The sequence below is a fragment of the Gigantopelta aegis genome, chromosome 8, assembly GCF_016097555.1.
Source record: "Gigantopelta aegis isolate Gae_Host chromosome 8, Gae_host_genome, whole genome shotgun sequence".
Lineage (NCBI taxonomy): Eukaryota > Metazoa > Mollusca > Gastropoda > Neomphalida > Peltospiridae > Gigantopelta > Gigantopelta aegis.
Genome location: NC_054706.1, coordinates 60,220,977 through 60,365,155, shown reverse-complemented (window position 1 = coordinate 60,365,155; position 144,179 = coordinate 60,220,977). Strand labels below are relative to the sequence as shown.

Genomic DNA, 144,179 nt, shown 5'->3' with positions numbered 1-144,179 from the left:
ACCCTGAGTGAGTGCTCCGCAAGGCTCAATGGGTAGGTGTAAACCACTTGCATCGACCAGTGATCCATAACTGGTTCAACAAAGGCCATGGTTTGTGCTATCCTGCCTGTGGGAAGCGCAAATAAAAGATCCCTTGCTGCTAATCGGAAGAGTAGCCCACGTAGTGGCGACAGCGGGTTTCCTCTCAAAATCTGTGTGGTCCTTAACCATATGTCTGACGCCATATAGCCGTAAAATAATGTGTTGAGTGCGTCGTTAAATAAAACATTTCTTTCTTTCTTTCTTTTTTCCTAGTAAAGAACGTTCAGGTCAGTTTATCAACACACCAAAACACATTCCATACTTTGCATGTGCATCACGCACTTGTCCCGAACACGTGCGTGGGGTGTCATTATCGATTTTGGCAATTTCCAGGAAGGTCCATTAATCACTGTGGAACATTATTTGTCAATCTTTTTCATTCCGTTGATCATACAGTTGTTGTTGCTTTGTTTTTAGTCATTTTTTATTGTTTGAATTTGCGATGCGGCGTATGCAACGCGATGAGTGTCTACCGGGCTATCATCTTCATAAATCAAGGCGAATATTCGTTCCTCGTATTCAGCCTTGATACATGTCGTCAAGATTACTGATATCCACTACTAGCGCCCTCTATTGGAAGAAAATTTGTAACACCGATTATGTCCCTTACACGATGACATCGCTGACCAATCACAGCATCGGTAACATGTGACAATCTTGAAAGCAATATCAAAAATTAACCGCCGAAACTTTTTTTTTAAACATATCGTGACAAACACGACACGTTTCCACGGACGCTGACGCTGCCATCTTTGTTTACAATAACAAGGGAATCTATAAGGAGCGTTGCGATTCGTTGCAATCAGATCTCATCTCATTGTTAAGCATTTTGTGGCACGATTTCTTGACGACATGTATCAAGGCTGAATACGAGGAACGAATATTAGCCTTGATTTATGAAGATGCCGGGCTACTGGTATGCTGCAAACGGGCAGAAGTCAGCGTGAAGTGGCCAACACCTTTAATGTTTCGAAGTCAGTAATTAGCAGACTATGGAACAAGTACCAACAAACCAAAATGTTGACGATCGACCCCGTTCAGGTCGTCCCAGGGCAACGACAGGAGTACATGGTCGATTCATCCGTAACCAAATGGCAAACCAAATTGTTGCAAACCTTCATCAGGCTACTGGTGTCCGAGTTACGGGTCAGACGATTAGAAATCGTCTTCATGCAGCCCATCTTCATGCTCGACGGCCCCGGGTTGTGCCTACCTTGACAAATCGTCACATTGCCCACAGACGTGAATGGTGTAGGGAGCGTCAGAACTGGGGTATTCGTCGCAGGTCACGTGTCATGTTTTCAGATGAGTCCGTATTCACGTTGGACTTCCTTGACAGGCGTGGTCGGGTCTGGCGACGACGAAATGAACGGCACGCCAACGTCACAATGCGATTTCATGACAGATTTGGCGGTGGATCGGTTATGGTGTGGGGTATCACTGTGACTGACAGACCCCCCCCCCCCCCCCCTCCTCCATATTGTGCAAGTAAGGGTCACTGGGCAGTACTACCGGGATAACACACGGACACCCTTTGTCGTCCCGTTTGCTAGGCGTGTGGGTCGAAGTTTTGTTTTTCAGGACGACAATGCCCGTCCTCAACGTGTACGAATCGTCAATGCTCTCCTCCAGCAGCACAACATCTGTCGAATGCCATGGCCAGCAATGAGCCCAGACCTTTCCCCCATTGAACACGTCAGGGACATGATAGGGAGACGTGTGCGTCAATTTCAAAGACCGCCGACCACGTTAGTGGAACTTGGTCAGGCGCTGCAAGAGGAGTGGAACAGACTCCCTCAAATGGCCATTGGGAGATTCATATGCAGTATGCCTCGTCAATTTCACTTCTGACCCCAATCGTTCTTCATAATTCTTTGGTGGTCATAAAACCTACTGTAATACTGAACTGCCGATTGTAATGTTTGCCCAATTAATTCACTATTATCATATAACCATTCCCCACAGCTAATATACCTTACAATTTTGACAATTGTAAATTCTTATTAGAGTTCCCCTACTTTTTTATATATATTACAAAACATTACGATGTCCAGCAATGCAATGGTTATAGATATATTCATATTCTAATTTTTAAAAATGTTAAAATATTTTACTGGGAGAAAACCTTTTAAAATGTTTACAAACTCAGGATTAGTTTTTCTCTTTGGAGTTTGGAGTTTTTTTTGTTGTTGTTGTTTTTTGGGGTTGTTGTTGTTGGGTTTTTTTTATGTGCTTTTTCTTTTATCCCTGTTTTAGTGGATTGTTGGGGGTCCTTTTTATTTTACTTCTGGATTGTGTAGTAGCTCAAATTGCATATCATGTGAAACAAGAAAAGTAAAGAAAATCAGCGACTTTAACAATCACTGCACCAATACATACATACACACACACACACACACACACACACACACACACACAGAGAGAGAGAGAGAGAGAGAGAGAGAGAGAGAGAGAGAGAGATATATATATATATATGTATATATGTATATATATATATATATATATACACACACAAAGAAAAACGTTAAGCACCCCCACGAAATTTCTGACTGACGAATGAAAAAAAATTTGGCATGCAATTACTGACGTAATGAAGTCATGGCAATGTATGTGAAAGGCAAGAAAAACATTCTGACAATAGGAAAACACAAACAATTGTCAGCTGTGGTGAATTTTTAACCACAATATGGTCGCAACCTCACCAGTCGTGTTTTCACCCCAAAACATGCCCGTTATAAGTATGGATCTACAGAGTTCATACGACATTTGCAGATTGTCAATTCTGGGTAAAAAGTTACGTTCGGTTACCTAGACGACACTGACAGTCCAAACGTTCAGTACTTTGTGTACCTTCCACGTGCTCGGATGACCGCCTCAAGCCTGCTCCTCACCCTCCCAGTCAAGTGTCGGATCTTCTGACGAGGCAGCAACAGCCACTCCCAATGCAAAGCAGTTTCCAATTCTCTCAGATTCTGTACAGGGGGGGGGGGGGTCTCCTTGTAGGCTACACCAGCGCTTGTACTAGTCGGAAACGAGTGAGTTTAATGTCACGAGTGAACACGAGATTACTAAAAAAATTTGTTTTGGGTTGTTTTTCTGTTTAACGAAACCACTAGAGCACATTGATTTATTAATCATAGACTATTGGATGTGAAACATTTGGTAATGTGGACATGTAATCTTAGAGAGAAAACCCGTTACATTTTTTCAACAGAAATATATGCACCATCCCGCAGACAGGACAACACAACGCCACGGCCCTTGACATACCAGTCGTGTTGCACTGGAAGGAACGAGAAACAGTCCAACTGGCCCACCGACGAGGATCGATCCCAGACCGACCGCGCACCAAGCGCGCGCTTTGCCACTGGGCTACGCCCCGCCCCAATAAAATTAAGTCTGTGGCATCATATTTATGTAATTATATGTATTTTAGACACGGTAACTAACGACTCTTTAATCGTCCGATACTTCGAAATTTACATTTTATAAAATTAAGAGCACTTTATCCATATTCTCCCATATAAACAGAATAGGCTAGAGAACACTCGTGCTGCTGCCACTACTACCGAGATGTAGCCCAGTGGTAAAACACTCGCTTGATGCGCGGTCAGTTTGGGATCGATCCCCGTCAGTGGGCCCATTGGGCTATTCCTCTCCCCAGCTAGTGCACCACGACTGGTATATCAAAGGCCGTGGTATGTGCTATTCTGTCTATGGGATAGTGCATTAAAAATATCCCTTGCTGCTAATCGAAAAAGAGTAGCCCATGAAGTAGCGACAGCGGGATTCCTCCCTCAATATCTGTTATCCTTAACCATATTATGTCCGACGCCATATAACCGTAAATAAAATGTGTTGAGTGCATTGTTAAATAACACATTTCCTTCTAGTAAAAGCCCGCGTTAGTTTCTCCATACAGGGGCCTATACTACCAGTCGTTTGTTGTCGCACTTAAAAGGTGTATCCTTTTATTTTTATTATTCAGATAAACTTCCATGCCATTTTTCTTTTAAATTCAAAGTTGAAGGTTGTTCGGGTAGCTATTTTTCTTTCCGCGTTAATACGACCTGCAGTGTTTCGGCTGCTACGTTCAAGTCGGAACGTAAACGCAAATGGAACCATTAACTTTAGATTACAACATCGCACGAGTTGTCCCCCCTTCAAATGTTTCTTTATTTTCGACCATGCATATATTACCGGTATAGGGTGTATACCACCAAATCAAATCCCATAGACAATAGTAACATGTGATAAAAACTCCTACATGCTGTGTATCAGTTGACATATACACCATGGATATACATACTACCACCATTCACATTTATAGTAAATGAGAACAACTAAGAGATAAAGGGTAGTGTCTATGACTACCCAAGTTCTATACAAAAACTGTTATGCTATTTTTAGTAGGACCCCACACGTTTCACGCACAATGGTAGTTGTTGGTACATTGACACTAGTTCAATTTAAATTACAGGAATATACTGGCCAGATGAGAGTGAGTAAAAGTTTTACACGTGCGTATATACCACGAAGGTTTCACGCAAGCCTGTCACGGGCTTAATCTCCGACTTTCGCCAGTGACTAAGTCCGGGCCAGGAGGGGGGAGGGGTACGTTTGAGGTGGGCGGAATTTGGAATAAAAAATTTAGTGGTCGGTCAAAGACCGAAGTCCTAAAATCCTAACGACATTCTACACTTCTACACGTCCGGACTAAGAATTTAAAACCAAAAGTTTCTGACTGCTCGGCCTAAAAGGTTTTAAGGTGATTTGAGCAATTGATCGGGCACCAAAGTAAAGTGCGTTGGACTATTTATAAAAAAAATAAACATAAGAATTTTGAGCCCAAAAAAAGAAAAAGGAGGTTGGCGTCTACTTTGGCGAGCCTGACAATTCCCGGAGTAGAGGCAGGAGATGTTGGCGTCGTAGCAAAGTACGCACTACAGCACCGTAGTCGGGGCCGCAGACAGCCCGGATCATCTTGTGGATGTTCTTGTTGTCCAACTTGGCCGGAAGTATGACTTGGCGGTAGGTCTTGTCCCTCTGGTGCGTCACGACTACGGTGTCATGAGTTCCAAACAACTTGTTGTGGAGTTCGTATTTGCTGCCGTCCTCCAGGGATCTCCAGTCTGTGTTGAGGTGGCTGCCTCGTAGCTGCGTCGGGTCAGTCGTGTCCCCCTGCATGTACTGGTGAAGTTGTTTATTCAGTCCGTTCACAGCGACGGTCCATTCGGACTCTTCAGGGGGAGCGACTACCGGGGCTGGTCTCTCGGCCTTGGCTGGCCGGTCGGTCGGTGATGTTGCCTTCCTTTTTACTCCAACGGTGGTCGATCGGGCCGATGGCGAGGCGACTGGCTGTACCGGAGATACCGGCCAGTTCTTCCTGGGCCATGTGACGGTCGGTGATGGAGGGTCGTTGGGCGTCTCACACACCGCAGTGTTGAGCTCGTCCAGTTCGGTGGCCGACGGTTCCCTTGGGGCTGGTCGCGTCGTCTCAGGTTGGACTGGGGGCGGCGTCGCAGAAGGGACCGCCACTGGCGGTTGAGCCGCCAGCTTAGATCCCCCCCCCCCCCCCCCCGTGCCGCAGGTTTCCTCTTCCGCCACTTCCGATTCCTTGTTGGTGAGATCGCGTCCCCGTACACAAAGGTCACGGAAGCCCGTGACCCGGTGTGCGTGACGCGATACTCACTCAGCTTTCCAAAACTGGCGAGCAGTCCCCCCAGGTGGGGGGGGGGGGGGGGGGGGGGTAAGTCAAGAGCGCAGCTAACCACGTCTACTCTCATCGCGAGTCGAGTTGAAAGTCCTGATGGCCAGATGAACCAACATTTTATTACAACAAACACCGTCACATTTATCACCAATAGCAGGACTTGCAGTATTAACTGCTCTATCGTAAGTTAGGTGCACCTCGAACTCAGACTCATCCGGATGTTATTTGGTTTAGTACTAGCTATACCCTAAACATTGAAATCAAGCTTCATTGTGGCAGGGAGCAACCTGATCGCCAACATTAGGTTACGTCAGGTTAAAAGATCATCTGTGATCATTTATTGATTTGTAAAGAGAATTATCAAATTAAAACTGTACAAGACATATTTTGAGATTTTAAAAATAGCTAGAAGATAGACTTCGAAATGTTCAATTTACTTTTTAAAATGTTTTTTTTTTTTTTTTTTTTTTTTTAATCTGTTAGTTTGTGGAGTGCTCCAGAGGATTATTGTACCCAACTTTTAGAAGAAAAAAAAAAAAAAAAAAAAAAAAAATAGTTTTATTTAACGACGCACTCAACACATTTTATTTACGGTTATATGGCGTCAGACATATGGTTACGGACCACACAGATATTAACAGAGGAAACCTGCTGTCGCCACTTCATGGGTTACTCTTTTCGATTAGCAGCAAGGGATCTTTTATATGCACCATCCCACAGACAGGGCAGTACATACCACAGCCTTTGATATACCAGTCGTGGTGCACTAGCTGCAACGAGAAATAACCCAATGGGCCCACCGACAGGGATTGATCCCAGACCGACCATGCATCGAGCAAGCACTTTACCGCTGGGCTACTCCTGCCGCAAGTTTCAGAACAATCCAATCGAAACAATAAGAGGATAGAGTTCAAAGCAAAAGTTGACAGACAGATGCCAGATAGGCAGACACCAGACAAATTGGTATTAGAAAAGCTCTACTGACGAATGTCAGTGGAGGTAAAATGTATATTTTAATTTTTTAACTTTAAACCTCTAAAAGATAACTTTTAAAATACAAAAATGTATCTATCAATTGGTGAACACTGACCCAGAAAATCATAGTACCAGGTTTCAGAACTACTTGATCAAACTTCTAGATACATCTATTAATTTCTGAAGATTATCCATGAGAATTCTTTACCAAGTTTCAGAACTATTCAATCAAAACTCTAGGATAAGATGGACTTTTAAATGTTCAATGTTGAGGTTTTATTTAAAATGTTTAAATTTAATTTAAAAAATCATATATTCAAAATTTCCTAAATATTGCTCTATTAGGTTGTGAAGACTGCCCCAGAGAATCATAGTACCAAGTTTCAGAACTATCCAATCAAAACTCTAGACAATAAGTCTTTCAATTTTTCAATTTATATTTTAAAAAACAATAAATGAAAATTCAAAATTTCCAAAATATCTCTCTATTAGTTTGCGAGGATGCCCCAGATGATCAATATACCAAGTTTCAGAACAATTCAATCAAAACTGCAGGAAAAGACAGACTTCAAAAGAAACATTGAAAGACAGATGGATGGGCAGACACCGGACAAATTAGTATGAGAAAAGTTCTGCTTAACATCATAGCGTAGCTAAAAAAAAAATTAAACAAGAGTACCGATGAGGTACATGATACGCCCGTCATGAGTCTGATGGAAAACCATAGATATTAATGAATATATTACGGGTATATGATTCAATTATAATTATGCAAACTTTTTGCAATGGGATGGATGAAAAGTTTGTTTTGGACCAACTACTGATGAGAGAGAAGGTGCAGTCTGATTAATGAAGTTATTGTTCTTTATTAGAAAGGGAAACTTTGTTTAGCATGGGTACTCTGATGACACATTTGTATTGGCAGAGAAACAGTTTATGTACCGGTATGTAATGTTACCAATACAAAACCGCTAAGAAATTAGAATATGTGCTAAACAAGATTTTCCTATGGTGTTCAGAATATAGAAAAATTATTTGATTTTTTTTTTTTTTTTTTCATTATTCCCATTTTTATTGACATGATATCCACACACAGATGTATACAGTACATATGATAAAAAGATCCAGATGAAAAAAAACGAAGTACCAAAGGAGATATTTAGCTAAGATCGAATATATGTGACTGACAATCAGACATACATGTATGAAAAAATCAAAAGGAGACTAAGGACTTAATAAGTATCAAAAAAAGAAGAGAAGAAATACAATCTAGGTTTTAAATATATTGTGACAAATTGACCAAAATTTGGTGAATTTATCAGTTGCAAGCGGAAAAAGCCACTGCTTTTATTCGATTTATTTATTTATATCACTGTGACCTAGTAATAGTACATGACACACCGTCATCCCAAGTTGTTCCTACATGTGAGATTTGATGCTCCTGTATGCAAGATATGGTCCGGACAATGATTTACTGTTATGTGCAGTAGACTGTGAAAAGTAGGTCACAGTGACTTAGTAATAGTACACGACACACCTCCATCCTAAGTTGTTCCTACATGTGAGATTTGATGCTCCTGTATGCAAGATATGGTCCGGACAATGATTTACTGTTATGTGCAGTAGACTGAAAAGTAGGTCACAGTGACTTAGTAAAAGTACACGACACACAGCCATCCCAAGTTGTTCCTACATGTGAGGTTTGATGGTCCTGTATGCATTTGTGTGCAAGATATGGAAAAGACAAAACAAATTTAACAGACAGATGTACATGTACGAACAGACAATCCTATACCATAATATGACCCATCATAGACGGGCATATAAAAAGGGCACCAATCAAATGAGTGGGGGTTGGGGTGGTACGGGACCCCTATGACCCACCTCTGTATCTTCCAAATTGTACTATTCGATATGCATTTGTATAATATATGTATAAACTGCAATTCTGTTTGAAATTTTGTTCAAAATTGATTTTACAAAATATAATAAAACTTTAACTTGCCTTAATATGGCATTCAACAAAAACTAATCCAAATAGTATGTTCTCTTTGTTTATTTACCGGCCTCGGTGGCGTCGTGGCAGGCCATCTGTCTACAGGCTGGTAGGTACTGGGTTCGGATCCCAGTCGAGGCATGGGATTTTTAATCGAGATACCGACTCCAAACCCTGAGTGAGTGCTCCGCAAGGCTCAATGGGTAGGTGTAACCCACTTGCACCGACCAGTGATCCATAACTGGTTCAACAAAGGCCATGGTTTGTGCTATCCTGCCTGTGGGAAGCGCAAATAAAAGATCCCTTGCTGCCTGTCGTAAAAAGAGTAGCCTATGTGGCGACAGCGGGTTTCCTCTAAAAAAACTGTGTCAGAATGACCATATGTTTGACGTCCAATAGCCGATGATAAGATAAAAAATCAATGTGCTCTAGCGGCGTCGTTAAATAAAACAAACAAACTTTACTTTGTTTATTTAGACAGGTGTTACAAAAGCAGTGAACATTAGTAAATTCTTCATATATATATAAAAGCAACATGTTTACAGAAAACATATTTTATAGTTTAATAGCAAACCCTTACTTCAAAGAAAATAAATCATTAACCAATAATAATTAAACCGTCAATTTTGGTTAAACTACTCATAATGTGTTCCATTTTCCCACAATAGGAAATGGTGTGTGTGTGTGGTGGGGGGGGGGGGTCATCTTGAAGTTTACAGATTTTATTTTAAACTTCGTCTTCAAATTTCAGTTTGCCTTCAACAAGTATTTGACATAGCAAATATGAACAGTAGGACTAGTCTCTCTAGGACAGGATGTTTTGATAATATTTATGAGAAGAAAAAAAAGAAGCAAAACTCCAAAAACCTTTACAACCAAAATTGGCATTTTAATTATTATTAGTGGTTTAACCAAAAATTGGCATTTTAACTATTATTAGTGGTTTAACCCAAAATTGGCATTTTAATTATTATAATTCATTTCTTTTTAAAAAACAAATACAGGTAAAATAAGAAACTCACCAAATGTTCAATATATATTTATATGGTGAAAAGGGAAATTAACTGTACAACAGTCTATTTAAAAATTTGACTTCCAATTCAAATTACCCTTCAAAAATGACAATCATTAAATTGAGTCTTTTTTAAAAATACATATAAAATAAAATAAAATACAATACAACCTGCACAAATATAAGTAGTTGCTTTTAAATACATTAACGAAATTCAGTTAGGTTTTTGTTAAAACAAATTACATCACACCATTTTATCGGACAAATATAAGTACTTGCCTCTACAAACCTTTACATTTGGACCATAATGATCTATATGGAATTGACAGTAAACTGGAATGGACAGTTTTAAGACAAAACTACACATTAGTCCAATTTTACAAATATTCCCAGCTATCAATTTCTCACTGGTCATACATGCAATGTAAAAACAAAAGAAGAAAAAAAACATTATCCAGAACTTGCCGACTTATTAAAAACTATTCAACAAATTTTAAAAAGTTGCAAATAGTCTTCTTTTCTTTACTTTCAGGCCTCAAAAATTAACCCATATGAAAAGAACCGAATAGCTATATTTTAAAATATGCCATGACGTAATTAAAAAAATTCTCTTAGTGTTAGAAGGGGGCGAATGGGTTAGGGAAGGCAGAGGGGCACTGTCTCCCAAAACTCTTGAAACTGGAGATAATACACTGGGCACCCCTAATTAAAAGCCAAATTAATATATAATGGCATATCTAACTGCCATCATCTTCCGATGATTATGCATCTTTATTCTGTTTGTGTAAATAACATTAAAATCAAACTGGTTTGCTCAAGATATTGTAGAAAGGAAAGACTGGAGAAAAAAACTGAACCAATTCCTCATTGTCATGAATGTTGTCAAATGATTTAGCTAGATGCCAAACTCTTGTTTTGATTTCACATACCCTATCTATTCAACTATTTGTGACAGTTTGACTTCAATTCAAATTACCCTTAAAAAATGACATTTATTAAATTGAGTATTTTTAAAGTTTGTTGGTGTAAAAACAAAACAATATTAACAAAATTCTTTCAGTTCTACAACAATTCTTTTTATTTCATGATTTGAAAAATATAAATGAAATCTCAACAAAATATATTTTTCAAAAAACAAAAATGGAAAATAAAAAAAACCCAGTGCTTTCATAAATATACAACAAAATAGTTTTTTAAATTTTAAGATGAAAAGCGAATGACAAAATTCTTCCAAAGAACAGGGGACTTTAAAATAAACAGCATGTAAAACCACAACACACAGAGACAAAAATCCACCATTTGTTTTGATTGAACAAAAAAACATTTAAATAAAAAAAGCCCACTGCAATATCAAGTTCTGCAGAGAACTATGTGATCCATGTTGTATATAGATGTACCCTTTAAGATGATGCATACAGCATCACAAGAATAACACTAAAACTAGATGCAGTAAAAACAAATGTTGAAGAAGGTCTAGGAAAATCTAAGAGAAAAGAAAAACAGTATTACAGTATATAACAGGTATAAATGCAACTATCAACTACCAAATCATAAGGCCATCCCTAAAAAAATAACAGCTTAGTTGCAACTCAAAACTGTATGTTTGAGGTGGGGGGTTTTGTTTTGTCTTTTAATTTAATTTAAAAAAAAAAAAACCTATTATTTTACAATTCAGTAGGTATTGTTCTTTTATTATTACATTTATTAAAACATACTGAACCACAAAATAAATGCCAATATATTAATGTAAATATTTTTTGGTGATAAATTAATTCAGTAAATACTGTCAAAATGGACTTAAAATGTTCATAACAAAACACTGATAATGTTAACAGACACCAAAACCAATGGGATTCAAAATTAATAATTTCAAAACCAGAAATCCCTCAAAACAGTAAATTTTTCACAATCCCTTTTTAAAACATCAGTATGGAACCTCTCTAAACCGGATACCCATTAAACCCGTCTTTTTTACTTGGTCTAGTGGGTGCCCAGTTTAGAGGGGTTTCACTGTATAAATTACAGAAACTAAATTAAATATTCGCATTTCTTTCATTGGTCAGTATTTTATTATGATATGGAAAAGTAATTTTTGATTGTTTTGGAGTCGTCATGTTACAGCACTATATTTTTTTATGGTTGGCCTTAAATATATTTAATATATTTAAAATCCCAACACCAAGTACAAATGTAGAAAGTCAAAATGAAAATGTGTCAAGAGACATTACTGTAACAACATTTTCACTCAGACACCAACAATAGTTTTTATTAGTTGTATAATTTGTTATTATATATATATATATATATATATATATATGTTAAAAGCGCTGATTAAATTAAATTAAAATTAAAATCAGATATATCTGTACCAAACAATATTTTCTTAAAATGCACTCACTTGTTAGCATAATAGCAATAACACATTTTAATATAAAAAGCCCTACTGCAGTGTATAGCTACCATTAAAAAAAAGGACTGCTCAAAACAGCAATCTAATTAAAATTAGCTCCACTATTACATGTGGATCTAACACCAGCCAGTTGGAGCTCATGTCCACCAATCAAAACCGTACTTGCAGAATCCTGCCAGTGATTTAAAAATAATTTGAAAACATTCCGAATTATCTTGAGGGTATACGATATGTTTCATGTGAATTACGAATGCCTTATTTAGACCAGTAGAACTAATTTTAATCGGATTGCTAACAACACTGCGTAGTCCCCAATGTCCAGGTAACATTTCGTCTGTAAATAATAATTTAAATATTAACCAATCACACTTCGCCTTTTATAACATTATTTAGGAGCATACAAATTCTAAAAATATCGGGCGAGTCTATTTTAGTGGTCGCAGTACAGCGAACCATACCAATACGTACGGGGTGGGTTATCAGTCTTCAATTTTACATTAAAAATTATTTATTTATTTATAAAAAAAACCCAACTAAATCAGTCTTCAGTTTTACATTAAAAATTATTTATTTTATAAAATAAAACATGTTTTAAGGCATTCGTAATTCACACGAAACATGTTGTATACCCTCAGGATAATTCAATCTAATTAAAATTAGCTCCACTATTACATGTGGATCTAATGACAGCCAGTTGGAGCTCATGTCCACCAATCAAAACCTTACTTGCAGAATCCTGCCAGTGATTTAAAACTAACAACACTGTGTAGTCCCCAATGTCCAGGTAACATTTCGTCTGTAAATAATAATTTAAATATTGACCAATCACACTTCACCTTTTATAACGTTATTTGGGAGCATACAAATTCTAAAACTATCGGGCGAGTCTATTTTAATGGCCGCAGTACAGCGAACCATACCAATATGTACGGGGTGGGTTATCAGTCTTCAATTTTACATTAAAAATTATTTATTTATTTATAAATTAAAAAAAACTAAATCAGTCTTCAGTTTTACATTACAAATTATTTATTTTATAAAATAAAACATGTTTTAAGGCATTCGTAATTCACACGAAATATGTCGTATACCCTCAGGATAATTCGGAATGTTTTCAAATTATTTTTAAATCACTGGCAGGATTCTGCAAGTAAGGTTTTGATTGGTGGACATGAGCTCCAACTGGCTGTCTTTAGATCCACATGTAATAGTGGAGCTAATTTTAATTAGATTGAGGATAATTCGGAATGTTTTCAAATTATTTTTAAATCACTGGCATGATTCTGCAAGTAAGGTTTTGATTGGTGGACATGAGCTCCAACTGGCTGGTGTTAGATCCACATGTAATAGTGGAGCTAATTTTAATTAGATTGCTCAACAGTATCTAACAAAATTAATAGGCTGCAATACTTAAGGATATATAACACCTATACTGCTACGACTGAAGTTCTTAATTAACTTTAAACATAGAATCTAGACTGAAAATCTTTTAAGTGGCCATCCATAGAATGCAACACACCCAAAAAGGGAGGAAAGGGTAGGCAGGGGTTTGCTGACCGATTACACACGCCAACATTGTGTAACATGTATGCAATCGAAGTTCTTAATGGTATCCGATGTATTTTTTGACGTGGAACATTAATGTACAAAAGTACATGGCAGAAGGGGATAATGATCGAATGATATAAAAAGTATACATGGGCTAAGTGTAGGTAAAAAAAAAAAAAAAAAAATTGTGGATGGCCCATAAAGCTGTTGGAGCATACTACCAATGGTAAGTTTGATTATAAATAAGAATTCAAACTAAACACCAGGTATTTGAAATTTAGTTAACTGAGAGTAAATCAGTTGGAATACTCAACAACATTGGACTGCAGCTTTTAAAGATGTTGACATAAATGAAACCGGCAACTACCGTAGGTAATGTACTAATCAAATTATCGACTGCCTGCCATTATCAGACGTTTCATGATTTTACAACTTGTAAACAATTACTCTCATTACAAATATCTATTCAGGCATTGAGCAACAATGTATAGTGATGACAATAATGTTTATATTTTGGAATAAAGTTATTTTTAAAAAAAAAATTACAAGTGACCGCTTCATACTAGAGTGGGTAAAAAAGGGCAAAATGTAAGCAGTGCTTGACCCCCAAAGAGGACTTCTCATTGTGCAATATACATGTAGATAATAGGTTCCATTAACAGTTATTAGTTTTGCTATGATTGTCACTGAATCTTCTGATATATGCTAATTGAGATCTAGTGCTTCAATCATTAACGCTTAGCTATAATTTTTTTTAAAAAAGGCTGCAAAACAGTTAACATTTAAAATAAATCATCTAAAACCACTGAGCAATGTAACACTCCAAATACATAAACCTGACATAAAAATAAATGATTAGTTGATGATGCTAATTATTGTTGAACCAATAAAATAAGTTAACAGATCAGAGAACTAAATATTTTCTGTTTCAGTTTTTCTGTCTCAAATACTTCAAAAATCAGTTTTTGATTCGATTTCATTTACATTAATCACTGTACAGTGTAGTACTAGACATTATAGCTTATTATTGTACTTCACATAATAGTAAAACTAAGTTAATTAGTTGAAATCATTAGCGTTTTTTTTTTGTCAGCAATAAACACATATTACAGTTTTGTCAAGTTACTTGCTTTGTAATTGCTTCCATCAATTTATGAATTAAACAGCAATTGTTACTAATGAAAAAAAAAGTCAAACAAACTTAAGAAGCACATTTTCGCTTTTGTAAATTTTAACAGAATGGTTCTGTCAATTTTCCTGACAAAAAATGTAGTGGATGAAAATGTGTCGAAGAAACAACACTCTCTCTAATGGTTTGCCCTATACTCTGACAGTGCAACCAATTCAAAGTGTTCAAATAAACACATAAAAACACTTCAGTGCTGGATAAATTATAAATAAAAAAAAACTAAAGAAACCTTGGTCCATTTCATTACAAAAAATCTTTCAAATTAGTCAACCATCAAATTTATCAAGTAAAATATTTTACTAATTAAATCAAATATTTTGAGAGAGAGAAAGTTTACACAGTATTCCAATTGTAAAGTATATATCACAGCCTTATATTAAAAAAGTTGTCGAACAATGAAATTTGTGGTACTAGGTGTACAGACATTTTTGTTGTTGTTGTTATTGGGCAGATGATTTCTTCTTCCCGGGAGGATTTCCTGCAGCATGCCATGATTACATGCGGCTCCAGCGGGCCACCTGCTGGCGACAGTTGGGGCAGGTGTGGATCACGTCCTTGCAACCGTCAACACAGAACGGAATCAGGCAACAGCCAATCCAGCATCTATTTAAGACAAGCAAAAAATATTTTTTAAATTTTAATATTTAACTGCCAATCAGTTACGTGGTGAACGTATCTCCTAAGTTCAAGGGCCATACATTGTACGCGTAACTCTGTGAAAAATGGGTAAATTGCCATGAAAGCTAACTTAATCTGTAACCGTACACAATAGAGACATACACAAAATTTCAGCTTCATATATTGAGGCACTGTGAAAATAAAAATTTGGAAAACAGACAGATGGACAGATGGATAGCCAGACGGACAGACATAAGGACGGTGATGAATCCTAAAGTCCCCTCCGCTGGTACCAGTAGGAGACAAATAGAACACCAGTAGTAGTGCTCAAACTTAAATGGATGGGAATTGCCGTAGTTGTAATATGAATTGCCGTCAGGGACTTGACCAATGGCAGTGTTTTGCCAATGATGGATGAAAATTATTGCCATCAGCTGAAGGGACTCTTTCTTGATTTTTATATTTGTTGCCAGAGTTACTGGCTAAAATTGCCGTAGGTGGGTTCAAAACTGCCGTGGGTAAGCATTTTGCCTACAGCAAAAACATTTTTAAAAAATAGCCGAAGATAACAACTTCTTAAGTTTGAGCCCTGCAGTAGGAAACAAACAGAAGGACCGAGAAGAAACCTATAGTCTCCTTCAGTTGTTACTGGTAGGAGACGGACAGAAGGATGGAGATAAAACCTATAGTCCCCTCTAGCTGTTACCAGAAGAGGACTAATAATAAAAATGAAAACCAAAAAGAAAAAACAAACAAAAAAAAGACTACGCACCCGACGAGGGCCAGGATGAGGCAGATGACCCAGGTGAATGTTCCAGTCTCATAGTGGGTGCCGGTCATCACCTCCGCCTGGCAGTACGGGCAGCGAGTGTGGACTGGCGACTCACGGTACTGCTGCACCACCGCAATAGTTGGCTGGGCCACAACCACGGTGGTCGCCTGCTGGTTCTGCGGGTAGTATCCAGGCTGTGCCGGTTGTCCTGAAATATAGGTGATGTATAATAGGCACGTGCAGAAATTTTAGCAAAGGGGGGGGGGGGGGGGGGGGGGGGGGGGCAGCGAGGAGGAGTGTCTAGACTGTGGAGAGCCAGGTTTATAGAGGTGGTCCAGATATATACAAAAAATGTATGCCCCCCTGGAAAATATATTGAAAAAAAAAACAAAAGGGAAAATTTGTTTCGGGGGGGGGGGGGGGGGGGGGGGGGGAGAGAGAGAGGGAGTGTTCGAACCCAAAATTACCACTGTACACACGTGTTTTAAATATTTTAACTATTTTGGAAATACTGCAGCTTCAGCATTCATATCATCATCAACATGTGTTCATGTCAAAACTAAATATGCCTTCGTCTCTCTGTTGAATATTTGTGTAGGGCTAGTTTTAGCACTTGCCAACTTTGTCCACAAATGGTGAACTAATTTCCTGTCATGATTGATAATTTGTTGAAAAATAACTGGGTTTTTGTCACTTTTAAAGTTTAATAGATCTTTTGGCTAATGTGCAATAATATGCATGCGAGGGCCAAAAAAATTTTATGAAGTCATTGAGTTTGGAAATTATTTTATTCTCCAAGCTAGAACAATTCTCAAACATAGTCCAGTAGCCGGGGGGAGGGGGGGTGGGGGGGGTTACCTTGCAAAAATACCCCCAAAGCAGGTTATTGTTGATTTTGGTAGGGAAGTAGTGTAGAATCTGAATCTGAATGATGCCCAGCTGGCATCTTTAAGCGTTTTGATTGTTTCAAGATGGTGTCCAAGATGGCATCCACCATAAACCTGTATGTTCACAAGTTTAAGTTGGATTTTCGATTGTAATACATCTTTTTCAATGTTTTTGTAGTCAATAAATCCATCTAGAGAGGTTACAGAGCAATTGGAGTCTACTTAGTGCCTCAAATGATAGATATTGGCAAAAGTATGGCACTTGCGCAACTGTGGTAATTTGGTTATTATTCATAGACTGAAATTTATAACAAATGTTAAGCATGAATTCAATGTAATCACTTAACAATCAATGTTAATAACATTCAACCAGGTCAGTTATAAAGACTCTGAATTATACACGTGGTGTCAGTAAATAGTTTCCATTTATAAGAACAGAAAAAAACATAATTCAAGCTACCATTAAAGTCCATTTTTTTATTAATTCATTCAATTTTTAAATGTAATGTTTTCATTAATCAATGCAAATTACGATGTCAATTAATGATGTCAATTTAATAAAACACAACTGCTGCAAGCTTGCAGCTGGTATCTGGATTAGCGTCGTCAGAAGTGTACTTGGGATGTTTGCCCAAGACCAGTATTACCGTATTTGACCGGAAATAAGCCCATGTCTTTGAATAAGCCCCCCTCCGTGTTGATAGCATTTAAGAAATTAGGCCCTCATTCGTAAATAAGCCCACCCCAAACTTCGTCACCTTATAAATAACATGAAATTGCAAGTTTGCTCAAAGTTCATTTAAAAAGGTCATACCTCCTGCAGATAATTAAACACAAATGTAACACAATATTTTACCACCAGTGAGATTTAGCAGTCTAACAATAACAGTGTGTAGCATTGTTTTCAATTTCATGCCTGCAGTATTTCTCTAGTATCCAAGCCCAAGTATGAACTAAAAACCAATGTCTATTTTTACCACCACACTGGGTCTGCAGTTAATGCTAATTAAGCAAATACCTTATTCTGATTGGCTAAGAACAATGACCGTAGATTGACAATTCTTTGTAATGAAAGCTGGCTGCTTGTGTCAGAAACGTGTGTATACGCTATTGATTTTGTTGTTAATTGCTGTTGTTTTAAGTCTTCTCAGCATTAAATTTCGGATGTAAATAAACAGCACTGGTAAGTAATTGTAACATAGAAGGTGTGTTTCTAATAATTAGATACTAGTATAAAAAAAACACAATTTAATTAATAAACAATTATTATTTATTAATAACAAATGGAACACTAATTAATAGATGTGCTACTGAACGTTTTTTGTTTTCTTCCTAGTTCATTTAAGTATTGTTATTTATTTTTATTATTATTATGAAAAAAAAATTCTACAAAACTGGCCCCTTGTCTGGGAATAAGCCCACCCCATGCTAAGCTCACAATGAGTTGTCTTGGCCCCCTGGGCTTATTTCCGGTCAAATACGGGTACTGATAAGTTAGTTAGTAATACACATACAGGTACAAGTACATGCACATATAGCTAAACTATATACTCTTCAAAAGAGTAGGGGAACCTGAAATATTAATGTTAATATCAACTATTAGACCGAACATACGTTTTGACCACAGACATACCAAAACACATTCCATAGTTTGCACGTGCATCATGCAGTTGCCACATTCGTGCAAGGGTAGTTCATCAAGATAAACGTCTCCGGCACTATATTTATTATTGTGATATTTATTGCTGTGCCATAACGTTTATCCATTGGATCGAATTTTCCATTTGCAAACACGATTTAATAAAATCAGGCATATGTGCTTTATTTAAGAGCCTCAACACATACAACAACATATTTTAATAAATTTCAGACAAAAATATTAAGTACAATACCTTTGGTAACCTTTCCAGGATTAGATGTTTGAAGATGACACATTTAAACATTTGAAAGCTATTTTTATCCTGGCACATCGAAAATGCGGAATGAAAATATTGCGGAACGAGATTATTCGTATCAAGCAATAAAAAGAAATATTGTTGAACTGAATGGAATTGATTATTTATTTTGTTATTTTTGTTTCTATATATGTGCTTTGTGTGGGTTGCATTATATGCATTATTAATAATAATATCACATTCAAGTTTTGGGGTGTATTATTCTTTTTTATTATTATTAAAAAAATAATGATTGTCAGTATAGGTCATTACTTATTTTAAGGCCTTCATTTATTTACTTTTTTTAAAATTATTAGTATTTTTTTTTAATATTATTATTACAGGCCATTGCTTACATGTGTTTCAAAGGTTTTTCTCTTCTTCTTTTTTCTTAAAAAAAAATCTTAGTTTAATTATCATTGCAGGTCATAGTTATTTTAAGGGTTTTATTTATTTATTTATTATTAATTTTTACTCTTCTTTTTTGTTTCAATTTTTTTCTTTTTTCTTTTTTTAGCTATAATTATTGGTTATTAGTTATTTTAGGGTTTTTATTTGATTAAAAAAAAAATATATATATATAAATTTCTTGTAATTAACATGCCCAACCCCACAACCTAAAAAATCATTGATTATAATAGTTTCATTAATCTTTCATAATATTTATATTAATCTTTTATAGCAAGTTCTGGGAAAAGGTGAATAGGGGGGGGGGACACACAAAGAAATGGGGAAACACAATTTGAAAGTTAAACTGGCTGTTGAAAATATTTTATACATGTAAATCTAAAATGTTATAATGATTGTCAGCTCCATCTAATTTATTCTTTGAAACATTCATTTAACTAAATTCAAAAATTGTACTATAAGTCATATGTAGTTATATAACAAATCTGCACAGCATTGTAATTACAAAACATGTTCATATGGTTGTGAGGCAATCGTCAACAACAAAGTTAATGTTCAAACACACATTGGTATGAGGCAGTTGTCTCAAGCAGCAATTGTCACCAAGTCACACTTATGAATTAATTACATTCAACAACACAGTTAATATTCAAATGGTTACGTAGGAATCAAAATACACATCGGTTTAGGCAATGTGCAGACAGGTACAAGGCAGTTATCACAAGCAGCAATTGTCATCAAGTCACACTTATGTATTAATTACAAAACATTGTCATATGGTTGCGAGGTTATCCTCCACAACACAGTTGCATTGCACTGATATGTTTCATTCATACTGTTGATGACAATTGCTGTTCATGATAATTTATTCCTACTTGACTAATTTAACATGAACTGTGTTGTTGAGGATTGCCTAGTAACCAGATGAACATTTATTGTAATAATTAATGTATAACTGTGACTGCTTGTGATAACTGCCTTGTGCCTGTCTGCACATTGGCTAAACCGATGTGTATTTTGATTTCTACGTAACCATTTGAATATTAACTGTGTTGTTGAATGTAATTAATTCATAAGTGTGACTTGGTGACAATTGCTGCTTGAGACAACTGCCTCATACCAATGTGTGTTAAACATGGGTAAGCACACTAAATTACGAATAATGCACATTAATTACGAATAATGCACATTAACAAGAAAACAACAAGAAACAAGCAAATGTGTGATCTCTTGCTACCCTGTTTCATCTCTGTCGGTCTCCCCCAACCCCCCTCTGTCTTGTGTGTATATAAGTGTGTGTGCGTGTGTGTGTAATGGAAACATTTATAAATGAAAAAACCACTTAGTTTATTTATTTATTTATTTATTATTATTAAATCAATAATTTATTTATTATGTTATTTATTATAATTACTAACATTATTCAGTAATTTACTATTATATTATTATTTATTAAGTATTAATTAATTATTTATTATATTATTTAGTTGTTATTATTAATTAATTTATTATTTATTAACTGATTTAAAAAAAATATTATTAATTAATTAGTTTATTTATTATTATTATCATTATTATTATTAAACATGATATTCCATTAAGTATCGTGGAAGAAACTCGTGAACCCGAGACGAATAATAAAAATAATCCGATTCCGCCAACAGTTTTCAATCACATTTTAAATATGCTCATAATGGCCGGCGGGAATATTCGAGATTTTGTTCGTAACTGACAGTTGGATTAATGCAGGATTACTATTTGGACAAACTGTCTATTTATACGTAAAACGTAAGTCAGGTTTTCTTTATACAGTAAGTGTTTATATTTGTTAGTACATCTCATATTTCACCACGAAATAATTAATTCCATGGTTGTATCGATTCTGCCTGAAATCTGGGCGGAAAACGCACGCTTGTTTTTGCTATTAAAGTTGTAAACATCGGGTCCAATAAATGTCAAAACGTTAAAAAAACCCGGACCGTAGATGTTTACCTTGGTGAACTAGTGCAAGGGGTGTCGTTCTTGATTTTAACAATTTCCAGGAAGGTCGATTAATCACTGTGGAACATTATTTCTGTCAATCTTTTTCATTCTGTTGATCATACAGTTGTTATTGTTTTGTTTTTAGTCATTTTTATTGTTGAATTTGCGATTTACTGATTAAAAAAACGTCAACTTTAAAATTTCAATTTTAACCCCAATCGTCCTTCAAGATCTTTGGTGGTCGTAAAACCTACATACTGTAATACTGAACTACCGGTTGTAATGTCTGCCCAAATAATTCACTATTATCATATAACCATTCCCCACAGCTAATATACCTTACAATTTTGGCAATTGTAAATTCTTATTAGAGTTCCCCTACTTTTTTTGAAGAGTATATACTATATATACAATTCCCAGATGTTACGACCATTTACATGTAGGCCCCTAGTTTACTTTACCAGAGTTTTGCTGGATACACTAAAGGGGAGGGTGGAATGATGCATGTATTTTTGCTCACCTGTTGGTGGGTACTGTCCTGAAAAATACAAAGAGATATTTTTATTAACACTACATAACCATAGTGTGCCGATTACAAGATATGTGATTTTAATATTATAGCTAGTGCAATATTACCGGTACTGAAACTAGATAGTAGTAAGATAATGTATGTACAGCAAAGAAAAGCAAACAGGCATCGAAATTAAACAGTGTCTGGTAACCCATGTACAGATTATATGTATCTACAGTAATACACAGCACAGACCAGGGCCTATGCTTATAAAACTTTACAATCTATAGACTCAAATCTCTGATGATGTCACATGCATACAGGCTTTATATGAAGAGTTTAGGTGCAAAACGCGATATATCCATTTTTCATTTTCAGTTAAATTGACTTTTTTAATTGGCGTATATCGCGTTTTGATGAAAAAATCCGGGATTTACCCAATACAATTTCATAAGGATCAATTGAGTTTTGCAGCAAATCAGCGGGACTACGATTAGCCCTTACTGACATACAATAATGGCTTTAACTGAAAAAATAAAGAAAATGGTTTATATTACATTTTGCGCCTGAACTATTCATATGTAAGTCTTTTTTTTTTTTAAATAAAGTCCTTAACAAAAACATTAATATTTCCATTATTCTTTCATGTCACTATTCTTATTCTTTAATCAAATGTTATTCAGAACAAGGTGTATATACTGTCATATGGTAATAAATCTACATGTATAGTCCGTCCCATCCTCCCATTTCAGTTTGGTTTGACGTTAGAAAAGTAAAAGTTTACTATTTGGAAATAACACTTTTTTTTTCGTGATTTAGAACACAATCGGCTCAGAAATAAATAACTTGTCATAAATTCCATAGTATGAAACAACACATTCCTTATGGGAAGGACTATAAATTACCCAATTCTCAACTTATTGTGATGCCTGTGTTGTCCTTACATTATAACTAAAACTTTTAATACCAGCCACCTGGCTCCTAAGCATTATGAAGATTAGTAACTGTGAAACATTGAGAATTCAATCAATTGCATCATGGCATCTTAAAACAAGATATATCATGAAAAAAGCAAAAAACAAAAAAACTAATCTAAACACAAGTATACAAAGTCATGTACAGAATTCAAGGCCATACCTAGTGGGGATGCAAAAATATGAACCAGAGGACTTTTTGTTTAGAAATTTCAATTCTATCCTCATGCATAAAGCAATGTGCCTTGGAGACACATGTTCACAGAATTGTGAAGGGGTGGATGTGGGGATCTAGACTGTGTGGAGCAAAGTTTCAAGGAGGGTTCGGTTCATGCCCCCCCACCCCCCACCCCAAAAAAAATAATAAAATAAAAAAAATACTTTTTTTTTTTATTTGTTTGGAGCGGGGATAGGTGGGAGGTGAAACCCTAAAATTTTCCATGTGCACTTGCAGGCACCTTCCTTGATTGTATTTTACTACATTCCCTATTAATCAAGACTAGGTATGACCCCGGAATTACTGTACATACATGTATAATATTACATTTACAGTTGTATTACAGTTGAATTCTACACTACATGTATGCTGAAAAATAAACATTAAATGTACCTGGTGGATAAGGACCTGGAAATTGAAAAAACCAGAAATATTGATTAATATAAAGCTGCAAATATGGAGCCACCAATAACTTCCATTCATGATCAGAATATATTCAATATGTACATTAATTATTGAGCTCTACAAAAATATCTCTCTTATTGATACGGCAATGAAAAATTTACATATCTCACAGGTATGTAATGCATGACAACCAGTAAATAATAATCTACTACTATAGGCTATTCTCTTGGAGAATCTTTCATTAGTTGTTCATTTTTCAATTATAGGTACACATGATGTACTTACATTAATTACAGGCATATTTACATGTACTGTGGATACAAAACTAAACATACATGTACATGTATTTGTTCTACATTCCATAAAATGATAAGATACCTTTTTAAAATATTTAATTTACAATCATTTGAGAATTAAAGATTTAAAATGACTTGCTTTATGAGAAAGTACAGGTAACATTCCTGGTTGTAGGTAATAAAATTATTATGAAGTTAATATATTTAATTTGGCCCGACATATATATAAATAAACTAGATGTCACATGACTAATCCATGGCAGGTGAAAATATGCATCGTGTCGGGGACAGTTCATGCAAGCATTGTGATTTAAAAAATAAACAAAAAACAATACAAAACAAAAAGCACCTCATGCAATAATTTTTTTGTTGTTGAAATGTATTTTGATTTGGAATGGCTGAATTTGTAGCAATTTTAAAACATTTGCAGAAAATAAAATATTTTTACATTATTAAAATTAAAATTTGCTTACAATATCTCTATAACCAATGCACTTATGGACTTAGTAATGTTTTGCAGTATCTCAATATCGATGTTCGTCTAAATAATTTATTTCTTCCAACGGCCAAATTAAATTTGACATAATTTGGCAATACATGTAGTTCATTCCAAATGTATTTATTCTTATAATACTTTATATTTAAAACATGTTATGGTAAAATAGTGTTTTAAGCAGCAGGAACAAGCAGGGTATGTTTATTTTGTTGGGGGAACGAATGGAAGTCTTGCTAGGGTTGAAACACATGACAATCCCTTAATTGTCGTGTTCAGACAAATGTGAAATGAATTTAGTGATATTACTATAATACATGTACTGAAAATCATGAAAATAATGTATTATGATATTATTGTGTTGGTACAGATACACACTAAAATGCATATTTTTATTGCAACTTTTAAAGATCACACTGCAAACCAAAAAATATTATGAGCCGTTTTCACAGAATTTATTTTAGTTTGAGCTCACTTCTATTAAACAATAGCAGATGACATTTATTTTTGACAGTCAAACCAGTGGAAGCTAGCCATTTGTGTTAGTCAGTAGTAATTTCCTGTACCTCTTATGCAAAGCAACACAGAAATGACATACATGTAGTAAATCTACCGAGTATCAACAATAATAACAATTAATGGACTGTTTGTTTTGCTTGTCCAGAATACATTTCTTTTATGTTTGTGTTATGTTGTTCATTACATGATTACTTTCTAATGACATAACACAGCACGTGGGGCGGGACGTATCCCAGTGGTAAAGTGCTCGCTTGATGCACAGTCGGTCTAGGATCGATCCCCGTCAGTGGGCCCATTGGACTATTTCTCGTTCCAGCCAGTGCAGCACGACTGGTATATCAAAGTCTGTGGTATGTGCTATCCTGTCTGTGGGATAGTGCATATAAGAGATCCCTTGCTACTAATGAAAAAATGTAGCCGGTTTCCTCTCTATGACTGTGCAAACAATTATCATATGTTTGACATCTAATAGCCGATGATTAATAAATCAATATGCTCTAGTGGTGTTGTTAAACAAAACAAACTTTTTTTTTTTAAATAGCACATTCATTCCTTGTTTCTTTTTTTCTAGATGGTGACATGTAGGTTAAAAATATAATGCGTCAACTAATTATTGCATCATAATTATTATATCAGACAGATTTATCGCATTAATATCTTGCTTGCATTATTTCATGATTTATATGTACATGTACAGTGTATTACTGAAAATCTTATTTTTTAAATTAGTTTTTTTATTTAATTGGCCTCAAGTAATACATTTTTGTTTGATTAAAACAACTTAAATGTGGATTCACATTTTTATACAACATTTGCCAAATTACATGCATGAACTCTATATTGTATCCAGCTTAAAACCTGGTTCATGTCATAAGGCATATTGGTGCAGCATTGTGATCATTAGCTGTGTTGTTCACTAATAGTAAAAGCATTACAAGGTGTGTACTTATTTTCGTGCTAATATCCAATTAAGGTTCAAGCATGCTGTCCTGGGCACACACCTCAACTATCTGGGTTGTCTGTCCATGACCATGGGTTAGTTGTTGGTGAGAGAGAGAAGAGGGTGTAGTGGTCTTACACCTACATCCACTGAGTCATTAAAACTCACTCTGGGCAGAAGCCGGTACCGGGCTGCGAACCCTGTACTTACCAGCCTTATATGTTCGATGGCTTAACCACGACACCAGTGAGGCCGGTCACCAAAATCAATGTCACAATTAGTTTCATGTATTGCCACCTGGGTAAACGTCACATCTAGTTTTATGTACCACTACGGTCAAGACTCAAATCTGGGGGTTTTATGTATCCAAGATTAGTGTCATGTCTAGTTTGATGTGCCATCAAGATCAATATCTCATCAATCTTTTATGTATTGCCAGGGCAAAAGTCTGTTTCATAAACAATCCGGTCACTGTACAATGCAATGTCACGCATCACGAATCAACAATGTACATACTATGTACCTGCAGTATCTACATGTTTATGCACCATTATGCTCAATGTCGCATCTACACTTCCATGCATCGTGTGACTTTTGTGTCACTGTCACATCTACACTTCCATGCATAGTGTGACTTTTGTGTCACTGTTGCATCTACACTTCCATGCATTGTGTGACTTTTGTGTCACTGTTGCATCTACACTTCCATGCATCGTGTGACTTTTGTGTCACTGTTGCATCTACACTTCCATGCATCGTGTGACTTTTGTGTCACTGTCGCATCTACCCTTCCATGCATCATTATGGAGTCATCTAGTTCAATGAATAGGTAAATTTTATCAACATTATTAATGTCACCCTAAACCTAATTTTAAGAGTTATGATCAATGTCCTATGTACAGTCTTCTTTAGCATTAGAGTTCAAAGAAACTGTGAAAGAAAAATTATATAATCGCATCTACACTTCCATGCATCGTGTGACTTTTGTGTCACTGTCACATCTACACTTCCATGCATCGTGTGACTTTTCTCTTTATTAACATTACCCCCATACACCCACAAACATCATTATGTTAATACACTTTCTCAACAGATGGGAAATTGTATGCTATTCAAACCAACTAAATGCTTTCATACACTATAGCTATGATGTAACAAGGGAACATTTTGTTTTAAAAATTGTGATTAGTGACAGTTGGTTTATCAATTGAAAATTGAGTAGCAAGTATTATTTATCATTTTAAAATTGTGTAGTGATCTCTGAAATTTGTGTAACATGACACTGAACAAAATGTTCCCTACACCCATGCAATCTGCTTCTAGATCATCTACATCAAACACTTTTAACTGTTAATGGGTGTGGTGGTGCAATCCAGTGACAAGGTAAAGCATGTGATTTAATTGTTACGGCACTGACTGCCACACAGTACGAATGCCTCGTTACACACGAGAATAGCTGCTTGTGACAACACAAACATTACAATTTCATCCCAATGAATCATCGATTACTATGAAGGGCTCGAACTTACGAATTTGTCTCTCAAAGCAATTTTAAAAAGAATTGTTGTGGGGAAAAAGGCCCACCAATGGCAATTTTGAGCTTGCCTATGGCAAAACATTTTTTAGTGACTTTTGCAGCAAGTAAACTTGACTGACAGGTTATTTTGCTGTGTGAAGATAGATTTCAAATGTGCAACTGTTAAATACTGGCAGATAACGTACACCAGGTGTATACATTTTGCCATTGTTGAGGAGCTTTACTGACGGCACAAAAATGCCATCAGTGATGTTCCCTGCCTACAGCAATTTATATTTCAACGACAGCAATTGCTGCGAGTGCCGTTGTTAAGTTTGAGCCCTGAAGCCTAATTCACAAAGCTCTCTTAGGCTCTGCTGGACAACAAAGTATCCTTTTTGCAAGTCTTTTTGCTTTGCCCTGCAAAAAACCCACAAATTTGTGAGAGTTTAGTGAATTAGGTCCCTGCTATACAATCAGCTATTCTCGTAAGAGGCACTTGTATCATGTCACGTGTGGTGTTTAGTTTCATTTCTCCACCTTACTATGTTCATGTTATATACATGCTCAGTCAAACATGCCCAACCAAACATCGGTACCTGTTATTAGGAGTTACCCATTTTAAAATGTGTCCTCACTTTGCTAGCTATAACCATGCTTAAGATGTAGATGCTACGTACAGACTGATTCCTTTAAAAAATACACTATATGCTGTCAGCTTTCCCTCTCAAAGTATTATACAATTACACAATTTATACCTGCATCTAGACTTGCTTGTCAATTTCTAGCTTTTGTTCAAGATAAAAATTTGAAAAGCAAATATTGCTTCCCACTCCATAAAAGGCCCATTTTGACAGTCTTATTTACCGAATTAATTTTATCACGAAAAAAAAGAGAGATATATTATGTATATTAAGATATTCTTCTTTTTGTTTGTTTGTTGTTCAGCTAGTATATAGAGCTGGGTGGTATTGAAATTTCAGGTTTGGTATAGGTATCTGTATTTTTGAGGTCATTTACCTCGATATTGGTACGGTATTCGGTATTGATATAATACCGATATCAAGCGGTATACTCGGCTTTAAATGCATACATGTACCCGAGTTATGTTTCACCCGCTAAGTTCATCTAAATAAAATTAAATTCCATACACAAGGTCCTTAAATCTCTCTTCTTTGCAGCTATTTTGTGTTCGTCAGATATATTGTTAGTGATTCACTAAATATGGCGGATAACATACTTCAATACTGAAATTTAAGGTATTTTGAAATTTGTTCAGTATAGTAAATCAGTATTGACATGATACCAATACCCCACGGTATATATGGTATACAGCCCAGCTCTATATTACAAATATTATATTTTTAAAATGACAACCTGTGGCCAACTTTATTAAGTGGTCTCTTTTGACTATTCTTATAGGTGGCTGCTAAAGACAGGTTTGACTGTACATGTAAAACATATGCTAGTAAACATGCCCACTAAAAACTAAACACTATTATGAACCACACATCAGCACAAACGTGAACTTGCAAGACTAAAGGTACAGACTGGTTTTCAAACTAGATGTATGACATATCCATATATTCAAGTTTTTTACACACCTGGCTGGCCATAGCCATACTGAGCTGAAATAGTATGGGAAGTTCAGATGACATCAAAACAAGGAAATATTCACAAATAGATACAAAGCATGAAAAACTTCTTTTTTTTAATTTAATATATATATATATATATTGTATATATTCTTAAAAAAAACAATAGGTTTTTATTTTTTTCAGTTTTATCTACATTGACTACATTTGTGTAAGTATTATCTAATAGAGATTTTACATTCAAATATATTTTATTGGTGGTTGGGGATCATTTAACTTAATTAACTTTATTGTGTGGATATTAAGTAAAACAAATGGTCCCCTACATGTACTTCATGAATTCACATACAAATAAAACTTGCAGCTGCAACACTAAGCAATTTGAAAATCTAACAAAAAATAAAATATAAAATGAAATAAATAATATTAAAACAAAAACACCTTCCCTAATGAATAGAAGTGAATAGAGTTTAAAACACAAAATATTTGAAAGTTGGTTGCAAGACATATTTCAACTCTGACTGTAACATGCTGGCTGATAAATCAATAATTTACAAGAAACAAAGACTGATTTTAGTTCATTTCCAAACATATTTTCATGCAATAAATTAAAAGAATAAACAGGATTTTTTTTTTTTTTTGGGGGGGGGGGGGGGGGGGGCATGTGATATAAATTATATATAGACCTGTAGCTTGTTTGAAGGACTCATTGTAAGCACAGGTTCAAACTAATAACAAAAACAATAACAGATACACCACTGATCATAACAAATATTAAATCTGTTTACCCGATACTCTAATTTATGTGTAAAATAAGGAGGAAAATGGCTTGGCCCTTTAAACTTATTTTTACGATCTATTGGATTCCAAGACACACACACAACACACCTCCAGAAAAAAAAAGAAAAAAAAGATTACTACATGTTAGGTTATTAAAGGCACTGACCCTAGTTACGTCTAGTAGACAATGTGATATATTTTCTGGCTATTAAATTTAAAAGTGGGGTTTTTTACAATTAAATTACACACATGTTGCTTGTATTATAAATTTTGGTGAATTCAATGTTGTTTTGTTATTCTGCGGTGTTTGAACTTCAAGTATATGTACTAGGGGCAGTGACTTTTAATATATTTGCTAGTTGTTTTTTTTTTTTTTTTTGTGAACAATCTACAGGTACATATAAGGTGATGAATTAAAACATATCCATTTGCTGTAATCAAATAAGCCGCATTAAAAACAAATACAGATATATACACATTTTTGTGTATTTTTAATGAAAAACAAGTGCCCTGAAAATGGTGAAAATGCCCCAAAAGTGTTTGGCCTACAATGCCTTGCCAAACTTCTAGTGAAATCACTATAATCAATGGAAGAATAAAAAAAATAAAAGAATAATTGAAAGGATAAGCAGTGGTCGAAATCCTGCTGTCGTGACCAGTTTTGCCAGTTAAGATCACCACAGACAAGCAGATCTTCTTGCCAGTTAAGATCACCACAGACAAGCAGATCTTTTTGCCAGTTAAGATCACCACAGACAAGCAGATCTTCTTGCCAGTTAAGATCACCACAGACAAGCAGATCTTCTTGCCAGTTAAGATCACCACAGACAAGATCTTGCCAGTTAAGATCACCACAGACAAGCAGATCTTCTTGCCAGTTAAGATCACCACAGACAAGCAGATCTTTTTGCCAGTTAAGATCACCACAGACAAGGAGATCTTTTTGCATCTATGAAGTTTACGATCATGCTTGGTCCAGCAAGTTTTTATTTGGTCCAGCAGAATTTGTAGTTTAATTACCAGACAAAAATCTGTCAGGAATTTCAGCTATTTCTACTTCTGATAAGTGTCTTACAGCAAACGAATGTGTTTTAAGATTAGTGGAACTACACATTTAAACACACATTACTACAAACCTGGTGGAGGACCATATCCTGGCTGACCTGTAATTTGGAAAACCAAGATCAATATTCATTTATGAACAAACAGGGAAAACAAAGTCATTAATGACACCTCACTGCATGCTGTTTATCTGCAGCTATTAAGCACCAATCAATAGTAAGGGCACCATTTAACAATGAAATCAGGGCTCAAAATACTAAGTAAAATATATGTATGGCCTGCTGTTATTTTCAAAAACAGCATATGTGTGTGTGTGTGTGTGTGTGTGTGTGTGTGTGTGTGTGTATACATGTATGTGTGTATAATAAAAAAAAACGTACCTCCAGGTGGTGGACCATAACCTGTAAATAAGGAAACATGATTACTAATGTCTCACACACATACCAATATACATACATGTATCTTTCAATAACATAAAATACAAACAAAACTACACTTTTAACCTTCTGACTACTACAGGCGAGATATCTCGCCTAAGTCACACCAGTCGACATACAGTATACAGTGCATTCCCCAATTCATATTTCCTGCCGTTTTGCACATGGCACTCACTGGCAATACAAAACAGGAAACACTTAATTACTGACACTATGGCTGCTGTAGGTTTCCATTTTTCAATGAAGAAAAAAGTGGTTTTCGTCAAGTATTTTCGGTTGACAACAATGGCGGCACATTGCAGTCATTTTCAGGGATCGATAGCTGATTGTAACAGCAAATTTGATAATAAATTTGATCATTTTACCAACAATAAAAATCGCCAAATATTGGGATATGAATCGTACATGTAGGTGTGGCTTCTTTTTTTTGGGGGGGGGGGGGGGGGTAAATTCTGGTCAGAAAACTACTGTTATCAGAAATATGAGACATAAATACTAGCTGGAAGCTGCCCACAAATGTTTGTAAGTAAATGCGACTTTCTCTATTTTTTTCCTAATTTGAATCAGCATTAAGTGATCTAAAATATCATAAAACTTTAAAAAACACATGAAAATAATACTTACCGATTCAAATATGAACTTTACTTTATGTATTTATAAAACGTTAAGTGAATATATGTGAGTAAAAATTATAAACTTGTACCCACTCAACGTGTTTTTTGTCAAAAATTATTCCAATAATGTAAAGGTTAATAAACTTGAGTGCTTATAATTTTGTTAACAATGTCAATATACAAATATACAGGTAATGCATACTTCTCATCACCATTTTTTAACAGAACGGCTACAAAATTACATTTGTATTGTACTGTAACATTTGAACAAAGGTATGTTATTTTGGAAACAAGATAAAAAAAAATTCACATCATAATTACATGTATATTTTTAACCTTTTTTTAAGATTGAAAATGGAGTCAACAAAAATTGTCTTGAAGATCATATACATATGTACAAGACTGATAATAATTAACCATTAACCATTCCTGTACTCTATAAAGCAACCAGTGCACCACAACTGGACAAAGGCCGTGGTATGTGTTTTCCTGTCTGTGGGGTGTACATATAAAAATCCCAGTGCTGCATTACGAAAAATGTAGCAGGTTTCCTCCTCTCATGACTAATTACCAAGTGTCTGACATCCAATAGCTCACGATTAATTACTGTAAAATACTTTATTTTCGCGATCTAATGAAAATGAGTCAGTTCATGAGCATTTATTTTTGCGAATCCGTCATGCAATAAAAACAAAAAAACAAACTGAAGTACCGGTACTGAAGTGAATAATTTTGACTTTTATTATTTACAAAATGCCGTAAGCTTACACAAGGTACTTAGGCTACCCTGTGCGCTTTTTTGTAATCCTCAAACACGTAATAAAAAACGAACCCAAAAACAAAACGAAATGTGAAGGCACAATACCAGCTCAAGTTTGATTTAAACAATATTTATTACTGTCAAAACACTCGTTCACTACGGTTTATGACTGACCAACAGGCAAAACCTTTAATGTAAAGGCACAATATGAACTATGAGTATAGTATCACTGTAGAAGCCCACCCCTGATTATTTTCACTTCCACATTTTAACATACTGTGATGTTTACTTCCGTTTTGTAAACATGTGTGTTGCTTTCATCGCCATCACTTACAAAAGAAAACCATACAAAACGTAGTATTGTTTATTGTCTTATAATATATTTTTCTGTACTTATATATTGTTTTGGGGTGGTTGTTTTTTTGCATTGTTACTACTAGTCCCGTGAAATGGAAACTAACAAGATCTCGTCCCGACTCTTGATTGAACAAGACTACTTTTTTATTTGTTTTTATTTTTTTAAATGGCAAATTTTTGTCAGCCTTTAATTTTGTGTGGAATTTATTTTCACGAATTTTATTCAAATGCAAAAAAATTGAAAATAAATTCCATGCGAAAATAAAGTAGTTTACAGTAATCAGGCAAAAAGAAGGAAGTTACAGACATGTGACAGTCATGTGACCAGAACTAGAGAGAAGTATGCAGTAGAAGAATTTAGGCCATCCCATTGGCTGTTGGGATGTTCGGACCAGACTACTAGCTGTAGGGGGGAGTGCACTTGTTTCGAGGACAGGTAATGTGAAAAGAAAAAATTCCATGCGAAAATAAAGTAGTTTACAGTAATCAATCTGCTCTAGTGGTGTCGTTAAAACAAAAACTTTACTATAAAGCAGAGATCCAGATATTAATCAACTTGTACTGGCCTCAATGGTGTTGTGGTTAAGACATTGGACACAAGACTGGTACATGTAGGTAGAGGCTTCACAGCCGTAGACCAGCTCCCACCTAGAGTGACTTTTAACAGCTCTGTGGGTCTACCCTCTTCTCTCTCACTAACAGCTAACAATTAACTAACCCACTGTCCTGGTCATACAGCCTAGATAGTGGAGGTGTGTGCCCAGGACAGTGTGCTTGAACCTTAATTGGATGTAAGTTAAAATAAGTTAAATAAGTTAAAATGAAATGAAATAATGTTGTAGGGATCAAAATACATGTAGGAAGTAACATTTGGCCTATTCTTATGGTATTCAAATAACTGTAGGTCAAAAGTTTGTTTGTTTAACGACACCACGATAGCACATAATTAATTAATCAAACATTTTGTAATTCTGTTACGTAGACACCAGCTACATTTCTCCATTAGCAGCAAGGAATATTTTAAAGTGCACTTTCCCACAGCACATGAAAGTTTGTTTTGTTTAACGACACCACTAGAGCACATTGATTTATTAATCATCAGCTATTGGATGTCAAACATTTGGTAATTCTGACATATGTCGCAGAGAGAAAAACCCACTACATTTTTCCATTAGTTGGAAGGGATCTTTTACATGCAACATCCCATAGACAGGATAGCACATACCACAGCCGTTGACATTCAAGTCGTGGTGCACTGGCTGGAACGAGAAATAGCCCAATGGGCCACCGACGGGGATCGATCCTAGACACACCAGGCACATGCTTTGCCACTGGGCTATGTCCCCTGCACAGGACATGATACCACTCCCTTTGATATATCAATTGTGGAGCACAGGTTAAAACTGAAAAACCCTAACTGGCCTATAACAGGGTTCAAATCCTCTGACCCAAGTAAGTTAGGCGAGTGTTCTATCGACCATGCCCACTATTTATCATACATGTATGTACATGTGCAACGAAACAGAAGCTTACCTGCAGGTGGTGGTCCATAGGCTGCAAATAAACAGACAGACAGATTACAATAATGGTTATTACAGGCAACAAACATATTGTAAAAATATTTGTTTAAATTAACAGGAATCGAAATAAGCATTGTGTCTGGTAACCCATTTACAGGTTACCACAAAATATAGCCTGGTAACCTATAGGTTACCACAACTATATAGACAGTTTTTCGGTACTTTTACATTTAAATTAAATGTTCTTGCAAACTACTCGGCACACATCTAGTTGATGCTGCTAAAACGCGGACGTTCTGAAATTGTATCGGAAACGCGGAAGTCCGGAATGCATTGCCCGATTTATGTTCGGAAATGAAACCATGTTGACTTTTCTTACATGTGGTAACCTCCCGGTAACCTGAACGACCGTTCTCTACTTATTTTGATGCCTGATTTAACCAGAAAATCAACAAAACAATTTTTGTTCAATTCCAAAACAAAATATTTAATCTGCTGACTTAGGGTGTTCAGTATTTTTGAAAGCAGAAGTTGTTTGAGTATAGGCAGCCATACAAAATTAAGTGATTAACTGCTCCCCTAACTTGGATAAAGGGGAGCTATTTAAGAGATTATCATACATGTACCAATACCAAATAAATCCACATGCTAAGGGGAGCTAAATTTTACTATCCTTGAACTTATCTCTGGGGAATGATGGGGTGCAAAAGTTAACGACGTCTGAGCTATGCCTTTGTCAGCATTTAAAGTATGATAATTATTGGAAAATCTTTAGAGGGTGACCGATAGAATTGGGCACATTCAGCTGAAGCAAACACTCCATGACGTTATGACAGGAGCAAATTGCGGACAAAGTGGCTGTTTGTGCAACTCTCTGCTGGACACCGATAATCAACTTGCCCAATGTTTTCTCCCAAGATAGGAAGGAATCTAGTTGAATTGAGCAGGACAGTTTACACAGTATGCACATTACAATTTTGATATTTCCAAGTTATTTATGCAAAGATTATATATCTGTGTGTAGTTATTTTATCTATTTATCAGAAATATAAATCAGGTTTCTACCAAAGAATACCAAGTGTAAAAGTGCACACTCTAAAAAAATTTAAAATAATGAATATATTTTTTACGTTTTAGATTTATCACAGTAAGAGAATTGCTGTTTAAAATTTGTCAAAGTGCATGAAACGTAGTATTTAATTTCAAAACAGTCAAACACTTAACCACCTACATGTATATAATAGTCCATCCCATCCTCCTACAAAAATGTCTTTTGTAATAATTTCAGTTTGGTTTGACGTAAGAAAGAAAGTTTTTTGAAAATATATAGAACACAAAAATACTATTTTTGTATCAAATTTAGAAAACAATCGGCTCAGAAATTAATAACTTGTAGTAAATACCATAGCATGAAAAAAGGCATTCCCTGTGGGATGGACTATAGTAGTGGCACATGTGGTTTGTTTTGTTTTTATTATGTACCCTCAAATTATTTAATTTCTGGCAGAAACCCTATAGACATAAAATAAATAAGCTAAATGGGTTTGTAGCTGATATAGCACCTTTAAAATAGCACCGAAGTAAACTAAGTTGCAGTTCATTTTACCATCATTGCAGCAAATCTAATTTGATTTAAGGATATCGATGACCTTTAGCACTAAAATAATTGTTTTATTATTTAATTCATGTTATATACATGTAATTACGTACCTGGAGGAGGGGCTCCACCCTTCTGATCGGATGGATACGGAGGTGGTGCTTGTGACATGATTAATCAGTGAAAACCTACAACAGAAACAAACATAAACATAAAATACATGTACCAGGGTTTTTTCTTCATTATTTTACCTCAATACCCTGACACAAACTTGGTAAAACGTTTGCATATACTTAATATGCAACCCCTGCATTTGGCAATGCCTTGGAGATTTAATTGTCTACGGAACTTTTTTGCCTTGAACTATATTATTATTTAGGGTGAGTTTTTTCAATGGCATGTTCTTTTGCTGTAGACATTTTCCTTAATTGTAGGAGTTGAATAAGTGATTTAAAACGTGTATTCTTATTTTGGGCTAGCTATAATTTTGGATATTAAAGCCTTTCCCTGCATTTTACAATAAAAACTATTTATGTGTCAACAGAAGGCTGGCACAAGAAATAGACCAAGCAAATACATGTAGGTTATTGTAATTTATACATGTACATCTTATACATTTATGATTTTATATTCCATCGGTGGGCCTATGGTGCTAATTCTCATTCCAGCACAATGAGCTATTAAGATTGTAGTATATGTGCTATCCTATCTGTGTGATGTTTGAAATCCAATAGCCAATGATTAATAAATCAATGTGATAATTGGTGTTGTTAAACAAAACAAACTTACGCTTATAATTTTATAATTAATTTAACTTCAGAAAACAATTTTAATAAATTTACTTTCTCTAATACATTCCATTCCAACAAACAAAACAGCTTTCAAGCACACAGTTGAATAGCATGAAAAAAACTAGTTTAATGCAATAAACGTAAACATTTTCTTTTAATATGCACCGACATAAACATTCATAGATGTAACTATAAACCAAGTTTCATTGTTGTTCGACTTATAGTTTGTAAGAAATGGAGCTAAACAGGAATCTTTAATGTTTAGAGTAAATGCAAAAGTTTCGAGATCTCTGAGTTCTGAAAATTTGCTTTTATAAACCAATTACGGGTTAGGCAAAAAATAAATTCAGAAAACTAATTATCATTTTTATGTAATGTGACCTGACCATGTGAATGTCCTAAATTTAATATGCTGGACAAAAAATGTACTAGTATTACTCAAACTTACAGTGTACATGTAGATTAATTAGCATGAATGACATGTGAATGAAAAGATTGTTCTCGCAATTTTCAGAGGCCATAGTTGCTATAACTTTTTATACATATAACGACTATGCTAGAGATGAATGGAACCATATACATATACTGTTCAATATCTGTATTATTTTCAATACCTATTTACCATACCGAGCAAATCTGAAAATACCGGAAATTTGGTATTGAAAAAAAAAAAAAAATTGGCATTAAGTACACACTATAAAAATGTATCCAATGAAATTCTAATAATTAATGCAAATTATCACAACTACGTATTTAACCTGAAAGTTATTGAAAGGGGATTTCTGTCGGGTTTCTTCCTGTAGTGTGTGTATTAGTAATTAATATAAAAAAAATGTTTTATCAAGGAACTCAAAAATTATCAATCAGTGTTTCTGCCAGAAAGAAATGTTTGGGTATGGCACTATGGAATTGAATACAATCACAGTCAACAGGGGGTATGGTGGGCCTCCCCAAGAAAGAAAATGGGTTAAGTTAAGAAAATCATACAGTAATGATGAAAGTAATTAATTTTGTTAAAAGGTTAACTAAAAAAATAAAATCTGCAAAACAATTTGGGTATGGTACCCGTTTTACCCTCTGGCAGAAACCCTGTCGATGTAAAGGTATTTAATATCAAACATAGGATTGTTGTTGTATATATTAGATCGGTTATCTGTGATTACCGTTTAGTAGACAGAGATTGCGCAATATTGATATAGATTGTTCCCTGGCGTTAAGAGTGTCATAACTGCCCAAATGTCCATCTAGCTCTCTGTTAGAGTACTCGGGCTAGCATTTATGGAGACATGTTGAGATTTTGAGACAACACCTTAATTAAAGATTCAAACTGGTTATATACATGTATTTGTTCAAGAACCATGTGAGATATTCCACACCTGCACAAATCGAGTACACTGGTGCAAGCCAAGGGAGCCTGCTAAATTTCTGGAAAATGGCCTGAGCACATGACAGTTTGAATAAAATTGAAAATATATATTTCGGATACCTATAGTCATAACAGTGCAGGACACACATTAATTAATCAATACTTTCCTTAATGTGCAGTGCGAGTTGCTTCCCAATATTTCGGTTGACAAACGGTTGAAGCATGGTGCCACAAGTTTTGAATACCAACTATGTAACAATATTCGGACATAGAAAGAACCACAATTTCTATGTCCCTTAGGACTATTTGGATGTCATGACTTTCAACCGTTCCAGCATTCAGTAGGCCTATATTTATAAGTATAACAAATTAAGTTTTAGGGTTAGATGCTGTATCGGTTGGAAGTCTCTCCACCATTTAATGCCATTGTCATTGTGGATGGGAGTCAATGGTGTTTCAAAGAATATTTTGGTTATCATTATGATTATATTGATAAGCAGTGATCCAATGGACTTTCTATTTGACAGTTTTGTAAACATAAAAATTTATGTGTTGGTAAGACTATTGTAGTTAGTTTCAGCTTATTTGGTTTCCAAATTACAATACTCGAACAGATATTGCTGTCGACAGATCGGTTGTATTTTTTATTTTACAAAATAACAAATAGAGACCGCACCGGAAGATTGGTAGAGCCACTCACATCCGTTACACCATTGCCGAATGTAAGGTTTGAAAAGCACGTTAGTTAACGTCTATAAACCATTTATTGTTTAATATTGGAAGAATACCAGTACTTGTAACAGGTATAAAATACATTGATAAAACTTTATAACAAATATAGAACTCATGTTACTTGCCACTTTACGTTTTATTCAGTGGCAAAGTGAAAAAGTAGCGATACCGCATTTAATTATTGAAAAATAGTGTTGTCATTATTGTAAGTATTTATTTTTGTGAGGCAATTATATTTAATTTATTACTCTTGCAGTACATGACAAAATTTAGATGTTTCGATTTATTGTATAACTGTGATCGCCCGTTAACAACATCTTCCTGTTTGTCTGTTTACTATAATCCAAGATGGCAGATATTTGTTTACATTTTCAATGATTTGTTATTATGAATACATATATTGTGGCCCTGACACATCTGTTGTTAGGGAATCACATAAAAATAATCCCTATAACCACATCTTTATAATTAACGGATGTAGGACAAAATGTCAAGTCAAAATATCAACTATTAAAGTGGAAGGAAGGAAGGAAATGTTTTATATAACGACGCACTCAACACATTTTATTTATGGTTATATGGCATCAGACATATGGTTAAGAACCACACAGATATTGTGAGAGGAAACCCGCTGTCGCCACTTCATGGGCTACTCTATTTCGATTAACATCAAGGGATCTTTTATATGCACCATCCCACCGACAGGATAGCTACACACCACAGCCTTTGTTACACCAGTTGTGGAGCACTGGCTGTAATCAATTAAAGTGGTACCCAGGTAAAAATGTCAACTTTGACATTATACTTAATGTGTAAAAAAAACTTTTAAAAATCCTAACCATGTATTCTACGACTTTTCGTTTCACCAATTAAACCAGTTTGCACACCTTTGACAATGACAGCACTAAATGTGTATATAATTGTCTCAATAACACAGCATGGGTGATGTAATTTAGTTTTTTAATGCCACTAACTTATTTTTTAAAAATCAAAGACAGGCTGGCTAATAAGCCATACAAACAACAATAAAGCATTCTCTAATTATTCCAAATTTTGTAATTATGAAGAAACTCAGTTTCCCAAAACCTAACACATACATCTGTTATCTCTGTTGCTCTGTCCTTCTTTTCCTCTCTCCTCCTCTTTCACTGTCTCTCTGTCTCACTTCTCTCTCTCTCTCATATAACACACACAAGTTGACATTTTGACAGAGATACAACATTAATGGTACACATTTTGTCCTCTTACATATACACTCCGAGCTATGCCTTCGATGAGGAAAGACGTGTCGCTCTGCTCTCTCGAGTTGCCCCCCCCCCCATCTGGGGGGACTTATTGCAAGCTACGGCTCTTTGTTAGAGTACCGCGTCGCTTACATTGGCTCACGGGCAACCGTGACTTTGGTGTATGGCAACGCGGTAACGAACACGACGAAGAGGAAGGGAAGAGGAAACCTGCACCAGGGACGGCTCAGGGGGGACCTAAACTGGCGGCTCAACCGCCAGCCCTGTCTGCGTCGCCGCCCCCACCCCCAACCAACCAGTGTCAGCCGACGCAGATACCTCTGAACAGACTGAGCCAGTGGACCAGTCGACGTCGCAGTTGGACACAGCGATCTGCGAAACTCCACGGCGTGCGTCTCCCGTTCCAACCCCTTCGAGGCTGTCGGCGTAGTCCCCCACCCCCGGGGGGCTCCGCCAAGACCCCTATGGATGGCGCTGCTGTGAAGAGGAAGGTCGTCACCCCACCGAGTAGTGACCAGCCAGCCAAGGTCCGGCCTTCCGCGACCGCCCGGGGCAGGGACCCCGCCTGGAGCCTAGCCATCTCCAAGATCAAGGGCCAGTACACTCGATACTTGGTCGGGCACACCTCGGACACCAGCTCACTGCCGGGAGGCATTCTTGAGGGCAACTTTAAGAAGTTTCCTGACGGAGTTGAGTGTGCCATCCACGCCATGGAACTACGAGACGGGAAGTTTGGACTTGTGGTGACGTCGCGCCGAGATGATCTCTACAGACAGGGAATACTCTTCGAAGACATGGACAACTACACCATCCACAGAGTACTGACGATCATCGCAGGCACCCATTACGTCGAGCTAGCTAAGACCTTGCTAGCCCACCGATGGAGGAAACTGGTGCCACAGTTCAACGCCAAGCACTTCATCTTGTCCCTGTAGTCGCCAACCGTTCCAAGGGCTTAGTTGGACTTTTTTTTTTTTGTAAACAGTCCGACACACTTTATTTTGGCAGCCCGTCTAAATTGCTCAAATCACCTTAAAACCCTTTCGGTCGAGCACTCTAATTTTGTTCTTTGGACATAAATTTTTGTCCAGACATGAGTTGTATGAATAAGCTCAATTTGGCTTTAGGTCTTTGACCTAACTACTAAATTCGTATTCCAAATTCCGCCCACCTTAAACTCACCCCAACTCCCCCGGCCCGGACCATATAGATCGGACTTTAAACTTTTAAACCTCCGTTCAAAATTATATGTCGAAATTATTCTCTTTTTTTTTTATATTATTAAATAGTCCGATCCTCTCTTCTTTCTTTTATTTATTTTTGGACTGTCCATTTAAAATGCTCCAAACTTTATTGTTACTGAAAATGTTCACAAACTGTGAAGAAAAATCTCACAAATGAACAACAAGCAAACAACAACAAATCGGATGTTGATTGCGCGAACTGTGCACGAGAAAACAAACCGAACCAAAATGATAACGGTCACGTGGTATACCAACGTCTGTGACATTGAAATGGGAATATCCCCTTTAGACCTTGTCTGCTCAACGGGGTTTTTTCAGAGGCCCGTGGCATTTTATGAAATACGAAAAATGCATTTTGTGGTATTACAAACACCAGGATTACCAAAAAAACACTTCAGGTGAATGAAAATGTATATTCTAAATAATAAACGGTAAGTAAAGTGCAATTTTATTTGTGAAAAAATGGGTTTAATAGTGCAAAACAACGGCGTAATGGTTAACAACTAGGGTGTGTCCCTTTAATGATCATCACACAAATTCAAGTTCCGGAAAGTGTACCGCCCGTTCCCCCCATTAGTTATCGATCTAAAGAGGGATTTTTTGATGGGGTATATATAGAAAAGTGGGGCATGGGGCCCTAACCCTAACCCTAACCCTAACTCTATCCCTAACCCTAACCTATTATAAATGATGGGGGGAACGGGTGGAGCTCTTGCCCAAGTTCCAAATCGTCAATATTGACAATAGTGGTAATGTCTACGAGGTCCTCGTGCCAATACATTGACGAAAATTGCCGAACTCCTGATGTGTCGACCTCATTTGGACTTGAATCTACTATGGAAATAATAGATCAATTAAAATAATGAAAAATGAAAAAAAGCCTCATGTGTTTTTAAAATTGTTCGGACGCAAATCTATAACTTTCATTCTCTTGGCCAAATGTCAAATCTGAAACCAGGATGTAAAATTACTTTAAACAGCGACTGTCAGATGAGTTCAAGCGTGACAAACAAAACTAGTAACACCTATAGACCAATACACCATAATCTTCATACACTAAACATTATCAAATGATAACCAAATATAAATGATACATCTTCTTAATATACCCACCAAACGTGTTTACTTAAATTCCTCTTGTTTTGGGGTCACCAAATTAACTAGAACTGAATCTCTATGCGCTATACGCTTCAAAACAGCTTGCACAGTAGATGACTGACAGAATGTGTTTAGTTACCAGTCAACATTCATGAAACGTGCCGTGTGCAAAAGTTTGCTCAATAGTCGGAACTCCTATTTGACGTCACACACTACCCTGACTACCTATCCGCATGTGGCCCGCGTAACTCAAACATAAAGTTTGTTTTGTCTAACGACATCACTAGAGTACAGTGATTAATTATTCATCGGCTATTGGACGTCAAACATTTGGTAATTCCATCAGCTACATTTTTCAATTAGCAGCAATAATGGATTTTTTTATATGCACTTCCCCAAGACAGGATTCAAGGGTATGCGGTCAAAACGGCCCCATGATGAAACGGCCTTGAACATGTAAGTCAAAACGGCCAAAGAAAAAAGTCAAAACGGCCAAAGAAAAAAGTTAAAAGGGCCAAAGAAAATGGTCAAAACGGCCAAAGAAAAAAGTCAAAACGGCCAAAAGAAATGGTCAAAACGGCCAATAGGTAGGCCTACTATCACGTTAAATTAATTCACATTAGTAATAATTAGTAATCAATATAGCCTATATCACAGGCAGTTCAAAAATATGTATCAAAACAACCAAAACAACGGAATCACTGGTAACAATTTATTAGCCTACACAACGCAATTTACTATTGTAATTAAGACCACCAATTAACATTTTATTTAACAACACTGATAGACCGACCCGGCCGTGCCTCCCGGACGATGTTTCACACACACACACACACACACACACACACACACATTCCTTTCTTCCCTTAACAAACATCCCTTTCTTCTCCTTAACAAATATTCCTTTCTTCTCCTTAACGCATATGCCTTTCTTCTTAACAAACATTCCTTTCTTCGAGACAAATATGTCTTTCTTTCCCTATGACTAAAACAAAATACTAAAAATAAATATTTGTATTCAATTAATCTTTATTTTACGAGGAAGGAAATGTTTTATTTACTCAACACATTTTATTTACGGTTATACGGACATATGGTTAAGGACCACACAGATATTGATTGAGGAAAGAAAGAAATGCTTTATTTAACGACGCACTCAACACATTTTATTTACGGTTATACGGACATATGGTTAAGGACCACAGATTTTGAGAGAAACCCCGCTGTCGCCACTACATGGGCTACTCTTCCGATTAGCAGCAAGGGATCTTTTAGTTGCGCTTCCCACATGCAGGATAGCACATACCACGGTCGTTGTCCAGTTGTGGAGCACTGGCTGGATATAGCCCAATGGGCCCACCGACGGGGATCGATCCCAGACCTACCGCACATCAAGGGAACACTGAGCTACGTCCCGTCCACACAGGGTTATTAGAGGATGCTTGTATTGGGTTCTGCTTGAACATAATAAATAAATAAAAAAATAAATAAATAATAAAAACAAATAAATAAATAAATAAATAAACTAATTTAAAAAATAATAATAGAAGAAAAAAAACTTCTACCACATGAGATACGAACGACGTACCTTTCACGCTCAAGTCGACTACGCTAACGACTGAGCTACCGAAACATTGGCAAAATCTGTCATTTAAACCATATATATGTGTGGGTGTGTGTGTGCTCGCGGGATGAAGCGACGAAATAGGTCAGTTCATTATAATCTTGTGAATGCGCTATCAGATAGTGTAGAACGAGAATTCCTTTTTTCACCTATTTCAATCATTTCGTCTTTCTGCCAGACTTTGAGAACTTAACTTCTAGAAGTTCCGTAGAGTATTTTATTTAGAGACTGACAACACAAGATACCATCACTTGCCGGATGTAAACAGTGATAACCATTCATCATTCAGCGCGCTAAAATTAAATACACTACCTCGCGTCGGGCAGTCCTTAGAAGTGGTAGGTTAACGACACCACTAGAGCATCTCGATTTATTAATCATCGGCTATTGGATGTGAAACATACTTCTGACAGTTTTAGAGAGGAAACCCGCTGCACTTTCCCATTAGTAGCAATTTTGGATCCTACACCATCCCTGTCAAGGCTAGGCGACGAGTCACACACCAAGTACGTCAAGGCTATGACTTACACCAAGGTCGCACACCTGCCCAGGTATACCAGTCACTGTCCTCTAAGTCGATCAATGCTAAACAAATCGGTTAGGGCCAGTCCAAGGACATCAGTACCAACCTAAGTCGGTCAGGGCCAGTCCAAGGACATCAGTACCATCCTAAGTCGGTCAGGGACACGGGCGAGCGTTCACCCTAGTAGACCACACCACTATGACTCACACCTGCCAAGTACACCAAGGTCAAGGTCACGGAAAGTAGGTCATGGCCCCAGGAAGGCCCTCATACTACTTATAATGGCTCGGGCGATGTGTTTGAAATGGTTATAATAATAACTATTCATGTTTCTCCAAAACTTACCTGTACTTAAAATCTACATATTAACACAGATGTACTAGTACACTAACCACATATGTAGATTTTAAACTCTTTGTTTATTCAAACATAAATAAGACGCAGGTAATATCCGTGTAGTGAGACCGTACTATAAAAACTGTCTTTGCACAGTTATCTTTCTCGACACTTGTGTAGATGAAATACATTTTAAAGTATTATATCTAAGGCCGTCTTGACTTTTTTCAAGGGCCGAATTGACTTTTGTTAAGGGCCGTTTTGACCAATTATTGTTAAGGCCGTTTAGTACTGGGGCCGTTATGACTACGATCCGATTCAAGCACATACCACGGCCATTGATATACCAATCGTGGTGCACTTGCTGCCCAGAACGAGAAATAGCCCAATGGGCCCACCGACAGGGACGACCCCAAACCGACCGCGCATCAGGCGAACGCTTTACTACGTGGATGGGGGGAGGGGGGATAGGCTATTTCTCGTTTCAGCCAGAAAGGTTGTGCCACAATCTAGAAAATAATGGGGGGGGGGGGGTATTGGAATGGAGTGAACGGGTGGGAGCTTACGGTAAAGATAACATTAAACGTCACAGATACAAACGTAATATTTTGTCTGTGACGTCATGTTTAATGTATTGATAAAAATGGCAAAATTATGTCGATCAGTACAGCGACTGCGATTAATTCGTAAAATTCATTAAATATGGAATTAACATTTTTTTTAAATTTCACAGGAAGGGAGGGGGTGGCTAGCCACCCTATTCACACACACACACACACACACCCGATCCGCCACCGCACTGTGGTATGTGTTATCCTGTCTGTGGGGTGATGTATATAAAAGATCCGTTGCTACTAGTGGAAAAATGTAGCGGGTTTCCTCTCTATGACTATGTCAAAATTACCAAATGTTTGACATCCAGTAGGCGATTATTAATAATCAATGTGCTCTAGTGGTGTCATTAAACGAAACAAACTTCTTCTTTACCCCCAATCCCGGAAAATGTTTACCTTTTCGCTTATTAATAACATTAAAAAGGTTCCCACTACTCGATATCATTTTGCTTGGATGCCAGCATGAATATTTCTGTCTGTAAAGCTACATTTTATAAAATATAAATATAACAGACAAATAATAAAAAATAAAAAAAAATAAAAAATCTAGCTTTACAGACAAAAATATTTAGTCTACCTTACAATGGTCTTTCACCCCAAAAGATGACCGCCCAATATATATAGCCACTTCTGTATTTAAGTTACAAAAATTGACGGCCTCCATTACGGTTGTAAATTTATGGAATTCATTTTTGTACGCAATATTTAGCACTTTGTGTACGGTAGTCGACTAAACATGAGTGTAAAAAGATCTTTGCAAAATGCGGCATCGAGTACGTAAGTACCCAAAAAAAAAGAAGAAAAAAAAGTGTCAGCAGTACACATCAAGAGAAGAAGCGGCAAGAACGATCGGAAATGTTAAGAATTATATTTCTTTTAAAAATATAGTTCTTGCTGACAGATTAAAAATTATTTTATTTTTAGATAGTTTTCATGATGCGAACTACAATAAGTATTTGATGAATCTGGAAATTATGAATATGTCTGCTTATATCCAATTAGTGAATTACGGTTCAAGCACAATGTCATGGGTACACATAATAATGTATCGGCTATCTGGAATGTATTTCAAGTACAACTAGTGTTTATAGTTGTTAGTGAGAGAAAACGTGCCTACTCACTGAATCGTTAAATCTCGCTTTGTGTGGGAGATGGCACCGGGATGCGAATCTAGTACCCGATGCCTCTATCACTACGTCATCACCGGCCTTGGTGGCGTCTTGGTTAGGCCATCGGTCTACAGGCTGGTAGGTACTGGGTTCGGATCCCAGTCGAGGCATGGGATTTTTAATCCAGATACCGACTCTAAACCCTGTGTGAGTGCTCCGCAAGGCTCAATGGGTAAGTGTACACCACTTACACCGACCAGTGACCCATAACTGGTTCAACAAAGGCCATGGTTTGTGCTATCCTGCCTGTGGGAAGCGCAAATAAAAGATCCTCTCAAGGTGACATCAATATTAATTCCATCAATCTAGGCAAAAATAAGTTAAATTCTTCTGTTGTGAAAGTGGATCCTATTAACTCTGATACGGTGCATATAAATGCTAATAATGACACATCATTTGGGTTAGAAAAGAAAGGGCTTCGTATTGGTAATCTTAATATCCAACATATTATGCCAAAAATGGAAGAAATTAAAATCACACTAAAACAGTATCGGTCTTTAGACATCTTAGGTTTGTGTGAAACATTTTTAAATGAAGATGTAGATGATACAGAGATACAGATTGATGGTTTTTATATTGAACGTAAAGATCGATGTAAAAAGAAAGGTGGCGGTATTGTAGTTTATATTAAGGAACATATACCTTTCATTCGCAGAAAGGATATGGAAAGTGTCAGTATAGAATCTATATGGATTGAAATTCAATATCCCCATACTAAATCTTTTCTAGTAAATTTTGTATATCGACCTCCTGATTCATTTCAGTCTTGGATTGATCTTTATGAAATTGAAATTAGCCAGGCAAATGAAGAAAACATTGAATTGATCATACTTGGAGATTTTAACATTAATTATGTTAATGGTTTTGCAAACAAAAAATTGTCACAACTAGTATCTAATTATGACCTTGCACAGCTTATTACTCAGCCCACCAGAATATCAGCAGAGAGTGCAACCACAATAGATCACGTTTATTCTACGCATAGAGAACATATTGTTGAAATTAAGGTACCGTGTTTAGCCATGAGTGATCATTACCCAGTCTGTATAACTCGTAAAATAAAATGGGTATCTGAAAATAATTTACAAGGCTATACAAATCATAAAACTATCACTTACCGATGCTATAAAACATTTAATGAAGAACAGTTTATCTCTGATTTAGCAATGTCTGATCTAGATGGTATAAAATTTATTAGTAATCCAGATAATGCATTGAGTAAACTGTACTCAATTCTAACTGAACTGCTAGATAAGCATGCCCCAGTTAAAACTAAAAGGGTTAAACGAATGTACCAACCTGAATGGTATTCTGAAGAAATTAAACAAGCCAGGCAAAAGAGAGACAAGTACCATGGGTTTAAAAACTGGGAACTGTACAAAGTCTGGAGAAACAAGACAACAAATCTTATTGACAAAGCCAAAAGGGATTTCTTTAATAATGCAGTTTCTGACAGTAAAAATCCAGGTTATTTCTGGAAACACCTAAAAAGCATTACACCATGTGTCAACAGACATCCAGTACCAATAAAGTTGATATATAACAATAAAACTACCACAGACACATTGGAAATATTAGAAGATCTAAATCAACATTTTGTAAATATATCAAAATCATTCCCCAAAACAAATTCAAAAACACTAGTATTTGATACTCTTGAGAAACTAGTCCGCCAGAGATTACCTACTCATAGTTCCTTCAGCCTGCGATATATTACAGATATTCAGGTAATTGATATTATCAATAAAATGGACTCCAATAAATCAACAGGTGTTGATGGTCTTGGTCCTAAATTACTAAAACTATGTAAGGAATATATAGCCCCCTCGGTAGCATACATTATTAATATGAGTATTGATACATGTACCTTTCCACAGAAGCTGAAGACAGCAAGAGTAATGCCATGTCACAAAGGTGGATGTAAAGAAGACCCTAATAATTACAGACCTATATCTATTTTACCCACAATTTCTAAAATATTTGAAAAACATGTCTCAAAACAATTAAAAGATTATCTTTACAAATATGAACTACTACACAATGCTCAGTCAGGATTTAGAGACAAACACTCATGTCAGACAGCACTAACATCTCTAATAGACCAGTGGTTGGAACAACTAGATAATGGAAACATGATTGGTTCTGTATTTTTAGATTTGAGCAAAGCATTTGACTTGGTGGATCACCAAATCTTGCTACAAAAACTTCAGGTATATCGACTGTCACCGAGTACAGTTGAATGGTTTAAGTCATACTTAAACAACAGAAAACAGCGTATACAAATTAACAATATTAGCTCCAAAGAATTGGGTATAGTATCTGGTGTGCCTCAAGGCTCTATTCTTGGGCCTATTTTATTTCTTATGTTTATAAATGATCTTCCATTATCTACCCAAAATGTCAGTGTATATATGTATGCAGATGACACGACATTACACACATCTGGCAGACATTTGTCAGTAATAGAGACTACGTTACAAACAAACTTAGATGCCGTAAACTCTTGGTGCATCAATAATAATATGTCTATAAACCCATCTAAAACTACATGTATGTTAATTGGTACACAGCAAAAATTGGGCCAAACTGGTCAGTTGCAACTAAATATCAATAATAACCCTATATCACCTACTCATTGTCAAAAACATTTAGGACTCTGTGTTGATCAAAATCTTAGTTGGAACACACAAGTTGATCACATTTGTTCACAAGTTTCATCTAAACTGGCTCTTTTGCGACAAATTAGCAAATTTCTCACCCCAGAATCAAAATCTCTATTCTATAATGCATATATTCTTCCCATATTTGATTATGGGTCAGTAACATGGGGTCGCTGCAATAAAACATACATTGACAGATTAATAAAGCTACAAAAAAGAGCGGCTAGGCTAATCCTTGATAAACCACTGCTAACTCCTTCAGCAGATCTCTTTAAGGAATTACAGTGGTTGCCTTTTGATTATAGGTGCACATACCATACAGGTACATTAGTATATAAGGCGTTGAACAATCTGACACCTGCATATATAAGTGATTATTTCATACCATCATCAGGCTCAAATAAATATAACCTGAGATCAGCAACACATAATAATCTTGTATTGCCAAGACCCAACACTGAATTGTATAAATACTCCTTCAGATATTCTGGTGTTGAAACATGGAATACAATCCCAGATTCTATTAAAAAAAAGTGTATCCTTACTTTCATTTAAAAGACAATAAAAAAAATTCATAACAACACTGGCTCTTGGTAATGTTCAGTAACATCTTTACTCAGGAGTCTGTACGTTTAAATTATATTTGTTTATGATTATATCAAGTTGTGATAACATTTGTTTGTATATGTAAACAAAATTGTATTAATTATGTATCCATCATGCGTATTTACCTTATAGTTTCGATGCATTTAATGAAGAATAATTATGTTGTGTTTTGTTATTACATTGTTTATTTCATTATATGTTGAGTAATAATGTTTAATACTTAATAGATAGAAGGCCACAAGGGAGATTAGTGTACTACTATTTGTGTAACCTTCTTTAAATAAAGATTATTATTATTATTATTATTATTATTATTATTATCCCTTGCTGCTAATCGGAAAGAGTAGCCCATGTAGTGGCGACAGCGGGTTTCCTCTCAAAATCTGTGTGGTCCTTAACCATATGTCTGACGCCATATAACCGTAAATAAAATGTGTTGAGTGCGTCGTTAAATAAAACATTTCTTTCTTTCTATCACTACGTCAAAACTTGGGTGGTGCTCTTTTGTATGAAGCAACCTACATCTACTAACAAAGTACAAAAGAGACCTGTAGAGGGCGCGGTCAATTTCCGGCGCGCCAATTTCAATATTATTTTGAATCGTCAGATTATTCAAAAGGAAAATAGCAACAACTACTTAAATATACAATGGATGATAAGACAGTCGAGGAATATATGATGCATTTGGAAGAATGTCGATTACATAGTTTTAAAAACTGGCCATACAGCGAGGAATATAACTGCACACCACAAAAGGTGCATCATCGAAGTGGAGATTTTCCAAATCGGCAAATGACCAAACTTGTCCAAAGCATGATAGTTGACATAGCTAATGTTATTGTTAGAACTAGCATTTTATGGAGTTTGAACACTAACCTGTAAATTAAGCCAATTATTGCCAGAGGGTAAAACAAAAAATGGGTATGGCGCCATACGGTGAACCCAAATATCCTTGCAATTTCTTTTGTTTTTTAAGTTGACCTTTTGACAAAATTAATGACATCATTACTCTATGATTTTCTCAGTCCTAACCCTAAATCTAACCCATTTTCTTTCTGGGGGAGTTCCCCACCCCGTACTCCTTATTGGTTGCATTCAGCACACATACTGTAAATATTCAAGTTCATAGCGCCATACCCAAAAATGTCTTTCTGGCAGAAACATAGCCCAAGTACTCTGACTAAGAGCTATTTGGACAGTTGTATATGCTCTCATTATAGTCAGAGACCAAGCTATGTAAAAAAAATATAAAATTGTCAATCGCTGCCCACCAAAAAGTAGTCAAAGATTCCCGCTCTAATACCACAACAATCCTATGTTTGATGTCAAATACATTTATATCAATCATTTTCGAGTTCCTTGATTAAAAAAATTCACATATTAATCACTAATACACACACTATAGAAAGAAACTCGATGGCACCCACATTCAGCTAAGCTTTGGCAGACTCCAGACAGCAGAATTCTAAGTTCGCCAACCTATATCGTGACGTTGCATCACATGATCGCCCACTCAGCCATTCCGTCTTCCAGGGGCCATCTCATACAATAATACGACAAGTGCCCGACAATGAATAAATGAGTTTTTTTCTTTCACCCCTCCTATTTTTTATTTATTTTCCCGGATGTATACTATACAAAACCTTTGTATTTTCAAAATGTATGGAGAGGGTTTAATATACATATTATATGCTTAAATGGCTGTTTGCCAATCCCCAAACCGCACATGTGATGGTAATAAAATAATGTTTAAACCAAGATAGTTGAAAATATGTTCAGGGTGTTGTTTATGGTTTTCAGCATGGTGCTACTGATTCAAAATACTGCTACATACCTTACATGTATGTTTGTACAGCAATCTTAAACAGAATTAGAACATTGTATTCTTAAATTTAACTGATGCATGTAAACATGACAAAATTGGCATGGAATGTACAGAAAGAAAGAAATAAATGTTTTATTTAACGACGCACTCAACACATTTTATTTACAGTTATATGGTGTCAGACATATGGTTACATACCACACATATTTTGAGAGGAAACCCGCTGTTGCCACTACATGGGCTACTCTTTCCGATAGCAGCAAGGGATCTTTTATTTGCGCTTCCCACAGGCAGGATAGCACAAACCATGGCCTTTATTGAACCAGTTATGGATCACTGGTCGGCGCAAGTGGTTTACACCTACCCATTGAGCCTTGCGGAGCACTCACTCGGGGTTTGGAGTCGGTATCTGGATTAAAAATCCCATGCCTCGACTGGGATCTGAACCCAGTACCTACCAGCCTGTAGACCGATGGCCTAACCACAACACCATCGAGGCCAGTGGAATGTACAGGGTACTGGCTTATTTTGATTTAAGCCTTATAAATACAACTACAGTCAAACCTGTCTTAAGCGGTCACACAAGTGAGTAGATAAAAGTGGCTGCTTAAGACAGGTGGCCACTGATTACAGGTTGCAACATATAGTCTTTAAAACATATCTTGTTGTTTCTTGTTTTAGTGTCTTTACTGCTAATTAATGGATGTGTGCTTCACAGTTTACTATAGTATAAATAAACCTTTGACATGTCGCCTCCTTCAGGAAAAACTGCAACTGGAATGTATTAAATTAACCGTTCTCAACAAGTTTGTTTTCTCTTTCCATTTAATTTAATTTCTACTTCATGCGGTGTATTGTCATAGAAAGTGAATATACAAATGTCAAGCGTAGTCTGCCCAGAGGCAATTAGATACTTTCCATAGTCATACTTTCTTAGTTGATACACAGTAGAGATGTCGGGACTGAATGGGTATTAGTATTCCTGAACGTTTGAAGATCGGTTATTTGCTGCAACCTATCACTGTTGTTAAATATCCCTTTATATAATAGTAAACATTTACTGTGGCCATTTAATACAGGTATTTTAGAGATTTGGGATCCGATTTGGGTGGCCGCTGGCCGCGAAAGACAGGTGACCGCTTATTACAGGTGCATTTACGTTATAAATCGTTTGGGAGGGGAAAAAGTGGCCACTTAAGGCAAGTGATCGCTGAATACAGGTGGCCGCTAGGACAGGTTTGACTGTACTTCACCTTTAAAAGTTTATGAATTTGGTGAATTGAGGAAATTTTATTTACATGTACTTGACATCAGTGTTTCTGCCAAAGGTTAAAATGGGTATGGAGCCATACCCAAATATTTTTTTATTATTATTATTTTTTAAAGTTAAATTTTCTACAAAATTAATTACTCTTATTACTGTTTGATTTTTCTTAACCCTAACCCTAAATATAACCCATTTTCTTTCTGGGGAGGCCCCCCCATACCCCTTTGTTGACTGGTTGCATTCAATTCCATAGTGCCATACCCAAAAATTTATTTCTGGCAGAAACACTGTTTGTAGATCTACATGATTATGCTACATTTATTAAGTATTTACATTTTATACTGTATGTATTATATAATTTAAAATTATACATGTATACATTTGTATGTATCTGATATGTATTTCAGCTGGCTGAAGCCGGTTGGTACCATTGTCCTACCAATCAAGAGCCAGATGCTGTTCGATGTTTTGTCTGCCTTAAAGAACTGGATGGCTGGGAGCCCAATGATGATCCATGGTATTGTTTCAAGGATTCTAAATATTATGATTTTGTTATTGATTTTTTACCAGAATTTCAAATTATATACTAAATGTAAGTGTCAAGTACAATTCAAAAAATTTACAAGGAAAGTAATTTATTACTAACTAGTGTAATTGTAACATAACATTAACATCTAACCTAAAAAACCGGCCTCGGTGGCGTAGTGGTTAGGCCATCGGTCTACAGGCTGGTAGGTACTGGGTTCGGATCCCAGTCGAGGCATGGAATTTTTAATCCAGATACCGACTCCAAACCCTGAGTGAGTCCTCCACAAGGCTCAATGTGTAGGTGTAAACCACTTGCACCGACCAGTGATCCATAACTGGTTCAACAAAAGCCATGTACTATCCTGCCTGTGGGAAGCGCAAATAAAAGATCCCTTGCTGCTAATCGGAAAGAGTAGCCCATGTAGTGGCGACAGCGGGTTTCCTCTCAAAATCTGTGTGGTCCGTAACCATATGTCTGACGCCATATAACCGTAAATAAAATGTGTTGAGTGTGTCGTGAAATAAAACATTTCTTTCTTTCTTTCTCAAGACACTTAATTGGTTTTGGAGGTGCAATTTCTCCTTATTTTGAGGGATGCAACATTTCCCTACTTAACAATTTGACTCTTTGCAACATTAGGAATGTATATTGGAGAGATTTGTTTTTGTTGTTTATTTCCCTTTAAATTTTCCTCATTTTTATTTACTGACCAGTGCACTACAATGTATATAATTGTTTAAACCTTTACAAATATACATTAAATTATGAATTTAGTATTGGCTTTTAAATACATGTTGTATATAATCATACTCATGACATTTCTAGTGTTTTCACAATCTTTCTATTTTTGGGAACTCTTTGAACATTTTATTTGTTGTAACAGGTACACAATAATCTTTCTCTTATATATACAGTTGCATGTAATTCAGTGTTTCTTAACTGTAGCTTTATAAAAGTGTAATTTCACTAGTTAGTGATTTGTTTCCAAAATTAAATTAGATAAATTATTGAAATCTTGGCCTTAAGATGGGATTTAGCTCAGTCAGTTGAGTGGTAGCTTGAGGTGTTTGTGTCACAGGATTGAACCACCATTAAACTGATTGGGTTTTTTTTTCTTGTTCCAACCAGTGCACCACAAGTGGTCAACGACCATGGTATGTGCTTTCCTGTCTGTGGGAATGGGCATATAAAAGATCCCTTGCTAGATTAGGAAAAACTCCTGCGCATGCTGTAACCTTACCATGGTGCAGGGGTGTAATATTCTCTTTGAGAATGGCCACTACAGCACAAATTGAAGTTTAGAGTAAAAGTCAGTATCTATCTGTGATATTTGTATTTGTATTTTTGCACAGTTCTTTACACTGTTTTTATTTATATCTTGAATTTTTCTATTGATGTTGATCATCACCTTATTTGTTTCCATTACCATAGTTTGACACCCAATAGCCGATGTATTTTTCGTGCTGGGGTGTTGTTAAACATTCATTCATTCATTCTTGCATTAGGAAAAATGTAGCGTATTTCCTCTGATGACTACGAGTCAGAATTACCAAATGTTTGACATCCAATAGCCGATGATTAATTAATCAATGTGGTCTAGTGGTGCTGTTAAACAAAATAAATAAGTTACATTTGCTAAGTTGGGTACTCAGGACAGCATGTTTGTTCCTCTTCTTTCTTTTATTGCAGCTTCTGTTTGGATAACAGAATTACTGTTTTATTTAGTAGAGGAAAATTGTTATCTTGATGTTCAAGGGACTGAACCAACAAGTTTAAAATATAGGATGTGGTTCAAGTTACATACTTGTACATGTAAATTGTATTGGTTGTTGCTGAACATTTTGCCAAATTAGCCACTTGCTAATTTTCATACAAAGTGGTTACATTATTTAGTATATGGCTGATAAAATGTTCTTTACTTATATAATGCATAATGTACTGAATTTTTTTTTTTTTTAAATCCTTTAAGGGAAGAGCACAAGAAACATTCACCACAGTGTCCATTGTTAAAGCTGAACAGCAAGGTTGAAGATCTTACCGTGGAAAGCTATCTCAGACTGGAATCCAAGAGGCAAAAGATTCGAGTGGTAAAGTGAATTTATTTTTCTCTGTCCTGTCTGTCTATCCCACATATAGTCTTCTGGGTGTTTTTTTGTTGTTGAGAATAATTTTTGGGTATAGCTTTATTGTGATATTACAGATCTAGTTTGACTTTCATGGTGATTTACCCTTTAATTTTTCACAGAGTTATGGCCCTTGAATTTTGGAGATAATAAAAGTAATAAAGTTGTAAAAAAAAAAAATGTTGGGACCAGTAGGGGACATGTATTGCTTTAGTACTCTTAGAAGGAAGGAAGGAAGGAAATAGTTTATTTAACAACACACTCAACACATTTTATTTACGGCTACATGGCGTCAGACATATGGTTAAGGACCACACAGATATTAAGAGTGGAAACCCGATGTCGCCATTTCAGGGGCTTCTCTTTTCGATGAGCAGCAAGGGATGTTTTATATGCACCATCCCACAAACAGGATAGTACATACCACAGCCTTTGTTACACCAGTTGTGGAGCACTGGCTGGAACGAGAAATAGCCCAATGGGTCCACCGATGGGGATCGATCCTAGACCGACCGTGCATCAAGCAAACATTTTACCACTGGGCTACGTCCCACCCCTTGGTGCTCTTAGAATGCTTGTCTCAAGTAGTAAAGTAAATTTATTTTTTAGCAAAGATTTGTGTTAAGTGAACAAGAATTGAGTGATTAAGTTAATTTATCTTTAGCAATGATTCCAGTGGAAAGAATAAAGCTAATATTTTTTTAGTATATATGGTTTCATTGGAAATGATGTCCCATCCATCTTGTGTACATACTTTAGATATCACTGGAGAACAAACACAAGCCCAAGTATATTGATAGTAGTTTCATCACCTATATTATATTATGTAGGAACAAAATTACAATTAACATTTTTAGCAACAATTGATAATAGATTGCTGGTTGATTAACTGCATTTTGGTAGTTTTACAATGTGCTACGGTATTGTTCTTGCCTATCCTGCAAAAACTGTTCTGGTTAAATGTAGTTAAATGTTCATTCTTTCTTCTTCTTTTTTCCTCCTTTAAAATTTGTTTCTGACACCATATGACTGTAAATAAAATGTTATGAGTGATCGTTAAACCATTTCCTTCCTTTCCTTTAAAAATTTCAGTGATGTGCATACATGTATGTCGTGTGATTAAAAAGTTTAAGACATGGGGGTTGGGGGGCTTGGTTTGCTCTGTATTAAAATTAAAGTGCCTTATGTTTTTAATGAAAATTTTATGCCTACCCATTTTAAATTACATGTACCAGGACTATTGTACTGTCGGAAATAGAATAAAAATTATTTTCGTCAATTATTTCTTACATAATAAACTGACAAGTAAATATTTTGTAAATGTCTATTTAATGATACTCTACCTAATTTAGCATTTACTTGTTTTGGATCTCATTGATGTACAAAGTGGTGTTTACTCTTGAAATTAAAAGAAAGATGTCGGTAAACAGGTGATTTGTGCACTTTATTGGAAGAGACTATAACATATTTTGGTCAACATGTGTCAATTTCATTGCTGTTATGTACAATATGCGAGGGACTGTTTCTGATGATGGTTTACCCCTATATCCTCTCCAAAACAAAATTCTTTGTAGTCATTTATAAGTAACTTTTCAGCAAAACTGTAAAGAACAATTCTGAGTTTGTGATCTATTATACCGGTATTAAAGGTGCTATCTCAATGTTACACAGTGACAGCTATTGAAAATCATTTTCTCAATAAACTTCTTGATTTAACATTTAAAGAAGACGCCTTTAACTATATGCCCATAAATGATTATAGGAAATAATTTTATCTACTAGTAGAAAATACATTTTTACTGGAGAATCTTTATCACAAACAGATGCTCACATATAACTATGATATAGCACCTTTAAGTGGTTGCAAGATTGTGTAAATTTCGAATGTACTTATGTTGAATTTATATTCAATAAATATGTTTGTCATAATTCATCATTTATGCTGCAATTTGAAATAATCAGTTAACTTACAGTTTTAAATTAAAAGTTTGTTGAAGGGTAAATGGAATTGACACATGATCAAAATGTGTTATAGTCTGTTCCAATAAAGGTCACAAATTACCTGTTTACTGACATCTCTATTTTAATTACAAGAGTAAACACCACCTTGTACATCCATGAGAGCCAAAACAAGTGAATGCTAAATTAGGTAGAGTATCATTAAATAGGTATTTACAAAATATTTACATGTCAGTTTAACATGAAAGAATTAATTGACGAAAATCATTTTTATTCTATTTCCGACACTACTATAGTTAGTTAGCTTATTGAAAAATAACCCATTTTCATGACCAGCTGTATAGCCGTGTTTTATAAATTATTTATATTACTGTTATAGCCCTCTACATTGCGACTGATTTGGTCGCATATGCAATCTTTTTTCTTTTTTTTCATTTGGCGACTAAAACATTTCATACTATCTATATAAAAATACAAATAGGTGACATCTGGCTCCTAGGTAAAAAAGTTAATGTACAGGGCTGTGTATGAGTGCATGTACTTTGTAATGACAATTCAGGGCTTCTAGAATTTTTATAAAATTCACTAGCCATGGGATCAGTGCTTTCAAACATTTACCAGCCATGTTTAAAAATTCACTAACCCTATTTTACTTTAAGTTAATACAGTTTTAATAAATAATAGTAATGTAATAATCGGATATGTCACCTAAAGAGTGAGATAGAGGTTATAAACACTAACATTGGGGGAGGGGCATATTTACAAAATAGACTTAACTGCAATATTGTACCCCCCAAAAAAAGTTCACTAGCCGTTGGGCATGGCAATAGTAGTTATTTACTAGCCCAACGTTGAATATCACTAGCCATGGGAGTGGGGCTACCATAATCTAGAGGCTGTGGACAATTATAGTAATTATATCTTCTTCTGTTTTTTTTATTAATATTAGATTATAGTTAACTGAATTCTTCATATTTTATGAATTTATTTTAAATTGCAGCAAAAAATCCTTGATGCAAGAATAGAAGAATATCGAAATGCAGCAAAGGAAATACGTGAGGAAATGGTGAAAATAACCAGCAAATAAGTGATTCTGTGAGACAAGACCCTGTGACACTGATCTGTAATGATGTGAAAGAGACATCTGACCTAATACTTTATATGCAATTTTATCCCACAATCACTGTATTCATTGGCAAGATATGACGACTAGATAAATATCTATATTTTCGGTCACTGACTAAAAATATAGGTCACGTGACTCGAGTATTTCAGACTAGATTTTGAACAAACATACAAATTAAATCATTTGTTAAAGTAAAGTAAATACAAATATCTTTTAGTTTTGCGATAACAATACAAAACTTGTATATTTATATATGACTTTATGATTTATATACGAGTTTAGAAACGCTTTTTGAATGTGACAGAATGTAGCTAGCATCTTAAAAAGAATGACGTCATGTATCTTATATGTCGTCATACAGCAAAAGCCTTGCTAGGTTGACAATACTTGATTTGCGTACACAAGAATGGAATAAATAATTAGTTTTCCGACTATTCCTGTAGGATTGCAGGGTGAAAGAAATACTTGGTTACTGTCTTAAGATATCGGCTTTATCCTGCTTAGGTCGAATTCACCATTGTAACCTTTGCAGGATAAAGCTAATATCTTTAAGACAGTAACCAGTTATTCCCTATGTCTTCAGTCATCATAACTGTATATTGTGTAAGTTGCTTTACCTTTCCAAACCAGCAACTTGTGCTTAATTTATTCCATTGTAGATGATTCATCATGATAAAACCAGTTTATGCATCACAAGCATGGCACCATCATCACTGTTTATATGTCAGTGTCAGTGTGCGATTTTGAGGAGAGTCCGGGAGCCCCAAGTCTCACAAAAATCATATTGGACTCTCTAGCTTGGCTAGCATGTGAGCCCACATGGCTCGTAAAAATTATTTGTACACATTACATTATTCTTCAAAATGACCGTGAACATATATCTAAAAATATTGGGAAACCAGTCTTGAATAGCGATCTTTTCCATGGTTTCATGCCAAACCTTTAGTGTGTCTTCTGTTCTACTGGAGATGTACGGCAGAGCCCGTTGGGTTAGTGGTGGGCTGTATAGATTTGCAAACAGGGAGACCTTATGACACTTAAATTTTTAAAACTAAAATCACACACTGTATGTAATTTCCAATATGTCTGGATTTAAGTACCTTGACCACAGGGATGTCCATTCTGTTCCTTGTGGTCAGTGATCTCAATAATTTCATCCACATCATTCATTTGATCGTAGTCTACGGAAACCAGTTCTCTGAATGTTGGTGATAGCGGACTTCTTAGTTGAATGTTGAACAGGATAGTCCAGTTCTGGCTTTGTTTTCTCTTTTATAACAGGCGGAGGTATCGGCTTTATGCTGAATGGGTTGTACGCAAATCAGAAAATAAATTAAAATGTACTTAGTATGCTAAAATCAAATATGTCTTTCGACTAGCTGTATTTTGGTTTATTTATTTTACTGAACCAGCAGGGTTTCTGCCAGAGGATAAAATGGGTATGGCACCATATCCAAACATTTTTGCAGATTAATTTTTTTTTTAATTTATTTACTTTGAAAAATTAATGACTCTTATCATTACTGTATGATTTTCTCAGCCCTAATCTTAACCCATCTTCTTTCTTGGGGAGGTTCCCCAGTCCATACCCCCTATCGACTGCAGTTGCATTCAGCACACACATTGTAAATATTCAATTTCATAGTGCCGTACCCAAAAACGGTCTTTCTGGCAGAAATATGGACCAGATATACTTCAAAAATATTAAATTATGAACCATTCACTATAACTACGTGGAAATATATTTAAAAAGTAAATGTCAAATTATTTTCATGCTTGTTGAATTTTTTCTCTTTCCTTCTGATGACCAGTTTTGATAAAGGTGTGTTCTCATTATGTGATTAGTCGCACCGACTTGTCACATACGATCGAATTGTATGGCGAGAACACCTGAATCGGAAAGACATTACTCATACATACATACAATTAGAGTCGCTACGACAAATCCATAATGAGAACGCCCCATCAGCTGACTAGAAATGTGTATTTAAATGTTCGGTTTATTTTCCAATCTCCAAGTTAATGAACAGATATGGTGAGACTTGGCTTAGTCAGTAGAGCACGTTCTAGAGGTGGTTGAGTAAAAGGATTGAACCACTTCAGTTCACCTACTGGGTTCCCCCATCCTAACTGGTATGTCAAAGGCTGTCATATGTGCTGTCATGTCTCTGGGAAGTGGATATAAAATGATCTCTTGTTGCTACTGGGACAATTTAGTATTATCTCAGACGTCACTATAAATGTATGTCAGAATTATCAAACATCCGACATCCCAGAGCAGATGATTAATTAATCAATGTTCTGTAATTGTGTCGATGAAGAAAACAAACTTTACTTTAAATGACAGAACATTATAAATAGAAAACCGATTCTCAAATCTGTTACAGTGACAGACCTTGGTTTTTAAGCACTGGCATATTGAAATAAGACATTACTTAAATATTGTTTAACAAGGTTCGTAGCTGTCTTTAAATTCCTTGAAAGTCTTTGAATTTGAAAACAAAATTTTTAGGTCTTTGAAAAAGTCTTCGAATCTTAATAAAAGTTTTTAAATTCTCACAAATCATAGCCAAAGCAATGATGATATCTTTATAGCTGCATGCACTTGATATTTTTCAGTTACAAGGTTTAACATATCATGATACATGTAAAAAAAAAAAGAAGAAAAACCCACATCAATTTGTTGCCATGGACAACAATGTAAACGAACTCATTTGGTATTTTTATCACATTTTGTTGTCTTTAACCGCTGTGTAAAAGTCTTTAAAAGTCTGAAAATGGTAGGTGAAAGTCTTTGAATTTGTTTGGTCTTTAAGGCTATGAACCCTGTTTAAAGTATCTTATTTTCGTAAATTTAAAGTGTTTCAGGTCATCCTGGTGTTTCTAATACCATGAAATGCAATTTTGGTTTCTTTAAAAATGCAAGTTCATCTGAGAAGTAACCTTTATCAAAAAAAATCTCAAATCTATTTTTTAAAGATACTTCCCCGTTCCAACGCCATAGACTATTGTTTCACTCTATTGTAATTTGATCAAAATATATTACGGGTTTGTAGATTATTCCAAACATTGTGTCCATTTTCATGGGTTAAAACTAGGGTCTTCAACTTTAAACCTCGACTTAGGAGCGGGACGTAGCCCAGTGGTAAAGTGCTCACTCAACGCACGGTCGGTCTGGGATTGATTCCCGTCGGTGGGCCCATTGGGTTATATTTCGTTCCAGCCAGTCTGTGGGATGGTGCATATAAAAGATCCCTTGCTGCTAATCGAAAAAGAGTAGCCCATGTAGTGGCGACAGCGGGTTTCCTCTCTCAATATCTGTGTGGTCCTTAACCATATATAACTAAATAAAATGTGTTGAGTGTGTCGTTAAATAAAACATTTCTCTTTTTTTTTTCTTTTTTTGATGCACAGTCAATCTAGGATCGATCCCTGTCAGTGGGCCCATTGGGCTATTTCTCGTTCCAGCCAGTACAATACAACTGGCATATCAAAGGCCATGCTAATTATATAAAAGATCCCTTGCTACTAATGGAATTTGTAGCAGTTTTCCTCTGATGACAGTCAGATTTACCAAATGTTTGACATCGATTAGCCGATGATGAATTAATAAATGTGCTCTAGTGGTGTCAGTGTTCTCGCTGCTCCATTTAAGCGGGGCGGCCCTCCCTGCTATTGCATTTCGCCGCCCTCCTTTATTTTTCAGCGCCCCTCTTTATTTTCCAGCACCTATCTCCGCTATTTCCAAATGTACACTTTTTTCCACAAAAAAAAAAAACGCTTATAAAATCGACGGAAGTAGTAGTGTTTGGCATTAAAATCATTCATCTTGGGTGCCAAATAATATATACACCGCCACTACAAAAACGAAACTACTTTTTATCAGTTGGCGATAATATTTTATCACAGCGATCGATTCATTCGATGAAGATGGGAATAACAAAAACATTTTTTCTACAAAGCAAACTTATTATTAAACCTTGTCTTATTCATTCTCATCTGTATTATTCAGTTCATAAACCTGTTTGATTTTGTGACAGGATCTTTGTCGCAGATCCTGTATACTGTCACCCAAAATGTCATCTCACTGAAAATTAACACAGTATGCATTATTAACTCCAAGGGTGGGATTTAGCTCAGTTGGTTAAGTGCTCACTTAAGTGCTTGTGTTGCGGGATCGAACCACATCAGTGGATCCATTCAACTGACTGGGTTTTTTCTCGTTCCAACCAGTGAACCACAATTGGTCACAGGCTGTGGTATATGGTTTCCAGCCTGTGAGAAAGTGCATATACAATACTAGTATCCCTTGCTGCATTATGAAAATATAGCAGGTTTCCTCTGATAATTACCAAATGTTTGACATCCAATAGCCAACGATTAATTAACAAATGTGGTCTAATGGTGTCGTTAAACAAAACAATTTTTTTTATTAAAGGAACAGACCCTAGTTTTTAAACACGAAGGCATATTTTTCACTAAAATAAAACATTACTTATATTTTATTGTTTAGATTATCCATTTCCGTACAACCGAAGTGTTTCTGGTCATCCTGGTGTTTCTAATACCATAAAATGCATTTTTCATATTTTTAAAAACTCACATGCGTCTGAGAAGTAACGGTTATGTAGTCACATTTTAGTCTATTTTTAAGGGTATTTCAACATACAGACTCTTGTTTCATTCTGTTGTATCCAATAGCTAAACACAAAACAAGGTGGTACCTAATGTTACATTACAAACAATAAAGATCCATCAGCAAATTGTCAAAAACCTCTTTCAAAAAGTGGATGCTATGTGTAGATTTATGCATGTTCTTAATTTTAACCGCTATGAAATTTAAAGTGTTTTTTTCTTAACGGCACCACCTGAGCACATTGATTTATTGATGTTTGGGCATTTGGTAATTAGTAGCAACTTGGGACCATTCCTAAGCATCATCCCACAGAATGGATAGCACATTACGGCCTGTAATACACAAGTTGTGGTGCACTGGCTGGAACGTGAAATAGCCCAATGGGTCCAACGACAGATATGTATCTTACATCAGGCGAGCACTCTACCAATGAGCTACATCCCACCCACTTGAACCACTTTGAAAGATTTCATACTCTGCATCATTTCTACTATTTGGAGCATTGCCTTCTTTTTACGCTACATACTAAAATAACTGTGCCAAATAACAGAGCAATACTGAGTGTTTCTGCCAGAAAGACATTTTTGGGAATGGCTCTATGGAATTGAATGCAACCACAGTCAACATGGGGGTGGGGTGGGGTCTCCTCCAGAAAGAAAATGGGTCGAGTTTAGGGTCAAGAAAATCATACAGTAATGATTGGAGAAATTATTTTTTTCAAAAGGTTAACTTAATTTTTTTTAATCTGCAACAACATTTGGGTATAGCGCCATATCCGTTTTACCTCTGGCAAAAACACTGATGTCTGATATTCTTGCATACCGCACATGACAAAGTGACAGGTTCTGTGTTTTTAATCAAAGTTTATTTGTGACTCTGCCTTAATATTGAATACACATGATTCATCAGAGATGCCAAACAAGAATTTGTTAACTAGGCAATTAAATTCAAGTATTGGCATAGCCAATATGACAATAGAGTCCAGTTCAGAAGCTAAACATGGCGGCTGTCAACAAATAGGCACTCGGTTAAAACGAGCACCTGGCCCATTTTAAATAGAAGGCTCATTTTAAACCCAAGCAGTAATAATGGTCAAAGGGATAGGTGTTCCAGCACTTCAACTGGATGAGAAACGGATAGATCAGATGCAAAAGACGAAGAACTAATCATCAGTGCTCCTATGGATAACACAACCACTGTTCAGCTATTAACATCCGACACTGCACAAGGACAAGATGGTGTTCCTCTAGTGCAGACGAAGACGCAACCATCAGCATCCGGCACAATCTGATTAAAATTAGCTCTGCTGGTCTCATCAGTAGATCTAACAGCATTGTGTGGACTCCCATGTCCTGGTGACATTTCATCTATAAATAACAATTTAAATATCGACCAATTACACTTAGCCTTTTATAACATTATTCGGGAGCATATAAATTCTAAAAATATCAGTCGAGACAATGCAATAGGCGAACTTGTTGGCCTATTTCAACATTGAAAAAACGGGGAAAAGTGCAGTAATAAACTCTGGATTGTATACTAATATAAACAGGTTTTATGGCTATACCATCACAGGGTCGGCAATTCAGGGCAGTAGCTAGCATTTTTTTTTTTGGGGGGGGGGGGGGGCGGCTGAGTACTTGAGTCTAAAACTCTTTAAATAGTTAAGGAGATAATTTTCTTTAAGTTTCTGTAATGCTTTCCGGGTTTTGTCTCAGAAATTTATACGTTGCCTTCGTGCCCCTCTTTTCAAGGAAAGTTTGCCTACGTGTCCCTCCAATTTGCCTTGGTGCCCTAATTTCGGTTATTAAACCGAGGCAACATTTTTCGTGCTGTTAAAAAAAATTGAAATTCGACCCGCTGGCATTCCTTGTAGGCCTATGTTAAAAAGTCTCTTTTAGTCGATAACATTTTTAAAATTGCAGCAAACTCAGGAATGGGTTGTTTGTTACAAAATGGACATTAACAAACGCGCTGTTTCTCCTTGTTGGCTGGATAAATTCAAACTGATCATTTCCAGTACCGATGAAATTGTAATCTGTGTATTTTCAAGTTGCTAAATCTAACCCAGAATACACGTAATCTTCTTGTATTTTATTAGTCTCTTGCTGAGCAATATTAAACATAACAATGATGTCCATCCCAGCTCTTGAAACAAAGATTTCTGCATTACTGTAATGACTAAACGCAAGGGCGTAACCAAAATTTTTTTTAGCCCGAGCGGGGGGATTCGGAGGGATTCCACCGTGAACATTTTGAAACTCAGAACGCCTGTAGATGCATTCTGAGCCATTTTTTTCTATCTTTTTCCGAGTCAATTTTAAGAGGATATTTAATAGAACAATTACAGACAGCCTCGACCTATTCCCGGATTTTTATATATATATATTTTTGCATTACGCACATGCGTGCTGTGCATAATGGGCGCTACGCCTTTGTCTAAACGTATGAAAATCAACCCCTCGCCCTTGTTTTGCAAATCTCATTATTTGATTGGCCGTTAAACTCACTTTTAGGAATGATAGACGCATGTTTAACATTTTGTTGTGAAAATATTGTTTTTCTAAATACACGTGTTTAATAAGTTTACATGAGTGTAAGATAACAACGACATTTGTCAATTCGGCCCATTATGTTTCCATTAAAAGCATGTTACTTAAAGTCGCAGACCCTAGTTTCAACCCATGGATATGATTTTGTTAATCTATAAACATGTAACATGTGTCGATAAAGTTACAACAGAATGAAATAAGAGTATGTAATGTTGAAATTGGGAAAATACCCTGTAATAGTTATTCACCATATCCGTTGTATCTGGGTTTTTTTGTTTTAATATGTGGAACGGTTCTTAAATTTTTCGCCTTGAATTCTTATCAGCAGAACAATGGATTGCGCTCCTTCTATTTCCATCTGGAGAGGCCTGGGCTAGCTCTGGCAGTCGCCAATTCAGGATTTTAAAAATAATTATTGGCTAATTTTATTTTAATTTGCCAGAAAAACAATAATGATATTCTCTTACAAAATAACTGGATTTCTGCAATGTTTGACGTTTACATACATGATTTGGTAAAATGTTTTGCTCACCCAGCGCTAGCCCCGAGAACGTTATCTTACTTGCTTTAGACTGAATTATTTTATCAACATGTCGCACAGGCTGCCCCAATCATTGCTTCATCCGAGGGTGGTATACCAACAAGTTCGCCTATTGCATAGTCTCGCCAGATATTTTTAGAATTTGCATGCTCCCGAATAACGCTATAAAAGGCGAAGTGTAATTGGTCGATATTTAAATTGTTATTTATAGATGAAATGTCACCTGGACATGGAAGTCCACGCAATGCTGTTAGATCTACTGGTAAGACCCAGTAGAGCTAATTTTAATCAGATTGGGGAATACTAATTCATCTGATATTACAGGCGCCGATAGGCCTACAAGGAGAGAGCGCTACGTAACCCCTCCTCGAAATTTGAAGTGCCTCGGGGAAAAAAATGAAATGTTTAGCAGGTGAATAAAATATATTTATTGTCTTTTACTTCCTGCTGAATCTGTAGGCGTAACTTTCTTCAGCCATTCAGCAATCGCTAAAATTTAGGTCAGACACACCCGTGGTCTATCTATGGGATACACCACGGGTAAAATCAAAGGGACCGACACCAAAGCGTGGTACAAATAAAGCAAAGTCAATATAAAAAGTTATAAAATATTTATTTCCATAAAAAATTATGTAAAACATTGGAATGTTTTATGTACAGTAAAAAAATTAAATTTGCCAAAAATACCTATTCACGTTTTGATCTAAACAAAACTTGAAAACAATATGTTTTTGTTGTTTTTTTAAATGGAAGAAATATATAATATAAAATTGCTAGTAAGATGATATACATGTATATATTCATACCTGGTCAATGTCAGTTCTAGAATGACACAATACATATCCATTACTGTACCGATACATCTCTATTACTGTACGGGCATTCACAAACTGCAACTTTTTAAAAACAATTGACAAATTTTATTTTACTTTGGTGAAATAACTGCATGTAATTATTGGTATTTTGTTGGATAATAACTGGGTTTCTGCAAAATGTTGATGTTTAATTGATAATTTGGCAACATTTTCTGCTCTCCCCGAAGCTATTCATGACAGGGTATATATAATAGGTATCAGGAATAACGATGCTAAAAGCTGTTGCAAAATGTGTGCTATGACATTTGTTTTCATTAGCAGAAATTTTACTTTATTATCTGTACTAAACTGTCATCCATTCATTTGACATCACAGAATAATCTGAATTTTTAGGGATGCATATATGTACAACGTTGTGTATTTTAATATACATAAAAATGATACAACTATATCAAAAAGCTTAATAGTATATAGGCTGTTTAAAAAGAAAGCGATTTGTGCACTAAAATGGTATGTACAATGGTCACCAATATGAACCAGTTTGTGATGCTAAAATAGGACGTGGATGACTGAAAACAATAAAAAATCTTAAAGGGACTAGTTTCTGTCTGTAGCCATAAATTATTAAAAACTGATAGTGGATTTTAATTTACTGACATAGTTATTGATTAATAAAACTAAAGTAGTGTGTCCATTTGTCTGGTGCAGTGCCACCCGGATCATGTAGCAATAGGTAGGACATGTGTCAGAAAACAAACAAGTGGACATAAAACTACAACAGTCTGTTAACTACATAAATGGACACGCACACAAAACATGTCCACATAGACACTAGTGGACACACTACTTTTAAACCAGGGTTCCCCATGACCCAGTCATTTCAAATATATTATGGTTACTGGATGAAAAGAGTTAATTGCTGGTAAAAAAATTAATGATATGATTCCCCACCCCCAACCCCACACGATTTTCATCTATACACTTTTAATGTATCTTCTTTTTTTTACTTTGAAAATATGATTTGATTATTACCTTTATTGAAGGTGGTGTACGATTTTATGCTTTATAAAGATCATTTAATCTTTTGCATGTACCTTGAAATCAGCATGAAATCCTATACATCCATACTGATCAACTAATATGATGAACAGAAATGTATTAAAGTATATATAGATATTCATTTATTACACACCAGTGTATGATATTGCTCATGTAATAACAATCACTCAGTATCTAACTAGTGTAATATTGGCGTGACGTAGATCACTCATTGACCCAATTTGTAGAAAACATAACATGTAGTAAGTCTCGATCTGCTTACTTCTACATTGCAGCTTGTTTGCAGTTGATTTGTAATAAATAAAATACTAAATGAGCTTATGAAACTCGTGAACAGTGTTGGTATCAGACTCGCTTTCACTCGTCAGATACCAAAACTGTTCACTAGTTTCCCATAAAAATGGTATAACAGGCAGGCTCGTTTAGTATTCTATATTTATGAAAGCAAATTTTTTTTTAATGTAAATATGATACAGAGATTATAAACTCGGGATAGCCCTTGCACTGTTAAGCCATCTGATAAAAGTTTTAGCACCAGTAATCTGACAACATTTAAAGGGAAAACTAATTCAGGGCTTTAGATTGCACCAAGATGAGATGATAAAGGATGTGCCTAAAATATAGGCAAGTATTCCATAAATAACATATTTATGACATACTGATAAACAAGCCCAAACTACATGCAAGTATAAATATGCTGGCCTGAATATGACTGGAATGTTAAGCCATAATTACGGTAGATTAAGTAAACTGAAATGCATTTCTGAACATGTTAGGAATATTACAGCATAAAAAAAGATCTCAGTATTTATGAAGTATAGATCTCCGTTTGTGCCCAAATTAGCCTTGAAATCGTTAAAAAAAACACCCCACATTTATAAAGATCCACTGTTTCTAAACTATATAGCTAACTCTTTCCTATTCATGGAGTCGGACTCCATAGGAAAAAGGTGGATTATAATTATACAGAGATTGTGGTGACTACATCCCATTAATGGTCAATGAATCATTGATATTAAAATTGTTGTCTCCATTTCGATCACAGCTCTGATTCAGAATCGACATGGCCTGTTCCCACTCCAAAATCTGCATCCAAAACTATCGCGGGTCTGAAAAACATTGAAATAGTGAAATTAAATAATTGTAGTTTTCACATTTACTCTATATGAAGTATTGTCTTTACTACGACAAATATTTTCACTCGCTGATGAGCTCTTTATGATAACATGATCTAAAAGCCTTACTCATAAATAAACAAATAAAACAACATTTTTAAAAATATGAAATACATGTAGCCTCTGTTTATTATAGGCCTAATACAAAGCTAAGCAATGTCAACCTTGACAGATGGTTTTTATTGCATTATTCCTTGAATAAATAACAAGAGTGCTGGTGAGGTACAGGATACGCCCGTCAGGAGTTTGATGGAAATCCACAGATATTAATGAATATGTTAGGGGTATGAATCAATTCTAATGTGAAATTTTTGCAATTTATGGATGAACAGTTAAACTGTTTGTTTTGGATCAACTACTGATGATACTGTATCCATTGGATAAGGTGCTATCTGATTAATGAAGTTATTGTTCTTTATTAGAAAGGGAAATTTTGTTTAACATGGGTACTCTGGTGACACATTTATATTGGCAGAGAAACAGTTTATGTATGTAATTTTAACAATACAGAACTGCCAAGAAATTAGCATATATGTATTCTTGGGGCTGAATTGCATCCTGGAAGAGTAATTATATTTTACAGACAGGACAAGGGAGTAACAAATTCTGGACTAAGTAGGTTACAGCCACCTAGTACTAGTATGCGACACAACGCCATCCCAAGTTGTTCCTACATGTGAGGTTTGATGGTCCTGTATGCAAGATATGGTCCGGACAAGGATTTACTGTTATGTGCAGTAGACCGTGAAAAGTAGATCACGGTCACCTACTAATAGCACGCGACACACCACCATCCCAAGTTGTTCCTACATGTGAGGTTTGATGCCCCTGTATGCATCTGTATGCAAGATATAGTCTGGACAAGGATTTATTGTTATGTGCAGTAGACAGTGAAAAGTAGGTCACAATGACCTTGTAATAGTATGCGACACACCACCATCCCAAGTTTTTCTTATATGAGAGGTTTGATGGTCCTGTATGCAGCTGTCTGCAAGCTATGGTCTTGACAAGAAAAAGTTAACAGATGGATGTATGTACATACGTACGTACACACAATGCAATACCATTATACAACTCGTCATAGATAGGCGTATAAAAAAAGAAAGAAAGACATTTTTATTTAATGAAGCACCACTCACACATTTTTATTTAGGGTTATACATGTATGGTGTCGGACATATGTTCAAGAACCACACCTTAAAAAATTATGGGCTTTTTTTTTTAATATTTAAAATAAGTTTAGGGTAAAATAATAAAAAACCCAATTTATTCAGAAAATTAACTTACGCCTGAGAGCTGGGTTGGATGAACTTGGGTGGTCGTCTCCCCCTGACTCGTTCTTCAGATGGTGGTCCCTCGCCTTCTGCTTCCTGTCGTTTCACCTCCGCTCGTCGCCTTCGGTCTTCCTCGTACCTGCGCCTATCGTCTTGACGACGCCTGTCATCACCTTCACGGGGTCTTCTGTCATCACCTTCACGGGGTCTTCTGTCATCACCTTCACGTGGTCTTCTGTCATCACCATCGCGTGGTCGCCTGTCGCCACCTTCACGTGGACGTCTGTCATCACCATTGCGTGGCCGTCTGTCATCACCATCGCGACGTCTGCGCCTGTCATCGTCCCGGCGTTCACCTTGTGGTCTTCTACGATGATGGTCGTCCCTTTCCTGGTCATAAGCCCGATTCTCATGACCACGTGACTTATCTCTCTTTACACCATCCTGGAGGAAAAATTATTATATTTGGTTAACATCACGACATATTTAAAAATAAACTACAGCTATTTCGTGTCCAACATGTGGTTGTTTTAACATGTGGTATATAGAGAGGGAAAAACAAAAAAAAGGTTACTAGAGCACATTTATTTATTGATCATTGGCTATTGGACATCAAACATTTGGTAATTTGGACATTTAGTCTTAGAAAGGAAACCTGTTACATTTTTTATAAACATGTACCAGGTTTGTAGATTAACCAAACATACATGTAGTGTCCACTTTCAAGGGTTGAAACTAGCAGGGCTCACCTTGTACCTGGCTAAATTAACCAATGCTAATTTTTATTCAAAGTGGCTACAACATTTAGGTTTTGGCTAATCAAATATTCCTTAAATTAAGTACATTTTAATAATTATCAGCCAAAATTTGTTCCATTGTGAGCCCTAAACTAGGGTCTGCAACTTTAAAATCACCTATGTTCATGTATATGTGGGGATAACAAAAGACACTGAGATGTACAGTCTTTAATCGGTCTACAGGATGGTCCTTTTTTTGCAAACAGAGGAACACTTACATGAGAATACATATCACCTCTCGGCATGATTTTCTTGTGTGGTGTGGTGCCTGATTTCAGCTCGGACCTGTTGAACGATAAAACATACATGTATCAAATTTCATTCATTTAGGGTCTGTGGAATGGGTCTGTGGAATGGGGGGTGAGGGGAGAGTCTGCGGAGGCCATACCCCACCACCGTTTCCATGTTATGCGCTTAGAGGGCTGAAACACCTGAAGGGGATCATGCCCTTTAGGCTCTCAAATTTCCATTCCCAGGGCATTGCAACTCTTTTCAATACCTCTGTGGGCCTTTATTTTTAATGGTAATAATGCAAATTCACTGAACTTGTAATCAGTGGTGGATCTAAGGGGGGTATCCATGGGCCTACCCCACCCCAACTTTGTTATAGTTTTATTTTATTTTTATTTTTTCATCTGGAGAATCCATAAATCCCTTGGAAACGTTTGTGGCCTTCAGCCACGTTATTGGCCCCCACCATCTAAATGGATTTTCTGGATCTGCCACTGGTAATAAAAAGGAATCTGATTCAGTTCCAGCTATACTCTGTGGGGAGTGTTGGTGGGCACGGCAGCCGTCTGTGCCCCTAACAAAATGAGTGTCCATTTACATGTAGGTATAAAAGTGCCCTTTTCATGGAATCCAAATATTATGGTGTCCCAATTCTCTTTATCACTGATATACAGTTAACCCATTTCATTTTGCATTTGAATTTCTTGACATGTAGTAACCTCCTGGTAACCTGAAGGACCGTGGTCCACTTATTTCGATGTCTGACCAAGTCAATGAAACTATCACTCTCACAATTTTAGGAGTCCAATTAGGTCTTAGAAACTTACTTGAGCTGATGCTCATGGGTAAGCATGCTCTTGTGAATAACTCCAACACCATAGTCACCAATTGGACGAAACTGAAATAACAAAATAAATTAAAATTAATATAATTTGAAAATGGTAACCTGTTTAACATAAAACAATATTATAGGACCACCACTCATTCATTTCAACTTATTTTCGTGCTTATATCCAATTACGGTTCAAGCACACTATCCTGGACACACAACAACTATCTGGGCTATCTGTCCAGGACTGTGGGTTATTGGTTAGTGAGAGAAAAAGAGGGTGTAGGTGTCTCACACCTACCCATTGAATTGTTAAAACTCGATCTGGGTGGGAGCGGGTACCAGGCTGTGAATCCTACCTGCATTATGTCTGATGGTTTAACCAAGACACCACTAACATATATATATATATACATATACATACACAGCAGATGATGATGAGATGATTGGCGAATCTGCAGTCCACTTAATTTAATTACCTTTTAGCATGGGACTACTTGTATGTACTTGTAAAATGTACTTGAAAAGGAATGCTGGCTGTCATTTTATCAGGGATTGATCTGTGGGTCCGAACATAGGCCCCTTTTCAAAATAAAGTGGCAATAAAAATTTCAATTTATTTTGACACATGGTCTTGATCAATGAAAGGGAGGAAACTGACTGCTACCACAAAGGCTACTCCTATTAAATTAAATAAAGCATCAATGGATCTTTTATATGCACTTTTCCAAACAGGACAGTACATAACAAACTAACATCCTTTTATATACATATCACACTTCAGGCAAGCACTACATATCAATGATCTACATGTACATCATGCCGGGGAGGGGGGTGAAAACATATGTTTTTGTCCCATTCTATATAAACAAAAAATTAAAATATGACGCCACCCCCCACCCCCACCCCCCACTAGAAACTTTGGCCCCTCCACTAGATATTGTGCCACACATACATATTGTTCCTGCGGGACCGTTCTGTACCAAAGTTTTATAACCAACATAAGTTTAATGCTTTAATCCAGATGTGAAACAATGGGGAGAGTTTTCGGGTGTGCACTGTGCCTCAAAATGTCTGAAGTGCCCATTAAAATTGTATGACATTTCATTTGACCTAGATAATTAAAATTACAGCATTATAGCATACTATAATTAAATAATACATGTGTACGAGTTGCCATGCATTTATTCAATAGTTAAATTCAAAACCATTACTTTTTAACAACTGAACACCTGAGCCGACCTACTAAATTTGAACTGTCACAACATTTCCACCCGTTTGGTTTATCCAGGTAAACTTACGTAGAGCTCTCTCCTGAATCGGTTACTTCTTCTCTTCGCAACGACAATCAAGTAAGTCGCTGCTGACATCAATATCAGAAATATGATGACAAATGCGGGACCAAGAAACTGGTCGTTCCAAGACACCAGGTAGACATGTCTAAACCGCAGCGTTATTATGAGTATCCCGACGATGCCGAACAGTACTCCGAAAATGGCACAGGCGACCGCGAAATAAAAGGGAGTTTTAGCTGGTCCGAGCCCCACTCCATTGAGGTCACCCCGGATCTGGTGCTGTATGTAGGCACGGTAGGCTATCAGTGTCGGCTGGTCTAAGTCCATTATGACGTTAATTTACCCCCCACCTCCAAATCAAGACATCAAAAGATTTAAAACACCTGTACAGGTAAATCGAAAGGTGCGAACAGTTTATCGGCCATCAAAGCCTTACCGTCATGCATTGGTAAATGAGTCACCTGCGCATGCGTGCTTCTGACATACCTGGAATTTCAGGGTCGAGATATACGAACACCTATGTAACTTATGTTTAAATGTAAAGTTAAAAATCTTAAGGTTTTAATGAAAAAAGAACTAGGGGAAAAGGACTTGTCACTCATACACTGCATGGCTATCAAAGTTACACCAACAAACAATATACAACATAAAATAGAGAATATTGGGGGTGTGGGGGGTAATAACTTAAAATCTAAGAAACTAATTATAAACTCATCGCTTTATCCAATAATGTTTTTTACTTAAATAGACAACTGTAGTCTAATGAAATAACAATTAGATTGATCAAATAATTCGTTACAATTAGACCAGCATTCGCAAATATATATATATATATATATATATATATATATATATATATATATATATACGTGTGTGTGTGCGTGCGTGCGTACGTACGTGCGTGCGTGCGTGCGTGCGTGCGTGTGTATGTGTAACTTTGCAATGTATTATTTTCATATTATTATATATGACTGATTAACGGAGGATTTTGAAAACTAGATACATGTCATAAAATGCATTTTTCGGGTGTGTTTTTTTACAAGTAAAATTCTTCGTGATAAATGCTTGTGAATAAAACACCAATATTGGCATGTTGGCAATTAATATTAAAGCATGGGCATTGTCAGGCACATGCAGGCATAGCGAAAGTAAGCGAACATTTGACGAGGCCGGGGGCTGGTTGATTGAGCTTTTCTACGGGGTTCGGGGACATGGTCCCCCGGGAAAATTGAAAACTAGATGTTCTTGAATGCATTTTTTCCTGCATTCTACAAGTAAAATACATCATTACAAATACTGACAAATGCAACAGTTTTTAAAAGCATTTTTCATGATGTGTAACGTTGGTATACAAGTGTATACGTTGAATATATTTATAAACACCATAGTCAGTTCATGTACACACTTGTTGGATAAAAAAAAAAAGTAATTGCTTGCAATGAACGAATCACATGAAATAATTCGTTACAGTTACAGCAAATATCGTGGATAACAAACAGTTATCATATAACAGTCGTATTAGCACTTACAATATAACAGTCGTATTGGCACTTATAATATAACAGTCGTATTAGCACTTATAATATAACTATAAATTATTTTATTTTGTTTAATGTATATATTTAATCGTTCATTATTCTTATAATTAGCTTTATTATTGCTGGGTCACCAGACTGTGTTTATATGTATATAATAATTATGTGTATACATCATATGTAAGCACGGTAATAAAACAGTTTGTATTGTATTGTATTGTATTGTATTGTATTGTGTATTGTATTGTATTGTATTGTATTGTTGTATTGTATTGTATTGTATTGTATTGTATTGTATTACTATGAAGGACTTTGTATTAAAAATTTAATGAAGCTGAACTCAAGTTTAATTCATTTGGTAGCATTGGGCGGGTACATATGTAATAACCCAGTGGTAAAGTGCTCGCCTCATGTCACGGGGATTCTATAATTCCCGTAACTGAATAAAACACGATTATCAAAATATCTCTCCTAACTGTATATCTATTAGATCTCTCTGTAACAGGCTGTTAAACCCTAGTATGGCTCGTCTCTAGGTATGATCAGAGATACGATCTTATATAAGTATATATTATTATAGCACGTTTAGCTCACTAGAAACACAACAAAACACAATACACTTTGGAATCTGTATTACCTACGCTGACAAATGTACAGCCGTAGTAGTTAATTAATAACAACAATAATAACAACCCAGAACTGATCACTTAATTAGTTAATCTCTAGGTGTCTAGTTACACAATATGCGAATCACTTCACCGTTACACAACACCCACGCGTGTTATAATTGAGAAACGCTTCCAGGAGAAGTTAATTAATAAAGGAATTACAGCTCTATTCCTAACTGGTTAATTTTTAATTACCCCTAACTACTCATTCAGTAACCTTGTAACACAGAATTAATACTGGTACCGATCACAATAAAGACAATAACCTACAGTGTACCTAGGTCCGCTAGGATGACTGGCTAAGCTTTATATTACCAAATACTCATATAATGTTAGAACAAGAAGTCTACGATTTACTTCGTCAGATGACCGAAGACACTGTCTAAAGAATATTGGTATAATACAGTATTAAAATATTTAAAAGTCACATCAATCACATCAAGGTTATACACAGAGCAGAAATAATACATACCAAAGTCCAAACGGACTAACGTTCCCGCGAAGCTTCCTTTTCGTTCTCCTCGATATCTCTAAAACACTAGCTATTTATTATAAATCAGGATTTTGCCTGGGGGTACAAGGCGGTACCTCACGTATCATCTCATATTCCAACTCTACTAGAGTCAGTATATTTCTCTCTGATCGTCAGACTTACTGACGCCATCGTCGCCAAATCACGGTCGTCGAAACCGCACTCGCAGAGGTATTACGTAACTACTCGCCACATGGCCTCCACAGCTGGACTAAGTGCATATTGGAATGCCCGATCGCGCGAAGTATTACGTAACAAGTTGCCCACCTGGCCTACGGGCAATGAAACTGCACACGGCCCTCTAACACAATTAAAATCGCCACAGGCGAAACAAATTTAAGCGCATGTTCCGTCACACACCCCCACCTCAAAAAGGATATTTCCTCTACTCTAGGAATAGGGAAATATACTACATTAAAACAAAAGGGTGCGTTAACCGACGCATACGGGCATTTATAACACATGTAATAATAAGGTGACTACCAGTAATCACACTGAGTCTCTGAGTCCCTGGTATACAAATAAAATATATATAAACAAAACAGAATTAAAGAATGTCAACACATTATCATAACGTTCAACTTCGGGACAGGGCATCAGCGATTACATTGGATGTGCCCTTGATATGTCCAATGGTAATTGGGTATTCTTGCAGAAGAAGACTCCATCTCAAAACTCTCTGGTTGGAGGCTTTCATTAGGATGGTCCAGTCCGTCTTCGTCTTCTTGGAACAGCACAGCTCCAGCACCCACGTCACTGGCACCCACAGCTAGCTTGAACGGCCTTCGGTAGTCTGGTGCTGCCATCACGGGAGACGAGTAGCGCCTCTGCTTGAGACGGTTGAATGACTTCTCGCATTCACCTGACCAATGGAACTTCGTTTCCCTCTTTTTCAGCGTCGCACGTTTTCCAGGTCTTCTCCGACAGGCACGCTGCCGAATCGGTGTAGCGTTAGGTTCCAAGCGCACATCCTGGCTTACGGTGTCGGTAATCGTTGGAAGGTTCTGACAAATGGAAACATTGTCTTGTTTCGACGTAGTCAGCTTTGCTCGCTGGGGGTTCAAGTCTGCTAGAATCTGGCCGTTGGCCAATTTTCTCTCTGCAGTCTTGACGTCATCACAGAAAATTGAGTGTCTCTCAATTTGGACCGGTCTCTCTGGAACTATCGGCAGTCTGTCAAAATAACCTTTTAGCAAATTGATGTGACAATACCTACTTTTCCTAACCCTATCAGGAGTGTTTATCACATACCCTGTCTCATTAACCCGTTTGTGCACAACATAGGGCCCGAAATACCTGTTCTGCACAGAACCCCGTTTAATGGGAAGGTACAGCAGCACTTTATCCCTTGGTTTAAATTCCCGACTCTTAGCCTTCCTATCAAACACTCATCTCTAACTCTCTTATTTATTAATACTCCCTTGTCCACAGTTAACAAGGTAGTGCGAGCTGCCAACAAATTCGGATCAGCCCCCTGCTCTAGAATTAACTATTGTCTATTACAAGGTAAATCCCCTCTATCAAAGACAACTGGTTCAATTCCCCTCTGCGGGAGATCAACAGGTCCCACCACATTTAATTCCTCAGTTGACTTGTCTACAATTTTACTGATAACCTCATCCACTCCAATTTCATGGCTCACACACGTATCAGACAAATCACAAATATCCTCTGCGTCTTGTGCTAACCTACTGGTCATATCCCTAGTCATTACACACGCAGGATATTTAATCTCATCAACCTCACACTCTGCTATTGGTAACGTGCTGTCTTTAATTAACAGTTGGTCACATTTCGGCTGACAACACTGACTAGTCAAATCATTTCCCAACAAAACTCCTATGTTTTCAACAGGCAAGTCCTTCACAACACCCATAATGACTGGTCCCGTCACAAACTTCGAACACAAGAAAACCTTATGTAACCTGACAACCATATTTTCTCCAGTAACCGAGGTTAAAACCAAACTACGTCCTATGTCTGAATTTTCAATACCAGCTAAACACTCTTGCGTTATCAGACTCTGACTACACCCGGTATCTCTATAGATTGATATTGCCTTAGGACACAACTCTTTTTTCACATCACAAACCATACCAGTGGACACATACGGGTTTACTTTCTCTACCATGGGACTAACCATTAACTCTCTCGCTAACGGAGCTGACCTCACTAAACCGACCACTTGCGCATTATCGCGTTTCCTTTTAAAACAATCCCCGATAAGATGGTTATCCTTTTTACAGTAACTGCAATGTGGACGAAAAGTTCGTGCATTGGCCGATAATGCAGGTCTATCCTTACTTTGCCCACCAGGTGCATTCCTTGCCTGACTAGCTGACCAACTAGATGACTCTCCCCGATAGTTACTTTCCCGGGAAAAACCTGGCTGAAATTTCTTCTTATCACCCTGTTGTAAAGAGCTACCCGGTTCTGCCTGAGCTTTGTGTATTAACACGTAATCATCTGCCACTATGCCTGCCTCCTCTATCTTTTTGACATCACGATCCTCTAAATGAATACGTAAGCTAATTGGTAATCCATTTTTAATGTCCTGTAAGATCAACAACTCCCGTAACTCGGTATATGACTCTACCTGATGAGACACCACCCATTTATCAAACATCCCTGCCTTCTTAGCCACAAACTCACTATAAGACTGACCCTGCGTTTTTCTCAACTCGCTATACCGTAAACGATAATCCTCAGGTCGTAATTCATAAGCCCTCAACACTGCAGCCTTAACTAAGTCGTACTGACTTGCTCGCTCATCACTCATTGAATTATAAGCTATACTAGCCTTCCCCTTAAACTTAGACACGGCTAACAATGTCCACTTAGACTCCGGCCAATTTAGCTGCTTAGCGGCCCGTTCAAAAAGTTGGAAGAACATGTCTACCGCCTGATCGTCAAATACAGGCACTGATCTATAAGCCTCCAACATGTTAAAACCATTTCCTGCCTCTCGTCTAACTTCTTCAGTATTCAACTTTAACTCATGTTCCACTTTTAATTTTTCTAACTGGAATTCTCTATCCCTATGTCTATCTTCTCTATCCCTCTCTTCTCTTTCTCTCTCTCTCTATCCCTCTCTCTATCTTCTCTATCCCTCTCTTCTCTTTCTCTCTCTCTCTCTCTCTCTCTCTCTCTATCTAATGCACGTTCTTCTCTTTCGTACTCAAGTCTTTTAAAAGCTAATTGTTGTTCCACACTTAACTCATTTATCTCTATCTCTGGAACAATCTCACTGTCTTCCATAACAGGACTATCACCAAAAACTTCCTGGATAATAATTGTCCTTATATCTCCTAAGGTTTTAGCTGATGTTAAATCAATTTCTCGCTCACCCGCGATTTCAACTAACTCGGCCTTACGTGCTCGCTTAATCTCCACTACACTGAGCGTAGGCCTATCCAGCAAATTCTTATCCATGTTTAGATATGACGCACTTAATATTAATTAATTTTCTAGTGAACAACGTTGCTACTTCTAGTTAATTTGTAAAATTAATTTATAAAGCCCCCATTTACAAACAATACTTTTTTTAAATATGCATGTCCCGTTTCAGATCCGGGACGAGCGCCCCAATTTTTTACTCCTGTCACGGGGATTCTATAATTCCCGTAACTGAATAAAACATGATTATCAAAATATCTCTACATTATCAATCACATCAAGGTTATACACAGAGCAGAAATAATATATACCAAAGTCCAAACGGACTAACGTTCCCGCGAAGCTTCCTTTTCGTTCTCCTCGATATCTCTAAAACACTAGCTATTTATTATAAATCAGGATTTTGCCTGGGGGTACAAGGCGGTACCTCACGTTTCATCTCATATTCCAACTTTACTAGAGTCGGTATATTTCTCTCTGATCGTCAGACTTACTGACGCCATCGTCGCCAAATCACGGTCGTCGAAACCGCACTCGCAGAGGTATTACGTAACTACTCGCCACATGGCCTCCACAGCTGGACTAAGTGCATATTGGAATGCCCGATCGCACGAAGTATTACGTAACAAGTTGCCCACCTGGCCTACGGGCAATGAAACTGCACACGGCCCTCTAACACAATTAAAATCGCCACAGGCGAAACAAATTTAAGCGCATGTCCCGTGACACCTCATGACGCACGATTGGTCCAGGATCGATCCCCGTCGGTGGACCCATTAGGCGATTTTTCGTTACAACCAGTGCTCCCCAACTGGTCTAACAAAGGCCGTGGCATGTAGCATATAAACGATCTCTTGCTGCTAACCGGAAAGAGTAACCAATTGCGTGACAGCAGCGAGTTTTCTCTTTCATTATCTGGGTGGACCGTAACCATATGTCCGACGCTATATAACCATACCGTACTCAAACTTTGTTGTGCGTCGTTAATTGGTAGCGCATCAATTTACGCCAACTCTAGAGGGGACTTGAGATCGGAGGCATGCTAGAGTGGAAATTATTATTATGTTAACCTCTAAATAGTCACAGTCTAAAATTTGCTGATGTTGCTAAATTTGTTCCATTGTATAGTCTAAGGTGCGCACCCTTCCCACTCAGTTTGCACCAAATGCGAAGTAACCCCCAGTAACGCACGCACGCACGCGCACACACGCACACACACACACACACACACACACACATACATACACACACACATGCTCATGTTTAAATGTTTAAGTGTGTGTCTGCTTTAAAATTTCACACCTCTCCCCAATCACGCACGCACGCACGGACACACCTACGGACGCACACACGTGAATTCATGTTTAAATGTTTGCCTGCATTAAAATTTCACCACACCTGACAGAACAGGAGCGTATAAATAAAAATGAGACGTCGTTACGTAACCCCTCCCCATAACGTTTCGTTACGTACCCAAACCCTAGAGTGTTACGTGAACTGCCCATGTGGCTTTGCAACTGCACCTTTCTTTAATTGCATAGGTGCTCTCTATATTGAGCGCATATATCGTAAATGTACGAACGAACAAAAACGCAATTTCAATTCCGTTTCCGGGTTTAGCTTGCAGAAAAATCGAAGATATGACATGTCGGGTTCAAAACGACATTATTTGTGAATGTTGCAGTAATAATTACATTTGATATGGGCAATTGCCTAACACGATGTTGCAGTATATGCGATAAACGGTAATAACTATATTTCGTTTTTTTGTTTCAATCTGGTAGTAACAGGAAGTCAAGAAAAGATCTGAAATGATATGACACACCTCCCCGAGTCCCGAGATGACACGGAATCAGATGATGTTGACATGAATAATTATATTTATATATACTCGCCTAACCTTTAGGCAAGGCAGCATATCTTTCCATGGGCAGTATATCAATAAAACATAATTGAATCGTGCATATACTGATATAAGCCTATTTATTAACACGTTTCTTTGAATCTTTCTAACCCGTTTGCGTTTCTGAATTTAATGGGATAGAGCCAGAGGGCTAACTCTGTAGTGACTGCAGTAATTTACTAAGTGTGATAAATAGAATACCAGAACAATTTACTTTTAAATCATTAAAAATAATAAGTGCAACCTACTTTCCATGTCATAGTTGTCAAGTGTGCATACATGTATATGCCGAGAATAATATTTCAAAACTGAAAAAAAGAAGAAAAAAGTTTTGTTTTGTTTAATGACACCACTAAAGAACATTGTTTTGTTCTGAAGGAGTGGGATGTAGCCGAGTGGTATACCAAAGGCCTCTTGAAGTGGTTTTATGCTGTCTGTGGGATGGTGCCTATAAAAAATCACTTGCTACTAATGGAAAAATGTTGCAGGTTTTCTCTCTAGACTATATGTCAAAAGTAGATGTCAAACGTTATATAGCCAGAAGTTGCTTTATATGAATTATATTTGTATATCTGGTGAGTTATCTAATTGTATCACAATTGTACAACATTTCTCATTTTAATTAACTGATTTTTCACTGATGGTATATTATGTTATGCATCTGGGTCCCCGCTTTATGAAGCGATCTTAGCTACTATTGAACTTAGTGATTTAAAGGGACAGTCAATTCAAACAAGAGCCTTATGTGTTGGAAAGATGCATACCCGGACCACCAACACATACTGACACTTTAACAAATGAAAAACGCTTAATTTTACAGTTAATAAAAAGCCATGATTATTCCTGCTAACTGGGGGCAGCCATTTTGTTTTGTTTTTGCTACATCAGGTGGTATAGCTTGGGGTGAAGTGACATCAGCTCCATCCAACTCCTTTATGCACAGTGTAAACAAACACTCTAATTTACGATTAGGCGCTTTGCTTTCATCAACCTGACTTGTAAAACAGCATAAATCACTTGGTAGTATAATAAAATATTCAACTAAATATATTTCAATTTGCATCAATAGAACGAAATGGAGTTTTAGTATTTTTCTCCGTTAAAATATCCAAAGAAAAAATGCATATTATTAGGTCTATTGGTAGGGTACGTTTGATCAAAAACAACCACTCGTGATACCCAAGTGATAATTTTCTTTTCTTTGGGACTACATAATTGGTCGACCGGTCTCGGTGGCATCGTGGTTAGACCATCGGTCTACAGGCTGGTAGGTACTGGGTTCGGATCCCAGTCGAGGCATGGAATTTTCAATCCAGATACCGACTCCAAACTCTGAGTGAGTGCTCCGCAAGGCTCAGTGGGTAGGTGTAAACCACTTGCACTGACCAATGATCCATAACTGGTTCAACAAAGGCCATGGTTTGTGCTATCCTGCCTGTGGGAAGCGCAAATAAAAGATCCCTTGCTGCTAATCGGAATGAGTAGCCCATGTAGTGGCGACAGCGGGTTTCCTCTCAAAATCTGTGTGGTCCGTAACCATATGTCTGACACCATATAACCGTAAATAAAATGTTTTGAGTGCGTTGTTGAATAAAACATTTCTTTCTTTTTACATAATTGGTCAGTTTTGTGATTTTAGATGGGAAAATCTACTTAATCAAGGGTTTTACAGAATTACTTACAGTAATAAAGCAGGACGGCTGATAATGTCCATTACGATTTAAGGGGTTTCCACGCGGTTATCACACAATACCCTGTGATCTTCATAAAAGAAGCACGTCTTTTTAGTGTCTTGGGACTGTCTATACACCTGCCAATCAGGAACCACAGGTACAGGCCACAGAAAGAAAAAACCAATTAACCAAGAAAACACTCCGATTATTATTTCCATACATGGGTTAATTTATGTACAAAACATAATAGTTATTTCAACACTTTGACAATGGTGGTTTATTTTGTATTGAAAAATAATATGTACTTATTGCTGGCTTACTGGGATGGATATTATTGCAGAACATTGCGATGCATCACGTATGTTTTGTTTCTTCAGTTCGAAGACTAATTCCTGATATGACAAGTTAGGTATTACGTAACCATCAGCTCGCCAGAAGGCGTATTCACTGGGATGGTTATATATAATAGCCAGAACATTTTAACCATTTTATTAATTAACTGTACGATTATACTTGTTGATCTTAAGCAATAATGTGCATTATATATTGTTGACTATGCATACCAGGCCAAATGCCTTAATTGTCCCTTCCTTTAAGGTTAATATGCTACCGACCTTAAAATTTACAACCGTTCGACGAAGCAACTTTAGTGCAATTGTGTAAACCCAAACTTAACTAAGGTTAAAATCTTATAGTCCCATCCTCCTATAAACATGTTTTTTGGTAAACAATTTCAGTTTTGTTTGACGTAAGAAGAAAAGTAAAAGTGTTTTGGAAATAAGAAAAAAAAAATATTTTTGTGTCCAATTTAGAAAACAATCGGCTCAGAAATAAATAAGTTGTAGTTTTTGTTTATAGATTTACAAAAATCATTTTTTGCACTCTTGTTTTTGCTTCATACACAATAAATATAACACATCCAACGATAATTTTATTTTTATTTTTATGATATATTTGACAAAATGTACTTTTTATATATTTCATCATTTTAAAACTTAAACTTAATATTTTGTTTAAAATTATGAAAAATAAAAACATACAGAAAGTAAACTGTGTTGTGTGCTCTTGTAATTATCTTGACGGGGGTCAAGGTTAGTAGACTAGTTTTTATTTTAATGTGGCTTAGCGTTGTAATGACATAGCTAATTTTGAATTTAAATGACATCCGTATTCCAATGATGTCACTTTCCATCTTCTTATAATTTAACAATAAACTTTGTGCATGTCGTTTCTGTTTTAATGCACGGTCGGTCTGTGATCGATCCCAGTCGATGGGCCCATTGGGCTATTTCTCGTTGCAGCCAGTGCACCATGACTGGTATATCAAAGGCCCTGGTATGTACTACCCTGTCTGTGGTATGGTGCATATAAAAGATCCCTTGCTGCTAATTGAAAATAGTAGCCCATGAAGTGACGACAGCGGGTTTCCTCTCTCAATATCTATGTGGTCCTTAACCATATGTCTGACGCCATATAGCCGTAAATAAAGTGTGTTGAGTGCGTCGTCAAATAAAACATTTCTTTCTTTCCATTTTAATAATGCTTGGAAAATCCTAATGCAAAATTTCTGTTCAAATATTTTTGTTTGAACATTACTAATGCATCTGCTTTTAACAAAAAAAATCCTGTAAAGAAGGTAAAAAACAGGTTGTCAATCAGAATGGATCAAACTAAACTTTTGACAAATTGATCAATATACTAAAATATGGAACTTAATATCACCTTTTTCAGTCAGTAAATATTTAGTAGGACCCATTTAATTTCCTCGAGATGTTAATTCAATTAAAATAATGTCAAAAAGAATATTTAGAAAAGTAAGAAATAATGTACCATTAAATATTTTTAATGTAATTAATAATTTTATTTTGTTGTAAATTATTTGTTGTAAATGCAGTTGGTGACAGCCATGCATTGTGAATAAAAACTTGATTATGAGGGAAGTATCAGTTACAGGAAAACACCAAGACATAATTAATACTAATATCATTTGTGACTTATTTCAAGGGCTAATGCTATATATTTCAAGTACATGAAGGTGATGACAACATGTTTATGTTATAAATAGCCCTCACAGTTTGCTTCAACATTCAACTGTGCTGATATAAAAGCTGAATTTGTTTTCCTTTCCAAGTTATCTTACTATGAGAAGATACCAATATTTAAAGTACATGTACATACACCCAGCCAGTGCACCACGACTGGTATATAAAAGAATATGGTATGTGCTGTCCTGTCTGGGATGGTGCATATATAAAACATCCCTTGCTACTAATGGAAAAATGTAGTCGGTAATCCTCTCTAAGACTATTTCAAATTACCAAGTGTTTGACATTCATTAGCCGTTGATTCATAAATCAATGTGCTCTAGTAGTGTTGTTAAACAAAACTTTAATTTTAAAGTTTAATTATAACAGCTTTGCAAAGTATATTTTAGCTGATATAAAGTATTTTACCTAAGCATTTGTTTCTTGCTGAGGCAATTTTCTAAAATACAAGGGCTGTTTAAAACAGGTATACTGGATATTCTACACTGTAATATTACTAATACTACATGTATATTTATACCTGTGTATATATATATATAAATATTTACATATATTTGTCTCATTTTTCACTAGACGCAAGTATCTTCGAACACACTACAATGTTGAAAGAGACTTTTCAATCGAGGTAAGGACTACACAATGATGGAAAAATTATTTTTTCATACAAGTATATATATATGTAGATAATATACACATTGCTGTTACCGTATATGATGTACATGTACTTGAATGTACATGTGTATTGACATTTCTTATTGATTTGTAGAATGTGCAATTAAAATGTACATGTATGTATATGTAAGCTTTAAATTTTTTTTAACCTGATCATTGTTTTGAAATGTATGTATTTTGTTCATTAACATATTTATATGTAGGAATACAAGTATGAAGGTAGTGAAAGTATTTTTGTGTGTTCAGAGCTGGTATTAAAAAAAACCTGTTCAGTTTAAAACTAGTTTTATTACACAAAAATAACTGACAATGTTCACTGCTTTGGTTCCTGTTTAATGACCTCCCTTGTTCTGTTATGTGTTTCATACACATGTGTTGATAGTGAAAAAGCAACTACGTGAAGACTGTCACCAAGTAACATCCCACCCCTATCAGGAATGAACACTTAGACAATACTATTTGACAATATTTTTAAAATTAAAAATTAATTTATTAAACAGTTGACTTATTACATAAGACAAGACAATATATGGCTTTCAGTATTAATCATTATACATATACATTTATTATGATTTGGTATTAAAGCATGATGACAATGTTTTTTAGAAAGTCATGTAATCTCATTAAATTGAATGTATTAGTTACATGTACAATATGTAATTCACTCATGAATTTTTAAAGTATTGATTACTTCTAGTGGGGTATATTACAGGCAATCATCCATTAGCATTAAAATTGACTTTGATGTATGTATTTTGTATTTAATATGCAAAAAGCAAAAAGCTGTTTTTAGGATTACCAGGGTTTTTTGTGTGGGGGGGGGGGGGGTCTTTTTTTCTCTCTTTTTTCTTAATATTATACTGAGCCTTTTTGGAGGGTTTTGGGATTTTCTTGAGCATTTTGTTCAGTTGGCCTAAAGTTAAAGTCTGTAATATTTGGTCATTTTCATAATACCTGTACCATGCATACTTGTGTACATGTATGTATGTTTTATCCAGCTTACCACACACACTGACATTAAACACATGTTTCCTACTCCTAGCTTGTCACATATACCCTTCAAAGCTATGTTTTTGACTTTAAAAAAAAGAAGAAATTTAATTAAACATAGTATAATGTTAAATGTTTTTTCTTTCAATTTTTAATGAACAAACAGGTGATGCACAGTGTTTTGAACACCACATTTTAAAAATCATTTAAGAATTGAAAATGATAATTTTAATAGAAATACATACAAGTGCATGTATTAGCCACAGAACTATTTTACACATTATATGGATGGCATCAACCTGTTAATTCTTAAATGTAAATTAAAGCAGTTATGAATTCATTTTGACTTGTAATATATAAATGTTAGTAAATTTGCAAATAATCAGCATTGTACATGCTGTTACAATGTACATGTACATGTATATCCAAATTATAATTTACAGTATTGGATTAATATAAATGACAAATGTTTCTTTCAGTTTGAAAATCTCATGGATGATGTGAGTATTGTCTGTTTTTTTTATTATTCTATTCATCCACCATCTTGTCCATATACTCAACTTTCACCATTTTGTGCCACACCCTACCCATATGCATGTTAAGAAGGTTTTTTGATGTCCTGAAAACTAAATAATTTACTTCTTGCAGGGAACATTTCAGTATCTCGTTCAGATTCGCTATGCAAGATTAAAAAGTCGTTACACAATTTGAAAATATTAAACAGTAGTTGCTAATCCATTTTCAGTTCACTAGAAATATCGCTAATCAAGATTTTGAAAACAGAATGTTCAATACAAGGCAGAGAATGAAATGAAGAAATGTGAACTTGTACAATCATAAAAGTAGTTCATAATTTTTTTTACATGTACATGTATATGGGATTGTACTCAGCTAGCCCCAAGGTGACAATGAGTATTAAATAAGTTGAGAAGCACAGCTTTATAAAACTATTCATGTCAGATTATTAGTTTTATGACATTAACATTGAGCATGTAAGCAGAAATGTACCTACATGATCTTACTACTTAATGGTCAACTTTATAAGGAAGTAAACTTAAAACAAGATAAAAAAAAAAAAAAAAAAAAAATTCAAGTTGTATACTGAAATATCAGATGGCGTTATGTGTTTTCATTTTCAATAAAGGCTATGTCAGTTTATAAATTGTTACAAATCCTGCATGAAAAAATGACAATGAGTTAACGTCCTTGAATAGTGACATAATGATTTTCCCTATCTGCAGCTACACGTATATAGTGTATAGATACTGAAAATGATCTAATTGATGTCACATATGAGTAATGATATGTCATCCTTGTTTTTGACTAACGTTTGGAATATTTTTATGTCATTTAGCGAAGGTACTTTGTAAGATGTTGTGTGGCACTTACTTGTATATGTATATGAAAGCAGAAGTAGCAATAACACCTTATACATGTTATTGGGAATACAAAATATACTGTATTACATTGAAATAAATTTGAACCAAACAGCTCATACTGTCTTAGTTAACAGTTATAATATTTATATTATAAAGTTAACCTTTATTGTGTAGAATATCATTAAAAGATGTTCCTTTGAATGTGATCTAACTGAAATAATTTAAAAGAATGCCTAATGTAATGTTGTTGTTTTTTCTTTCAATAGGATGCTCATGAGGATATGAACAGGTGAGTCAGCTTCCTGTAATGAGTTATTGTCATTCTGATCTGTTTGTCGAGTTAAATGAAGGATCTGTCACAGATCCCAGGGTAGGGTGGTGGACATGTACACCCTAGCTCCTAATATTCATAGTACCCCAAAAATCTATATTAATAATAATACAATACATTTACCAGTAGTGGCTTTTAGGGAGAATGTAATATTTTGGTGATACATACATGTACATGTATCTGCCACTGTTACACCATCCAGGTACCTCTTGCTGCTAATCGAAAAGAGTAGCCCATAAAGTGGCGACAGCAGGTTTCCTCTCTCAATATTTGTATGGTCCATAACCATATATTTTTGACGCCATATAACCATAAATAAAATGTGTTGAGTGCGTAGTTAAATAAAACATTTCCTTCCTTCCATCCAGGTACATCACCATATTGTGTCACACCCCACCTGTATGCAGTTCATGTATTCTTTTGGAAGATTACCATATATAGATAATACATGTACGTGTTCATTTGAATACTGTAGGTGCCCTTTTTCAATGTTGCTCCCCATCCCTGTCAAAATCCAGCATCTGCCCCTGAGGAAAGGAAAGGAATATTTGACTGTACTTTACAGTACAATGTGCCTGGTACATGTTAAACTATTTCTTCTTAGATCGAATGTAAATGGTTATTTTGACTCGGTAATACAGAGTATAGAATGAGGCTGCTTCCAAATAGGTTGCTCTTGCTATAGACTTTGTACTTATTTTCATACTTATATCCAATAAGGGTTCAAATACACTGTCCTGGGTACACACCTCAGCAATCTGGACTGTTTGTCAAGGACAGTGAGTGAGTTGTTAGTGGTTAGTAAGAGGGAAGTCGATTTAGTAGCCTTACACTATTAAACTCTTTCTGGGTGGGAGGCGGTATCGGATTGCGAACCCAGTACCTACCAGCCTTAAGTCTGATGGCTTAACCACGACACCACCAAGGTCGGTTCCTGCTGTAAAGCAGCCAATAATTTTTTTATATATATATGCAGTTTCCCCATTGACATGACACAGATTTTTATGTTATAATTATGGGACAGATGCAGATTGGGACAAAAAAACAACAAGCTTGGGGTCCATCAAGAGTAATTAATTCTTTGATTTATTGCAATCTGAAGCAAGTGCTTTAACCATGAGCGACATTCCACTCTGGTTTGGGACGGGTGTGGCCATAAAATGTAACTAATGCACCTTGAGGAGAAGGATAGAGGGATGATGGGTGAGTGGATGGATGTGTATATGGATGTGAATGGGGAAAATGAATTTATGGATGGATAGGTATGTGGTAGCCTTACACTATTAAACTCTTTGTGGATACATATGGATGAATATATGTTGATGCATGGATGAGTATGTGGATGGATGGGTATGTGGATACATATAGATGAATATATGCATGGATAGATATATATGTATGTGTGCATCAGCCATCAGAGAGACAGAGACTGCTAATAAGAGAGCCAACATTAGAGGACTTTGTACACTAATCATATACAGTCAAACTCCATTGTCTCCATGTTGAAAGGGCCAAACCAACAAGCTCCGGATAGCAGCACTTGGTTCATGACAGTTGTTGCTGGGAAAATATGTCACAGAACAATTTCTCCATCTTGAGATATCCTTTGTTCCTTTTGTTACAGTGGTTGAGATAATGAAATTTGACTGTATGTGTATTGGCACTATTGCACTGTACAATTTTTAATTCCTAAAAGTGTTGGATGTTTTGAGTGTTGCTAATTTCAGAGGCCAGCTTGAGTTAACGAGTGGACCGTTCACGGTGTCTAACTATGTACAGTGGGTAGGTCACACACACACACACACAGTGTTCCCTGTGCATTTGCCAGTCTGATTAAAGTACATTCTTGTTTCAAAGTCTCACCATTACAATTTTATCAGTTTAGATAATTTAACTAGCTAGCTCTGGGTGAGCAAATTATTTCGCCAAACTGTATTAAACTTAAAAACTGGCAGATATCGTCAGTTATTTTCTTTAAAATGTCAATTATTACATGAAATTATTTCGCCAAATTAAAATAAAATTCACCAGCTGCTTTTAAAATTCGCAATTGGCGAATTTGGCGAGTGCCAGACCCTGTAAAAGTGTGCATATCGGTTTCAAAATAATATGCCATAATTGTAGCGAAATGTAATAAGAAATAAAATGTGTCTGACACTCAGTGTTTGTATTAAATATTTAAATTAAATGTTAAGCTGTATTGTCAACAAAGTATTATCTGGAAAAATATCTATATGTACAAAACTCCATATTCCACTTATTACAATGTACATGTGATGATATTTTGTAAAGAATTTTATTTTTTAATTATGGCAACCAGTTAGTAAATGCTGTCATGGTTTTGTTTTGAAACAAGAATGTATGCCCCCATGTTATCAGAAAGACAAATTGGCATGAGTGTTGTGCAATGTCTGCACCATATGGCATTTTTCACCAAAAGCAAATTTGATGTACATGTATTTCGTTTGCCTTGTGTTTGTAAAGTACCACAGTAATTTTGTTTTGTTCTTATTTATTTAGTATTGTGTATATTTTCTTGTTTCATTTTGTGAAGACCCTTGACGGACAATGAGAGGCATTTGTTGTCTGCAAAACGCTATGATGCCATAGTGCATGAGCAAAGGAAAATAGACGCTGAAATTGATGCGAAGGTAACTGTTGCCTGCAGTTATGTTTTTTTAGTTTATTTTTGACATTTTTGTGTTACATTAAATGTTGTAAGCACTTATTTCTGTTTGTCCTTATTGATATTGTGTATGCCATGATATTTGCTTATTTTGCTGTTTTATTTTTTTCTGTTTTGGAATTGTTTTGGCTTTTCAGCCAGCCTTTATATTTTTTGTAGAGCTTCTTAAAATCATTTAGCGATCATGTACAACTACCAAAATGTTTTTAGTATGTAAACTCTTTTTCTTCTTTTTTTATGCCTCCCATCCCAATTTAAAAAGTCAGGTCATAGGATTCAAATTTCATGAAAAACTCTTTTTTCGATTCCGTGCCACTTGTGATCATGGGAACCCATCATAAACTGTTTTTTAAAAATTATTATATACTGATGGAAAGAAATAAGGGAACAGATCAAATTGTAGACCATATTTAATTCACTACTAGCATAGTAATGTCTGTATTTTATACCAAGTTGTAAAATGGGATTGAATTTTTGTAGTGTTGACTGTGCTGCCTATATGTTCCCAGTCAACTTCTGACAATATGAACTGATTTTTGATGCAGTCATTATTTCTTGTTGCTATCTGTGTGATCCTTTATTTCTTTCCATCAGTATATATATATATATATAATTTTTGTTGAGTTGTACTATATAATAATCATGGGAAAGAAAATTTCAGTTCCTTGATTTTACCAACACGGTACCGGAAACAATCATTTCCGTAAAATCCAAGGACCTGAAAAGCGTATACCGAAAAATATGGATTAAGTAAAATCTGATTGTAAATACCAAACAGGACTGAAATGCAGGACAAAAACATATGAGGTGGTGAACTGCTGTTACCAGTCTTCATTAGGAAAGGCATTCACACTCACCACATTCACCTCCAGGGAATGTTTTAGGAGAGTGGCAAATTAAAGTTAAAAGTTTGTTTTGTTTAACAACACCACTAGAGCACATTGATTTATTAATCATTGGCTATTGGATGTCAAACATCGCCACATTTTTCATTAGTAGCAAGGGATTGTTTATATGCATCATCCTACAGACAGGATAGCACATACCACAGCCTTTGATATACCAGTCATCGTGCACTGACTGTGACGAGAAATAACCCATTGGACCCACTGATGGGGATTGATCCCAGACCGACCGGACATAAAGGGAGTGCTTTACCACTGGGTGATGTCCCGCCCCGAGAGTGGCAAATTGATCACTGCTATAAAAAAAAGTTGATATTTTACATATTAGAAAGAATGAGTAGAAAATTCTATTTATTCTTTTCTATTTATCCTGTATCACTTCTAAAATTACATTTTAAATTAGTATTTAGTAAATCACAATAGTCTTATTCAACTTACCGTACTAGCACAACAACAATGCTATACGACCGGTTGGTTGTGTGTGCCTGTCTTAAACGACTGCCCCAGTTTGATCAGCATTTGTTATGTCGTTCTTGTTGTTTTGAATGCCAGTGTCATATCTGTGTAAACTGGTCCCCCTCCACGTGGGGAAAGGCTAAGAAGCTGTCAAAAGACGCCGAGCGTAAGAGGATGATTAGACGTGAACGGGACGGGCGGAGCACAGTGGCAATCTCCGGGGTCGTGCTCCATACCGATTTGCCATTGGTCGGCAAGTCAGGGTCCAGTTCAAAGAGCTTATCCAAGTGGTAGGCGCAAGGGCACCTCCTCGTCTGTTCGCCATCTTCATGGTGATACCAGTAAACCTGAAGCGCCGCTTGGCGCGGAGGGGGGCGCTGTTGCAGGTTGGGCTCCGTTCCACCTGGGGATTTGCTTTTGCCTCCGTCGGTGGAGGCGGCGCCTGTTATGGTTGTAACGGGGGCATCAGTCAGAGGAAGTGCATTCGTGGCAGGAACGACTGTCTCTCAGTTCCGACTCCCATCTTGCTGATGGGGGCAGGGTTATCGTCCTTCTGTGGAGGGGTTGATTAGCTCTAGAATGAAGTCCGCTTTGTGGCGTCGTTTGTCTCACCAGATTTTTGGTGCAGGGTTGGTCGTGGCGTCCGAGGGCGCCGTTTCGGCCAACGCATCTTTCGGTGATCGAGCCACTTGGCGAAATCGCGAAGTCTCACAACGTTGTCACGGAGCCGGGTGGCGTTGTTTCGGGTGCGATGCCAGTGGGCATCCCTTCTGTTGTTGGGGTGCCTGTACAGTGTCATCAACTTTTAGATCGTTCGCATGTGGCTATGTCAACTGGGTTGGCTAATCCACACGTGGTACATTGGGTTCAGAATTTGGCGCAGGATTCATACGTGTACGAATTTCCTGACAGTCCGGTTCAACCGACACCACCAGTCCCATTGTCTGCTTCGGCAGGGATCAGGGAAACTGCAGCTTTCTTGGGTGCGCCTGTGTCTACACTGATGGTTAATCCGGACCTGTCAGATCGGAGTAGAGGTTCCAGGCATTATTCCTCGACTGCGTTGGCGGAACCTTTTGTTCAGGGTCCGATGGTTTCAGGTCGCCCCCAGGGGCGGACTCAGGGGACTATGTTTCTCTTTTTGAGAATTTCATGGCCTGGCTAGGGGAATCGCCTCCACCAGTCCCTCCACCGCCGGGGTTTCCAGCAAGACCGGAGTTGGACCAGTTTGCAGATTCGGCCGTTCCGTATCGTCATGCCCATGCAGTTTCGTTTCCGTTACGGTCAGCGCATGGCGCGTCGTTTGAAAAAATTTCTTCTTTGGAAGAGGATTTTCCCCCTGAATCAGTGTGTGGTTCGGGGGAAGGTTCGGTGGATGATGAGATTCCCAATTTGGCCTATGGTACGCCAGACGACGATTATGATTACCAGGCGGTTCTTGGTTTTGTACGGGAACAGGTCCGACTGGTGTGCGCGGATGCAATTCTGTTGGAGGAGGCTGTTCAGTCTTACAAGGGTGTTTCGTTTGGAAACTGGCCTTTAGTGACGGACGCTCCGCGGCAGGATTTCGGCTTGCACACGAGGTGCATGAATCTCTTGCGGAGATTGATGCTTTGATTGCGGGTAGTGATCGTATTTTGGGGGCGGTGGTGGAAGAGTTTCCGGCAGCGTTAGCTACCGGGAAACTGTTGTCTGCGACGAAGGTTTTGTCCACGTCTTCATATAAGACATTGGGAGTTTCCTTCCTTTCACATCCAGCGGTCGTTTCCGCTAGGGTGAAGGCAGACTGCCACCCATCTCCTAATGTCAGTGTGCCACTCACGGATTTAGAGACTTTATCTAAACTTCTTTTTCAAGTCAATAACCATTTAGGTACATTCCTATTTGGGTTAGATAAAGCAGTCACGGGTCTTCCGCTGATGGCTAAGGGTTATTTGTTGGCGTGCTTCTAAAGCCTCTCATCACGTCACTCAGCTTGCTGGGCGTGTTTTTGCCAACAGTCTACTTCTGCGTCGGGATCACTACCTGGCGGGACTGAGAGCGACGGGTGTGGTTAAAACCTACTTTCGTAGTCCCTCAGTAAGGGAAACCTTACTTTTTGGGACCAATTTTAACTTGGTCATGGACCAAGACGCGGTGAAATTCGTCTTTGCTGCTCAGTCCCGAACTGCTCGTAAGCGCCAGGCGGCACCTACTTTTAAGCCTCCACCTGTTAAGAAATCGACTTTTCGTGACAGTTACCAGATCCCTGTGGTGTCTGATTCGGGCGTGCAGTCGGGTAATGCCCGTGGTTCATCGAAACAGGGACATTTTCGGGGGAAGCCGACACGTTTTTGTGGTTCTGCTCGGGGCAAGGCGCCCAGGGGTGGGAAGCAGCCGGGATGAGGATGCGTGGACAATCGACATCTGCTTACTGAGGTTCCGTTAGCAGATCTTCCTGTGGGGGGCAGATTGCGCCATTTTGTTCAAAGTTGGTGCGAACTGCCAGATGTCGGTTGTCATCACCCCCTCCACTGACGTCCTCCCCCTGGTTACCTGCAGTACCATCTGTCAACAAACGAGTACTGGTGGAGACGATGGTTGTCGAGTTTCACGACAAGAAAGCCATCCAGGAGGTAGATTTGGGCACTCCGGGATTTTATTCCCATCTGTTCTTCGCCCAGAAGAAGAATGGCGAGTGGCAACCAGTTCTAAACCTGAAGCCGCTGAATTCTTACGTCGTTATTCCATCTATGAAGATGGAGACGGTTCAGTCTGTTCGCGCTTTGCTTCAGGTGGGGGAATGGGCGGCGTTCATCGATTTGAAGGACGCTTACCTGCATGTTCCAGTCCATCGGGATTTTTGGAAGTACTTGCGGTTCCTCTACGATGGCAGAGTTTACGAGTTTCAAGTTCTGCCGTTTGGATTGGCCACAAGCCCTCACGTCTTTACTCGGGTAGTAAAGGCAGTGGTGGGGCGTGTACATCTGTTGGGTATACGGATGCACAATTACTTGGATGATTGGTTAATTCCGGCGGCGTCACAGACGGCATATCTCGTGAGCGTGGAGTTTTCACTTATCTCGGGGTGGTTTTCAACCTTGTGGAGGCGTCCGTTCTTCCGATGGATTTGCGACTTCACAATTTCATGACGTTGGCGCAACGTCTTCTGGTGGAGCAAAGTGCATCGGTGCGCATGCTCCATGTGTTGATAGGCCATCTCGAATCACTGGCGGCCCTGAATATGCAGTTCAGACGGTTCAAGAGACCGCTTCAATGGCATTTGTCCCGAGTGTGGGATGGTCTCAGCTGGGATTTGGTGATACCATTGGGGCCTTGGTTCATTCTTCCGATCCAAGATTGTCTAGAAAACAAGTGTATGTCCCAGGCCGTTCCTTTACACTCACTTTCTCCAGAGTTGGTCCTGTTTACCGATGCTTCCCTCGAGGGGTTCGGTGCACACCTTTTGGATCAACGTCTGTCAGGGGTGTGGACTCATTCAGAGGAGTCATCACATCAATCTGTTGAAGATGGAAGCAGTGCGTCGCGCTTGTCTCCATTTCAGGACTGTTATTGGACATTGTCAAATTTTGTTGATGTTGGACAACACGTCGGTTGTTGCGTACCTCAATCGGTGGGGAGGCACCAAATCCCTGTCATAGAGTCTTGCGGCTTTGGAGATTCTGGAATGGTGCGACGATTGGGGAGTGGTGTTATCGGCCAAACACATTCCTTCGTCCGTGAATATCTTGGTGGACACTTTGAGTCGTCGTTCCCCTGTTCAGACGGAGTGGATGTTGCACCAGATGGTGGTTTATCGAGTTCTTCAGTTGTGGGGGAGTCCTCAACTCGATATGTTTGCCACTCGCCTGAACAGTCAGTTGCCAGTGTTTGTATCGCCGGTACCAGACCCACTGGCACTGGAGTACGATGCGTTGAGCATGGACTGGACGGGACTGTATTTTTACGCCTTTCCCCCTACGGTTCTGCTTGGCAAGGTTCTGGCAAAGATCAGACAGCAACCTTGTCGTGTCACACTCGTACCCCCGAGTTGGGCAGCTTAAGCCTGGTTTCCTCCGCTCCTGTCACTTTTAGTGCAGGAGCCGGTGCGGTTGCCGTTGATACCCGATCTGCTCAGTCAGAGACTGCGTCAGACAGAGTGGCATCCGAAGCCAGAGGTTTTCCGAGTTCACGCACGGTGGTTGTCGGGGTTTCGCTCTGAAACTGAGGCTTTTCTAAACGGGTTGCTGAGCTTGTCTCCTCTTCGAAGCGCCAGTCTACGGAGAGGGTTTACCAGTGTCACTGGCGCGCTTGGGTTTGTTGGGCGACTGAGAGGGACGTGGATCCCTTGTCGCCTACTGTTAATGTCTTAGCTGAGTACTTTCTGGCTCTTGTCCAAGAAAGACAGCTGAAGGTTCAAACAGTGAGAAGTCACCGGTCGTCCATTTTCACTACTCTGAGGCAGTGTGGACGTCAAGATTTCTCAACGAATCTCTTGTTGCATGACTTGCTTAAGTCGTTGCAAAACACAGTTGAGAAGCCTTCCATTTTGCCTAAATGAAATGTTTTTCTGGTTCTGCATGCACTCAGAGGCAAGCCCTACAAGCCTTTAAAATTCGCCAGTCTTTGTCATTTGACGGGGAAAACCTTGTTTCTGGTCTCACTAGCGGCTTGCCGTCGTATTAGTGAAATTCATGCTTTTTTGCATGATTTGGTGGATTTTTATACGGACGGGTCAGTTACGTTACGTACTGATCCTGTTTTCGTGGCTAAGAACCAGGTGCCAGGGGAAGAGTTTCCTCCAGCCATCATTCAGTGTTTATCTCGTACGCTTTCTGCGGATAATTCTGATAGACTTCTTTGTCCGGTGCGGGCTTTGAAATTCTATTTGGACCATACTACAAATCTCCGGCAAAACACTAAGAGACTGTTTATCAACCATCAAACTGGCATATGAGAAGGCGGGTGATCATGTTCTGCGGAATTTCTCCGTTCGACCTCATGAGATTCGGGCGATTTCTGCTTCCCTTAATTTCCATGATTCTTTGGACATTTTCAAGGTCATGAGTGCGGGGTTTTGAAAAGGTCGACACACGTTTGACCGGTTTTATTTCCGTGATATGGCTGTTGGTCCGGACGGAACTCGGCGGATTCAATCAGTCATTGCAGGGCAGCAAGTCATTTCGGTGCGCAGGCCACGAGTAGGGGGCAACCCTTATTTCAGCCGGTCGCTAGCGGCTGTCTTTCTGGGAGATAGTTCTCCACCTCCTGTTTGGAGGGGGGGGGGGGGATGGTTGACTATCTGGGGCAGTCAAGTGTCTTTTACCATTACTTGGTGTGCAGGTTTCCTCACCTTGTTAACTGGGTTTACTTTTAATTGGGGTTCATTTTAAAAATCACTTTGACATTTTATACCTCGTATGATGTGGGTTGCTTTTTCACTGTATCATTACTTGAGACGAACACTACTGGTTAAATGGGTAAGTCCTCCTTGTTTTCTTACCTCCTCCCTTTAATGTTAAATTCTCGTGCTTTAACGGTGTTACATCACGTCTGTTATAGCATTGTTGTTGTGCTAGTACAGTAAGTTGAATAAGACTATTAGAAAATTTGTTTCTAATTTTCATTATTATTCATACTTACCTAGTACTAGCACAACAACAGTTACATCCCACCCGCCCCGAGGGAGGTCTTTTTTTATTAAGTCATTCTGGACTTTGAATCAATAACGAGGATATACGGTCTACCCATGCGCGGGTGTAGGTTATACATCAGGCAAGGGGAGATAATTCTGCAGTGGAGGTTATAACTCAGGGTCGTATATCATTGTTGTTGTGCTAGTACTAGGTAAGTATGAATAATAATGAAAATTAGAAACAAATTTTCTAATTCTAGAGTTGTCTTCATCAGTAATATGATGTCATCATGATTTGCATAAATGTAGTTTGATGTCACACACTTTAACTAAATCTCATCAAAACATTATATTCCAGTGTACAGTCTTGTAGGCTTATAAGTAAATGACCCATTGACAGCAAAATCAATATTAACTGGATTTAGTTTGACAAAACTATGATTTTATTTCGTGATATACAATGTAAATAAGGAAAACAATTTTGTAAATTGGTTAATTATAAATATAAAGTATTATATTTACAAAACAAAATTATAGACACCACACTCAATAAAACTGGCTTCCAACATTATATTGAAGATAAGCTATTATTAGAAAAAAATTTATATTACCCGGTACAAGAATTGTTTACATAAAGAATTCGATGAAATATTTAAACAGCCAGCCTTTGGTTTTTTTTTAATAAAAAATGACTATGGTTGTTTGTTTTACAATGTTGCTGGTTTAGAGGAAATACTTATTTCCCTTTCTCTCCTTGCTCCTGTGTATAATTGATATGTACGGTAATGATTTGGGGCCCCAACCCTCACATTATCTATTGTTTTTCAGGGGCAATAAACATTTATTAATAAAAAATAATATTAACTGGATTAATACACTAAAATATCAAATGGATATTAAGGGTAACTTATAGGATAAAATCATGTTACACCTGTTTTATTTTATTTAATCAGCTCGCTCAACAAGAGGAGGAGATTGAGAGAGAAGAAGAATCGTATTATGAAGCGAAGCGTGAGGCGGCCCGAGTGTCGAGGATGCAGAGAGCGAAGGAGAAGGCAGCGAAGAAGAATGCCGTCATTAACGGACCCAAGTCCTGGCTCGGTGACGACGAAGAGTGGGAAGTGTAAGTGACAGTTCTTCATTCATTCATTCATTCATTCATTCGAAGTGTTATGTCCCACTTTAGGTTGTAGTGGGACGTAATACTTTGATATATACCGAGATATTTTTAAACATATGGGTACTCTTTTCGATTAGCAGCAAGGGATCTTTTATATGCACCATCCCATAGACAGAATAGCACATACCACGGCCTTTGGTGTACCAGTCGTGGTGCACTGGCTGGAACAATTTGTCAAAGTGCATGCAATGCTGTATCCCATTTCAAAAGATTTTAAGCCCATAACAACCTAGTTGTTGACCCTGCAGATTGCCAAATTAGCCAATTGTCGATTTTTTATACAAAGTGGCTAAAACATTTAGTACTTGGCTAATACAATTTTGTTTAAATTAGCCATTTTGTAATATTTTTCGAAGAAATTCTCTAGATATCTGTAAATTGGCAGAAACAAAATTATTCAGTGTGAGCCCTGTATTGCACACCCTCAAATTATTTTCTGGCATAAAGCCTGACAGTATGGGTAGTGTATGCATGTGGGTTTTTGGTTCATACACCATTGAACCTAAAAAAAATAACAGACGATTCTCATTTAACAGAGAAGTTATATTTTGTCACTTGATTGGTAACACTTGTTGTATGTGTTTTCAGGGCAGGAGGTGAAGATGATTTTGAGATCTTTCTAGCCAGTGTGAAAGCTCGGTCTCAAGCTGCCCGGGCACAGATATTAGGACGACAGGGTGAGCATATACATTGTGAAATTCATTTACTTAGAGGCACTGACCATAGAGGTATTTTTTAGTCCTGACCGGTCCAACCAGAGGGGCAATAGGTGTCATCACCATCTGTCCCATATACAATTTCCAGACTTTTTGTTATAACATTCCCTGAAGGTACTGAGCTGATGTTTTGTGCATACCTTTATCATGTACTGTTACAGATCAAATTTGACTTTCAAGGTGATTTTACCCATTGGTTCACAGAGTTATGGCCCTTGAACTTTGGAGATTTAAAAATTAGTTTGACCCAGTACGGAACACGTATTGCTTTACCAATACTCTCAGAATGCTTGGTTAGTATTGTTACATATTACTGAGTGAGAGAGTAGAAACATTAATGTGTCCCTATCCACATAATATTCAGACGTGTCCATTCTGGGCAGAATTTCTGGTGTCCAAGGGGAGTGACACGTCAGAGGTCAGGTCAAGTATTCATTAAAAGAGAAAGTTTTCTTCAGTTTGAGCAAGTCCAGTGTGTTTCTGGTCATCCTGCTGTTTGTAATATTTAAAAGAATAGGAAACTAGGGTCAGTGGCTGTAAATATATCATCTCAGAAAACGTTTATGTGCACCAAATAAAATGGCCTCAAACCAACTGTAAAGTTTTCAAATGGTTAAAATGTGTGACTCATGTAGACATTTCATAATTGTGAAAATTGTCTCGTAATATTTATGAATGACTAATAAATAATAATGTCTTGAACCTTGATTTTTATGTTAATACCGTTAAATATATACCATGTGCAATACATGGTATTTCTGAGAGTACACAACTCATTTTGTTTACATAAACATCAGCCATGTTACTAGCCCTAACAGCATCACTGAAACCTGCTTGAAACTCAAATAACATTAGTTAAAACAAGTCCTGCTGGCTATCTTGCTATTCAGACTGTTTTCTTGTGATATTTTATTTTGCTTTGCATTGGTGATAGTTTTACTAAGAGAGTTTTTAATTTTATTCCCATGGATTTCAATGGATATTAATATAATCCGTCTGTAGTCCGTCCCATAGAGAACGCATTTTGTCATGCTATGAAATTTACTACAAGTTATTTATTTCTGGGCCAATTGATTTGTAAATTGCACATACAAATAGTATTGTTTTGTTACTTCCAAAACACTTTTATTTTTCTTCTTACGTTAAACCAAACTGAAATTATTTACAAAAAACATTTCTATAGAATGATGGGACGGACTGTAGTATGTATATTATTTGAAATCTATAAATCATTATTTATTAAGTTTCAAATTTACTAATATTTCATACTTGTGCGAATCGCAGATTTTATGTTGAAAGCATAAGATTATGAGATGGAATTCCAAAATATCTATATATGTATTTCATCATTTCGCATTTTGTCAGAATCTTTTTTTAAGAATTCTCAAGTTCAGTATCTGGCCTGGTGCTTTTAAAACGTTTTAGAGTCTAGAGTCAACACTTGAGATTCTGAGACAGTAATGTCATGAAAGTTCCATACAAATTGTATCCATGTGACATCGTTAGAGACTCTAAAAGGTTTATAAGTCTGGGCCCTGGAACATTTTAGACTGCTCTAAATACTAACATAATATATTACCAAACATTTTATAAAATAATACTAAATAATATACTAACATTTGATCTGTGATTTTTTTTTTTACAAACACGCACATTTTTCTTTTTCTGGCTGTTGTGCTATGGTAATACTATTTCTTGCTGCATGTTTCTCTTGGTAAGGTTCTGGTGACGGTCAAAGTTCGTCGAGCAGTACCCCGTACCACAAAGACCGGTCCATGACCGAGGCTTCCTCCATCGACCTCGAGTGGGAGCACGAAGCAGGTCCTTCACAGTTTTAACCTACTTCATTGTAGTTTAACTTCTTTCTTTTGTATTTGGACAGGGCTTCTAGAATTTTTTTATAAAATCCACTAGCCATGGGATTGGTGATTTAAAAAATGTACTAGCCACGATTAAAAATTCACTAGCCCAACTTTACGTTAATACAATTTTACTAGATAATAGTAATAACCTAAAGAGGAAGATAGAGCTTAAAAACACTAACATTGGGGTGGGGTCAGGATATTCATATTTACAAAATATTTGACCCCAAAAATTCACTAGCTGTCGGGCATGGCAATAGTAGTTATTTACGAGCCCAAAATTGAATATCACTGGCGATGGGAGTAAAGTAAAGTGATGGGATATAAGTATTACTATTTTGAATGCGGTGGTGGTGGTGCCAACAGCGTCAACTCTTGCATTTAAATTTCTAGTTTAGATCAGTTTGTCACAAACTTTAAGTGTTAGGTCAATGAAACTTGGTTTATGGTTGCACCTACATGTATAGATATTCATCACAGTGCATTGAAAATGTTTATGGTACATGTAGGTAAGACATTTCATCTCGGGGAATTCTTGCTTCTTTGTCTTTCTCCTGGGGGCTCTTTCCAGCCAGTGCACCACAACTGGTACATTAAAGACTGTGGTATGTGCTACCTTGTCTGTGGGATGGTGCATATAAAAGATTGCTGGCTACTAATGGAAAAATGAAACGGCTTTCCTCTTTTAGACTATGTCAGAATTACGAATTGTTTGACATCCAATAGTCAATAATTAACAAAGTGCTCTAGTGATGTCATTAAACAAAAACAAGCTTTAACTTTCTCCTGGGGGCAGGATCTAGCTCAATTGGTAAAACACTCGCTTGGAGTGCTTTGGTCGCAGGATCGAATCTTCTCAATGAACTCATTCTCTAATTGTTTCTTTCCCTTACCAACCAGTGCCTCACAACTGGTATGTCAAAGGCTGTAGTATGTGCTGTCCTGTCTGTGTGAAAAGGCATACTACATGTATATAGAAGAACCCTTGCTGCTATTTATGGGGAAATGTGTGTCAGAATAGCCAAATGGTTGACATCCAATACTGAAGCTATTGATTAATAAATCAGTGTTTTAGTGGTGTCGTTAAACAAAACTAGCTTTATTTTGTCTTTTTACTTATCATTTATGGGTTTTTTTTTTCTTTATTATCATTATTTTCTTTATTATTATTCAACTTTTTAGTTATTATTTTCTATGAAGTTAATTTTTTTTTTAATAAGGGGTTACTCACAATGACCCACAATTTCATCATCATCTACATGTAACTTTGCAAGAGGGTGTTAATGCCATTGTATACTTTTAAAACAAACATTTTTGATGTATGCTTTTAAAAGGTGGGAGGGGTGAACCAAAACTACAATTTATGGACTTGAGAAAATGCTGATAACTGAACTGCCTCTAACTTGTTCTTATGAATTAACATTTTTCTTTATTATTTAAAAAAATTCTGTATTATTTAACATTTTTCTGCAGTATTTAACTTTTTCTGTATTATTTAACATTTTCCTTTAATATCTAACAATATAACATGTTTAAAATAGTTTAACATTTCCATTTGTATTTAACATTTTTGTTTGTCATTTAAGTCTATAGTAATAAATAAATATAATAAACAGTTACATTTCTATGGCATGACTTTACTTGTTAGATTGTTACTTACATTCTAAATGAATTAATGTTTAACTGCACTCCAGCATCAATAAATACATGTACATGTATATCATTCATTGAGTATGAAGTAAACAAATCAGAGACCGGCCTCGGTGGCGTCGTGGCAGGCCATCGGTCTACAGGCTGGTAGGTACTGGGTTCGGATCCCAGTCGAGGCATGGGATTTTTAATCGAGATACCGACTCCAAACCCTGAGTGAGTGCTCCGCAAGGCTCAATGGGTAGGTGTAAACCACTTGCACCGACCAGTGATCCATAACTGGTTCAACAAAGGCCATGGTTTGTGCTATCCTGCCTGTGGGAAGCGCAAATAAAAGATCCCTTGCTGCCTGTCGTAAAGAAGAGTAGCCTATGTGGCGACAGCGGGTTTCCTCTAAAAACAGTGTCAGAATGACCATATGTTTGACGTCCAATAGCCGATGATAAGATTAAAAATCAATGTGCTCTAGTGGCGTCGTTAAATAAAACAAACTTTACTTTTAAACAAATCAGCGATCATGCTTTCTAATGCTTTTCCAAATTTTATGTTTTAATATTTACACTCTCACACACACTGAATGATCATTCTTAGTTAATGTATCATACCATGCTTATATATGTTTTCTTTAAGACTTTCTCACTGAATATTGTTTTTATTTCAGGTGTTGTACCTCAATTAAAACCACTCTCGTCGACAGAAGATAACATTTCTGGGCTGACGAGTTCTGATTCCATAAAAAATAGTCCTCAGAATTCCAATGACCTTGAGTGGGACAATGACTTTATTAATGCCGACGACTTAGAAAAAGAACAGTTATTATCACAACCAATAGTGAACCGGTGATGCTGTCAGTGTGTTAGTGGTGTTTCAAAACAGTACAACCTAATTTAATTTTTATCAGTGTCTGTTGTTTCTTGCTTTCTACCAGGAATATGCATCTTCTTCTTTCTTTTTTATGATACAACCTTCTCTAGAGTATTATTTTCAAATTTTAAATTCCAAAAAGGATGGAGAGGCACCTTTAATAGTAAGACTTATATAATTTTAAGATATTCAGGTAAACCCACTAAAGCATTAAAGTAACATATCTTATTTTTTACACACTAAATATTTTTAACACACTAAGGCATAATTGTCATTATTTGAGCGTTTTTTTTTTTTTTAATTGGTCATTACTTAGATTTTATTGTTTAGATTATCCGTTTCTTTACATTTGAAGTGTTTTTGGGCACACATTTCCGAAGCTATTATAGCACTACAAAATAGTAAAAACATCATAGGTTGTGATGTCACTACACCACATGCAATAGTGACGTCACAGCTTATGATAGTTTTATGATTTCGTAGGCTAAAATTGCTTCAAAAATATGGGTCCTAGTCATCCTAATGTTTCTAATACCACAAAATGCATTTCTCTTATTTTTAAAAATGCCCATACATGTACCTCTGAGAAGTAACGGTTATGGAGACGAGCTCTAGTCTGGTTTTAAGAGTATTTCCCCCACTTCAACATCACAGACTCTTGTTTCACTTTGTTGTAACTATATTGCAAATATGTTATAGGCCTATACATGTAGATTAACCAAACGTAGTGTCCATTTCCATGGGTTGAAACTAGGGTGTGCGACTTTAAAAGGGGACAAAAACTAATTCTCTCCATCATCCATGCCTTCAGACCCTTGTGATTAATGTGTAACCTCCATTACAGGTTCAGCAGCTAATATTGAGTTTCAAGTTTAATTTTCAAGTCAAATATTTTCGTAATTAATTTCAGACTGTTACTAATCTTTATCAGTTTATTAGACAGGTACATTGTTTTCTATTTCTAAATGAAACCAAAGTATACCGTTTCCAGCATCACTTCTGATTACCATTTGGCATACTCTACGATTTGCAGTTTATCTTCTGATCAATTTCTCATTTTGTTTTGAATTTATCATATTACCACAGCATGAATGCTACAATTTTTAACAAAAGAATCATATGCATCATTGTTTGGGTTTCTCTCAATAGCTTCATTAATCTTTCTGTTATTGATTTTTAATGTTGGCATTTCACAAAAAGTTTCGAATTGCAACACTATACAAAAAAGAACAATAGCTGCCATGTTTTACTGCAGAGCATTCATAATTCTCAAGTTGCCCATTTTGGATTTTTAATTATTAAATATTGATCATCAGTTTGAATCTTGGATATCAAGATACCTGCCAGTATTCAGAACATTCCTGTGTTACATGTTTGTATTTATGCCTTCAATACTAAATGTTTCTCTCATTCCTAACCAGTGCACCACAACTGGTCAAAGGCCGTGGTACGTGCTTTCCTGTCTGTGGAAAAATGCATATAAAAGATCCCTTTGCTGCATTAGGAAAAATGGGTTTCTTCTGATGGCTACACATCAGAATTGCCAAATGTCTGACATCCAATAGCTGATGATTAATTAAAACATTTCATTACTGAATGATGTAAGAACATTTGTTCCATCTTTTTCAGTTTCTGTCAAAGTGATCTAGCAGCCACTACGTTTTAAAGCTGTAATCATGATTAGGTTGTTAAAACATACATGTACATGTATATAAATCTCTAATTTCTACTATATTTTAATATTTAAGCATTTAGAATAGATTATATACTTTGCATTTTTTCCCAATTGACACGTCATTCTTCAGTTATTGATTCCGCTTTCAATTGTAGTGGGGAGGGGTGGGTGGTGGCATATTTTGGCCATCTCAGCTTAAAGTGACAGACCCTGGTTTTTAAACACAAAGGCATATTTTTTACTATTATAGCCATCTTTGATAACTGAAATCATTGTTTAGATTATCAATTTCCGTACATCCGACGTGTTTCTAGTCATCCTGGTGTTTTTAATATCACAAAATGCATTTCTCATATTTTAAAAATCACGTGCATCTTCAGAAGTAACATTTATGTAGTCAAATTTTTAGTCTTATTTTTAAGGGTATTTATTTTACCGTTTCAACATCACAGACTCTTGTTTCACTCTGTTGTAACTTTATCGAGATGTGTTGCAGCTTTGTAGATTAACTCAACTTAGTGTCAGTTTTTACGGGTTGAAACTAGGGTATGTGACTTTAACAGTTTTGAGGACAGTGCCCCACCCCATCCCCCACCTCATCCCCCACATCTGATGCCTCTAAGTATCTCTTAACTGAATTGCTCAAAACATGTGGGCATCAGACTGAATACTGGTCTAGTTTTTAGATTATTTTAACAGGTCTTGATAGTAAAAGTTTTTGTCTTCGTTATAGATAGTTTATTTGTTACGTTTGGAATTTACTGATTACATATTTTACTAATATGTTGGTCATGACATATCCATTTCTGTGTTATAATTTATATCATAATATAGTTTTAGACTGGATACACCAAACATCAACAAATGTACCTCTCCCCTGTTAAAATAATAAATATTATGTTAAAGTTAAGGCTATGAAATGATGTGAAACAAAAACATATTTGCAATTTAGTACTAGATTTATATAGATAGAAAGAGATTAGCAACAAAGGATAAGTTTTGAAACTGGGATATTAAAAACAAAAAACTCTTCTTAATTATAATAAACGTATAATACTGACCATTATGTATTATCTAAATATTTTATTTATTTATTATTATTATTATAATTATGTCTTTAACTGTCCTGTTTTCAGACTGTTGGAAAACAACAGATTACTATGGAATATTAAAAACAAAAAAATATTTTTAATTGTAATAAAATTATAATATTAAACTACTTTCATCTAAATATTTAAATTTATATTATTATTTTTTTGTTTGTTTTATTATGGCCGTAACTGTCCTGTTGTAAAATTGCTGGGAAATGACAGATTATTTTTATTTAAATGTGACAATTTTCAGGTGTAAAATTAGGTAAAGGGGAGCTAATTTTATCTGGACATGATTCCCTTGAGTAAGATTTGTGTCCCTTTTGAGTAAACTGTGCTTTCTAAACTCCATTAAATCATGAGGCATAATAATATTACCATAACAAAAAATATTTCTGGAATACAATTAACGACAACAAACCAAAGGGTTTTTTTTTAAAATATTCTAAAATAAGTGGTAAATAGAGTTAGTTATTGAATTTTTTTTCCAAATAGTTCAAAACAAACTATTTACTAAAAAAGATTCCAAATTCCAAAACATGAGACAAATCCAGTTATTGTATACAATTTCAAAAACGGTTTTAAAAAATGTTAATTGAGCAGAATTCCAAAATAACATGCAACAAAGTTAGTTATTGGCCAAGATTTAAACATAGTTCACAACAACATTAATTATTGGATGAAATTCCAAAACATCTTAAAACAAACATTACAAACATTGTAAAACAAAGCTACATGTAGTTATTAGAAAAGATTCCAAAACAGCATAATACAAAAATTAGTTACTGGATATGATTCCAAAATACTACAGTGTACCTTGGGTTGTGATCAGAGTGTTTTTAATTGCAATATGTACGTACCTTTATATTTGTATGTATGTTTGTTTGGTGTGAGGAATTCTGTGTTAATTGCTGTATGTACTATGTATGTATGTATGAAATGTTTACCATCACATGGCTTGTCATTAAAGTTGACTGGCAGTATTAAATTTTTATATTACTATGAACCCTGTTTAAAATATTTCTTTGTTAAATTTTTCCTAATTAGTAAACAAAATCCTTATTTAGGTTTTTATTTTAGTACATGTAATAATGATCATGTATGTTCAAAAGCATTTTGGATTTAATATTACTATAAACCCTGTTTCAAATATTTCCTTGTCAAATTTTTCCAGTTGGTAAACAAAATCCTTATTTAGGTTTTTATTTTAGTACATGTATGTTCAAAAGCATGTAGGATTTTATTTTAATTTGTTCAAAATAGTATTATCAGAGTTTTCATTAGTTTTGGGGGTGGGTGCTGGGGCAGGCATTCCATGCTCTATTCTCCTTCATTCCTGATTAAGTTGTACAGTTGAAATCTCTCAAAACTGGACCCTCAGTAAAGTGGACCCTTAGTAAACTGGACCCTCAGTAAAGTGGAATTCAAATCTGATGATTTTCATGGTCCCTTTTTAAATATCAGTACATAATAGAACCTCTCTAATTGAATACCCCTTAAAAGCAGACCTTTTTCTTGGTCTTTTATGTGTCTGGTTTAAAGGGGTTTCACTGTATGTTATAATATAAAATCTTGGGAAATTATATACGGATGGTTTCCATGGTACAAATTCTGCTTACACCTGTGTTGAGATGGACTCGTTTTACTGCTTATTTTAACTTTGTATATAAATATATCAACAAAATGGTTTTGATTTGTAATTACTATAAATATTTTGAAATTATTACCAGCCAGTAACGAGAAATAATTTGAAATAATGTGGGCTACAGGTATATATTTTAAATGGTTGACAAGTTAACATTTTATTTTTTGACACAAAAAACATTTTTGTCTTTATATTTGCTGTGAGTTTTTCTAATTTTGTTGATGATTTTGAAAAATGTAATATAATATAGACAGGTTGCATTTGCAATTATATAAAAATAATATCAAGCTGCTTTAATTGTACTACTGATTGTGTTTTAATTGCCATTGATTAAAACATATGGGTTGAAAAATATTGTCAAATTAAAACCAGGGTGCAGTAGCAAGGTCTTTTCCAACTACACAATGGCAGTTTTAAATTTAAAGGTGCTATGTCATAGTTGCAATAATGGTGGTTCCTGGCAAAAATATTTATTAATTTTTTGCTTTGAAAGATAAATAATGTTTATACCTTTAGCCATATGCCTTTAAAAAAATTACAACCAAATAATTCCAGTTACTTTTTAGAAAAAATAAATTTTAAAGCAAAATTTTTTGAGTGTCACACGCATTAACCATTGATGTGTACACATTGACAAAGGAATAAAAATGGTGGCCATGCTGTATTTAGCAAAAATAGTTTCAGGAAACCCCTCTTGTCGTCCAGCTCAAATCTTTTAAAAATTATATTATATAGTTAATTATGGAAAGATTATGCATTGGATCGATTAATTTGGAGTTATTTATTACATATAAATGTGAAAATAAGGAAATATTTCAGTTTCAACTTTGACATATGACCTTTAAGGGTACTCTTTCATATTTGGTCTTCCCCTCTGTGCCTACACTAGTTATGGCTCTAGGCCCAGGTATCATCTTCCCTTTTACAAGCTACACCAGGGCCCGTGCTTATAAAACGTTTTAGAGTCCAGACTCCATCTCCAATGACATCACATCCATACAATTTGTATAGCATTGTCATGACATTAGTGTCTCAGACTCTATTAGAGTCCGCGGTCGGTGTGAGATCGATCCCCATCGGTGGTCCCACTGCGCTATTTCTCGTTCCAGCCAGTGCACCACAACTGGTATATAAAAGGTTGTGGTATGTACTACCCTGTCTGTGTGATGGTGCATATAAAAGATCCCTTGCTGCTAATCGAAAAGAGTAACCCATGAAGTGGTGACAGCAGGTTTCCTCTCTTAATATCTGTATGATCCTTAATCATATGTCTGACGCCATATAACCGTAAATAAAATGTGTTGAGTGCATCATTAAATAAAACATTTCTTAATTTTTTTCTATTAAGAGTCTCGAGTCTAGACTCTAAAAGTTTTATAAGCAGCAGGCCAGTAGTCCAGTCTGTAGGACTGGTATGGGTATTGGACATTTTTGACATGCTTCCATCAGAAAACTGTTCAAACCTGCCTATCGTGGGCATAACCTTTGAGTTCCCATCCAAGACTGGTTCTGTAGGAGGAAATGAGCTGTCTTTTCACCACAGAGCTTGGTGTGTAGGGGAGTCTTGGGAGGTCACTCGGATTGCCTCCATCCTTGATAGGTTGGGAATCTCTATAGGACGTTCTTCGTTGTTTGTTCTTCCAGTCCATAGCTGCAAGTTGATGATGCTGCTAGCTTGAACTTTTTAACATAACCCATGTGATCCATATAACACTTGGAATGTTTGTCGGTAATCTTAAATAATGTGTTGGGAACAGTGCTGAATGGTCTGCTGAATACACACTTGTACTGGTGGGTTGCCGTATATCAAATCACTTCCATTGGTTATAAAATCGATACTTTCTAATAAAACCAACTCAGAGGCGGATCTAAGGGAGCCCCAGTGGCCCGCCCCCCCCCCCCCCCCCCCCCCCCCGCCCCCCTCTTAAATTTGCGACAGTTATATATTTTATTATATATTAATTAAAAAAGATTTACGATCCCCCTCCAAACCTCCCCCAAAGATCCCTTGGCATTTTGTCTCATGTCATTGGGGGCCCCCTTAAATGGATTTTCTGGATCCGCCACTGTAACTGATAAGCAATGTATTATATTATCCAATTCAGACAACTAAAGCAAGCAGATTGCATTTAATACCTTGCAAGAAAATTGGGCATTAAAATATATCAATTAACATCTTTTAAGAATGTTTATTATAAGCCATTCTATTTTGCAGAAAATTGTAGTTTCATTTTTAATTTGCAGTGTACCATTATAACCGTACACTAAATAAAAACACATACAGTGAAACCCCTCTAAACCCGACCCTTTGTAATCCAGAATTCCCTCAAAACTGGGTGATGGGGGGGGGGGTTTCACAGTCCTTTTTTTAAATATGAGTACAGAAGAGATTCTCTCTGAACTGGATACCCCTTAAAATCAGACTTTTTACTTCATCCCATGAGTGTCCAGTTTAGAAGGGTTTTGCTGTATTTATTAAATTATATTTGACATAGATATAGCATTTTCAAAAATATCCACCATCCGATATACACATGTATGACCATTTACAGCTGCAGGATCTTTTACTAGTGGTGTTCCCTGGATTAACCAATGGCTCTTAAGACATCACATTGTTGTGCCATTTCTTCGAGTAGCAGCTTAATATAGTCTGATTTAGGAAATACATGTAGGTCATTATTATTAAAAAAAAAAAAAAAATAATAATAAAAGACACAAATTCCTTGTTGACCTCTAGTATTTAAATAACCCATTGGTTTGAAGTTAGCTGTTATTTTTATTACTAAATGATAATAAGTGTGTATGTTTAACTTATATAACAGCAAAATAAGGCGGTGCTCTGGCTTAAGGGTAGATAACTCAAATGTTTTTGTTGTCAACCTATATTGATATTTTTGCATGTAACTGTACTTCCCCAAAAAGTAGCACTCACTTAGCCATCTGGACATTGTCCTTTTTTTCACAAAATATATATCCTAACATAGAATTTTTTTTATTGAAATGCATGCAAAAATGAATGGTGAAGTGCAACCTTAAACTATGACCACAAGGCCTCTGATATTATTTGATGCAACCTTTAATACACTTTTCAGTGAAAAATCTGTTTATTTTCTGACATCATTAAATTGATTAGCAGGGTACCAGTATATACATACATGTATTTGCAGTTCATTTTTTTAAATTTAATTTTTATATAAATAAATGAACATACAATTGTAAATCTCAGCTTTAAAAATGGCATTGTGCCTTGAATATTTTTGTTTGGACCAAGTGCTCTTTTAAAAAAACAAACAGAAATCATCGAAATGTCAAAATTATTTTATGATGAATCATGTACAGTAGTTAATAGTTTGGATCTTCAAATGTAATACACACATTGTCATTCCATATCATCTGTATATGTCAGTGGAATTATTGATCAGTAGTAATATAAGCTACAGCATGCTGTGAAGCTGATACAGCTTTTTGTTTCTTTCATCTTTTCTTCTTCTTTTTTTCTTCTATTTTTTGGTATATACACATGTACATGCCTTAATAAAATAGATCCCCCCCCCCCCCCCCCACCAATTCCATGGAGTGTACTGATGCCATATATCCGTAAATAAAATGTGTTGAGTGTGTCGTTAAATAAAACATTTCCATGGAGTGTACATAAAAAAGAGAACGAAAACATGGTATACATCAATCCATTTTATGCTAGGTGAGACATTTGTTTGAATTGAAACCGAATTCTTGTTTAAACAGTTTCTTCAGTCTTTATCACATTTGTTTTTCATCCATGTACAGATAAAATGATTTAACTAGTCTGTCAATTGCACATGTGTACACATGATTGATACAAGTTTAGGGTTTAAACTGTCGGTCAAATACAAATTTTAGGAATATATTTCATAATAAATTATGATAAAATCTTGACATATCCTATAGCTTGTTTAATGAGTATATGAATTTATTATTTTATTTTTATTATTGTTTTTTTATTATTGTTTTTTTATTATTATTATTATTATTATTATTTTATTTTATATTTCCTAAGATAAATTGATTTTGGCCATTTTCAAACAAAAATCATTGAATTGCTAACAATATTTTGTGGCTGATTTAAACCCTGCATGTAATTATGTGTATATCTTTTTGTTTGTCACGCATCACCTTCAAACAGAATATTACATAAATGTGGGGTATTATGTTTGTACCTAGTGCATTACCATGTAATAATATTCTTGTATACCTATTGAAATTGGGTCATTTAATATTATTATAGGTTATATCTTGAGTTGAATATTAACATTTAATGTCGAGTTTATTATGGGGCAACAAATAAAATGTAAATGCTACATGTATATTAATAGTTGATTGAAAGCAAAAATAAGCATACGTTAATGCATCATAATCTGTAGCATTCCTTGGTGCATATTGTGAAATAGGTTTAACATTCTCCAAAATTTAGCAGAAATTGGTAGCCCAAATATTGTGACTGTAAAAGAGCAAGACGGACATTTAACAGTTAACTGTCTGAATGCCCATTGTTGCTGTCCTGTGGTCAGAGTACTTGGACTAAGAAGTTGAATACTTTTGCAGTGTAACCCCTCAATACCAGACCCTGATTAAATTGAAATCCCTCAAAACAACATGTTCTTCATGGTCGTTTATTCAATATCAGTATAGAACAGAAACCAGGCGCGGATCCAGGATTTTTAAATAGGGGGGGCCCCGAGGGTGCAAAGCGCCCGAGATACCTGGGGGGGTCCGGGGGCATGCAAATTTGAAATTTAAGTGGCCTGAAACGCGATTTCCTCGCATCTGAGTAACAAAATAGCTATATTAACGTATGTTTTTGGTATTGTCATACTGTTTTTGTTATCTTCAAAATTGCATAAACTCTGGTCTCTTCTTTTTTTAAAAGTTAAAGTGGTCATCTCTCCTTCCCATATTAGGCTGGTTTTCCGTTGACTGCAGCTGCCGGTAAATGGGAAGAAATATCGAAACAGTTGTTTCAGTAATATACATTGCTTTGAACTGGATTTTTGCTACTTACGATGTGGCCGTACAGTCACTAGACGTAAAAAAATCGGTGATTCTTCATTTCATCGCGTAGAAATAATAATTAAGACCAACCCAACGTTATAGGAAGTGATGTCAGACATGACATTTAAAGGGACATTCCTGTGTTTGCTGCATTGTAAGATGTTTCCAACTAATAAAATATTTCTACGATTAAACTAGCATATTAAATATATTTTCTTGTTTAGAATATTAGAGTCTGTATATCCAATGAGTTTTTGGTCGTCTTAATATTTGTAAGAAGCCCAAACTGGATATTGGCTTCAACTAATTTCGTACGTACGAAAAAATAGTTTTCAGAAAATAAAATGAAAGTTATCCTAGTACAAATATTAAAGCAGTCAGAAACATGTTTAATATACAGTCAGTAACATTTTATGCAGAAAGATATATTTGTTATGTAATTACAATCATTAAAAAGTCTCTGTTGGTCGATACCATCTTAAAAATTGCAGCAAACTCAGGAATGTCCCTTTAAGACAATTTTCATGAACAAAATATAATTTAAAGACTCTTGGGAAATAAGTGCATTTTTGTGTAATTCCACTCTAGTGTATGCTATAGTTAAAAAAAAAATAATAACTTGACCCCAAAAATAGGGGGGGCCCCCCACTAAATCCGCGCCTGGAAACCAAACTAAACCAGATACTTCTTAAAACTGGATTTTGTTCTTGATCCCATGAGTGTCCATTTTTGCTGTATACCATAATATAATTGTTAATATTTAACAGTTATTTTTTGTTTTCTTCAGCATTCCTGATTTTGACCAATATGTATACAAAAAAGGGATATGTCTATAAGCTGGAACATTTGTATCCATAGTATGCATAACAAACATTTTAACATTCCAAATTCGTCAAGCCAGATGTATTTGACTAAATTCTGTTGTAAAATTAGTTTCATCTCTGAACCCAATTGAGGTGTGAGAAGAAATCATCATTCCTCAGCTGAAGAATCATTGGGTTTTCTTTTTGCTGCAAATATATTATTTTCTTACACATTTCTATATTGAATACATTATGATCTCACTCAGCTTGGAATGTTGATTAAATTTTTGTGAATTTTCTGTTTTAGTCAATGTTTTTCTGAACACATAGTTTTTTCGGTGAGCTTTAGCAAGCTCCTAAGAGTATCTTTTAGTTTTTTTACTTTTTTTGGAAAAATCTGTTACAAAAGGGTGAGTCCCAGAAATATTTTCAATACAGCCATGCAAGTAGTCAAACAATTATTTTATTATAAAATATAAGATTAAATAATATATATATATAATTCTGTTGTGATATCATATCATTTCTCAGACTTAGCTGATACACACATCACTTTTATTACTTGTAAAATAAAATAGAAACAGCCTTCTGCTCCATTAATGGCTAGTAATTAATCATTAAAAGTGTTTCTGTTTACATTGCATCATAAAGTAGGTACATGTAGATGGTCATCGCTGAATCTAGACATAAGTCCTGAGCCTGTGCTTTTGAAGTTTAAATAAGATTACAGCAAAATCTCCATAATTCTAACAACATGCTTCTTGTAGTGCGAAGACTTTTAAAATTTTAATAGCATATGGCATCAACAGATTTTGTAGCTCCTTGTTACTAAATGATTGCACAAGAAATAGCTGTCTTGGACAACAAAACGGGTTTTCAGAAAAATGTTTTTGTTTTCTTGTGTATGATTTCATATCAAATTTCCCTTGAATTCTTTATCTGCTTAGTGTAATAATGTTACTTCTTCATTCCTTTTATATTACACTACGAATGTGCTTTATGTCGTACCTGTCTGTTTCTACTTTTTCTACCACTGCAATAATATATTTATATAATATGTGTGCTATAATAATATGTACATAAAATATTGTTAATATCGTGTAAATACATAATGAGGTGCTGCTGCCGAGGGTGCAAGTATCGGTAGATATTTAGGGGATGTAGATGTAGCGGTTAGTGCTGCTGTGCTGTATGACACAGTGACATGACACAGCTGTTGATCATTCCAAAGGTGATTAGCATTTTATGCATACAGGTAGCTATCATGGTGCTCATTACATTTTAAGAGGCTGCTTATTCAAAGTACATGTAGGCATCTTCCTATATAAACAGTGTCGTTAACATCTATCATTAGTGTACAGAGATAAAAACAAAACAAAAACATATAAAATTAATTGAAATAAAAAATAAAATAAATAAAACAAATTCAGAATTCTAGGATCTAATTCACAGAGCTCTCGTAAAGCTCTCTTAAGCAACATCCTTGCAAGTCTTTTTGCACTGTACTGTGATCGTAAAGTTGCGAGAGTTTAGTGAATTGGACCCAGGATTTTAGCATTACCCAAAGACTTTTCTTGCCTCTGACTGGCCTCGATGGCGTCGTGGTTAGCCATCGGTCTACAGGCTGGTAGGTACTGGGTTCGGATCCCAGTCAAGGCATGGGGTTTTTAATCCAGATACCGACTCCAAACCCTGAGTGAGTGCTCCGCAAGGCTCAGTGGGTAGGTGTAAACCACTTGCACCGACCAGTGATCCATAACTGGTTCAACAATGGCCATGGTTTGTGCTATCCTGCCTGTGGGAAGCGCAAATAAAAGATCCCTTGCTGCCTGTCATAAAAGAGTAGCCTATGTGGCGACAGCGGGTTTTCTCTCAAAATCTGTGTGGTCCTTAACCATATGTCTGACGCCATATAACCATAAATAAAATGTGTTGGGTGCGTCGTTAAATAAAACATTTCTTTCTTTCTTGCTTCTGTTTCTTTGATAAACCATTCATAGCAATGCCCTACTTTTCAAGACTAATATTTTCCTGGTGTTTTTTATTTTATTTTATTTTTTAACCCTATTTCATTACAGGGCTACCATCTTAAGAATTTGTCATCCACAGAAATTTTAAAAAGAATTGCCATGGGTGATGCAGCCCACAGATGGCAATTTTAAGCCTTGTCATAGGTGAAACAACCCACCAACGGCAGTTTTGAGACTGCCTATGGCAGTTTTTAAAAAACGACATTTGCAGAAAATAAACATGACTGAAAGGTTATTTTGCTGTATGTAGACATTTTTTTAAATTGTGCAAATGTTAAATATTGGCAGATAATATATACCAGGTGTATACATTTGGTCAATGTTGAGGAACTTTACTGTTGGCACAAAAATGCCATCGGTGATGCTCTATATCTACAGCAATTTATATCTCAACAATGGCAGTTGTCGTCGTTAAGTTCAATCCCTGCATTACCATTCTGACTGCAGAATGCACTGAAGTTTAAAGTGGTCAATGAAATTTGTTGGACTTCGGCTTATTTTTACAAACCTAGGTTATACAATAAATACCAGTGTACTGTGGACTTTTCATGATTGATACAATTAGAACAATAATACATGTGTTATTTTTGTTACTCATTGAAAGTCCAGATGATATCAATCATCTAAGTGGATGAAATGAGGGTAATGTACACCAGACTGTTATGAAAATGATTGTAATTATAATATGTAGTTGTTTTGATTCTGTCAAATCTAAAACAATTCACAGTCCATGTTCATTGAAACTCTTTATGATATACATGTATAGTCAAACAAACAAAAAACACCCCACCCCCTCCTAAAAACTTAACAACCAAACAACCAAAAAACACCCCACCCCCTCCTAAAAACCCAACAACCAAACAAACAAAAAACACCCCACCCCCTCCTAAAAACAACAAAAAACCCAAAAAAAAAAGTAAGTAAAACCGATAGTGAAAGTTGATGTTAAGGATAAAAAACCCGGATGTTTCATTTTCTGTGTCATATAGCACAGGACACTATTTGAAGAACACCAGTCATAACGATGATGACATGATGGTTGTGATCAAAGCTGTCTGTAGGTTTTCTGTCAAAAAACAGGATAAAAGACTGGCAAGATTGTAGCATAATACATAATAGTAAAGTATTATGAGCATATGTACATATGATATGATTTATAATACATAATAGTAATGTATTATAAGCATATGTACATATAGCACTACTATATGGTATCAGATTTATAATACATAATAGTAATGTATTATAAGCATATGTACATATAGCACTACTATATGGTATCAGATTTATAATACATAATAGTAATGTAGTATGAACATACAGACACATAGCACTACTTTAGGATATCAGATTTATTTATAATACATAATAGTAATGTAATACGAACATATGGACATATAGCATTACTATATGATATCAAGATTTATAATACATAATAGTAATGTACAATGTAATATGAACATATGGACATATAGCATTACTATATGATATAGGATTTATAATACATAATAGTAGTGTAGTATGAACATATAGTACTACTATATGATATCAGATTTATAATACATAATAGTAATGTAGTATGATCATTTGGACATATAGGACTACTATATGATATCAGATTTATCTCCTTGTTGATATAGGGTCATGTTTATATGGTCTTTGAGTTGAAGGATACTCACCTTTATTATTAAGTTTTTGTTTTTGTAGAATACCTTGAAGTTTCATTTCCATATTGTTAGTGCAAAAGACCTCTTCTACTATCATGTGTTTCTTCTGAATAGAATAAAACCTAATAACCAATGTGTTATGAATGGACCACCATTTACTGTTATGTTTATATTTTTAGCATTATATTTATTTATGGGGTGCTTATTTCTGAATACTGTATACATGTTCTAGTGCTTACTTAAGGCAAAAACCTTTTTGGTCATGACTGCAGTGTTGGGACTGGGAACTCTATTAACGTGCCCATATCCTTGAAGGTTCAGGCCACGGATCCAGTCTCTGACATCGCCGGTGTGTGGTTCCGGGGCAGGGAGACTTCAGTGTTGACACCATTCCATTTGGATGTAGCTTATATAGCAGGGGCCTTATTCACAAAGGTCTCTTAGGCTCTGCTAGACAACAAAGCATCCTCTTTGCAAGTGTTTTAACATTGCACTGTGAGATCGCAAAGTTGCAAGAGTTTAGTGAATTCGTCCCCAGGGCATTTGTCTTGAGGTGTGACAAGTTATGCCCGTTAGATGACTGGCTTATATCAGGTTCCAGTCATTGCAGGCGTAAAGTAACTCGGTCGTAGAGCACTCGCCTGATGTGCAGTGAGTCATAGGATCGATCCCTGTCGGTGAACCTATATCCAGCCTGCCGTTTTTATCTAAACGTTTGTAAATTATTTTGACTGGTTCCAGCAATGGTCATTTGGTGTATCGTATAGCGTAAAAACTAGTCTTAACAGGCATTATCTACAAACTGCTGGCTGAACTTAAATAGTATATAAGGTATCTGGTATCCGCTGTCGTGGCTGAGGGAAAGTACATTTAAAAGACGTCTTGCTCAGACATTCAGACACTCAGGATCCAACTGTTACAACCAAATGTTAGACACCAAATAACAATAGTTTAAAATGTCGTCACACAAATATTTCCGTCGTTCCTATCATTGCTTCAAGACTGCGTCATCAAAGGACACTACAAGCAATGTCTTTATCAGTTGGACATTTAGGTTTCTTATATTAATATTTTTAGTTGAACCCGAGCGCCCGTGATCAATTTGACTGGTACCATCATTCTTCTGTCGTATCATATATTCATCGCAGGTTAGCTGTACAAAACCAGTTTAATGAGCGACCCAATCACACGCACGCCTAAATTATCTTGGCACCCCAAGGAACCATTCCCAAGTCGTGTCCTGGATTCAATCATGTCACAAGCCAAGCCACTGGTCATGCCAGAGATCAGGCTTGGTATTAGCGTACGTGAACCTTAAATGGAATATGCGCAGGTTAATAGAAAGAAAGAAATGTTTTATTTAACGACGCACTCAAACACATTTTATTTACGGTTATATGGCATCAGACATGGTTAAGAACCACACAGATTTTGAGAGGAAACCCGCTGTCGCCACTATATGGGCTACTCTTCCGATTAGCAGCAAGGGATCTTTTATTTGCGCTTCCCACAGGCAGGATAGCACAGACCATGGCCTTTGTTGAACCAGTTATGGATCACTGGTCGGTGCAAGTGGTTCACACCTACCCATTGAGCCTTGCGGAGCACTCACTCAGGGTTTGGAGTCGGTATCTGGATTAAAAATCGCATGCCTCGACTGGGATCCGAACCCAGTACCTACCAGCCTGTAGACCGATGTCCTACCACGAAGTCACCGAGGCCGGTCAGGTTAATAGAATGCAGGACCAAGTACCATTCCGTATAACATACTGTATTACCACATGCAGTAAACTGCACGTGATGGTACCTTGGCTCGCCTGAGGTGCTTGCATCGCAGAATCAAACCGCCTCGGTGGATCCATTCAGTTGATTGGGGTTTTCTCGTCCCAACCAGTGCACCACAACTGGCCAAATGGCGTGCTTTCCTGTCTTTGGGAAAGTGCATATAAAAGATCCTTTGATGCTAATCGAAAAATATAGCGGCTTTTCTCTGATGACTACAAGTCATCAGTACCAAATGTTTGACATCCAGTAGCCGATGATTAATTAATTAATGTGCTCTAGTGGTATCGTTAAACAAAGCAAACTTTACTTTGGTATCTTGTCGTGCGAAGATGCGCCTGAATATGCCTGAATATTTGTATTGTAGTTACTCGTAAAGGGAACAAAATGTGTGTTTGATCATAACTAGGCACATTGCTAAAGTCTTGACTGCATAATATACAAGTATTGTAACTATAACAAGGTGTCCTTCAGTTAATCGTATATGGCATAAGTGATAACAAGACACTGCCTCTAATATAGGATTAGCATTGGTTAGACTATAAAAAAAATTGATGTTTCCACCGTGGTGGGGGAGGGGGGGGGGGGGTCAACCCTTTGCTCCATATTATTTAAAGCGAGTACTGAAACCACGTGATCCATTCCCGTAAAAAGTGCAATTTAAATATATATTTTACATTATCTCTTAACAGTAGTTTGCTGACATTTTATTCCATCTTCCGTAATACGATTTCATCTACCCAGTAATAATGTATGTATACTTGATGCACTGAAAGTAGTAAAACCTTTTAATGCCTAAATAATGGAGAAAAAAACTAAACAAGCAAACATGTTTTTGTCGAGACAAAATTGTTATCTTTTGAATCAATAATTTAGAAAGGTAAATCCTTAATTTTTAAATAATGAAGAAAAAAACCCCTCACGTTTTTGACGAGTAAATTAGCTTCTATTACCAATTCAGATATGTTGTTGCAACCCCTAATGTAGGTCACGAAATGGTATAGTAATATATTAAACACAAATGTCGGCATGTCATGTTATTATCAAGGCAATATACCATTATCTGTTGATCGTTAAAACACATGTTTATTAAAGCTGTGATTATGTTTGTAGTTTGCATTATGACCTAGCTAACTACGTTATATGATGTCACTACAGGAGAGCATTAGTAATTATCCTCTCCCTCTTGGATTTAAAAGTCGGTGGGCTACAGGGCTACAGTGTCAACTGAAAAAATAAATGAACACACACACACACACACACACACACACACACACACACACACACACACACACACACACACGCACGCGCGCGAAAAAAGGTTCCTGTGCACCAAATAAAATGATTTCAAACCAGTTGTAAAATTGTAATTGTTAAAATTTGTTACTTGTTTGGACAAATCATTTTGTGGGTTTTTTTCAAATCTTCGGATCATGTTCACGAATGACCAGTTAATGTCTTGAAAATAATTTGATTTTTTCCATAAATTACCGTTAAACATATTATATACCTTGTGCAATAGATGCACAGGAACTTTTGTCCCGTGAGTATATAGAATAGAGAATATATACTGTAATATTAATGACATCGGTAACAGTTCAAGCTTTGAGAAAAGAAGGAAATGTTTTATTTAACTACGCACTCAACACATTTTATTTACGGTTATATGGCGTCAGACATGGTTAAGGACCACACAGATTTTTTTTGTATAGCCACATAGGCTACTCGTTTACGACAGGCAGCAAGATATCTTTTATTTGCGCGTCCCACAGGCAGGATAACACAAACCATGGCCTTTGTTGAACCAGTTATGGATCACTGGTCGGTGCAAGTGGTTTACTACCCATTGAGCCTTGCGGAGCACTCACTCAGGGTTTGGAGTCGGTATCTGGATTAAAAATCCCATGCCTCGACTGGGATCCGAACCAAGTACCTACCAGCCTGTAGATCGATGGCCTAACCACTACGCCACCGAGGCCGGTAAGCTTTGAGAAGAAGTAAAAACATTTTACGACTTCTGTCACATCATGTTTATAGTAGAATGTAAAAGAAATCCGTAATATTCCTGAAAAAAGTTTTGATTTAGACATTACTATTTTGAAACCAATTAAATTTGTTTAAACAAAGCACATTATTGTTAATCATAAACGAGTAGTCATAACCTTGATTACATAACGTGCTGGGGTGTCGTTAAACATCTATGCTATTCTATTCATAACGATTTCTTAGATACCGACATTAAGTAAAGTTATCTGTATATTTCCTGATATTTTCGCAGTTACGCGTATAGTTTTTTTAGAGACAAATGTTTAATAGTCCAGGAGTAATAGCTTAAAGTAGACCCAACCTGGAACAAATTGGTACCAAGCTGACATTTTCAGGAAAGGTGCACTAGATGATGATAAAAAAACACACATCATAAGTCCCAATTTGTTCCAGTTTTGACCTAACACTCTTGGCCTATGAGGAGAAAAACAAAGTGCCTGTAGACATTACGACAATTACAGGTCTTGTCAGTGCTTGTAGACATTACGAGAAATACATGTCTTGTCAGTGCTTGTAGACATTACGAAAAATACATGTCTTGTTAGTGCTTGTAGACATTACGACAATTACATGTCTTGTCCATGCTTGTAGACATTACGATAATCACATGTCTTGTCCATGCTTGTAGACATTACGACAATTACATGTCTTGTCCATACTTGTAGACATTACGATAATTACATGTCTTGTCCGTGCTTGTAGATATTACGACAATATTATTACATGTCTTGTCCGTGCTTGTAGACATTACGACCATTACATGTCTTGTCCATGCTTGTAGACATTACGATAATTACATGTCTTGTCAGTGCTTGTAGACATTACGAGAAATTCATGTCTTGTCCGTGCTTGTAGACATTACGAGAAATACATGTCTTGTCAGTGCTTGTAGACATTACGATAAATACATGTCTTGTCCGTGCTTGTAGACATTACGATAATTACATGTCTTGCCAGTCACCTATGTATAATCTATTCCTTCTATTGCCTCACTATGTTTATATGAGCACATATTGCACGGTGCTTTCCATTTTGTAAATGATTTGTTAATGTCTGAATTATTGAAGGTGAAGATTTCTTTCTTATACAGCAAATATTAAAACCATACTGTGACCCTGTTTTGTTCTGGTTATGATAATATAGTCGTTTAATAACCGATCGTGGTCGGGCCTAAAGGACGCCCTCTTTTCTAACAGAATTATGTCACAAATATGTAAAAGAGAAAAATACATTTTTATACACACACACACACACATACACACACACACACACACACACACACACACACACACGGATTTGACGAATGCGTTTATTTGGATTGCCGTTTCGTCCGCAAGAATTTACCATAGTTCGACACCCAATATCCGACGTATTTTTCGTGCTGGAGTGTCGTTAAACATTCATTCATTAATTCATTCGTTTCGCCCACAGCGTGTTTCACACACAAACACATTACAATGCATACATATAAATACACATCTACTTGTAATTAATTAATTAATAAACATTATATTGGCAGTATTCTTCGCGGGTGCCACTGATGGGGCAGAGTATGCACAACTTTTCGAGAACACTGGCTATCATCAATTTGGACAGTTATACACGAGTGCATGTCAACACCATTAGTGAAATTAATTTTCAGTGAGCTTTTGTTTGTTTTATGCAGTTTCTGCTTTGTTTTTAACTAGCCGTGGGAGTGACAGTCCTCCGACAGACGAAGTACACATGAATCTTCGGAAGTGTCCATTTTCCCAAATGGGTAAAAATGGGAATAGTCAAAACCTCCCTTTGACTGTCTTGTGTAGAGATGTGATTTTGAAAATACTGCTGGTGTTGTCGTTTAGACCACCTTAGCTATAGAGAGGTTTAGGGTTTGTTGGTAATTGGAGAAAAGCCTGTTTAGGTTATTACATCTACCAGCCATTTGTCTTTTAGCCGTTAAAACTCATGAAAGTAATCAGATTGTTCAGATTTTGTCTCAACTAGCCTTGGGAGTGGCAGTCCTTCAGACGAAGTAGATGAGTGATGTATTGTCCTGGGAAGTGTCGGTCTTTCTAATGGCTAAACGCTAACACTGGTTCATGGAAGTAGTCATTGTTCAGAATTTATTTCTCGTTCTAGCCAGTGCACCACGACTGGTATATCAAAGGCCGTGGTATTTTCTGTCTTGTCTGTGGGACGGTGCATATAACATACCCCTTGCTGCTAATCGAAAAGAGTAGCCCATGAAGTGGCGACAGCGAGTTTCCTCTCTCAATAACTGTGGAAGTAGTCATATTGTTTCAGCTTTTGTTTAACTAGCCTTTGGAAGTGGCAGTCCTATAGGTAAGGTAGATGAAGGATATTATGGCCTGAGAAGTAACAGTCTCCCTAATGGCTAAACACACTGACACTGATTCACGGGAACAGATATGATAGTGTTAGACGTCCTTTAGACTCTGCCTTGTACAAAGATAAGATTTTGATAATTCTAATGGTGTCGTTCAGATCGGCTTAGCTCTCTTGGCTGTCTGCGTAGCACAAAGGTTTAACGTAAGCTGTTAATGGGAGAGAAGCCTTATTGAGTTGTTATATCAGTCCATTCAATTTTAGCCGTTAAAACTTATTCTAGGTGGAAGTTGGTACTGAGGGGATGAATCCAATACGTACCACTCTTAAAGGTGCTATGTGAAATTTGCAATAATGGCTTTTATATTTTAAAATTTAGCTTTTAAACATAATGTTTATATCTTCGGCTATATGCCTATAAAAAGATTACTTCCAAATAATTTCAGTTTACTAGTAGAAATGTTTGGGTTTTTTTGTGGGGTTTTTTTTTGGGGGGGGGTTGGGGGGAGATCTTGAGAGTCTGTCATACGCATTAACTAGTGACATCACTATATTATGCGTATATATTCAACACACTAAGTTCACTCATATATTATTTGCGGATAGCTAACAAAGAAACGAAGACCGTAACCATGCTATATTTAGTCATAAATGATTCAGAAAACCCCTCTTGTCTCGTCCAGTACAAGACTTTTTAAAATTGTTGTTCTAGAATTTAATTATGACATGGATTATTCGTGGAATCGATTAATTTGTAGTTATTTATTACAAATAAATGTGAACATATAGTGAAATATTGTAGTTTTAACTTTGACATAGGACCTTTAAGGCCAATTATTTTAAACGCTACATCACATTTTCTAAAGTAGGCCTACTACTGTTCTCATTAAGAGGGGTCAGGCTAGAACTCAGTTTCTGGGTTCTGTATTCAAAAGACAGCTCTCTGAATTCTTGTGCACGATTGCAGCTTCGTGCTATTAATCTGTGCTGCATCAGACATTGAAGCGGATTCAGTTATATGTTCTTCATTTAATAACGCCGTCATTTAATCACGAAGAACCGATACTAGCTTAATTCAATATGTCTTAATTCATAACTCGGATGCAGTCCAAGGTGTTGTTTATCTGTGTCGTCTGCTATGTTCTAGGGCAGTAGGCAAATGCCAAATCATAGGAATTACGGATGGCATTAAAAGCTTGGTGTACAATGACTAGGGGTGCAGGGAAATCAATCGGTGCATAGCCATATAGAGTCTTCACTGGCTAGATGAAAAAGAAAAGAAAAGGGACACAAACTAAAAGTGTTTTTTTTCTCATATGTTTGTGGTAATCGTCATGATAGTAATAGCAGAAGTAATGGTAGACGCGCGCACACACCACACACACACACACACACGTCCTCTTTCTCTTCCTCTCACTTCAACTGCAGTTCGCCACCTGTGTATGTATTTGACTTGTCCGTCGTTTTATGTCTGTCCGTCTGTCTGTCTACTATGTTTCTCTAATCCTATATTTATTCGCCCTTCTCTCTCTAACTCTATTGTAGCCTCCTCTCTCTCTCTCTCTCTCTCTCTCTCTCTCTCTCTCTCTCTCTCTCTCTCTCTCTCTCTCTCTCTCTCTCTCTCTCTCTCTAACTATTGTATCCTTCTCTCTCTCTCTCTCTCTCTCTCTCTCTCTCTCTCTCTCTCTCTCTCTCTCTCTCTCTCTCTCTCTCTCACACACACACACACACACACACATACACACGCGCAAACAGTGTTTATGTTGAAGTACACTTTAAATCTCTACCCTTATCAGTTTGATCAATATACTTCAAGTTTCACGGTGAATCGAGTTCCGTGTACACACATTCAGTGGAGAACTGTGCAGGTTTTGACGTTTTTACAACAGACTTTGTGTAAATACACCTGTTATTATATCCCTTGTATACAAGCCATATTTTGCTAATGGTGCCTTTATGCCATTGTATAAACCCTGTGTCCTAGGGTCGGTTCCAATACTGTTGAGCCTAGTGATAAAACCAGGGGGTTAGCCAGAAACATTTTAGCATTACGCACGCCGCTGGGGAAACTTAATTACTGAAAAAGGGAAGAGGATATGTTATAGAAAATTACAGACAGCCTTTTTTTTTTTTTTTTGCATTACGCACGTGCTTAATGGGCGCTAAACGGTTGTCGTAACAATCTGTATATGCAGAACATTCCAACCTTAGCTGATGTGGGATGATACTTTAGAGGGGTGGGATGTGTATCCTGATTTCTGCATATATGTAGCATTGATCCAATCACCACGTGCTATCCTACTTGACATTTAGGCTCATTCATCAAATTATTATCAATGTATGCATAATGACCAAATCTCTAGCAAACCTTTACATTTATTAAAATAAAAATTTATCAAGTAAATAGAAGAACTTTGGCATACCAAATAATAATAATAATAATAATAATAATAATACGTTAGAAAGAGAAAGGCTAGAAAATGTGTATTATATATATATATATATATATATATATATAGGACGAGAGGAGCCGAGAGGAGATATATATATATAAGGGAGAGAGAGAGAGAGAGAGAGAGAGAGAGAGAGAGAGAGAGAGAGAGAGAGAGAGAGAGAGAGAGAGAGAGAGAGAGAGAGAGAGAGAGAGAGAGTATATATATATATATACACACACACACACACACAAATCTGTAGTTTAAAACGTGTTGGTGTATATATATATATAGGAGAGAGAGAGAGAGAGAGAGAGAGAGAGAGAGAGAGAGAGAGAGAGAGAGAGAGAGAGAGAAGAGAGAGAGACAGAGAGAGAGAGAGAGAGGAGAGAGAGAGAGACAGAGACAGACAGACAGACAGATACAGAGAGAAAGAGACAGAGAGAGAGGGAGAGAAACGCAGAGGGGTAGATGAGAGAGAGAGAGAGAGAGAGAGAGAGAGAGAGAGAGAGAGAGAGAGAGAGAGAGAGAGAGGGGGGTGTGTGTTGTGGGGGGGGGGGGGGCGACAGCAGCATAACCAGCAAAGGATTTATATATGCACTTTCACATAGATAGGACCGTACATACGACGGCCTTTGGTGCGACGGGTTACACCTGAGATAATCACTCTACCACTGAGATACATCCCACCCCCGATAAAAAGAGACGAACGTGGCATAGATTATCTAGTTCACACACAATATACCCAGTTGACCTGTATGGTTTATCTTAATTTATTACATAATCGACCTTGTCCTTTTAAGTTTATCACTGTATATACAAACACACTTGTCGACATTTTGAAAGCCACCCTCCGTGAACTCCATCCTACTATCCTTATCAGTTAAATCAGTGCTCTTGGACGACGATCTGGTTTGCGTGTACTCTTTTATATGTTATTATTTTATATATTCCAGTGAACAAATTTTAAAATCTTAGGTAACCGGAAGTCGTTCCGCGTTATTATTATTTCTACCTTGTACGCAACGGGAATTTAAATTTAACTATAATATAGTAGGATGCAATTAACCCATAACAAGCAAGATAAGGAAACAACAACAAACCCAGAAGAATCCGCCGTTAGACAAAATATAATTTAAGAAATAAGAAAACATTAATGGCGGATTCTTCTGGGTTTGTTGTTGTTTCCTTTTGTTGCTTGTATGTTCTAACCACGCCACGGTTATCAATAAAATCAACAAATTAAGCATTACTTGAAATGTAAAGTAAACATTTCATTCGTCGCAATAAAATAACGCGAGTGTTTTAACACCCACTCAAACGTCCCCTCCGAACCACCACCAATATGGCCTTGTACTTTATTGCAGATATAGATGGACATGTTGAGACATTATCTTTTAACACCTATAGTCCGTCCCATCATCCCACACACACACAAAAAAGTTTTTTGTAAATAATTTCAGTTTGGTTTGACGTAAGAAGAAAAGTAAAAATGTTTTGGAAATAACAAAAATATACTAATTGTGTGTGCCATTTAGAAAACAATCGGCTCAGAAATGAATAACTTGTTGCAAATTTCATAGTGTGAAAAAAGCGTTCCTTGTGGGATGGACTATAGATCCGAATTCGTTAACCATTACACTGAAATAAAAATGTTTATCAGTTGTTAAGTACAATAGAAAGACAGCACAGCACAAAGATGGCGCGATAGATGAACGTGACAAAGAAAGTACTTTTTACACACCGAGCTGACCTTTCGTGGCCTACTCCAGTTTATTATACTGTCGACCTTGCCCTTCGAAAGCTATCACATATATGCGCTTGTTGCCTTTTTTCTTTTTGCCGGCAACATTTTAATCTTGAAACATACAGAATAAATAATTTAATCTTGATTTCTTGACGACATATAACCGTAAATTAAAATAATAATAATGTACGTTGAGTGCGTTGTTAAATAAAACATTTCTTTCAATCATGATTTGTACCATTCTTCCGCCATATTAGAAGCCATCTTTGGTTTAAAAGATGAAACATTGCCTTGTTTTACAAGGGTAGTTCAAAATGAATTGTTTGACTCCTAAGACCAAGCCATAGACTTCAAGTGCACTGTCCTAGGTGATAGAGTATTCAAAATATTGTAAGTTCTATAGTTTGGCGGCCATATTGGACGCCATCTTGAATATTTAAAAATGCCAGGTTTACATCCTCAGATTCTCAGTCATACGTTGATTTATTAATCATCGGCTATTGGATGTCAAACATTTCGTAATTATGACATAGGCTTTTAGAGGAAACCCGCTGCATGTTTCCATTAGTAGCAAGGGATCTTTTATATGCACCATCCGACAGAAAGAATAACACATACCACGGTCTTTGATATACCAGTCGTGGTGCACTGGCTGGAACAAGAAATATCCCAATGGACCCACCGATGTGGATTGATCCCAGACCGAACACGCATCTGGCGAACGTTTTACCACTGGGCTACGTTCCGCCCACTACCCTTCAAAGATGAAAACCCCCACAAAGAACAATTGTGAGTACCGAATTGCAAGATTTAGTGATCTGTTGCATACAGATCAGATGCAAATGACCCTGACTTCTAATGGCAGAACATCTGAGGCACGCCAGCACAGACCTATATCTGAATATAACAGAATTCCCCGAGACTCGAGGAGGTGTGTGTGTGTGTGTGTGTGTGTGTGTGTGTGTTTGTGTGTGACGCTTACGGCGAAATCGCTATGTGCGCTGATTTTGTTTCCCCATACAAAATGAGTTTATTGATGTTGTAGTTGTATATGTGTATATCGATGAAATGTTATAGCTACAATCTCGCCTCCGCCACCCCTTAACCATCATGTAACTTCGTGTACCAATAGTGATACGACATAACTACATCTTCAGTTTATAGGCTATCAACGGATATTGATATTACATCAGAGAACTGCACATGTAACATATCTCGTTTCACCTTTAATACGTTGTTCCGGCCTCGGTAGTGTCGCGGTTAAAGTAAAAGTTTGTTTTATTTAACGACACCACTAGAGCACATTGATTTATTAATCATCGGCTGTTGGGTGTCAAACATATGGTCATTTTGACATATAGTCTCTGAGGAAACCCGCTACAGTGTTTCATTAGCAGCAAGGGATCTTTTATATGCACCATTCCACAGACAGGATAGCACATACCACGGTCTTTGATATATCAGTCGAGAAATAGCCCAATGGGCCCATCGACGGGCATCGATCTCAAACCGACCGCGCATCAAGCGAGCACTTTACCAATGAGCTACGTCGCGGACATAAGGTTGGTAGGTACTGGGTTTGCCTCTTGGTATCGGCTCCCAACCAAAGCAACTTTAACGACTCAGTGGGTAGGTGTAAGGCCATTATACCGACGTCTCTCTCTCTCTCTCTCTCTCTCTCTCTCTCTCTCTCTCTCTCTCTCTCTCTCTCTCTCTCTCTCACTAGCCACTATCTAGTCCAGATTACTGATGTGTGTGTACCCAGGACAGCGTGTTTGAACCGTAATTAGATATAAGACGGAAATATGTATAAATAAATGAATTAATTAATAATACATTGTTTCACTAATGGTTAAAAAGCGGCCCTCCTTTATGGGTGTTAACCATGACCTGACTTGAATTTTCAGCCAAACAATAATAATTTGTTGAGTGTTTTCGTTTGTTTTCCGTCTGACAGTATCGTGTCTCACGATTCCGTTTGACCCAATTATTTCAAATGTTTTAACGTACACTTAATCACTGTCTTTGTGTATTATATGTGGTTGTGTGCGTGCGTTTCTTTGTCTGTCCGACTTAATGGCACCTCACGATGTCCCCGTTAAATTTCAGGGATTCTAGAATTTTATAAAAATCCACTAGCCATGGAATCAATGATTTTAAAAATGTATTAGCCATGATTAAATATTCACTAGCCCTACTTTAAATAAATACAATTTTACTAATAGTAATAATCAGATATGTCACCTAAAGAGGGAGATTGAGCTTAAAAATCCTTAGATTGGGTTGGAAAGAGGGGGCAGGATATTCATATTTACAAAATGTGTAAATGCTGCATTTGACAAGGTTTTTTTTCTACTAGCCGTCGAGCTAGTTATAGTAATTATTTATTAGCCCAACACTGAATATTACTAGCCATGGGAGTAGGGTTACCATAATCTAGAAGCCCTGGCCGTTAATACAACTGTGATACAAATAACGTGACTTCTCGTTTGTGTATTTACATAATGTTATTGCTTAAATGTAACCTACAAAAATGGGAGCTCGTACGCCTATGAGTCCTACGAACTTTTTGACTGCCCCTCACATTCATGGAGCATATATATAGGCGTCTGAAGCATAGGAGACTGGTAGTGGCATCTTCCGACGTCTATGAGGTAACAGACAGAATGCGTTACCCCACTGACTGGAAACTACGATCTGGTCAGACAGGTAGTGACATCTTCCGACGTCTATGAGGTAACAGATAAAATGCGTTACCCCACTGACTGGAAACTATGATCTGGTCAGACTGGTAGTGACATCTTCCGACGTCTATGAGGTAACAGACAGAATGCGTCACCCCACTGACTGGAAACTACATGTACGTTCCTTTTCAGACTGGTACTGACATCTTCAGACGTCTATGCGATAACAGACAGAACGCGTTACCCCACTGACTGGAAACTACGTTCTTGTCAGACTGGTACTGGCATCTTCCGACGTCTATGAGGTAACAGACAGAATGCGTTACCCCACTGACTGGAAACTACGATCTGATCAGACTGGTACTGGCATCTTCCGACGTCTATGAGGTATCAGACAGAACGCGTTATCCAATGACTGGAAACTACGTTCTGGTCAGACTGGTACTGGCATCTTCCGACGTCTATGAGGTAACAGACAGAATACGTTACCCCAATGACTGGAAACTACGTTCTGGTCAGACTGGTACTGGCATCTTCCGACGTCTATGAGGTAACAGACAGAATGCGTTACCCCAATGACTGGAAACTACGTTCTGGTCAGACTGGTACTGGCATCTTCCGACGTCTATGAGGTATCAGACAGAACGCGTTACCCCAATGACTGGAAACTACGTTCTGGTCAGACTGGTACTGGCATCTTCCGACGTCTATGAGGTATCAGACAGAACGCGTTATCCAATGACTGGAAACTACGATCTGATCAGACTGGTACTGGCATCTTTGGACGTCTATGAGTTTAAACAGACAGAATGCGTTATCCCACTGAATGGAAACTATGATCTGGTCAGAAGCCTGGTGACGAGATCGATGTACGTCTATTGATCTATATAACTTGATTACCACACCAACACAAAATACACGATTTGTGTAACACGTTCACTTCACGATCGGGTCTTATTTGTCTCGCTTATATCTTTGCGTGGCATTCATAAGCATACGAGACAGGGGGCAGGGGACGGCCAACTGCATCCCTCCACCCTAGTGTTGGAGCAAAACCTCAAATTCGGGGGAAAATTATAGAGATATTCGGTCAAAATGTGCTAACCTGAGACCTTTTTACCATGTATTTCCATCATTCTACCCTCAAAATTAGTTGTAATCCATGTAAAAATGCGTAGTGATTCATTTGCAATCCTATATAGCTGTTTGGTAGTTATGCTAATATGAATAAATGTTGTTATCTAGATTCGGGCATTTTCGTTTAATTCGGGCAAAAGCCAGCCTCCCCCCCCCCCCCCCCCCTTACAAAAAATGGGAGCCCGTACGCCTATGGTGGCATTGGTCGGTCTATATGCATGGGTGGGTGTATTGATCGATGGATGAATGGATGAATTATGGATGGATGGATGGATGGATGACTGGATGGATGAAACCCGTTTCTCCTTCATACTCAACTCCTGATTTGCGACAAAGGAACATTGTTACTCATTTCCCCCAACAGACAACAGAACCAACAACTGTCTTTGTTGTGCCCGTTGTGGAACACCTGTTGTAATGGTTATTAACGCAATGGACCCCTCACGGTCGATCGATCCTTCAACCAAAAGCACGTCAAGCAAGTGATCTATCACTGAGCTATATCCTATGTCTGCTGAAATGACCCTTCGTCGTTTGACCATTTAATTGTTAACATGATTATATTACTATTTGTCGTTAAGAAAGGTTACTATTTATTCATTCATTCATTCATTCATTATTTTATTTATTTAAGTTATTTAATTAATTTTTTATTTAATTAATTAATTAACTTATTTATTTATTTATTTATTTATCTTGTGCATTTATTGTGTGGTGACGTCGTTTTACTATTGTTTTTCTTGTTAGAAATATGGAATTCAGTTCTCCTGTTTAAACTAAACACTAAATAGTAAAACTGTTCCTTTTACAGTCATATAAAACCAGGACAGTACCTAGCACTCAAATATATTTTAGGTACAGAAAAATATAGGATCTCCATTAAATCGAATAAAAAATGAGCACTTTTTCGTATTGTTCGGACGACAGCACCCCACCTTAATGGGCCGCTAGTTACGACCCTGAAAACCAGAATATATAATAAGAATGGCAAGTCAGGACATATCGGATGATCCGTCAATATAAAAGTTGTTGTTTTCTGTCCGTCGCTATACTTGGCGAAGCAGAACCTACAATAGATCGTGGGTGCTGCGCTGTCAGTCAGCCTATCGGCGTATCAGTGTGGTGGGGACTGGGAAGAGTAGCCTACTAGTTGGGCTAAATATAGCACTAGTCGGCCTAATTCACTATTCGGGACTGAGAGTCTTAAGTTGCGTACTGTAAGTAAAAGGCAATTTTTTAAATCTTTGTTTAAGGCTGTTTTAGAAATTGTTTGCTTGCTTGTTTGTTTTGTTTAACGACACCACTGGAGCACATTGACCAATCAATCATTGGCTATTGGATGTCAAACATTTGGTAATTCTGACTCGTAGTCATCTGAGGAAACCCGCTACATTTTTATTTTATTTTAATGCAGCAAGGGATCTTCTATATGCACTTTCCCACAGACAGGAAAACACATACCACGGTCTTTGTCCAGTTGTGATGCACTGGTTGGAACGAGAAAAACCCAGCTGAATGGATCCACCGAAGTGTTTCGATCCTGCGACACAAGCACCTCAAGCGAGCACTCAATCGACTGAGCTAAATCCCATCCCGTTTTAGAAATTGTAACAAAGAGAAGGCGTCAATTTTATTCCCACCCCAGCCACCCACCTGCTATCCATGAAATAAAATTGTTAAATTATATATAGTACTTTAATTGACGATTTGGGAACTGAGAGCCTTGGGTTGCGTACGGTAAATAAAATACAAACTGTTTAGACTTTACAAATATATATATATATATATATATATATATATATATATATATTTAAGGCTGTTTTAGAAATTATAAATACAAGAGGGTGTCATTTTATTCCCACCCCAGCCATCCACCAGTTGTCCGTGAAATAAAAGTCTTAAATTGATTGTCTATGTTTACAAAAGTCGAAAAAACATTTTACACTTGGACCTATTGTTCAAAGAAATGAAATTAGGACGAATATCCCTCCCACACATAATAATTTCCGGAATGGTCCTTGTACATGGTCGTACTCATAGGCTAACCTAAAATAAGTGGGGCAATAAAATAAAAATAAAATAATTAAAAAAATAAATAAATAAAAAGTTCAGAAATAAGGTCTTCTCGAGGAAAACAAAGGGTGAAAAACGATTTGAGGGGAGTTATTAATTTCTCTCCCAGAGCCATTTAACATATTAACATACTAAGCATTGATATTTAATCTTTTTACAATACGTTTTTGTTTTTAATTCACATGCTATCGGGAGGTAAAACATTATGCTCCTTGAAGCAGTATCAAGGGAGTTATAAAAAGCCAGAGTTATAGCGCCCCCTCCCCTTAAACAGCGATGTCTGGTAGCTGCGTCACCTACTAACCCTACCACGTCCCACGCGCTAGTTACGGCCCTGTTACTTGGCGTCTTTAACGACGAGTCGACGCATATTTATCACGCTGTTCATATTGATTAGTTAGTCCTGCTATTAAGAACAGGTATCTGATGCATTTACAGTCAAACGAAACCCGGATATAAACATACGACCGACGCAGAGTCACGATAAATCGGACTCTCTTGGCCTACGACAACAGGTTTCATATCTCTAATCCCCACCGACCGTCTTGTGGCGTGTTCGTATCATGTCTGGTCCGGACACCGGCTCTTGACTCGGACAAACATTGTTGTGTGAGACAGAGAAGTTCACAAAGCTGTTTTGTTGCCAAGATTCTTTTCTCTCAAATCGGGGGAGCAAAAAAAAATCTGTATAAAACGTGAGTACCGACAAATCAATACTTTTGGGAAGTACAGTTATCTAGGTCTTGGATATCTAGAACAGTAGAAGCAAAGTGGGTGGGATTTCAGAACGCGAGTGTGTGTGTGTGTGTGTGTGTGCAGGGGGTGGGGGGAGTCGTTATGTATTCAAGGATATATGTTTTTCTGCATGTTCACGTTGATGTTTTGCATGCATGAGAATTGTGAGGTTTTTTAATAAAGTTCAACAGATTTACTATTTCGATAGCTTTGTTTGTAAGTTGTCATTGTCGAAACTACTATGGTGACAGTAATTAATAGTGAATACACATAAATACACACGCACACACAGGCACACATTTAAATATATAAACACGGACACAAAGATACGCATATACAAACATATTATACACATATCCAAAATGAATGCACAATCATACACACATACATACTTACATCCTTATAAACATACACAATACAGTATATATATTATACACCAGGGGAGTGTGCCGGTTGGTGGTTTCAGGGTAAGAAACGCCCTCCCTGCTCAAGCAAATTTTCTTTTTTCTGAATATATTTTGTTGCGGAGCATGACTCTACCCATCTATAAACTTCGATCGTCACAGTCAAGACCCTCCTCCCACCCCATAAACTTCCTGCACACGCGCCTGCTTACTCTAAATGACTCTACCCATCTATAAACTTCGATCGTCACAGTCAAGACCCTCCTCCCACCCCATAAACTTCCTGCACACGCGCCTGCTTACTCTAAATGACTGAATGCACCATGAATATCAACACAGTTTCTTGTTCTACATAAGCACATTACAACTACCCAGCTAATGAATTCGTGCACCAGCGTGTCTGGGTACAATAATAGGCAGGGCACATGCGTTTCTTTGAGAGCAGTGTTTCGTGTATCTAAACCGAACTATCGTGTTCCATAACTTGTTAACTGGAGAGGATCGTGACATAGATAATATACTACCTGTAACATACAATTCAAGGGGCGTACCCAGCCCAGCATAACTAAGGGGCAGTAGAAAAGAAAACAGAATCGGGTAGATATAGATAATTATTATGTATAAAGTGTCGAACCAGACAAATAGTGCGTTTATACACTAAAAGGACACTAGTTGTTTCGTGGGGTTTTTTTTCAGAGGCGGGGCAGCTACCACCTACCCGCTAGTTTCTAACAGTTAACAATCGCTATCATATTATTCAAGTTTTGTAGGCAGTTTTAGCAGGTGTGTTTTAGGGTCGGGACCAAATAGTATCATACAGGGCTTGGTTGGGCGGAAAAATCTATAATGCATGTCAGTGCACATTGAAATAGTCCAAAGACTAAACGCTTCTACATGCCCACATCCATTAGGTTCATTCTCGTTCCAGCCAGTGCACCACGACTGGTATACCAAAGGCCGTGGTATGTGCTGTCCTGTTTGTGGGGATGGTGCATATAAAATATCTCTTGCTACTAATGGAAACATGTTGCGGGTTACCTCTCTACCAAATGTTTGATATCTAATAGCCGATGATTAACAAATGAATGCTCTAGTGGTGTCGTTAAACAAAACAAACTTTTCATTTGGTTCAGGCATGTCCGCCGTGGGTTCCGTCTTTGGTATGACCAGTGGCTTGACCCAGGGCAGACCTTTAGAATACTGCGGATGACCCTTTTTAAATTACACCCCTTCGACACCCCCCCCCCCCCCCCATCACCACCACCGAACACAAAAAATTCCTATATTCGCCCATGCTAGAATGACGCCTGCTTTTGTCACAAACAAGGCGCTGTGCTTACACAACCATGAAAACAGCCGTGAATAATACATTTAAAGAATTGATCAGAACCCTTAGGTACTGGTATAACAAATACACGCGTTGCCACCCACCCGCCCGGTCACTGTCCAGCCATATTGTTTTCTTGAATAGCCCACGTAATATTTGGAGCACACAAACACTACATATACGTTCCATATTTACCAACATATTACTCAGTAATATGTAGTAATACCGTATAGATCTAAGTAGAGGTCCAACGAGAAAATATCTTCTCTTTAATAGCTATTTAAAATATTACTAACATGTTTATTTTATTTTATTAGCTTTTGATTTTTGAAGACCACACATTAGCATGTTGCATCGTTTTCGTCTTCAAAGCTTCCCTCATTTGAGCCACCTTGTTAGGACCTTTTGCAATTTCTAGAGCGTTGAAAGCGTCTATTGAGGCGTGTCCTTGAAAACAAACACGAGCCCTAGATACGCTTCCAAACAAACATCTCAATAGTGTGTCACGCCACTTACTAAGAAGCCATTAAGCATGAATCGCCATTTCATACCATGCAAGAAAAAAAGGGGTTTAGAATAACAATAGCCATCGTTATTAATAGTAATAATACTGAAAGAAAGAAAGAAAGAAAGAAAGAACAACAACAAAAAAAACCTCGATAGTGATTGACTGGAAGCCATAATGCTGAATATATGAAGTATTTTTACCGCACGAACGTAGGTCGTTTTCATATACGAAGTTACAACATGCATTATTTATTATAGATAACACTGGGACAGACATTTATTCACCTGGTGTTAATGCCGAGTAAAGAATCTTGAAAATACAATGAAAGCATACATTCCGTGATTTAATCGCTAACCTTTCATTGTAGTAGGTCTAATGGTGACTATAGCTATACGGTCGTACGGGCTAACATTTTTGTAAACGGGAAAGGTGCTTGGCAGGCTGATTCGACCGCTGATTCTTGCCTTAATAAAACGAAAATGTCCGAATCGGGATAACAACGTTTATATTAATATTTATATTACTATCAAACAGCTATATAGGGTTCCAAACAAATACAGTGCGCAATTTTTACATGGATTAAAACTAATATTGTGAGTAGAATGATGGAGATATATGGGGAAAGGTTCTCAAACCAGCTAATTTTGTCCAAACGTCCCTATCATTTCTAAACCCTCCCCCTTCCCCTTGATCCCTGTCTCGTATACTTATGTTCAGCGCAATGAGTATAGATAAAAAAAAAAAATCATTGGCGAGTTGCACTGCGCGATTCGATGAATACGCATCACGCGGATATCGCGCTATGCGCATTTGCGCACACGTAGATATATTATTGTCCTAGCTTTATTGACCGTGTACCCAGTACGCCCTGTCTGTTGGATGGTGCATATAAAAGATCCCTTGCTGCTAATAGAAAAGAGTAGCCCATGAAGTGGCGACAGCAGGTTTCCTCCCTCAATATCTGTGTGGTTCTTAACCATATGTCCGACGCCATATAACCGTAAATAAAATGTGTAGAGTGCGTCGTTAAATAAAACATTTCCTTCTTTCCTTCCTGGTATCTAGTACGAGCCAAGTTCTGTTGTTTGATAGTCACAGATTCAGATATAAAAATATGTTTAATGAATAAAAATAGACCTCCCCGTTTAGTAAATTCAAATTGCAAGCAGTGCCGTTTCAGCGAGCTGGAAATTGAATTTCTTCTTCTTCTCTTTCCCTCTTCTTCTTGGGCGGGACGTAGCCCAGTGGTAAAGCGTTCGCTTGATGTGCGATCTGTCTGGGATCGATCCCCGTCGGTGGACCCATTGGACTATTTCTCGCTCCAGCCAGTGCTCCACAACTTGTGTAACAAAGGCCGTGGTATGTACCATCATGTCTGTGGGTAGCCCATGAAGTGGCGACAGCGGGATTCCTCTCTCAATATCTGTGTGGTCCTTAACCATATGTCCGACGCCATATAACCATAAATAAAATGTGCAGAGTGTGTCGTTAAATAAAACGTTTCGTTCCTTCCTCTTCTTCTTCTTCTTCGTCTTCATCTTCGTCTTCTTCGAACGCTCAGTAAACTGAACAATTCTCAGAAGACCATTCACCAGCAGCTAGCCTTACCCCTCCTAGTTAACTGGTTCTCCGCGCCTTCTTTGGATCATATTCTCTAGTTACATGGTCGCCTTCCGCCGGATCTGTTAACTTCCGAATTAACGACGTTTTCACAACGCAGCCACTATATATGTTAAAATAACAGCCGTTTCAGAAATAGCCCTGGATGATTAATGGCAGGCGCGGGTGGATATTCCCCGCCTCCCTCTCCCTTCCCCTACCCCCAAGCCGCCGAAATTTTGAAGCGGCGCCAAAAATACAATGGATGGATATTATTAAATAAAAATGTGTTGAGTGCGTTGTGAAATAAAAACATTTCTTTACTAGTCCCCTACCGGTCCTACAGGAAGGGGTGGGGTGGTGGGGTGGTGGGGTGGGGTGGTGGGGGTGGTGGAGGGGGGAGGGTATACGTGTTATCCCCCTCTGTCTCCATACATATGTTTTTTTACTCCGCCAGTATGCCAGCCCGCCCGCCCGCCCGTCCATCCGTCTGTCTGTTCGTTTAACTTAAATAGTTATCTGGACGTTTTGGAGTGTTTTTTTCGCAATGCTTCAAGATATTGAGCTCACATTGTAGGGGAGAGGATTCATGGGGTTCATGATTGTTTAACGACACCACTAGAGAACATTGATTTTTAATCATCGGCCTTTGGAAGTCAAATGTGATAATTGTGACACATAGTATTAGAGAGGAAACCCGTTGCAGTTTTGCATTAGTGGCAATGGATCTTTTATATGCACCATTCCACAGACAGGATAACACATACCACGGCCTTTGATATACCAGTCGTGGTGCACTGGCTGGAACGATGAATAGCCCAATGGGTCCACCGACGGGAATCGATCCTAGACTGGCCGCGCATCAGACGATAACTTTACCACACGGCTACGTTCCGCCCCTACGTAAGGGACAAGTAATCTACATCTTCGCAAACCAAGATACCATTCCGTATAGTATAGTATCATTAGTTACGAAATGTAGTATATAGTATAGTGCCATTAGTTACGAAATGTAGTATATAGTAAAATAGTGTCATTAGTTACGAAATGTAGTATATAGTATAGTGCCATTAGTTACGAAATGTAGTATATAGTATAGAGCCATTCGTTACGAAATGTAGTATATAGTATAGAGCCATTCGTTACGAAATGTAGTATATAGTATAGAGCCATTCGTTACGAAATGTAGTATATAGTATAGAGTCATTCGTTACGAAATGTAGTATATAGTATAGAGCCATTCGTTACGAAATGTAGTATATAGTATAGAGCCATTAGTTACGAAATGTAGTATATAGTATAGAGCCATTCGTTACGAAATGTAGTATATAGTATAGAGCCATTAGTTACGAAATGTAGTATATAGTATAGAGCCATTAGTTACGAAATGTAGTATATAGTATAGAGCCATTCGTTACGAAATGTAGTATATAGTATAGTGCCATTCGTTACGAAATGTAGTATATAGTATAGTGCCATTAGTTACGAAATGTAGTATATAGTATAGTGCCATTAGTTACGAAATGTAGTATATAGTAAAATAGTGTCATTAGTTACGAAATGTAGTATATAGTATAGTGCCATTAGTTACGAAATGTAGTATATAGTATAGAGCCATTCGTTACGAAATGTAGTATATAGTATAGTGCCATTAGTTACGAAATGTAGTATATAGTATAGAGCCATTAGTTACGAAATGTAGTATATAGTATAGAGCCATTCGTTACGAAATGTAGTATATAGTATAGAGCCATTCGTTACGAAATGTAGTATATAGTATAGAGCCATTCGTTACGAAATGTAGTATATAGTATAGTGCCATTAGTTACGAAATGTAGTATATAGTATAGAGCCATTAGTTACGAAATGTAGTATATAGTATAGAGCCATTAGTTACGAAATGTAGTATATAGTATAGAGTCATTAGTTACGAAATGTAGTATATAGTATAGAGCCATTAGTTACGAAATGTAGTATATAGTATAGAGCCATTCGTTACGAAATGTAGTATATAGTATAGAGCCATTCGTTACGAAATGTAGTATATAGTATAGAGTCATTCGTTACGAAATGTAGTATATAGTATAGAGCCATTCGTTACGAAATGTAGTATATAGTATAGAGCCATTAGTTACGAAATGTAGTATATAGTATAGAGCCATTCGTTACGAAATGTAGTATATAGTATAGTGCCATTCGTTACGAAATGTAGTATATAGTATAGAGCCATTCGTTACGAAATGTAGTATATAGTATAGAGCCATTAGTTACGAAATGTAGTATATAGTATAGAGCCATTCGTTACGAAATGTAGTATATAGTATAGAGCCATTCGTTACGAAATGTAGTATATAGTATAGAGCCATTCGTTACGAAATGTAGTATATAGTATAGAGCCATTCGTTACGAAATGTAGTATATAGTATAGAGCCATTAGTTACGAAATGTAGTATATAGTATAGAGCCATTCGTTACGAAATGTAGTATATAGTATAGAGCCATTCGTTACGAAATGTAGTATATAGTATAGTGCCATTAGTTACGAAATGTAGTATATAGTATAGAGCCATTAGTTACGAAATGTAGTATATAGTATAGAGCCATTCGTTACGAAATGTAGTATATAGTATAGAGCCATTAGTTACGAAATGTAGTATATAGTATAGAGCCATTCGTTACGAAATGTAGTATATAGTATAGAGCCATTAGTTACGAAATGTAGTATATAGTATAGAGTCATTAGTTACGAAATGTAGTATATAGTATAGAGCCATTAGTTACGAAATGTAGTATATAGTATAGAGCCATTAGTTACGAAATGTAGTATATAGTATAGAGCCATTCGTTACGAAATGTAGTATATAGTATAGAGCCATTAGTTACGAAATGTAGTATATAGTATAGAGCCATTCGTTACGAAATGTAGTATATAGTATAGAGCCATTCGTTACGAAATGTAGTATATGTAGTATATAGTATAGAGTCGTTCGTTACGAAATGTAGTATATAGTATAGTGCCATTCGTTACGAAATGTAGTATATAGTATAGTGCCATTAGTTACGAAATGTAGTATATAGTATAGTGCCATTAGTTACGAAATGTAGTATATAGTATAGAGCCATTCGTTACGAAATGTAGTATATAGTATAGAGCCATTAGTTACGAAATGTAGTATATAGTATAGAGCCATTCGTTACGAAATGTAGTATATAGTATAGAGCCATTAGTTACGAAATGTAGTATATAGTATAGTGCCATTAGTTACGAAATGTAGTATATAGTATAGTGCCATTAGTTACGAAATGTAGTATATAGTATAGAGCCATTAGGTACGAAATGTAGTATATAGTATAGTGCCATTCGTTACGAAATGTAGTATATAGTATAGTGCCATTCGTTACGAAATGTAGTATATGTAGTATATAGTATAGTGCCATTCGTTACGAAATGTAGTATATAGTATAGAGCCATTCGTTACGAAATGTAGTATATAGTATAGTGCCATTCGTTACGAAATGTAGTATATAGTATAGTGCCATTCGTTACGAAATGTAGTATATGTAGTATATAGTATAGTGCCATTCGTTACGAAATGTAGTATATAGTATAGAGCCATTAGTTACGAAATGTAGTATATAGTGTAGTGCCATTAGTTACGAAATGTAGTATATAGTATAGAGCCATTCGTTACGAAATGTAGTATATAGTATAGAGCCATTAGTTACGAAATGTAGTATATAGTATAGAGCCATTCGTTACGAAATGTAGTATATAGTATAGAGCCATTAGTTACGAAATGTAGTATATAGTATAGTGCCATTCGTTACGAAATGTAGTATATAGTATAGAGCCATTAGTTACGAAATGTAGTATATAGTATAGAGCCATTCGTTACGAAATGTTGTATATAGTATAGAGCCATTCGTTACGAAATGTAGTATATAGTATAGAGCCATTAGTTACGAAATGTAGTATATAGTATAGAGCCATTCGTTACGAAATGTAGTATATAGTATAGAGCCATTCGTTACGAAATGTTGTATATAGTATAGAGCCATTCGTTACGAAATGTAGTATATAGTATAGAGCCATTCGTTACGAAATGTAGTATATAGTATAGAGCCATTAGTTACGAAATGTAGTATATAGTATAGAGCCATTCGTTACGAAATGTAGTATATAGTATAGAGCCATTAGTTACGAAATGTAGTATATAGTATA

The 144,179-nt window shown here is 36.7% G+C and overlaps 4 protein-coding genes across 10 annotated transcripts; 2 read left to right on the top strand and 2 right to left on the bottom strand.

Moving 5' to 3' along the window:
• Positions 1 to 14,223: 14,223 nt before the first annotated feature.
• On the bottom strand, positions 14,224 to 42,673 carry LOC121378770 (cell death-inducing p53-target protein 1 homolog). Of its 6 annotated transcripts, XM_041507076.1 has the most exons (10): positions 42,610 to 42,673; positions 36,233 to 36,307; positions 34,536 to 34,556; positions 31,215 to 31,235; positions 30,909 to 30,935; positions 29,002 to 29,025; positions 23,622 to 23,636; positions 22,047 to 22,064; positions 16,315 to 16,522; positions 14,224 to 15,527 (listed from the first exon to the last, which is right to left on the bottom strand). In XM_041507076.1, the coding sequence occupies exons 2-10, from the start codon at positions 36,288 to 36,290 to the stop codon at positions 15,419 to 15,421; spliced, it is 501 nt and encodes a 166-aa protein (XP_041363010.1). In that variant the 5' UTR covers positions 36,291 to 36,307; positions 42,610 to 42,673; the 3' UTR covers positions 14,224 to 15,418. The 6 variants fall into 6 exon arrangements, with proteins under 6 accessions (XP_041363010.1, XP_041363011.1, XP_041363012.1 ...); XM_041507077.1 differs by lacking the exon at positions 23,622 to 23,636; XM_041507078.1 differs by lacking the exon at positions 30,909 to 30,935.
• A 7,989-nt stretch (positions 42,674 to 50,662) lies between these two features.
• LOC121379437 (baculoviral IAP repeat-containing protein 5.2-A-like) lies at positions 50,663 to 59,112 on the top strand. Its single transcript, XM_041508078.1, has 4 exons — positions 50,663 to 50,882; positions 53,626 to 53,735; positions 55,717 to 55,834; positions 58,830 to 59,112. Exons 1-4 carry the CDS (start codon positions 50,775 to 50,777, stop codon positions 58,914 to 58,916), a joined length of 423 nt encoding a protein of 140 aa, XP_041364012.1. The 5' UTR covers positions 50,663 to 50,774; the 3' UTR covers positions 58,917 to 59,112.
• An 8,168-nt stretch (positions 59,113 to 67,280) lies between these two features.
• Positions 67,281 to 74,595, bottom strand: LOC121378504. The gene is made up of 5 exons (XM_041506705.1): positions 74,166 to 74,595; positions 72,863 to 72,933; positions 72,023 to 72,089; positions 71,021 to 71,451; positions 67,281 to 69,667 (listed from the first exon to the last, which is right to left on the bottom strand). The coding sequence occupies exons 1-5, from the start codon at positions 74,484 to 74,486 to the stop codon at positions 69,598 to 69,600; spliced, it is 960 nt and encodes a 319-aa protein (XP_041362639.1). The 5' UTR covers positions 74,487 to 74,595; the 3' UTR covers positions 67,281 to 69,597.
• Positions 74,596 to 81,901: 7,306 nt separating this feature from the next.
• LOC121379948 (AP-1 complex-associated regulatory protein-like) lies at positions 81,902 to 109,134 on the top strand. Of its 2 annotated transcripts, XM_041508641.1 has the most exons (9): positions 81,902 to 82,035; positions 86,485 to 86,536; positions 88,053 to 88,073; positions 89,219 to 89,241; positions 91,838 to 91,934; positions 99,898 to 100,067; positions 100,713 to 100,801; positions 102,560 to 102,661; positions 105,014 to 109,134. In XM_041508641.1, exons 1-9 carry the CDS (start codon positions 81,992 to 81,994, stop codon positions 105,193 to 105,195), a joined length of 780 nt encoding a protein of 259 aa, XP_041364575.1. In that variant the 5' UTR covers positions 81,902 to 81,991; the 3' UTR covers positions 105,196 to 109,134. The 2 variants fall into 2 exon arrangements, with proteins under 2 accessions (XP_041364575.1, XP_041364576.1); XM_041508642.1 differs by lacking the exon at positions 102,560 to 102,661.
• Positions 109,135 to 144,179: the final 35,045 nt, after the last annotated feature.

Bases quoted from the DNA above. Each gene is read 5' to 3' on its own strand.
- LOC121379437 (XM_041508078.1), top strand. From the start codon at position 50,775: ATGGATGATAAGACAGTCGAGGAATATATGATGCATTTGGAAGAATGT. The intron at 53,736-55,716 runs GTATTGTTTCAA...AAATCCTTTAAG, and splicing joins GAGCCCAATGATGATCCATG to GGAAGAGCACAAGAAACATT. The intron at 55,835-58,829 runs GTAAAGTGAATT...TTTAAATTGCAG, and splicing joins AGAGGCAAAAGATTCGAGTG to CAAAAAATCCTTGATGCAAG.
- LOC121378504 (XM_041506705.1), bottom strand. From the start codon at position 74,486: ATGGACTTAGACCAGCCGACACTGATAGCCTACCGTGCCTACATACAG. The intron at 72,090-72,862 runs GTAAGTTTCTAA...ATCGTTCAACAG, and splicing joins ACCCATGAGCATCAGCTCAA to GTCCGAGCTGAAATCAGGCA. The intron at 71,452-72,022 runs GTAAGTGTTCCT...TTTTTCCTCCAG, and splicing joins GAGGTGATATGTATTCTCAT to GATGGTGTAAAGAGAGATAA.
- LOC121379948 (XM_041508641.1), top strand. From the start codon at position 81,992: ATGGGCAATTGCCTAACACGATGTTGCAGTATATGCGATAAACG. The intron at 88,074-89,218 runs GTGAGTATTGTC...TTCTTTCAATAG, and splicing joins TTGAAAATCTCATGGATGAT to GATGCTCATGAGGATATGAA. The intron at 100,802-102,559 runs GTGAGCATATAC...TCTCTTGGTAAG, and splicing joins ACAGATATTAGGACGACAGG to GTTCTGGTGACGGTCAAAGT.
- LOC121378770 (XM_041507076.1), bottom strand. From the start codon at position 36,290: ATGTCACAAGCACCACCTCCGTATCCATCCGATCAGAAGGGTGGAGCC. The intron at 34,557-36,232 runs GTACGTAATTAC...GTTTATTTGCAG, and splicing joins GGGTGGAGCCCCTCCTCCAG to CCTATGGACCACCACCTGCA. The intron at 31,236-34,535 runs GTAAGCTTCTGT...CCTTATTTACAG, and splicing joins CTATGGACCACCACCTGCAG to GTTATGGTCCACCACCTGGA.